The sequence below is a fragment of the Pyrgilauda ruficollis genome, unplaced genomic scaffold (assembly GCF_017590135.1).
Source record: "Pyrgilauda ruficollis isolate IOZ18807 unplaced genomic scaffold, ASM1759013v1 scaffold96, whole genome shotgun sequence".
NCBI classification, from domain to species: Eukaryota; Metazoa; Chordata; class Aves; order Passeriformes; family Passeridae; genus Pyrgilauda; species Pyrgilauda ruficollis.
In genome coordinates this window covers 379,130-494,816 of record NW_024531710.1, presented here as the reverse complement: position 1 = coordinate 494,816, position 115,687 = coordinate 379,130, and the positions used below count along the sequence as shown (strand labels likewise).

Sequence of the window (115,687 nt, the reverse complement as noted above, 5' to 3'; positions counted from 1 at the left end):
TGCCCTGATCCATTGCCTGTGTCCACCCACCTGCATCCGCCCGGAATCACTCCTCTAGGCGGGCACACACTCACCCACCTCCCAACACGGTGGGGGTGGCACTGAAACTCCACTTGGCTCCATCCCCCGAGCTGCTGCTGACCCTAATGGGCAGGCAGGACTTCTCCCCGCTCCCCCAGGGGTGCTCCCTGCTCCCCGTTGGCAGCTGTGCCTCTCCACGCCCGTGCCAGCGTGTGCCGGCAGCGTGGCGTGCACAGCAAGCCCCGTCCTGCCCGCCCGCCCCGCAGCAGCTGCACCCTGCGCTCCCCCGGCCTGGGAGGAGCTGGGTTGGGTCGCTGCGCTCCTTTGGTGGCTGATCCCGAATCATTGAGCACCGGTGGGTGTATCCGTGTAGCTGACAGGGCTCTGATCAGCAGCTCTGCTTGTCCCAGCGTTCCCATCCTTCGCCCTCTGGCTGTTTGGCCGGTCCCTGCGAGACCCCAGCTGATTCTGCCCACCCTGGCGCATCTTGCTGGGCTCGGGATACGTGCACAGGTGGTCCCTACAGCCCCATAGCCTGGCCACCCACAAACCCTGGTCTCCCAGAGTTCAGAATGCCAGGTTTTCTTCCCATGGTGGAGGGAGGCCCAAAGAGAAGCAGCAAGACAAGAGCTCCAGGAAGTCACAGGCAGGAGTGGAGGCAGCCACGGGCTCTCTGGTGCTGGCTGCAGGGCTCTCCAGGGAGGATGCTCCAGCCACCACCGCTGCTGCCACCTCCCAGCCCTGCTGTCAGTACTGATGGGACTCACACAGGGCCTCGGCCTTGGCTTTCCCACGGAGGAGCAGCCTTGGGAAGTGGGAGGAGGAAACGGATCTGCTCCATGTTCCCGGTGCTTCCTCTCAGCCCTCTATGCCCTGTTTTTTTCTCTTGTGGGAGCAGGGAACAGCCTGTGTCACAGATAAAAATGGCAGTGACAGACACTGCTGGGGCATGTGAAGCACTGTGCACACCCCCAGACTGGACTGCCCCCCACCATCATCCTGCACCCTGGGACAGCCACTGAAATGCTCGGGGCTGGTTCCATCCTCCAGCCCTTGGACGTTTGCAGGATGCTGTCGGAGGTGTGGGGGGCAGCAGCAGGATGCTCAACCCCCTCCCCCATCTAGCCAAGGAAGACTCTGAAATGCCCACCCATGGGCAGTGAAGGCCCAGCTGCCTACTGCCAGGAGGCAGAGGGAAAAGGCAGGAATGCTAATGGAGTACAGGTTCTAGCCAATGGATTTGCTGTGTCCTGAGAGTGTGGTCCAGACATGAGGGTACAGAGGGGGTGGATGGTGGAGCAGGGAGACCTTTGTGGATGCTGAAGGACCACAGAGAGCACAGCTCCACCTTTGGGGAAACTGAGGCACAGCCTTCTGAAGGGGTGCATACAGCCCACAGGGACCTTAGCCCATCCCTGTCCCCATGCCAGGACAGCAGAGCAGAGGATGAACTCCTGGGGCACTGGGACACCTCCCTGCTCCAGCTGCACACCTGGGGACATCTTCAGGACATCCCAGGGACTGAGCTTCCACGGGGCACCCCAGGCAGGGGATGCCCTTGCCCAGGCAGGTGCAGGGGAGCTGGGATGTTGGCTCAGCTCTGGAGGCTGCCTGCAGTGCCAGAGGCTGGCTGCCAGCCCGGGGACGGCGGTGGCAGGCTCAATTCCAGTGCCCATTGTGCTCCTGAGGGAGCAGGGCTGGGGGAAGGGACACATTCTGGCCTCAATGTGGGGCCAAGGCCACCATGGTCATCCAGAGCATGGCCAGCAGGGCTGGGGACCTGTGACTCCTGCAGGATTAGCACAGGGTCAGACACCATTCCCACGGCCACTGAGCTGGGATGGGGCTGGGATGAGGAGGGAATGGGGTGAGATGGTGCCAAGGAAGGATATGGTCAGGTGAGGATGAGGCTGGGGTGGGATGGGGCTGGGGCAGGATGGGACCAGGGTGGGACAGGGCCAAGGCAGAACATGGCCAGGGTAGGATGGAATTGCAGTAGCATGGGGCTGGGATAGGATGGAGCCAGAGTGGGATGGGACTGGTATGGAAATGGAGTGGGATGGTGCCATGTAAGGATGCAGCCTGGCTAGGATGGGACTAGAGTGGAACAGGGCCAGGCTAGGATGTGGCCAGGCTAGAACAGGGCTGGGATGGGGCTGGGGTGGGATGGGGCTGGGGTGGGATGGTACCAGAGCATGCTAGGAACAGGGTAGGATGGAGCCAAGGCAGGATGTGGTGAGGGTGGGATGAGGCTGGGCTAGGATGGGACTGGTGTGGGAGGGACCCAGGGTGGGATGGGGCCACGGTGAAGGGGCCTGCCCTGGCTGTGGGATGCAGGAGAAAGCACGTCCTGCCTGGATGGAGGCTGTGTGCAGGGCTGTCCCTCAGAGTGCTGGTCCCTGCAGCCTGGGGCCAGGGAGGGCTGGGGAGGATGGAGCGCAGCCCGCAGCATTCCCAGCGTCGCTGTTAGTTTAACAATACCCCGCTGGCCTGCATGCCGGGGCTAATTTTATCCTTGGAGCCAGGCCAAGGCGGCCCTAACTTTCCTCGCTGTGATTTATCCCAGCCATTTCCCTTCAAAAACAAGGTCCCCGTGCCAGCCCTGCTGTCTCCCAGGCAGCAGCACACTGTCCCAGCCAGGGCAGAGTGGGGCAGGATCTGCCCCTTGGGGGGCTGTTTAGGGAGCAGGAGGGTGGTTGCTGTGGGAACCCCTCCTGGGATCATTCCCCCCACAGCACGGGGATGTTCAAAGCTGGCTGGAAGCCAGGGGATGCTCAGGCAGAGCCTTCCCCAGGATCCTGGAGCAGCTCTGTTTTCCACAGACATCTCTGGGAAGGAGGTGGGTGTTTTTTCTACCAATGATTTTATTGAAAAGGCTGTGGGGCTATTTTTTTTTCCCTTTTTTTCCTTTTTTCTCCCTTTTCCCAGTCAGCAGCCATACTTGAGAAAGAGATTTCCCTTTGCCTCTGTGCATCTAGTTAAAAACTGATCGGTAAAAATGCTGCAGAAAAATGGAAAATATTGAAAATATCTTGTGACAAACAAACAAAAAAATCTCTTCCAAATAAAGATATCTTTTCTTCTCTCTTTTTTTTTCCATCAGAAAAGCTTTTAGTGTGCAAAATGTCGACCGCTTGGATTTCTTCTCCCAGCAGGCTGGGATGCACCCACCCCTGCTCCAGGAGAGTGGGTTTTCAGAAAGCTAAAAATCACTGGGCAGAGACCCCAGCACTGTTACCTCCCCAGCTGTCCCTCTTGTGACCCACCACGCTCCCGCCAGACCTGTGGCAGGGGGGAGGTCCCCAGGGAAAGAAAGGAAGAGGCGGCACGGCCAGCCCGCGGGCGAGCCCCTCCCTGTCAGCCCGGGAAGGGGGAAGAAAGCCCAAAGTCATTTGGTCACTAGCGTGATGAGTTCCCGTCCGGCCCCAAGGAGCCCTGGGGGCTGCGGGCACAGCGGGACGAGGCTTAGAGGTTGTCGTACATGCGCAGCGTCTTCTCCAGCTGCTGGCTGACGCGCTGGTAGAAGACGATCTGCTGCCTCAGGTAGGACTGCATCATCCTCTTGAAGTCGGCCACGCGCCGCTCGTGGAAGTGGTTCATCTCGGCCTGCAGGGCGAAGCCCACCACGCGGCAGCGCTTGCGGATCCCGTCCGCCTCCTCCTGGTCCATCCTGCCCTCGTCGCTCATCCGCTGGCTCTCCTTCACCTTGGCGAAGGCGCCTGGCGGGGCAGGGAGCAGCGTCAGGGGATGTGTGCGACCCTCGGGCCCCTTCCTTGCGCAGCCCCGCTTGATCCCGTCACCCCCCGTGCCGGAGCACCGGCCTGGCCCAAAGCAGAGGCACAGACCTGCCCCATGTAAGAGAGGGATCTGCCTGCATCTCCTCCTGCCCATCAAACCCATCCCTCTCTTCCAGGAAGGCAAAGACTGGGAGCATTTTCTCTCTGGACTCTGGCATCCCCAGCTCCTTTTCCATCCTGGGCAGCCAGCCTCATGTATAGCTGGTTTTGGGGGTCTGGGATCCTGGAGCGCTGTGATTCAAGGCTTGGGGTGCAAAGCTGATGTGAGGCAGTGTTACCACAATGAAGCACCCTGGCCAAGCCTGCCCACCAAATATTCCATGCCATTCCATGAATGGGGGTCAGGAGCGGCCCTGGGAGACCCCAGCCCAGAAAGCAGTGATCCAGGATGTGGCAAGGGCACGTGGTGCTGTCTGGAGCTCAGCTGGGAAAGCATCTCTCACTCCCGGAGGCAGCTGATGCTCTGACACCAGTTTTTCCCTCTCCTTCCATGTTTTTTTAAAGCTTGGTTTCGAAAGAATCCTGCCTGGCTCCAGCCCTGCATTCCTCCCCCTCATTAGCACAGAGGCTAAAAAACTAAAAACAGGATCTGGCCCGCACTGGGCTTTCTTCCCTTCTCCCTGCCCCTTGCCGGGAGCACCAGACCCGGGGTTACAGTGCTCCCGCTGCGCCAGCCCTGCTCCCAGAGGGGAGGAGGAGGACAAGGAAGAAGCAAAGTTTGGAGGCCAAATCCTGCCTTCCGCTCTGCCCACGCGGCCTCGCTTCCGGACGGGATCCAGCCCCTCTCCGTGGGTAAACAACACTCAGAGGAAAGGCAGGGAAGTTGCCCGGGCAGGATTGAATCCTCCCTGCGCCCTTTGCCTTCCCAGCCTCCCCCAGGGATGCAGAGTGATGCACAGACATCCCTGCATGCTGGGACACAAACGGCCCTGGTTTCACCCTGGGGAAAACCTGTCCTCCAGACTCTGGGGACTCTGGTGTGGGTGTCCCCTCCCTGCTGCGGGCAGCTGGGCGGGGAGCAGTGTGTGTGGACTTTGGCCCCACACCCACACCGCTGGCTGCCTGGGTGCAAAGGGACACCGAGCCCTGCCTGCCTGCTGCCTGCCCCAGGGAGAGAACAGCAGACACTTCTCCCCCTCTCTGATCCCACCAAATCCAGGGAACCAGGACAAATGGGACATGAAGAGCTCTGATGCCCTGGTGCTAAACCCCTCCTGCTGAGTTGGAGGTGCAGGGACACACTCCGGAAAAGTGTGGGGACCCTGGTTGTCCCCAGAGGTTCAGTGTGTCCCCTATGCCACTGCCCTGCCCCCTCGGCCCCTCTGATGGACCCAAGGTCATGTCCAGCCATGTTCCAGCCCTGGGGGAGCAAGCTCTGGTATTCCTGCTGGCCACCCACCCACTGCCTTGGCAGGAGGGGAGGATGAGAATGGGACAAGTGGCAGTGGGTGGGGATGCACAAGAGGTGCAGGCCAGGTCACCCCAGACCTAACAGCAGCAGTGCTGGCTCCTGCTCATGGTCTAGGGGAAGTGACACCCGTGCTGACCACCCCTGGCAGTGCTTTGGGTAGCACCAGCAGCAGTTAGAGTCCATGGCATCACTGGGGCAGACTCTGGACCCAACGGCCCCAGCAGACTCTGCCAGGCTGGGCTGACTGGAGGGCTGTGCCAGCGGGGTCCACACCATGCCCCTAAGAGGCACAGCAGTGGTTCCCATCTCCATTCCCATCCTCATTCCCCATTCCAATGAAGGATTTCCTCATTGCATCCCCAACCCACTTGCAGCACCATTCCCACTCACATGGGCCCATTCCTGGGGAGAAGAATGGCTCCTTACCTTTCTGCAGGTGGATGATGTCTGGGAAGTTGGAGAGGAGCCCTTGGTACAAGGAGAGAGTGTCCAGCATGAGGAACAGGTCATTCTTGGGCTGCTCAGCAAACATCTCCCCCACAGTCTCGTACGTCTTGCCCGTGTGGGAGATGGCGTTGTTGAGGGCATCCAAGCTGTAGGGAGGGTCCATGTGGAAGGAGTGGCTGATGGCTTGGAAGGCATTGCCCAGCTTCTGGAACTCCTTCCGGAAGCCCCCCACGTGCTTGCGCACCAGCTCCGACGCCACGTTGGTCAGCTGCAGGACGCTGTCATCCATCTTCTTGCTGAAGGCCTTGAAGGCATCCACGCGGTCCTCCACATCCTGCAGGTCCTGGTGCTCGGTGGGAATCTGGATGGTGAGGAGGAAGCTGGCGCCCACCATCTCGTCCTTCTCCGCCCGGCGTTTGCCCAGCTTCCACTGCTTCTCGTCGCGGCAGCAGAGGAAGTGCTGGAAGCCCTCGTACTGGGAGAGGACGGGGTGGCTGGTCATGTGCTCCATCCAGAGGATCAGCCGCCGCTTGCGCTTCTCGATGAAGTCCTCCTCGAAGCGGCCGGTGGCCTGCTTCTCGGGCAGGTGCGGCACCGAGATCACCGTGAACTTGTGCAGCAGGCGGTTGTAGAGCCAGTCGAAGTGCTTGTAGCGCCGGTACACGGGAGAGTTGAAGTTGCTGGGCGTCAGCTTGTAGGAGATGTAGCTCTTGATGCCCTTGAACTTGGTTTGCTTGGTGGGGTCCTCCACGGAGCAGATGAACGGGTGGGGGTTGGCCCTCCACTGCGGGCCCCTGGAGCCCATCTCGATGCAGTAGGTCTCGGCGATCTTGGACATCAGGGGCACGTCGCCCAGGATGAAGGCTTCCACCCCGGAGCGGACGAAGCAGGAGAAGCGGTTGAGGTTTCTGCCCACCACGCTGCCCCTCTTGGAGGAGCTCATGCTGTCCTGCCTCTCCAGTGCCGGCTTGGGCCGGTGGCCGGCGTGCTGGTGGTGGCCATAGGCCGCTGGGCACGGCAGGCTGGGCGAGGGGTGCCCATTGGTGCCCGGCGCGCTCCGGGGCTCCTCCACCACCGTGCACGTGTCGTCCCAGTCATCCCAATCGTCGTCATCATCATCCTCAAAACTGCCCTGGTAGGAGATGCCGGGGTTGGGGGATGCCGAGTACAAGGAGGAATCGTGCCCGGGGGAGCCGACCGGGCTGCTGGAATAGTCCGTGTAGTTGGAGCCCGAGCGGGAGCGGAGGATCTCGACGTAGGAAGCGGGGAAGAGGCCGGTCTCCCCACGGCTGTTTTGGCCCTGTAACCAGCCGTCCAGGGAGTTCTCGCTGAAGATGACGAGCTCCTCGTTCTCCTGGATGCTGATCTCCTCTTTGTTTTCGCTCTGGAAGTTGTAAAGAGCTCTGGCTTTCAACGCCATGGCCGGTCCCGGGTCGGGAAGGGGGGGGGGAGCCAGCGGAACGCAACCCCCCCCGGCCAAAACACCCCCCCAAATCCCGGCAATACCGCGGGCTCGCGCGGCTCCGGGATCACCACCACGCGCTGAGGGAAATGGCTTGGCCGCTTTCCCAGGAAAATAATAACAAAAAAAAAAAAAAAAAAAAGTGGAGAAGAAATCCCTTACGAGGTGACGCCAATGTCCCTATGTCCAAGTGACCCCCCCCGATCCCGGCGCCCCGGTTAAAAAGAACATTCCGCGTTTATAAACTGCATTCCCTGGATAAAAACAAGATTCCCAGTCACGCGAGCTGCGTTCCCCTGGCTCCTCCGGGATGTGAATCCCGGCCGGCCCGAGAGCCGGGCTCTGCCATGTCCGCGCAGGGTTTATCTCTCCGGGAAGCTGATCCCGAGGTTTCACTCTCCGGGAGGAAAACCCCTGGCTGCCAACGAGGAAATAAATCCAAAGCGATTTTTCTCGGGGCTCCCGTGGATAAAGCACCCTAAATTTCCCGTCGGTGGGCGCTGGGAGAGCGGCGGGAACGACCCCAAACCCAGTCCAACCTCCCGGTGATCCCGGGATTTTGCAATTCCTTTCCGGGCCGACTTTCCCGATGGTTGGCGGGGTCTGTTTTTTCCCTGAATTCCGTAAATCTCACGCAGGACGGAGGCGGCGCCGGCGGTGGTGCCCGTGTCGGTGTCGGGGCCGCTCCTGTAGCCACCGGCTCTGGCGGGGCAGCGCCGGGGCCGGTCCGCCGCCGGTGCCGCTGCCGGAGCCGCTCCCGTTGCCGAAGGGGTGGCGGAGCCGGCCGCCAGCCTCCCGTGACGCAGGGCAGCGCTCCCCGCTCCGCCGCCCGGTTGGCGGCGGGGAGCGGCCCGGCCCGGCCCGGCCAGCCGCACGCTGCCCTCTGCAGGCAGCCGGCCCCGGGGGCACGAGTCCCCGCCCGCGGGGGCTGCGGCCGCTCCCGCGTCCCTGCCGGGACGTGCCCCTCGCCCGTGCCCGGTCCCGGCCCGCAGCGCCCCGTCCCGGTGCCCGGGCGCGGGGGAAACTGAGGCACGGGAGGAGCGGGCGGCGCGGGGCCTCCGCGCCACGCGGGGGCGCTGCGGGCGGCGCGGGCGGAAGCGCGGCGGCCGCGGGGTTGCCATGGAGGAGCTGAGCGCGGCGCTGGCGGCGGGCGTGGGGCTGGCGGGGCCCTGCAGCCTGGCCGCGCCGCACCCCCGGCTGGCCGCCTACAAGCCCCGCGGCGGCCCCGGGCAGGCCGAGCGCCGGCAGCGCCTCCTCCGCATCCAGAGAGAGTGAGCGCGGCAGCGGGCGGGGTGGGAGCCGCCGGGATGGGAGCGCGGGGCGCGTTGGGCCGGCCCGGGGCCGCCTGAGGGGAGCGGCCGCGCCGCGTGTGCCCTGGGTGAGCTGACACCCCGCCGGCTTGTTCCCTCGACCCCAGGAGGCGGCTGGACTACGTGAACCATGCCAGGAGGTTGGCGGAGGACGACTGGGCAGGGGTGGAGAGCGAGGACGAGGACAAGGAAGGGGAAGATGCGGAGGAAGAGGCGATGGACGTGGATGCTGGCAAAAAGCTGCCCAAGCGCTACGCCAATCAGGTGAGGAGCCACCTGTGTCCCCGTGGCGAGGTGTGGCCGTGGGGCAGGGCTGTGGGGTGGTTTGAGGCCACGGTGGTGGCCATGTGGGGGCTGGGAGGAGTGTGTCCTGCCCGGCTTGGTGCTCGCAGAGAAACTCTGCTTAGCTCACTTCCAAAACGTGCTGAGTTCAAATGGAAAACACGTGGAGATGGGATGTGCTTTAGAATCTCTTAGGTTGGAAAAGACCTTCGAAGGTCACTGATTCCAGCCATTAATTCTGCATCACCATGTTCACCACTTTAGGAGATTTCAGCTCAGACAGCAGCATGAGTACCTTGTTAGGCAGTATTTAGCTAAAAATTTCTGTTTCCCTGTGTTTGGAAAGAAAAAAAGGGCAAACTCATCTGGGTTTTATCAGCCTGGGTGCTGGATCGGTCCTAGATAACACACAGCCACTTAGGCAACCTCTGAAGAGGTCAGCTTGTCCAGGCTCTTTACTCCTGACATTTTGGAATCTCTAAGCCTCGCTGTGTTTTTAAAAATAAAAAAATATCACTGGGCACCCCACACCTTGTTCCTGGAGTGGGGCCAAGGTGTGGGGTGCCCAGTGTGAGCCCTGTGCTGTGGTCTGAAGCTCAGTCAGCAGCTGGGAAGCAAGAGAAAGGCTTGGGGAAGAACGTGTTAGGCAGGTTGGACTTCATTAGAGGGGAGGGAAGGAGCCCTTTGGGGGGTGACAAGCAGTGCCAGCTGCCCTTCAAACACCCAGTGTCAAAGTAAAGTCAAAATCTCCTTGCTTTACCCTTGAGTTGTTTGTTGTTCATGACTTCAGGAGAGCTGTTACTGACTGGTTCTTCTCCCTGGGCTCTCTGTAGCTGATGCTGTCGGAGTGGCTGGTGGATGTCCCCTCAGATCTGGAGCAGGAGTGGGTTGTGGTGGTGTGTCCCGTCGGGAAAAGGGCTCTTGTCGTGGCCTCCAGGGTAAGTGGGCTTCCACCAGCTGCTAAAGGACCTGTACCCATTCACAGCCAACATAAAGCTGGCTTGACTGGGTTTTTTCTCTCCTTTTTTCCTCACAGGGCACAACAGCAGCTTACACCAAGAGTGGCTTCTGTGTCAACAGGTTCCCATCCCTGCTGCCAGGGGGAAACCGGCACAACTCAACCAGTGACAAAGGTGTGAGGGGGATCTGGGGTAGAGAGAGGGGAACTGCCTGGGAGCTTGTGTGTGCTGACAGGCCCAGTGCTGCTCCTCCAGCTCCCCAAAGTCCCGTGGCTCTGCCCCTTTTTTGTGGTGGGGGTGGCCAGTTTCAGCTTTAGGCCAGTTTCTGTATCTCTGGAGGTAACTAGATGGGAACAGTATCAGATATCTTTATAAGCACATAGAATCCCCGAGTGGTTTGAGTTGGAAGAGACCTTAAAGCTCAGCTTGTTCCACTGCCCTGCCAAGGACAGGGAATGTTCCACTATCCCAGGTTGCTCCAAGCCCTGTCCAGCCTGGCCTTGGACCTTTCCAGGCATGGGGCAGCCACAGCTGCTCTGGGTAACCTGTCCCAGGGACTCAGCACCTTCACAGGAAAGAATTTCTTCCTAACAGCTAATCTAAAATTGCCCTTTTCCAGTTTAAAACCATTTCCCTGTTTCCTGCCACATATTTTAAGAAGCTTCCTGTTTGACTGACACTCTTAAACCACAACATCCTCTCTGTCCTTTAGCAGACACCTTTGAATGGTGTCATCTTCCTTAATATGTCTTGGAATTCTTTTTTTTTTGCCCTAAAAAGAGAGGCTTATTGTCTGGCAAATGCCATTTCCTGAAACATGCCCTTGCTTGTTGTGCCTCTGACTGGTCCCTTTGCAGCCTCGTGGGACTCCTCAAGCTCAAGGCTTTTTGTGGCTGCAGTTTGTGTCAGCAGGAGGGGATCCCTCTGCACGCCACAGTCTCACATCAGGGCAGGATTATTGTCAGAGAGCTGGGACTTGGCATTTGCCAACTGGCTTGGGCAGTGCTAGGAGCAGGTCTGGACCTCCCTGCGTTTGTGTGTGCAGTGTACAGCATCCTGGACTGCATCTACAGCGAGGCCAAGCAGACCTACTACATCCTGGACGTGATGTGCTGGAGAGGACACCCTGTTTATGACTGCCAGGTACTGAGCCCTGCCCTCCCTGGTGTTCCCTGAGCTGCTTTGCTCCAGCACTGCGGGAAGATCACTCTGCAAAAGGCAGATATTTCTCCTAAGCACCAGCGTCTCTACGGCTTTAGGGCTGCTGTTTAAGTGTGTACATGTTTTTGGGGGGGAGCAGCAGGGTTTGGGGTGCTGTTTCTGCAGATGAAGTCAAGTTTTTAAATCTCCCAGGTGAGTGCAGGGGAGCAAAGGTGCTCGGCAGACGCTGACAGGTGATGTGGGGTGAATGGTTACTAACTCTGCCTCCTTTCACAGACTGACTTCAGATTCTTCTGGCTCTCCTCAAAAATCCAAGAGGAGGAAGGGCTGGGAGAGAAAAGCAGGATTAATCCGGTAAGTCCTTTTGTACTGAGGAGGAGGCTGGGGGGGTAAGCTCTCCTGTTCAGCAGGCTTCAGCAGTTTCTTTCACAAGTGGAAGCTTTTTTTTCCTTTCCCCTCACAGATCAGGCTTCAAAGTGTAGATCTGATGAAATGGGATGCTGTGGTCAGGATGTAAATAGAACCACTGCATATTGTAAATGAGTTTAGTGGGGTTTTTTCTCCCCATCCAAAGTGCTGAAGGAGATCACACTGCAGGGTATCAGCTAACTTCCATGCTGTTTTTAGCTTTCCCTTGTAATGGAATGGAAAGCCAGTGTGGTTTCTTCAGGAGCAGTGTTGGTTGGCAGCCTGACTACAATGGGGTTTATTCTGGCAGTCTTGTGGGTTTGTAAAGCTTTAAGCCTTCCCTCTTTTTAAACTGATCATTGAAGTTGTCGGGATGAATGCTGGCTTGCCATCCAGAGTCCCTGCTGAGCCAGAATAAAAAGTCTTCCTTTGAAGGCTTACACATGAGGGTCAGACCTAGAGTCCACAGCAGCTTGGAACATGAATTTTGGGTACAGACATGAGAGATTTGTCTGCTCAGACATGGCCAAGCAGAGCAGCTCCTGTGAGCTGAGCATCTCGGTGATAAATGTGGCTGACTGCAGTGAGGGTGTCTGTGTTCAGAGAACATCCTGTCCTGACTCCCAACAGGAATATCCAGAAGATAACTACCTAATGGAGGGGGGGTCGTTTCAGCTTTCATTTCCTGGGTGGAAAGATTGGCTTGGCTGAGGCAGCAGCCTGGAGCAGACATCTGTCTGCTTTGCATCCTGCCCGGAGGTCATCATTTTCTATTTTGGTTAGAAGAGCATCTCTGGGTCAAGTCTCCTGAAAAGTCCTTTCTGCAGTCTTAGGTGCTTGGGAAAAAAGGTATCAGGAGTATGTAGGAGCTGTTCCTCACCCTTTCCCTCTTATGCCACATCCTGCAGTGGAGGAATCATTCCTTTTTAGCTGCTTGCACACCAGTGCTGGATTCAGCAACTTGTTCTCCTGTAGACCAGAGAGTTGCCTCTTCTAACCCTCTCTTACTCTTCCAGTATAAATTCGTGGGCCTGCAGAACTTCTCCTGCTCCTCGGACAGCCTGTGTGAGCTGCTGGCTACAGACTTTCCCTTTGAGGTGAGCACACACAGGTTCTGTGTGGGTCTGGACCCCAGCCTTAGCAACAGTTCTGCCAGTGCTGGGAGAGAGGTGCATCCCCTCTCCTTGGAACTTTGCTCTCCTGAGGCTGCAGAAAGTTTGCCAAGTTGCTGTTTCCTGTGTGTGGGATGGATGCCTTTATGCCCATGTTTGATCTGTTGCCTTGTCACACACCTCATTCAACTACACCAACAAGCAAGAGTTAAACCACAGCACTCCCTGGGTTTGTACTGCCCTTGCTGCCCTTGGCTGTGTCTGAAAGAGTCTTTTGGGATGGGAGGACACAACTCAGGTTCACACAGCAGTGTGATAGACAGCTGACCTTTTTAGGGCCAAAACTGGTACTGACCACTGCCCTGGGTCAGTGGTTTCCCTGGGAAACGCTTGTGTGCGTTTCCTTGGTGTTGGTGCTTCCAACAAGGCAGCTGTCTGTTTGGAGGAAGGAGAAGGGTGGTGGTAAGATCCCAATGGTTTCAGGGGGGTTTGGGTGTTCATGGTGGGTGCCTAAGGTGTACTGGAGCTGGGGGCAGTTGGCTGTGACAGAAATCACTGAGCAGGACACCTGTGTTTGCTTCATCAGCTTTAAAAGTAGAATCATACAGTATTGAGTGGAAAGGGACCTGCTAGTAGCATCAAATTCCAGCTCTGGCCCTGCACAGGACAGCTCCAAGAATCCCACCCTGGGCCTGAGAGCGTTGTCCAAAGGCTCCCTGAGCTCTTGCAAGCTTGGGGCCAATGGCTGCTGCTCTGGGGAGCCTATTCCAGTGCGTGACCATCTCCTGGGGGAAGATATTTCCTATATCCACTCTAAACTTCCCCTGACACAGCTGTTGTGCTGTTCTGACCTTTGGGGAAGGGCAGGACAGGCAAAGCCATGTGCCACCCAGCTCAGTTCTGTGTGGTTGTGAGTTGCAGGCCCTTGTGGAATCAGCTCTGGCTGCTTTTGCCTGCCCTGGCTGACCTGTCACTGCAAGGGAAGGGGATGGAGGAGGGAGTGGCATTCCGACCCGGTGACAGTGACAACATCTGTGAGCCAGAAGCTCCTCCAGTGGCTGCAGCTGTTCCTGAGAGTGCCCAGTCTCAGCCCTACATCAGGAATGTGCTCCACAGAGATTTCTTGTCCCACGAAGCCAAAAGCCACGTTGATGTGACAGTGTCTCTCATGGTCTCCCATCGTGAGTTTGCCATTAAAATAGGTGTAGGTTTAAGTTAAGGGCACTAACTTGGCTCTGAGGGCTGACTTTGCTTTCTGCTTGTGAAAGCCAGGACAGTCATCAGAGCAAGTTGGAAAGTCCCAACCCCTCACTGGTCTTGCCAGACCCTGCTCTGAACATGGATTGAAGAGCCTTCCCAGCTTTCTTTCAGCTGGCTTGCTCAATAATCAATGCTCCAAGTGCCTCTGTAGAAACAGTCATTTCTGGCTTTCCTGAGTCAAGTCTTCATTCCCTCCTGAGGCATCTGCTCCCGAGAGGAAAGGCTGAGGAGCGTTTGCCCGCTGCAGTCAGAGCAGCAAACTTCTGGGCTACAAAGGAGGCCATTGCGAAACTCTGGAGCAGGAGATGGAGCTGAACAGGCTCCAGCTGTGTAATTCAGCTGTGATTTGCCCCCTCAGGCCCTCTGCTGTGTCAGGGTGTGACCCCAAGAAACAAAACGTGGTGTACATTGGCTCAAAGCAGCCCCAACATCACAGGAACCATGGTGCTTTTTCCAGGAAGTAGGGAGCCGTGGGTCTCTGTGGTGTGCCACAAGAGGGAGCCCAAAAATCCCCAAAAAAACCTTCTACCACCGGCACAGAACAGAATAAACTTTGCAGGAGGCAAAATGCGTCCTGGTATGGGTGAAAGGTAACAGAGGTGGTCTTAGGTGTGGACCCAGCATCTTTTGATGCTGACAGGGATCTTGTGTGCCTGGTGGCCCCAGAGGAGGTCAGTGCTTTCAGTCTGGGTCTTCTTCAAAGTTAATCTGTAACTTCAGATCTAGGGCCTGATCCACTCTATTCAGTGGACTCTTGTTCCCCAGAATTCAGTAGACTTTGGATCAGTTGACTGGCTCTGAATTTCAAGTGGTTTTTGGAGGGGATCTTAAGAACCACTGTCCCTCTCACAGATCTGAGTAAAACCATGTTTTCCACCAAGGCAGGGGAGTCAAAGCCTCTGAGAAACCCTGATGTTTAGGAATGGGAGGACTGTTAAGCACCTAAAATCTGTAAAGCATGGCTGTGGAATGTTAAATCCTGCCAGGCCAGTCTCTCCTCAGGTTTGGGCCTTCAGGGACAGTGTCAGTCCCTGAAGTGGGGATGTGGCCACTGTCACTGTGGTGACCCGGGGTAGGGACCCAGCCAACAAATGAAATAAATGGGAAGGAACATAGAAGCCACTTAACTTGGGGAATGGGGAACCTGACCTAACTCCACCAGGCTGAACTCCTTTGAATTCTCCAGCTTGGGGAAGGTATTTGGAGTGATCTGGAAGGCCTTCCAGGCTCTGAGCTTTACCAAAACATTCCTGTGGGTGCCGGAGAATCCCCGTTGCTCATCAGGTGCCACGCACCCACAGGCATGGGCTGGATGTACTGGAGTGCTGCAGAAAGTGATTCTTGCCAGGAGGCAGGGTGGGGGAAAAGCCTTTCACTTTATATGTCCAGAGGGGTCGCACAAGCTCATCATGATGTTTACTGTTCTGGTTTTATGTTTTCCTAGCACAGAAATCCCCCTTTTTCTGGGATTATTTTGCAAGATGCTAACAGTGACTGAAAATTAGGGACAGAATAGTGCCAGAAGCTTTACCCTCTCTGCCAGAGGTCAGCATCTGTGGAGAAGAAGTGGACATTTGTGCTCAGCCAGTGTTTCTGTTCTGGAGGCTGTAGGATCAGGGAGGGGCCTGGGAGCAGTTCATCCTGAGGTGGGCTCTTGTTCTCCTCTTTTCTGCCCACTCAGCCACTCTTCCTCATAGCCAAATGGCCTTTTAAGAGCTTGTGAAGCTGAGCTAAGAGGAGCACCACCTCCAGCATTAGTCAGCCTGACAGCAGGATCCAACCTTGCAGAGCACACCCCTGGGAAGCGTGGGAAGAGGGGGGATGAGAATCCCTGAGCACGGTGGGGAAGTGGGGAAAACGTCAGCCAGCTGCAGCACTGCAGAGTGTGGAAATAGTAGCACAAGAGTTAGGGCCTAAACCTTTAAAGTTCTGAGTGCCCTTAACTGTCACTGATTGCTAGGAGAAGTTCTCTCCTGGGAAACATGAAGAATTTTTTTGGCATAAGCCAGCTGAAAGAGCTGTTAGGAATCGGGGCTCCTTGGCGTCACACGCTCGGGCTAATTACTTTCCAAATGTATTATTTAAAATAACCCTCATCCAGTAAAGTGGGCTGCCTTATTCAGAGACTCTGGCTTTTCTGCAAAATGGGATGAAAGCATCCAGAGAACGAACGTTGCTCTGTGCCGACACCAAGCTGGACTCATTTGCCTTTGACAATTTAAAGCCATCTGGGAGTCGCTGATCTTTCAGGGCAGCAGCTCTGCAGGTTTCTCCTTTCCCTTCCGCTATTTATTGCACTGCTTGAGGAAAAATGATCCAGCTGGTGGTTTTGGCCTGCAAACAGAGAGCAGAGCCGTTGTCTGGTGCCTGGTCATTCACCTGCAGGAGCCTCAGCTCTGCCCTTTCATTCATTCTCTTTCCTGCCTGCAGGTTGACGGGCTGCTCTTCTACCACAAGCAAACCCACTACACCCCTGGCAGCACCCCGCTGGTGGGCTGGCTCCGGCCCTACATGGTCCCTGAGATCCTGGGGCTCACTGTGCCTGCCACCGTGCTCACGGCCAAGCCGGACTACGCCGGGCGGCAGCTCCAGCAGATCATCGAGAGCAAGAGGAGTAAAAAGCTGGCGGCGGAAAAGGGCCACCCCGGCGGCGAGGCGGCCGCGAGGAACGGACACTACGAGCTGGAACACTTGTCCACTCCTCAGCCAGAAAAGTCTCCGGAGGGCCGGGATGGAGCAGTGAGCCAGATGGAGAGTTGAGCTGCTGGGACAGGCCAGCTGGGCAGAGAGAGGGAAAAGGCTCCCTGCTTCTTCTCACTGTGCCTCGTGCTCCTGAGAGGGGACAGAGTAATGATGATAGGATGGCTTTGTTTAAAGGGCATGACAGTGGAATATCTTGCCCCAGGTGCTGCTGGATTTTTTGGATTTGTTGTTACTATGTACTCTTTGCCAGGACTTCTGTGAGGCCTTAACAGTCTGGTTCTTCACTAAAGCAGTCATGTGTTGGGAAATGATCTGTCCCCATAGCGCAGGGATACAGTTCAGCTCCTGACCCTGCTTCTGTTAGAGTCTTGGCAAAACTCCAGCATAGGAACGCTGCTTGGACCTCTGAGGTGCAGCTGCTGCATGTGACCCTTGCAGCAGTCCCACCTTCCCAGCCCTTCCCAGGACTGGGGCTTCTCAGCCTTTGATCCAGCTGTTTTCTGAGGCCTTTCCAATTAAAGTTGTTACTAACAAAAAGTTTGCAGTGACCTGCTGTTAAGTCCAAAGGCTGGACTTTCCACACCACGCGTTCTTGGGAAAATTTAAATTTCCCTGTGTTGCAGCAGGACCTGCCTCGGAGCAGGGCTTTGTGCCGCGCGAGCACGGCAGAAGCCTCTCTCTCCTCGAGGCTTTTCTCAGTGGGGAGAGGAAGGAATGGCTTCTCTCTGAAAAACGCTACCATTGATCGTGCCAAATAAAAGGTTTCTCAGAAAGACAAATTCTTCTTAGCGTCTTCCTGCTACCTAAGGGTGGATGCGTGCTGTGCCTCCCAAACAGGGATTGAAAAATTGGTTCCAGTGCTGACTGGAGCAGAGGAAACGCTTGTGTGGGTTCAATTCTCTGCACATCGAGGTACTTCAGTCTCTTGTCCTGTCTTTCTCATCCCAGCCCAATCCCACCTTTTAAGCACCGGCTGCTCCCCCTTCCTGGTTTTAGGGGGATGAAATTATTGTTCTCTCTGGTTTCTAGAGGGGGATGAAAAGGAGAGAGATGAAACATCAAGCTCAAGGCAGTGCCGGGGACTGTCCTCCCAGCTGTCTGTGGAAATTCCCCTGGAGGAGGTGCTGAGAGTGGGGATGGCCACCTGCAGATAGCGGGCGCACTTGTATCCTGCCCTAGCACCCCCCGTTTCTCCCAGAAGCAGCCTGGTTTCTGTGCCAAGCGTGTGGGCTGTGTGCGACCATCTGGCCGGGCAGCGCTATTGATGATAGCAGCAGGCAGCAGGAACTGGCCTGGCTGTGGGAGGGGGCTGCCCTCCGCTCCCCTTCCCGGCAGGGAAGTGGCACCTTGGCCCTGCAGTGTTCAGAGCTATCGCTTTCAAACAGCTGATTGAGTTACTGGTTTCAGTATTATTTTTTTAACATATGAAGCAGCTGATCCAGGGGAAGAGAATGAGCACCAGGACTGCCTTAACCTCCCCATCCCTCGAAGGTTCCCACCTTCAGCCTTCCTGGCTGGCAGACGTCTGCAGGGAGAGCGCTGAGTGGGGTACTGCATCCAGCCTCCTGTCAGCACAGTTTTCCTTCCATCAGGCAATTAAACCCGGAGGTGGGCATCTGGATGGAAGATTTGTGCATCCCTTAGGGCAGAGAAAACTGCAGCTCAGGTTACTGCCCTCTATCAGCCTTCCAAGGTCCTCCAGGAGGGAAGGAGAGGAAATACAGCCGAAGAGGGGCTGTACGCGCTGATGGAGGAGAGCAAGAGGGAAGCGACTGCAGCTTCCCGCTGGCTCCAGATGATGCCTCATAGTTTCCCTTTTAAAAGCATGAGCTGAGCTGGAGGAATAAATATTTGCGTTACAATTCCTGTTGGGAACGAAAGGCTGTTTTTGGAGGGAGGGTGTCAAACGGAAGTCGCAGGGGCCAGCACAGTTTGGTGCTGTGACTATTCTGTTTGCTGGGTGCGATCTCACTCCCAGCTGGAACAGGCAGCAGCTCCGCTGGAGGGGTCACCCCACCGGGGGCTGAAATTTGGCCTGGGGCAGGAGAGCTGAGCGGGCAGCTCGACGAGGAGACATGGCCTGGAGCACTCATCCAGCCGGGGATCTCAGCCCCTTCCCTCTGCCCTACTTCCATTTTCTCCCAGTTAGGTGCACAGGCTCCGGCTGTAGGCACGCTGCCAGCACAGTGCTCCTCGGCTGAACAAAATGTCCCCTTGTCCCAGGGCCTGGCTTTTTGGAGCCAGCGCTGCTGTGCTTCCCGGGATCCCCGCTCTTTCCCGGAGGAGCTTCGGGACTCTCCATCCAGGCGCTGACACCTGCGCTCGGCTGGGAAATGCAATTTAGGGACCGTAGAGGAGGGAGTGGAAAGAGACGCCTGGAAACCCCGGACTCCTGCTCGTAGGGGGAAGGCTGCGCGGCTGGAATCCCGGCAAGGGAGAAAGCTGTGCCGGGAATGTTATCCAGTAACAGCAACGGAGGATGCGGCTGCCGGGAATTTTATCCAGCATCAGCGAAGGGAGGAGGATGCTGCCACCATTTTAGCGGCGGCGCTCCCGCCTGCCGCGGCCGGAACCGGGGCTAGGGAAGCCGCCGCGGAGCCGGGGGGCACCGGGCCCCTCCGGCCCCATCCCGGCTGCTGTCCCCCACTCGCCCCCCCGCCGGGGAGGGCTTCCTGTCCCCCGCCCGCCCTGCGGGGTCGGCCGAGCCGCGGGGAGGGGACGGGGAGGAGGGACCGGGGGCTGCGGGCGCTTCCTGCCGCCGCCCCCGCCGGGGCAGAGCGGAGCGGGGCGGGGGCTCGGCTCGGCCCGGCCCAGCCGAGCGGCGCTCCCGGGCCGAGCCAAACTTCCCGGGGGGCTCACACCAACACACGCACACGCATACATAGATATTTAATTTTTTTTTTTTTTTTTTTGTTTCCGTTTTATTTTCATTTTCTCGGCACTTTCGGCGGGGCCCCCGGGGCGGAGCCGCCCTCGCCGCCGGGAGGGGCCGGTGCCCGCAGCGCCGGGGATGGGCTCCGCCGGGGCGTCCTCCGCCTAGACCAACCCGGCTTGGCTCGGCTCGGCCCGGCCCGGCCCGGCCCGGCGCGCAGCATGGCCGCGGAGCTCAGCGCCGAGGAGGAGCAGGTAGGTCCCGCCGGGCTCCTCTTCCCCGGGTCGGGCTGGGCAGGACCCCGGGGATTCCTTTCCCACACCGCTCCTTTCCCATCGTTATTTGGCTAGCGCGGGTTGCCAGGCTGGTTTTTCCCCAGCCAGCCGATTCTCCCGACGGGAAGCCCCCCCACCGCCACGCAGCCCCCCATCCATGCAGCCGCCAAACCCGCAGCCTCCCAACCCACGCAGCACCCACCCTACAACCCCCATCCACGCAACCCCCCAACCTTCCCGTTCCCCAAGAGCTCTCGCAAGGCCCCTGCCGTGGGTGCTGGGGCGTGGGTCCCACATCCCCAGAGCAGCGTGGCCCCGCTGGCAGGCCTCCCTGCCGTGGGGATGGTGCGGGGGGATGATGCGTGGGGATGGATGCGTGGGGATGGATGCGTGTGCACGCGCTTCCCACGCCCCAGGCCTCCCGTGACGTCCCGGCTTCCTCCGCCGGCCTTGCGTCACCGCGGGAGGATGTTGCTGGGCTCGGGGAACGGGGCCCTGGAGCCGGCCGGGGAGCCTCGGCTGGCCGGAGCAATCCCTGCCTGTCCCCTCCTTTGTCCTCGTCCCCACGCCTGCCCACCCGCGGCCGCTGGGCTTCCCTGTGGATAGAGATGTGGAGCCGGGATCCCTCTGCCCCCTCGGGCTGTCACATTGGCCACGTTGGTGGCTCTGGGGACTGCAGAGCTAAGGCGAAAAGGTCCTGTTTTCCTTCCAAAATGGTCGGTTTTCCAATTGGTTGGCTGGTTGGTTTTCTCCTTTAAAAATCCTTCGTTTCTACAGGGAGGTTTAGGAGGGCTGGGATGGAGATGTCGAATTCTCAAAACCTCCATGGAAGAGCCCCTCCTGCAGCCTGCGCTGGTGCTCAGCAAATGCAGAGCTACCAGGCTTTTTCCTCCTGGAAGCAGCACTGCTCTCTTCAGGGTGATAAAATCCCAAGGAATGGGGAGTGTTCTTGGAGTGTCCAAGGAGGGAGTGCCCTCTGTCCCCACAGGTGCCTGAGATTTGCGTTTCTCCTGTGTCATAGAGGGGGCAAAGCTTCCAGAAATAGGGGTTTTGGAGATCCTGCGCCAGCAGGGAAGGCTGGTTTGCAGAGGGAGCAGCATCCCAGGAGAGGGATCTGAGATGTTTGGTTTGTTTGGGAATATTGGATGGAGAGGGTGAAGAGACGTTTGCAATAATGGCTCCAGGTTTGGGTCATCAGCTTGGTGTGAGGAAGGCTGCCTTTCATGCTGCCCTCTGTGGCTTGGAAGCCAAAATAATGGAATTTTCCTTGTTTTCGTGGGTAAGTGGTGGTTTGGGCTGGAACATGCCCTTCCTGCCATCCCTTCATCCTTCTTGCGACCATCAAGATTTCCTCCACTCTCCCTTGTTACCGACAGCAAGCCGGGGGAAATTCACCCTTCTCCTCTTAGGCCAGCCTTGGGACATCTCTTCTGCTGGCCCTCTGCAGTTCCCTCCTTAGCCTATCCCCAAGGAGCCAAACCAATTTTCCTTGAAGGTTTTCAGCCCAGCTGCAATTTTCACAGATTTATCCCCCGCTTCCCCACACTGAAGAAGGAGGGCAGGTTTGCTGCCTGGGGGAGGAGGGCTGGAAGAACCCCTGGATTCCAGCAGCAGTGGCTTTGTCACCACCCTGCTCCAGCGCAGCGGGGCCGTGGATGACGCCAGCACTCCAAAGACCAGCATTGTTCCAAACACCCAGCCACGGACAATTTCACTCCCAGTGCTGTAGAAACAGGACTTCTTGCCACAGCTCTGGGTCACAGGCTTTGTTTTTGGCACGTGGAGCGATCCTTGCTCTGCTGGGATTGACGTGTGTATAAATCCTTTTGGGATTGGGGCTAGGAATGATGATGAGACCCAGTGGAGCGCACAAAGGGGGCAGAGCTGTGGCTGGCATTGATGCTCAGCTCTGTAACGCCTGGCTCCCTGCTGTTGAATGGCAGCACTGGTAAGTTTGGAATTTGGTTTTGTTCCCAGGGAAATCTGGAGTTCATGGCTGAGCTGCCCTGCACAGATAGTGCTTGCTCTTGTGCATCTTCCCCTTGCAAAAAGCCCATCATCCCTCATGACAGCTGCTGGAAATGGGGTTGTGTGAAGCGTGGTGGGTTAGATGTTGAGGAGGCAGACCTGATCTGCAGGTTGCATCCTCTCCTCATTGCCATCATGCCCTTTGGGCCCCTCTTCCCATCATCTGAGGACTCCCTTCCCATCACCTTGGGGTATCATTGCCAGCTCAGGCTGCGGTGTTGGCTCCAATCTTTGTCTGGGGGAAGTGGGAGTTGTACCTGGCGCTCCCTCCCATACCTTGATCATCCTGCATGTGCTGGGTGAGGATCATCTTCACTGTTATTTTGGATTTGCTTTTGGGTTTGCATCTGCAGCCCTGGATTTTGAGCAACTGGGTGCCTCGGGGAGTGCCCTGGCAAAGTGGAGGTGTGCCCAGGATATATGGGATAGGATATGTTTACAGACAGAATATATTCCTGTGTACGTGGATGTGTTCTGTGTTAAGGCTGAAGATGGTTCCTGTATTGCCCCATTTATTTTCCTATGGTTCTTGCCTGGCTGCTTTGTGCGACTCTGGGACCAAGTTAGGGAGCTCCTGGCTGCACAGTGCTGGGAGACAGACCCCTGGGATGAGCCGGGCTCCTTTGGCCCATCCCGTGAGAGGGGCGCGCTGTCCCTGCCGAGCCTCGCGCCGCCGATAAACCCCGGCCCTTCACTTCCTCCTGTCGGAAGTCATTAACACCGACAAGCTTTTCTGGCTCAATAGCTCCCAGTAACTCTGAATAGTTCCCAGTAACTCCGTGCCTGACATCCTACACCGCCCCTGCCTCCCTCCCGGAGCCAGCCTTCAGCACTCCCCTCCCTCCTCCACCTCCTTGCTCATCATCCTCTGCTCTGGGGAGCTTGGAAGCTGTTTTATTTGGTGTATGCCTGGGTGGGAGCAAGGCATTTTGGTGCCTCTCTCCATGCTGCCTGCATCCTTTGAGCAGGATGTGGTGGAAGACTGTGCTGTACTGCCCCATCTCCCTTGGGGCTCCTGTGTGGGACAGGGGATCAATCCACGGCAGAAGGCAAAGCAGCATCCTGGGACCCTCCTGGTGTTCCATGTGTGTGAAACTGGTGTTACTGGGCGAGCTGGTCCATGTTCTGTAGCAGGTCGAAGTGCCCTCCGTGTTCACTGCCTGTGTTCCCACAGCTGAGCTCACTGCCCCGTGGTGGAGCTGCAGCCCCAGGAGGCCACTGCCAGCTGATGGGGCTGTGCTGGGGATGCTGTGTCTGAGTGGGGTTTGTTACCTGTAAAATCCTCCTTTTGTTCCCCCTCTCCATTCCACAAGTGTCCCCCAGCCTCCAGGCCATTTTTCCCACCCCTTGCTCCCTTTCCCATGTGGCATTTCTGCCATCTCCATCTCCATTGCCCTTACCCCTTTTGTCCTGGAGCTCTCTGCTCCATCCCAAGAAGCTGCTGGGTCTGATGAGGATTGTAGCTCCAACAATGACCAGGGATGCTCCTGGGGCACTCCTCCTCCTCCTCCTCCTCTTCCTCCTCTTCCTGCTCCTCCTCATCCTCCTCCTCTCACCTTGTCTCATCGCATGCCCCTGATCTCTCCCACAGGCAACCAAGCAGTTCCTGGAGGAGATCAACAAGTGGACAGGCCAGTACAATGTGTCCCCGCTCTCCTGGAATGTGGCTGTCAAGTTCCTCATGGCCCGCAAGTTTGACGTCCTGCGGGCCATTGAGCTCTTCCACTCCTACAGGGTAAGCGAGAGGGGCCAGAACCCCCCATGTGAGAGCTTCGTGCTCTGCAGGAGATCCCTGCTCCCTAGGACCACCCTCCCCCTGCTCCTTTTTCTCTCTCACAAGTTTTTATCCAGCTGGAAAATCCTTTTTCAGCCAAGGCGGGTTGCCATGGAGATCCCAATCCCTTCCCCTCCTCTGGGAGCAGCTCATGGGGTGCCCTCCTGGCTGCTGTGTGCTGCCCACAGAGCATTTCCCTATATATTAAGGATATAGATCCATGCATGTCTTTTCCAACCTGCAAAGCTGCTCCTTCTGTTACTGGGGGTTTGCTGGAAGATGATCCCATGGAGCAGAGGTTCCCTGGGACAGCTGGGTGCCCCGTGGGGCAGAGGTGGGCCGTGCCCCCTGTGCCCCCTGTCACTGCCCTCTGTGCCCGCAGGAGACGCGGCTGAAGGAGGGGATTGTGAAGCTGAAGCCGCACGAGGAGCCGCTGCGCTCGGAGCTGCTCAGCGGGAAGTTCACCATTCTGGTAGGTGGGGGTCCCCCAGGGAGTTACCCCAGCTTGGGTGCCTTATCCCAGCTCTGCTCCGCGGGGGTGCTCGGGAGCCTGACCCCGTTTCCTCGGCAGAGCGTGCGGGACCCCTCGGGAGCCTCCATCGCCCTGTTCACAGCCAAGCTGCACCACCCCAGCAAGAGCGTGCAGCACGTGGTGCTCCAGGCACTCTTCTACCTGCTGGACCGAGCTGTGGAGAGGTGAGCCTTCCTCTGCAGGGGTCCTCTGTCTCACACTGGAGGGTCCCTGGGGAGCATGTTCCCTCCCAGGGAGATCACTGCTCCCCATGGCTTGAAATTCCCTGGTTTGAACTGCAGCCAGTCCTCCTTATGGAGTTGTTCAGCAGGGGAGCAAAATCCCACAAGCCCTGAACCAGACTCTGCAGCCTTGCCCTGTCCACACCCTGGGTTCAGTTTAGTAAAGTCCCAGATTCCTGCAGGCCCTGGCTGGGGAGGAGGCAGCCCCACCATCAGCCAGATGTAATGTGAGCCCTGCCAAAAATATAAACCCAGGACATTCCCCTGCCATTTATCCTGCTGGGCTCTTTCTGTTTTTGACCTTACCCATCAAGGGTGATGATGCTGGGGCAGGCTTAAGGCACGAGTCAGGCTTAAATGAGGGTTGTAGGAAGAGATGGTGAAGCAGCTGGGAAGTGCAGAAGCAAGGTTTGGGTCTGTGAGTCCTTCTGGAAGCGTGGGAAAGGATTTTTGGGGGTCAGTGTGGGGAGAACTGCTGATGAAGGAGCCAGATGGTTGCATGTTGTGGGGTTGACATTGTTCTTTTCCTCCTCTCAGCTTTGAGACACAAAGGAACGGGCTGGTATTCATCTACGACATGGCAGGGTCACAGTACACCAACTTCGAGCTGGACCTCAGCAAGAAGATCCTCAACCTGCTCAAGGTGGTGCCTGGGGGTTTACTGATGTCTGTGTGGGCCACTCGCTCACCAAGAGCCCAAAGTCCTGTGGTTTTGGCATCAATTTTCACCCCAGACCACGCTGACCACATCTCGGCCGAGGAGCACCAGCTGCAGCCCCGCAGGACCTCGGGAAGGCACTGGGAGCTTGCCAGGCTGGACCCGGCGGTGGCTGCGGTGTGGCGCGGGCGGGAGGGATCAGCTGTCCCTGGGCTGGATTCCTCTCACAGCTGCTGGCAGCACTTTTGGGAAAACAGATGCAAATTATTTTTTAATCTTGCTGGCATTTGGTGCCTCCTCCCTTCTCCGGAAAAAAAAGCAATAAGAGTAAATACTGGCCGGGGTGTGTTCTTTGCATAATCCCGGTTCCCAGTCTTCACCTCTCCCTGCGGAGCCAAACCCTCTGCTTACCTAATTCCAAGGAAGCAATTTGGTTCCTTATCAACACAGATAAGAGTTGACAAGGAACCAAAGAACAAGCACGCTTCAGATGTGGCATTGCCATCGTGGGGTCCCTTTGCTGGTTGTCACCTCTGCTGGGATATGTCCCCTGCCACAGCAGACTGGATCTGACCTCCTCCTCACGCCCACAGGGTGCCTTCCCAGCTCGGCTCAAGAAGGTTTTCATCGTGGGAGCACCCATGTGGTTCCGCGTGCCCTACTCCATCATCAGCCTGCTGCTGAAGGAGAAGCTGCGGGAGCGGGTGAGTGGGGACCCTCCTGGCACAGGACACGCAGCAGGCAGGGCTGAGGCTGCTTGCCCATCGTGACAGGGTGGTGGAAGCAGCTTGTGCCATTCAGCCCCATCTGCTGGAAGCTGCCAAGCACCAGATCTTTGGCATCCCTGTCGCCATCCCCGGCGAATCCTCTCCAACCTTCTTGGAGTCACCCCTGCCTTTCCCCTTCCTCTCACAGGTGCAGATGGTGAAGATGTCGGAGCTGAAGGATCACCTGCCCCGGGAATGCCTCCCTGAGTACCTCGGAGGGTCCCTCAAACTGGACCCTCTGAGCTGGAATTGCCGGTTCCTGCCCCAGCAGAACGGGCACCCCGACCCCCTGGACGAGCTCATCCTGGTGCCGCTGGCGGCCCCCAAAGATAACGGCTCCGTCCACGTCCCTGGGCCCAAGTCTGTCACCCTCCAGGAACTGCTGGATCATGTCAGCCACAAGCAGAAACGTGGCATCTACGAGGAGTACGAAGACATTCGGCGCAGGAGCCCGGCCGGCACTTTCGTCTGCTCTTTGTGAGTTGGTGGGAGGAACCAGCCAGGTGCCCCTCACCCCAAAAAGCTCTGTGCCCCCTCACCCCATGCTTCTGCTGCTGGATCGGGGTCCATTGGCCTCTTCATGGTGTGGTGCTTTGGGTTAGCAACTCAGAACCGTGGCCTAGAGATGGTGTGAGCCCCTTTTGTGGGTCCTGCAGCCTCTGGGAATAAGGGGGAGCTACAGAGGACAGCAGGGACCAGGACCTGGCCGGGACTCTGCTTCCCGAGGCTTTGGCCAGGTGATGGCAGCAGAGCCCAGGCAACGGGCCCCAGAGGCTTGCACAGAGGGAGGGATGCTGCCTTTGCCTTGCCTGGAATACATTCCCTGGAATACACCAGGAATACATCCCTGCCTCCCTCTTCCCCGCCTGCCAGGGCACCCTACAACCAGGATAAGAACCGGTACGGGGACGTGCCCTGCCTGGACCAAACCCGTGTCAAGCTGGCGAAGCCGTACAGCCGCCCGGAGGTGAGCCAGCCCAGGAGGGAAGCCCACAGTCCTGTGGGAAGCTGGCACAGCTGTCCCAGGGTTCTGGAGGCCTTATCTCACCCATGCTTTTCTCCCTGCAGCTGACTGACTACATCAACGCGAGCTTCATGGATGGCTACAAGCAGAGGAATGCTTACATTGGCACTCAGGGTATGGCTGAGCCAACAAGGGGTTGTTCTGCTCCTGATGCACCCATGGGTTTCACCTCTGCCCAGTGTCAGCCCCTGGCCATGGGGGACATCCCAGGAGCTGGGCGCTGCCCAGCAGGTCCCCGTTCTCCCAGGGTGTATTTACTCCTCCTTGCATGTATTTATTCCCCTCTCAGTTTCCACCTAGTGGACTGAAGTTTTTCCTGGAAGAAAGCAAGGGGATCCATCTTCATCCATGGTGGCAGCCCTCTCCCTCTCCCTTCCCCTGTCCCAGCTCTGGATTTGCTTCATCTGCCCGAGGCTGAGCAGAGCGGCGGGATCAGTGCTGAGCCATAGGGACACGGTGCTGGGGGTGGCAGTCAGTGACAGCTCCAGGCTGTGTTTGTGGATCCACACCTGGATCAGCCCCTGCAGGAAGGGATTGTGGTTCCCTGTGGGGGTCATGGGGGGCTGCTGGATGCAGCTGGGCAAGGGGTTGCCCAGATCCATGAGATTTTAGGCTGATGTGTGGGTTGTCCCTGCAGGGCCTCTGGAAAACACCTACGGTGACTTCTGGCGCATGGTGTGGGAGCAGAACGTCCTGGTGATCGTGATGACAACTAGGTGAGCGCTCATGGAGGGACACAGCCCTCTTTTTCTGTGCAAAATGAGCAGTTTTGGTGTGGGATAAGCAGCGCTGGGCTCGGTGCAGTGATCCTGCAGCAGTGGTGCCAGCCAGAGCCCCACGGAGGTGGGACATTGGGTCGAGGACAGACTGTTCGGTCCCTGTGGGGTCCCCAAAGGACCAAGGCTGGGTGGCATGGGAAATGTCTCAGACAGGGCAAGGAGGACATTACCAGCTTGTCATTGTCATGCTCCCAGGCTGGAGGAGGGAGGCAGGAGGAAGTGCGGCCAGTACTGGCCCCTGGAAAAGGACTTCCAGGTGTGCTTTGGGGCCCTGACCATCACCAACCTGGGCATAGAGAACCTCAACCATTACAAGAAAACCATCCTGGAGATCCACAGCTCAGAGGTGCGTGGGCACAACTGCCTGTTGAGGGAATGGTATGGGGGCACCAGTGCTCAGAGGAGGAAAGAGGGTCTAAACCCCCTGCTTTCCCCAGACCAGGGAGCGGCGGCTGGTGTCCCACTTCCAGTACCTGAGCTGGCCGGATTATGGCGTCCCCTCTTCTGCTGCCACTCTCATTGACTTTTTGGGGGCTGTGAAGCAGCAGCAGAGAGTGGCTGTCAGCGCCCTGGGACCTCGCTTCAAGGGTCACCCCGGGGGACCCCCAGTCGTGGTGCACTGCAGCGCTGGCATTGGCAGGACAGGTAATGGCTGTGGGGGAGGTTTGGAGACAGTGGGGTGACAAGTCCAACTTCCTTGGGACATTTCCATCCTGGGGACCCACAGTGTGTTTGCAAGCTGGTTGACCTGAGACACATGTCCTCAGGACTTCCCACAACCATCAGACCTGGGAGAAGTGCCCAGATGCCCTTAGGAGATCAGTGGGGGGCTGAGCACCAGCACTCCAGTTCTCACAAGGGGCACTGATGGTGCCATTTGGTGTCTGACGCCATGGCCATGCCCATCACTGTCCCTAGGTACCTTCTGCGCGCTGGACATCTGCCTGTCACAGCTGCAGGACGTGGGCACCCTGAACATCTACCAGACGGTGCTGCGCATGCGGACCCAGCGCGCCTTCAGCATCCAGACCCCCGAGCAGTATTACTTCTGCTACACCGCCATCCTCGAGCACGCCCAGCGCGAGGGCCTGCTGCTCGCCAACCACAGCCGGGCCGCCCAGGAGAAGAGCTCGCCGGGGCACTGAGACCCTCCGCCTCCCTGCAGACGCCGCTGCCCGTCCTCGGGGGCTGCCCGCGCCGCCTCGGCGCACGCCGGGACTCAGCAGGGCCGTGGGGGCAGTGGTGCTGGAGCACCTCAGCTGTCAGCACTGCTATGGAACTGTGCCTTATTCAACCCAAACGGTGGCTGCCACTTTGCCGGCACGGGAAGGGGCTCTCGCTCCTCCCTGTCGTGTTTCGGTTGAGGTTTGGACGGTTGGGGAGGTGGTTTGTCTTCTCTTTGAGTTGTTGGGTTTTTTAATTTTCGGGTTTTTTTGTTGTTGTTGGGACCACCTAAGATGTACCTAGAGAGGGGCTTTGCAAAGTCCTAGGAAATGTATTCCCAGTCCTGGGGCTGAGGAAGAGGCATGTGCTTCGGTCTCACCTGCCGCTCCATCTGTGTGTCTGTATGTATGTGTGTATATAATATACCCCCGCTGTGACCCCCCGGCTATTATATAGATACATATATACAACCGCCCCTTTAGCAGCTCCCAAGGGTCCCCGCTTCCTGCCCCCTCACTGCTGTGATCTCTGGAGCGGTGAGTTCGGTCCTGGCTCTGTCTTGTCTTCCCCCTTCCCCTTATTTCCCCTCATGGGCAGCGTTAGGACCCAGTACCCGCTCCTGTGCCCATCCCACTGGAGGCACAAGGATACTTGATGGTGTCCCCCCGTTTCTTTGTCTCATCCTCCCCATGGAGAGAGATAGCAGCTGTGCTCCTGGGAGGATCTGGAGGACTGGGTTGCCCAGGGGTGCTGAGCTCACCAGCATCCCCTGGCCCTTGGGTGCCGCTGAGGGAGTCACTAGGTACGAGGTGACGGGGCCATGGGGACCGACCGGCTCTCCAGGTTGCCCGGCTTTCCCAAGCTGCCACTGGGAACCCGCAGGCCCAGCCCTGCGTTGAGTCATGGGCTGGGAAAGCGCTGAGCAAGAGTAAACCCCAAACCCTGGAGAGGCAACGAGCCTCTGCCCCAGCCCCTGCCTGGGCCTCCCCAACTTTATACTGTAATAAGCTCTTTGAATGTGTATATTCTTATTTTTTTATAATCTTGGGGGAGGGGGGCACAGGGTTTGGGAGGTTTTGTTTTGTTTTCTTTTGGGTTTGTTTTTTTTTTTTTTTTGGTTTTTGGTTTTGGTTTGGTTTTTTTTTTTTTGTTTTTTTTTTTTTTGTATTTAACATTAACTTGATCCAAGCCAGAGCCAGAAGTATTTGTAAATGTTCCTATTTTGCTCTCAGAGAAACCTTTTTGTTGTTACTTTTTTGGGAGTTGTTTTGTTTTTATTTGTATTGATATATAAATATACCACCAGTGACCAGTCCTTTTTGCTGTCGTGGGGACGTTGGGCAGGACAGGAGGGAATTCAGGGCTTTGCATGGGCAAAAAACCAGCTGGCCCCATCCCTGGCTACACATCGACGTTGAGGAGCACAGGGCTGTGTTTAAAACCAGCTGGCCTCATCCCTGGCTACACGTGGACTTTGAGAGCACAGGGCAGTGTTTAGGGCTGCTTCTGGCCTGGGTGAGGCTGAGACAGAGATAACCAGGTTGCAGGAAGCTTTCCTGGGCAGGCAGGATAGCGTCAGGAGGGAAGACAGCACAATGAGCTGGTGTAGCCACGGGGAACACAAGCCACCCTGCTCCAAGCTCCTGCCTCTTTTCCCAGGGCCTTGACAAGCCTCAGGACATCAGTCTCCTGTCTGGCCATGGTATCTGCCTGCTGCTGCCTTTTGCTGCAGGATTTGGGGGTGCAGGCATCGCCTTTGTGCTTCTGGATGCCCTCTGAGCAGGCAAGTAGGGCACAAAAATTAGGGGGAACTCCTGGGCTGTCAGGCAGCCCCAGTGCCTTCAGGTGCAAGTGATGCCAGTCCCAGAGCAGCAGCTGCAGCCTGAGGCTCAGGGACAAGGGAGTAAAAAAGGCAGCTTGTGCAAATGAAGCCCTAGAGCCAGTGAGAAAGCTCGTGCCCCAGAGCAGGGCAGCTGGTGGGTGTGAAGAGCAGCACCTGTGTTTGTTCAGCTGGAGCCTAAAAAAATTAGGAATGCCAGTGTCTTTCTAGGACTAGCACAGGGAGAAGCTTTCCCCTGTGCTCTGGGGGCGGACTGGCGTGGCTGTGCCAAACCGAGGTCAGGCACTGGAAGGCTGGAAAAGAACCAGAGGCAGCAGGGAATCCGTCTGGAAGGGCTGCATGTCCCAGTGCACAAGAGGTGGGTGTGGGGAGCACCCCTGGAGCTGTGCACATCCTGTCTCTGAGTGGTTCTGGTTCAGCTGCAGTGTCCCATCCTTCCAGGTACCATTTTCCACCCAGCTGTCTCCTGGAGCAGCATCAGCCCAGGCAGTGTGATCTGCTCCTCTGGCTCAGGCTGCCCCAGAGTTTCCCTCCAGGCACCCACTGCAGGGTGGATCCTCCAAGAGAGCTCTCATCCTCTGCAGGAAGGCTCCTGGAGCCTCACTCACTGCCAAACTTTTTCACCCAGCTGGGCTTTCTTCTCGGCACACGTGCAGGAGGGGAGTGTTTGCAGTTTATTGTTAATCCTGTGCTGTCAGCAGCAGCTCTCTGTGGCTCAGCAGGGCTTTTGGCAAAGTGTTGGGTCCAGATCCGAAAGCTGCAGGTGATGCCAAGTGTCCCACGTTGCCCAGCCCATGTCTCCCACTGGCTGTGAAATCCCAACCAAGCCCGCTCTGTGCACACGGTAAAGGTGGTTGTGCCTTCTAGCTCAATCCTACAGGATGTGGGCACAGCGAACCAAAACGTTTCCAAGACTCATGTGCTGGGTATCTGATAGGAATAACCAGAGGAGAGGGAGGGAGATAACCAACTCTGGCTCTGAATGGGAACAGCTCGGATATGCTGCTCCCTTCGAGGAGAGATGAAGAGGCCATCTGTGCTGGAGGCGGAGGAAAAGGTTGTAAACCTTTTCCATGGGAAAACAACCCAAACACTCACCCTCCCTTACTATTTCCAGGGCTGTGTTTCTTCTCAAAGCCAGCATTTTCAGTCCTCTTGCACAACATGATGTTTTGTTCCATCCATTCCTTCTGTGCCAGCAGGTCCTGCTCAGCAGCAGAAACAAGGATTTCTCTGGAAATGGTCACTTCACGCAGACAGCCAAAAGTTACTGGAAAGAAAAACTTTGTATTGTTTGGAGAGTGGTGAGAAAAATGGGCTGTTCAGTACAAGCAGCCTGATGCCTGGAGGATCTCCCCTTCCCTGGAGTGGCCCAGAGATGGGGATCAGCCACCACAAAAAATAACAGCACAGGCAATTCCAAGAACAAAATCCAAAGTTCTGCTGGAGTTTGGAAACGGGGATTTAAAGGCATTGCAGGGCAATCCTAAAGCGGCGCTGCCATCGCTGTGCCCACCTGTCTCATTTGGTTTTCTTGGCAGCGTGCACGCCGCCTCGCTAATGACGATTACTTTAGTGCTTGTAATTTTGCGCCCTGGCAGTTTGGAAAGAGCCTAGCTCCAGAGCGCTTCATTTCCCAGCCCTTCTGCTTCCTTGTCTCCGGTTTCCAAGGCTCAGGCTCGATCTCCAGTGGCACCGCAGCCCGTGCAGGCTCAAACCCCGTGTCGAGAGCCCTTCCAGGGGTTAAACCGAGCTGCAGCTCCCAGAGCCTCCTCTGCTTGTCCCGCACCACCCCACTGCCTGCCCTGCAGCGCTCTGCCGGTCTGAGAAAGGGAAGAACAGCTGGAAAGAAAAAAAAAAATACAGCCAGGAGATTTGGACCTTCTTTGAGTGAAGGTGCTTGAAATACACATTTAACTAGAAGTGTGGAGCATGTGTGTTTGTGTTCCACCCTTTTCCGAGCACGCTCTAGATACCCAGACGAACACTAAGGGGCGGCCAGGCCTGGCTCCCGCAGCCTCCGTCTGGGGAGCCCAGCAACCCACTCCACAACTTTCCAAAGGGAGACAAACACGATGATTGAAGGCATCAACCCCCACCTCCATCCATCTCGCGTTCTAGCGGAGGGGAAGGCCGGCTGCCGCCGCGGGGGCTCCGGCTGGCCGGGCTCCCTCCGCCGGGAGGCCTTTCCCTCCCGCCCCCCCTCCCGCCGTGGGCGGTGCGGCCGTGACGATCGGCACCGCGGGGCCAATCCGCCCCGGGGGGAGTTCCCCCTCCATTCAGGGCTGCTCGCCTGCGCGTTGAGGGTATGTAACAGCTGCTTCCCCCACACGCACTTTCCTAGTTTCGCCCCCCTTCACGGGTGACTGAGTGTGTGTGCGGGGGGGAGGGAGGGGGCCATTGCCGCGGCAGCCACGCCCCCTTCCTGGCACGCCATTGGCCGCAGCAGCTGAGGGTGCCGCCCCCCGCGGCGCGCGCCGCCCACTGCCCCCCTCCTCCTCGGTGCGTGCGTGCGTGAGTGTGAGCGTGTGCGAGTGTGCGGGAGCGAGTGTGTGTGCGCGCCGTGTGCCCCCCGCCCGCACGTGTAACCGACCCGCCCCACGTGGGGCGCCGCCATCCCGGAAGTGAAGGGGTCGGGGACAAAAGGCAGCGCCGCGCCGCCCCCGGGCCCGGGCCCCGCCGCCAAGTCCCCCCCCACCCCCTTCCCGCCGCCCCCTTCCCGCCGCCGACCCGGTTGGCACCGGGGCCCGGGGCCGGGGGGAGGACGACGGGGGGAGCCGCTGGTGCGGGCCGCGGCCCCGATGTAAACATTCCACAAAAGGGCTCCCCAGAGAGGGGGGCGTGGCCTCGCCGGTGGTGGGCGGGGCTAATTCGCCGCGTGGGTGGGCTTCTCGTCGTGACGGCGGCGCGGCTCTGCTCGCCAATTGGCCGACGCTTTGGTGTCGCAGCCAATAGGGCGGCGGGAAAGGCGGGACGGGGGCGGGGCGCGCTGCTTATACGGACATTTTTCTTCGGCGGTCGCTCCCCCCCTCTTCTCCTCCCTCCCTTCCTCTCCACATCCCCTTCCTGGGGGCCGCGGCCAATAGGGGAGGGCCTGATGGGCGGGGCTAGCGCTCCTATTGGTCGAAAGAGTGACAGGCGCGCGTCTCAGCCAACGGGCGCTCGGGGCTCCCCCCCTGCGCGAGGAGGGGCGGGATTTCCCGGGGAACAGAGAAGCGGGCAGCGCTCCGCCGCGGCGGCCGACGGCAGCGCTCGCCCGCATTGCACGGCCCCGGTACCGGCCGCACCGCGCGCCGGAGCCGCCGCCGGGGCTCCCGCCCGCCCGGGTGGGCGTTCCGAGAGCCGGGGGGGCGGCGCGGTGCGGTGCTCCCGGTGCCCGCGTTCGCCCAACTTGGCGGCGGAGTTGCCATGAAAGCGCCGTGCCGGGCAGTGCCCCCGCCGCGGAGCCGGTGCGGGGCGGCCGAGGGCTCCCCCGCGGCGTTTCGCAGCTCTCCGGCTCCGCCGCCCGGCTCTCCGAAAGGACCTGTTGGAGCGGCGCGCAGGCATGGAAACCCGAGAGCTCCGCGTGCGCCCATTAATTGTCCTGCGATTTTAACAGCGAGCCGCATCCCTCTGCTCGTCCTCCCGTGCTGTGAACTTGGCGGACGCTTACATTGGTATTTCATCCCTTTTTTTTTTGTTTTTGTTTTTTTTTTTTATTTTTATTTTATTTAATTCTTCGGGCTGTTGTACATCCATAGAAAATACTTTAATTTTTGGGGTTTTTTTTGATAGTAGGAGGCTGGTAGAGTTCAGGTAGCTTTAAAAGTATGACTGTGCTTTGTGTCTGCTTTACTAAATCCTGGTTTTTTTGCCTTTTCCTGGCCTGGGTTCAGACCCAGTCTGAATTTTAACAGTCATTATTTGTGTGAATAGCATGTGTGCTCAGATAGAAGTTACATCCCTGAAGAAACTTATTTATTTGGATCATTGAAATGGGGCAATATCAGTTGTGTCAGCTCTATTTTAAACTAATTATCAAAGGCATCCCCAGCTGTGTGTGGATTTTCAGTCTCCCACTCTGTCCAGAGGAATTTAAACCTGGTCTGTGTGTTAAAGTGTAGCTTAAGGCTGACATAATACCTCATGTTTCTCTTTTAACTTGCCGCTTTTAGTTGTGCTAAAAGGTGCAGGCTCAGTAAACAAGTGGGAAATGCCCAACTTAATTCAGTACAGCTGTATCTGTACTGGCCATTTTCCACTCCTAACTTGTAATTATTTTTAAAAATACACTTTCAGAAAAGTAAACACTGTTATATAGGATTAACTATATAGTGCAGTATTTTAAATTAAAATGGCGTTTTATTTTAATACACTAATTTTAAAGCATCTGTAAAACTTCCTTCATCACATAAAGTGCCTTGGCAGCCTGGTGTCAGCCTGTGCTGGATCTCCAAGGACAGAAAACCACTTTTTAGGGTCTTTTTTTTTTTTTTTTCCCTGCTGAGGTGAAGTTAGCAGTTTTTCACATGGGTGCGCTCTTTGCAAAAGGAAATCGTGCTTTCTCCCCCCAAAGTATCTTATCCTCATCCCTCCCACCTTCTGCTGCTGGTGAAGACACATGGTCTCAGCATGAATTAGTTTGAGATGCTGCAACGTGGTCGTTCATCCAAAAAAATAGCACTAATTTGCTCAAGTTTGGGGGAAGTCTGGCAGATTCAGGCTGGTTTTGTGAGCAGTGTGGGGAAGGGGGATGCTCTCCCCCTGGCCCCAGCCTGGATTGCCAGGGGAGCCCTCTGCTCAGGCTCCTGGCACGTGTGGGTCGTGGGGCTGGGAGCATCGTGTTGGAATTGGCAGGCGGATCATTTACGTTTCCAGGATTTATGAATCGTTTTCTGTCCAGATTGCTGTTCTGGACTTCTCCAGCATTGGAAAGCTTTTATGGCTGTTGGAGCTGGAGCAGAAAGAGCCCCGTAATAGTTGTCACTTTAGCCTGGGCTGTGCTTTTGGGATCATGGTACTTTTTCCAACCTGGCTGGGGTCTTTTTTCATTTGGTTAAATCACAGGATTCTGATCATTCTCTCTGTGCATGGGGTAGGTGCACTCAGGGAACAGGGCAGACCAATGCTCTCAGCTCTGTAGAGCATGTTTTGGATCGTGTCTGCAGTGGGGTTTGGCACCTGGGTCACTTTTTGGCAAAGCAGAGATCAGTGCCTCACCAACTTGTTCCCCATCTGGATGAATGGGGTTTTTTTGTGTCCCATCTGCCGCTTGGTGAGTGCTGGCACGATGTCACCCTGCAGAAAACTCTTCCAACTGCTCCCAAAGCTTCAGGTTGTGCTTTTCCAGCACCTTTTTCTAAGGATGTTTCTCATTTCGTTTTGGAATGACGCTCTGGTCCTCATGTGCCTTTCTGTAGCGTGGCCAAGGGGTTATCCCTGTGCTGCAGGGCTGTGTGGCACCGTGAAAACAAAGTGTAGCAGTGACTGCTGAACAAGCTGGGTCATGTTCTGGAAGTCGTGTGGCTGGGTTAGCAGCACTGCTGGAACCTGAGCTGGCTCCTTTCAGCAGGCACTGCTGTGCACTCCTCTGTAATCCCGTGTGGGATGTGTCCTGCAGGACATCCGTGACTGTTCCGGGAGCAGAGCTGACACACTTGCTGCTCCCTACTTTTGACTCCTCTCTCCCTCGAAAAAAAGCCTTTTAAAAAGCCCTCACGTGTGTTAAACAAATCCTCTGCAGCTCTGCAATTTCCCTGCAGTTTTTCAGAGGGACCAAAATCCTCTCCAGTGGATCTTTTACAGCTTTTTGGTGGAGGTGGTGTTTATCCACAGGTGTGCTGGGCTTCCAGCAGGTGTGAGGCAGTGCACCTGCCCAATTTGCTTTCTTCCTAGTCTCTATTTGGCTTTTTCTTTTAACTTTACCAGCTTATCTCCTATGCCTGGAGACCCTGCTTATCTGGTGGGAAAACCTGCAATAGAAATAATGGAGATTTTTGGGATATTATGTGGTAAAATGCTGGGGAGCAGAGCTGCCACCAGAGAGGCGGTTTTGTGATGGTGGAGGAGAGCACCTGGGCTCTCGTGCCTCTGTTGCTCCCGTGGAGCAGTGAGCAGGCAGGAGGAGAGCCCTGCAATGCTCCTCCAGCTGAATCCAGCCTTGTCCCTTCTTTGTTCCTTTTCCTTCTGTGTCAGTGCTGCCGCTCCTCTGCTTTCCTCAGTTCCAGAGGGAAAGGGATGTGCTCCACTTGCCCTTACCTGTCCCACCAGCTCATGTGGGGCAGGTGGATGGGGAAACCCTCTGATGAAGCTGGTGAGGTAAAATTCCATAATTCTAGCGTTCTTACTGAGATGCAACATAGCTTTTCTTCATTTTTCCTTTTCTTTACCAGCTGAAGATCCTGTGTCTGTGTGTGTGTGTCTGCCTGATGCATCCTACATGTGGCACAGATGGGAAGATCTAGAGGTGTGTTCCCATGCAGCCCCCATTTCCTGCAAAAAACCTAAAAACTCATTAAAAAACCCCAATAGTCTTCATCCTCCCCTAGACACAATGAAGTGTGCTCCTGTTAAGGAGTTAAAAGGGAGTTTGGATAGAAATGCTGCTGGGGAAAGGGAATTCAATTCTTGACTTGGTCTGCTCAGGTGGAGCTAAGGTCTGCTTCATGCATCCTGTTAATGCTTTTAACAAAGGAAAGTACCTGAATTTTGTGACTTACTTTCAGTCCCTGCTGTATTTTGAGGGCTTTTCAACCATCAAATTAAGGTTACAGATGTTGCAGTTTGAATTGGGGCTCTCTAAATCTGCACTTCAAAGTCCATGACGGGATGCCAGAGATGTGTGCTGCATTTCTGAGATGATGCATAAGCATAGTATTGTTTGTAATGTGGAGGGAAAACTCTTGGTACAAGTCTTTGATGTTGTGTGCTTATTCTCAAATATACCTTTCCCTTAGCTGGGCTTTGCCATCATTAAGGAAAAATCAGTTGTTACTGAGGGTGGAAGTGGGTGGAATTGCCCCTTTGTGCAGCATGCTTTGGCTAAATCAGTTCAAAATGACATGTCTAGTCCTGGGTTTTATTTCATTATTCCTTCCTCATCTTTTTGGTGGGCTGTAGGAGGGGAACGACTTTCTGCAGGACAGATCTCTCCAGCTTTTGAGCAGAGGAGATTGGTGGGAGATGCCAGGTCAAGATGAGCAGGACTTCAGTGAGGAAATGAATGCACTTTGGGACCATTGAGCACCACATCTCCTCCTGCAGGATGCAGACCACTCACTGTTGTGGTGCTGGTCTGCTTTCCCCTCTCTCTGGTTTGGGTGGTGGATGCAGAGTTGCCATCACTAGTCTCTGTCTGGGTACAGCAGAGCTGAGACCATCTCTCTGCTAGGATTAATAAAGCCTGTCAATTAGCAATCTTCATTAAGGGCTGGTTTGCTGTGAGACACTCTTACTCAGTGGGTTGCAGACCCTTGGTGGGAGTTAGTGTGATGTTATCTGGGAAGATGGACTGCTGCTATTGACTATCACCTATATAGATATATTATAGGTGATATATATACATATCTAAAATATATATTATATAATATATATTTTATATGTACTATATATATAATATATATATAGTTCTGTATTATATATGGGTGTGTGTATATATATATGTGTGTATATATATACATACACACCCATATATAATACAGAATTTCACAGCTGAAGCAGCTCCAGTGCTTGGATAAAAGCAGCATCCAAGCTCAGTTGGTGAAGATGAGGGGAATTCAGAGGGAAGATGAATGTACATGAGCTTTAAGTTTTGTTTTACAAAAGTTTCAATATCAACCACACAGCAAACTTAAATTTTTGGAAGATTGTACAGTTTGCCTGCAGGAATTGGGAGCTTCAAAAACTGATGTTCATGCTGCTGGTGTGTGTGTGGTGATTGATCCTTGGTGGTGTCACGATTCCTGTGACCTCACAGGCCAAGAATTGTGGTGTCTTCATGGGGAAAAGTCTTCTCAGACAGCTTGAGGTGGCATTTTAATCCTCATAGGGGCACGTGAGTCTTCCAGCCATCTTCTGCCCTCAAACAGCCTCTGCTTCAGGGGCTGGTGAGCCCAGCTGAAGGGGTGAGTGTGGAATGTTGTTCTGGGAAATGAGACCCAAGGGACACTGAGCAGCCACCGCACCACGTGGATCTATAGCAATATTGAAAGGATGAAGGGAGAACCAGCCTGGGAGGTGAAAAGCGAGTGGCAGGGCTGGCTCAGGGAGCAGGGTTCAGAGCAGAAGGGTGTCCAAGTAGGTGAGTAGGTTGTAAAGAGCTGCCACCAAAGCTTTGCCCAGACTTTACTCATGCGCTCAGCCATTGTCATGCAAAATCCTGGCCAGCTCTGCCCGTGGGTGGATGGTGTGAGGCCAGATTTGCTCAGTTTAGTCCCAGCCTCATTAGCATAAAACTCTGTAAAGCAAAATGTGGTCTGTGCCTGAGAGAAGCAGCTCCATGTTAACCTTCCTGGTTCTTCATTTATCAGCAGAGACCAGTTGAAAAGACAACCAGTGCAGGCACCATGAGAAAAGTGAGCTCCTGGAGTGTGTTCCTCTGCTCGCTGAGTGTGTGCAGGGGTCAGGCTTAATTAGGGTTTGTAACTTGAAATTAAGATGCAGTTGATGAGCTTTTCCCCTTTGAGCAAGGAGTCCTCTGCTTCCTGTCTGTGACCTGCCAGGTGATTTGGGGAGCTCCTGAGAGGTTAAAACTTGAAGAGGAACTGAAAAAATGAATTAAGTCATCTTCCTTGTTGTCCTACCCTCTCCAAGTGAAAGGAGGGACTAATAGGGAGAGTTTATATTGGGTACTGGGAAGAAATTTTTTCCTGTTGAGGGTGGGCAGGCCCTGGCACAGGTTGCCCAGAGCAGCTGTGGCTGCCCCATCCCTGGAAGTGTCTGAGGCCAGGTTGGACAGGACTTGGAGCACCCTGGAATAGTGGAAGGTGTGCCTGCCCATGGCAGAGAGTGGAATGAGATGATCTCTAAGGTGCCTTCCAAAACAAATTTTTCCAAATCTTTTCCATGTTTTATGTCATGGAGAGGAAAATTTGCACCTTTGTCCTGCTGATTCCTGTTTCCATATTTGATGTGAGGTATCAGTTAATGGTCTTTGGGTTATTTGATTAATGACAGATTTAGGCTGTGTAGAGCTGTCCTGACTTGGTGGATGGGGATTGGCTCAGTTGGCTGTTGTACCATTATTTTGGGAGAACATCGTTCCCTCTCATTTATCCATGTGCTTGCCTTAGCAATGAGTGTGTCTTAGGTGCACTGAACTGAAAAGGTCTTGCTTTGGAGAGATCCTGAAGCAGAAGAGGGTGGTTTCACTGTTTTCTGTCCTTCCAACATCTTAACAGGCTGCCTGTGCTTTTGATAAACATCAGATAACATCTCAGGGATGGCAGTAACTATCAATGGACAGAAAACAGCACTGTAATGTGCTTGCAGTAAAGAGTACTGGGGTGACTGGTTCAATCCAACAGAGCCAGGAATTCATGGCTCCTTTTGGAGTGGGACAGTGGTACAATGACCTGTTGGATTTGAAGTGAAATCAAGTTGCAGAAAAGCAACTTGAGGTTGGGCAGGAGCATGAAAAAAATACAGGGGAGTAAGTGAGGGAGCTGCTGATCTGTGCTCCCTGGCAGGCAGGAATCCAGCTTCTGAGTGGGGCCAGGGTGCTGGCAGGACCACAGGTGTGCATGTGGTGCCCAAAATATTCCTAGTATAGTAGACCCATGTCTTTCCCCAGAGTTACACATGAAATGTGTTTAATACACATGCATTAAATGCTTTAGGGCTTTGTAAGTGACTTTAAACTCTGATTCTGCATCCTGCTTTTTTCCCTTGTTTTGAAGCATCTCTCACAGCTGTCATCCTACCTGGACTGTCCAAGAGGGGTTTTTTGTGTTGTCAGTATAAAGGGTGTGTAGGTAGCACATCCTTCCCCCCCAGTCTGTTGTGTTCAAACACCGCATTCGCGAGCTCTGCGTCGCTCAGGGTCTGTGTGTTAGCAACATCCTTTAGCACCTCTCACAGCTGTCATCCTACCTGGACTGTCCAAGAGTTTTTTTTGTGTGTTGTCAGTATAAAGGGTGTGTAGGTAGCACATCCTTCCCCCCCAGTCTGTTGTGTTCAAACACCGCATTCGCGAGCTCTGCGTCGCTCAGGGTCTGTGTGTTAGCAACATCCTTTAGGTGAGACTGAAGAAATCCTTAACTTCCAAGTTACTACAACAATAAGGCTGTACTTTTTGTGCTGAGATACGGTTGCATGTTTTATGCTGAAAGCTAAATCTTTAATTCCACTTTCCTTTTGCAAGATATCAGCACCGAAATGGACAGAAGCTCGCCGTGCCTGCTCGCGGTGATCTGTGCGTCACCCGTGGCACGGAACAGGAGCGCCGGATCAATTCCCCGTGCTAACCAGTGTGGCTTCCCCAGGTTTTGTGGTGCTTCCCGAGCATGAGTTCAGCATGAAGCGGCGATTGGATGAGCAGGAGTCACCCGTGTATGCGTCGCAGCAGAGACGTATCACCAGCAGCACCGAAGCTTTCCCGCACCAGCACCGCGTGCTCGCCCCGGCCCCGCCGGTCTATGAGGCGGTTTCCGAGACCATGCAGTCAGCCACGGGGATCCAGTACTCTGTAACTCCCAGCTACCAGGTGTGTGTGCTCAGCCCTTAGCTCCCTGGCCAGCCAGCACCCTGTCGTGGCACCGTAGAGTTCCGTATTTGACACGAGGTTTTGTTTTGGTGACTGGGGTTTCCTTTAAAAATTGGACAATGTGCATCTCGTTGTCAATGCTTGCTTTATTGACTTCATTCATGAACCAGCATGGTGTGACTTGGCTTTCTTGAACACGATTCTTGTAATGATTCTCTCAGACTGTGGTCTCTGAATCACAGAATCAGGTTTGTGGGGGGGTTTTCCTGCATTTTTCTGTTTTGCAGCAGGAAAAGGTTTGCTGTTGTAAAAGACATATGGTATCTTGGGTGATCTTAAGCTTAACAGACTAGATCAGCATTTAGATTGAAGACTTTCAGGAAAATTGAAATGTTTCGTAAAACATTACCCCAGAGTCATTAGGTGGCACTCTTCCCTCTCTTGCCTCCTTTACAAAGAGCTGGCAGTTGGGAACAGGGAAAACAAAAAATCTTTTTAAGAATACACAGGAGATAGCCTTTCCCTGCTCTTTCACTGACAGCTATTTGTGGGATATTTGTCTCTGCCACATTTTTGGCATGTTTAATCTTCCACAGTTGTGTTGCTGGTGAGCTGCTCTCCCTGTCTAGTGCCTGATTTTACAAACAACTTCATCCTTGCTTCTGCAGAAAGGATATTCACACTGATAGTGGCAGCCACAGAGCTGAAGAGCTGCAGGCAGACCCTTGCAGGGGCTGGAAGAGGGTGTGTTGATACTGGCAGTCCTTCCTGAAAAGAACTTAGATGGACCCAGCAGGCAAACCATATTTTGTTCACGAGGATTAAATTAAGTATGTCCCATCTAAAAGAGGCTTGAATGGAAAACTGGGTTTGTAAAAACGATTTTCCAAATTGAAATTTTCCTGGTTTACGGTATGAAGAAGTCCCAAAAGTGCATGCTTTCTGTTCTTTCCCTGGTTTTCTAGGGGAAATACCAAGCTGGACTTTCCCCTGAGCCTGCTGATGCCAGAGAGCCACAATTTGACTTTCAGTACCCAAACTGAATTATCAAGAATGTAGATTCATTCATTCAGATTATTACTTGTGATGTGTAGGGAAAGGAGAGAACCTTGACTCTTGCCAGATAAAAAAATTCCATTTTACCCTCCTTTTCCAGGTCTTTATGTCAGCGGACATACTGGACAGGCAGTGAGTGTGCAGGCTGGGGACAGCCTGTGTTTGCAGGGAGAGCTTTCCTGTATTTGGAGGTTGGGATGAGAGTTGTCTGGAGTTGGTCGAGCAAAGTTGTTAGCCGTCATGGTTGAAGCTCAAACCAGCTGCCTTCTGCTTCCCTGACTGTACCTCTGTGTCTGGGGAGCCTGTGAGGCTCTCTGCTGTCTGCTCTCTGCCACGAGGCCGTGCCTGACGTGCTGTTTGCCTTGGCAGGTGTCGGCAGTGCCGCAGAGCTCGGGCAGCCACGGCCCGGCCATCGCCGCCGTGCACAGCGGCCACCACCACCCCGCGCCCGTGCAGCCCCACGGCAGCCAGGTGGTGCAGAGCCACACGCACCCCACGCCCCCAGCCGTGCCCGTGCAGGGCCAGCAGCAGTTCCAGAGGCTCAAGGTAATGTCAGCAGCTGCCTCATGTCAACCATATTCTTCCAAAATTCCTTCTGCGGCCAGGTCTCTTTTTCTCCCTTCCCTTCCCTTCCCTTCCCTTCCCTTCCCTTCCCTTCCCTTCCCTTCCCTTCCCTTCCCTTCCCTTCCCTTCCTGCCCAAATCCGCCCTTGCCTCTCCGGACGAGGCAGAGCAGCCCGGAGGGGCGAGCGCATCCCCGGGTGATGCCAGCCCAGGGCTGGTCCCCGGGCCGGGATTGGGGACCCCGAGCTCCCGGGGTGTCACCGCAGCCTCCTGAGCTCCGGGGGGTTTCTCTTTCGTTTTGGGCTCCTGGGCCGGGCAGGGAGCGGGGCAGGGAGCGGGGCAGCCGCGCTCCCAGAGCGATTGTGCCGCGGCAGCCGCAGGTGACAACCCTAACGAGAGCAGGAGCAGATGAGGAGTTTATGGGCTGTTAATAAACTGTAACCAATCGCTGAATGCCGGCGCGTTGTGTTCAAGCTGTTTGGGGCCACAGGTCCTTGGGAGAGCTTGCACTTGCTCTGCCTTTATTCCAACGTAGCAGGACATGAAAGGCCGTGGCAGACTCTTGATGTTTGTTCCCGTGAATAGACATATGTCCCTCACACTAGCACGGGAATATCTAATTAAGGCACACAATGCTGGCTTATACCCAGGGGCAGTGGCAAACAAGACGCTGTCACACTCTTAAGAACACAAACAAAATGAAAATTGCCTCTTTATACATTATAATGAATATGTTCTCCATGCATTAAAAGTTCATTTACTCCCAGGCTCTGGAAGGCCGGCTGGATTTCAGTTAATATCATCTTTTTTTCAGGAGGTTTGGGTAGGATTAGGGACAGGTTTGTTAATGAAGCTGCAGAGGATTTTCCCCCATAGACATGAAAAAGGAACCAAATCTGAATTGTGCGTTTATTGTGTTGTCTCAGGCAAATCCCACTCTTCAGCTCCCCACCTCAGGAGCGGCTCCTCCCTTCTGCAGGACGCGTCAGCCGCGGATTTGTGGCTCCTTTCTCCCACCTCCCCTCTCCTTCAGCAGCTTTGGGCATTTCTGTGGGCAAGAGCCAGAGCCTGGGCTGGAGGCTGCGGGGGCTCTGTCCTGCTCCTGCACCGGGAATGTCAGTGCCGAGTGCCAGGGGGTGCCCAGGGCTGAGTCCCGACCTGTGCAGCTCCTGCTGGGGCTGATGCTTCCCTCCTCCCTTCCCCATCACTTCCAAACACCTCAAGCCCTGTGAAAGCTCCTGGGATATTGCAACCCCTTCCCTTCCCTTCCCTTCCCTTCCCTTCCCTTCCCTTCCTCCAAGAATTTAATGGTTTGGGTGTCTGTTGAATGCAGAAATGGACTTCTCTTTCTGCTGAAGCCCTGTTGTTTCACATAACCATAATAAAAAGAAATTGGACTGGCCAGGAAAAGATTTGTGGCAGGGAGGGAAAGGAGGAATGTATTGGTTAGAGTGTTTGGATGAATGGGTTAAATTACCAAAACATTTGGTGCTTTTCTGAACACATGGCACATGTGGGTGGTTGTGTGGGAGTAATTTGGGAGTAAGGAAGGCTCTATTCTCAGATTGTGTGCTGTAAAACCCTTAAACAAAGAGAAAAGTCCACCAAAAATAACCCCTTTAAGTTGCTACATTTGGAGAAGGCACATACATACAAATTTATGCCTGTTTCAGCTTCTTCCAAATATGGTGTGAGTCTTTTGCAGTTTTGGTGGAAACCACTGCCCTTTCCTGTTGCTGAATGTGGGGGACTTCATTTCTACAAACCTCTGAAAACCAGTTTCAAATAGAGTGTTTCTTCCTCACAGTGAAATCCATGGAAAATCCTTTGCTGATGCAAGCTTGGGGCTATACACGAGTCTTTCTTCTGTTGCTGTTGTTTAATTTCAGATGAAAGAGGGGTCCCGTGTGCAGGTCTTGAGCTGCTGAGAGCATGGCCAGGCTGCTGGAGGAGGCACAGGGACCCAGAGCTCACACTTTGGGCCATGGCTGTTCTTCCTGTACCTCTGAAAATTGGCTGTTGGTACACAAATCGTGAACCTCTTGCTGTTTGAGGTGTAAAACAATTTCCCGCCCACAGCTGCCATTTTCGAAGCCCTTCTATGTTGAACTGAAATGTCTGGCTTTTTGAGAGCAGTGCAAGCTTGTACCTGGCAGACATCTACTACACTGAATATGTCATTTCCACTTTCTGCTTATTCTTAGACTTCCATAATAATTTCCACATATGAATGCAGGAAAAATACTCAGTCTAGTTCTGTTTATCCTAGCAAGTCACTTCAGTGATGGTAGATTTGGAGTGTGTTAGGTTTTGGGTTTTGTTTTTGTTTTTTTTTTTCATTCTGAGTAATTCTGCTGATCTGTGTTGGTTTTTTGTGGTTTTTTTTTTTTTTTTCCTTTTTGTCTCTTTTTGGTACAGTTGTTTCTTGTGGACCAGGAGTGGGGAGTGAGTACCTCTTATTCAAACAGTGCTGGTAGTACACAAACCATGCTCATGAGCTTTTTGCTCCTTAATTCACTGCCCAGGCTCAGGGCTAACAGCTGTGTTTTCAAATGCTGAGTGTTTTACAGAACAATGGCGGTTGAAATCAAATCTTCTCTGCTAATATGACCTGTCTGGTCTGTCTCCAGGTGGAGGATGCATTGTCTTACCTTGACCAGGTGAAGCTACAGTTTGGTAGTCAGCCACAGGTCTACAATGACTTCTTGGATATTATGAAGGAATTTAAATCTCAAAGGTAACAAGCTGCATTTTGCTTCTTCCTTCCAGGTTAGAGTGTGTGTGGACGTGGGAGCACAGGGCAGGAGCTGAATTCTGTCCTTTCTATACAGAATAACACAGCTGGACAATGATGTAAAAGCAGTTGTGTGCTTTATTTTTTGAAAATGAAATGCATCCCTTCATTTATACTAAATCTCTGCTTAGAGTGGGAGTTCACAAGTTCAGCCTTGACAGCTGATTCATCTGGTTGTCTGCCCATTAATAATGGTCAGACTTGGGACTGGATCTCGTGGATATAAAATGCTGTCTGGGCTGATAAAATAATTCTAATGTCACTCTTGAGTTCAGCAGTCTGTTTATAGGGCTCAGTTTTGCATTGTTTCATAGGTTAGAGGTGATAAGGCAAAAAAATCTACTGGAAGATTGCTGTGTGGAGAGCCTTGTCCCACTGCAAGGTACAAGGATGGTGACATTGTGCTCTTGTTCCTTCCCCAGCATCGACACCCCGGGGGTGATCAGCCGTGTGTCGCAGCTCTTCAAGGGCCACCCTGACTTGATCATGGGCTTCAACACCTTCCTGCCACCTGGCTACAAGATTGAGGTGCAGACCAATGACATGGTGAACGTGACCACCCCGGGGCAGGTTCACCAGATCCCCACCCACGGGCTGCAGCCCCAGCCGCAGCCGCAGCCGCCGCATCCGTCGCAGCCTTCGGCGCAGTCCACCCCGACACCAGCACAGCCGGCACCACAGCCCACACCTGCCAAAATCAGCAAGGTGAGAGGCTCTGGGTGACCTGCACAGAGAGCACAGAGATTCTGCTGCCTCCAGCTAAAGCTGGTGTGCAGCTAGAGAGTGAAAAATTAACTTTCACGTTGCTTTCCCACAGTATTTGTGAACCTTCATGTGTTCCCCTTCTGCTGCTGGATTAGTTTCTCGTTTTCAAACTTGAAGATGCAGTCATAGTTAATTTGACAGCAATTCAAATAAGTTTCCAAAACATTAAGGGTTTGGAAAAGCCTTGTTGCTGGCAGTGGGGAACTGAAAGACAGTCAGAGCATCTGGTAAATGGCACACACATTGTTCAATAAGTGATCCAGCAGCCCTAGGGAAAAGGTTCCTAGTTAAAGCACTGGGCACGCACTATCTGCCTGCTTTTGTTTGTATTGTCTTAGACCTAAAGTCCCAAGAAATTGCCCATAAAACAGAGGTTGTGATAAAGATGTTCTCTTTGGTGTGAAAGTGTGTGTGTCATTCAAATGCTTGAGGCAATTAAGCCTTTAGGAAACCTTCATTTGTTATTTGGTGACTTCTGCATTGCTTGAAGTCTTGTTTTCAAATTGAATGGTTTTTTTAGAGGGTTCTGGTTCAGCTGTCAGATGGAAGGGTTCAGGAGTTATTGGCAACATCCAAGTGCAAGAGTTTAGCAAGATGACCATGACGTTGCCTGTTGGTATTGGTTGTGTGTGCCCAAAACAGAGACCTTGCAGTAACAAAGAAAAGCTCTGGTTTAGACATAACCCAGATGCTACTGTCCAAAAGATGTATTTTATGTGAAGCAGAACAGGATAATAGATGTTTAAGGAGATTACTCCAGATCAAATTTTGTGTATTTTAGCCTCAAAGTGTGAAAATATTTCAGAGCCTTATGGAGGGAATCGCCAAAGTTTCAAGGGTTAATCCTTAAACAGTTTGATAGCACTTGCCTGGAAAAGCTAAAGGAAAAGGTAACATGCAGTTAAAAAGCAGCAGGATTCAAAATGCGGCAGTTACCTGATCTCTGGACAAACATTGTTGGGACATGCAACTTCCTGCTCAGAAAAGGCAAACAAAAACATGCTGAAAGATTTGCCAAAGTATTTGCCAAAGTGGACACTGCAGATCATTCCAGAATGAACCTGCCTGTGCTAGAGTTCAGGTGTTTTTTCAGAAGTACATGCTCTCAGTTGCAATGTAGCAGTCTCCTTCTTAATACCATGGGATAAGTGGTTTTCTCCCTACCAAACCTGCAAAGTGTTGAAGTATCCTTGCTGAAACTTTAAAATGAGCCTCAGGGACAGCCTAGACAATGAGGTAAGATGTCCCTAGCAGGCAGGTAAAGCTGTAGCTGAGCAAGGCAGCACCTTGTAACAGGATATTTATGGCCATCCTAAGACAGTTATTTACATTCTCAGTCCTGAAAACTGCATAATACAACTTTTGAAATGTAAAACGTGAGGGGAATAAGTACTCCCATTTCTATTTAAAATTGCCACCTCAAAAATAAATTTTCACTTGGCTGTTCGACATCCATTGAGAGTGTTCAAAATAATTACTCACTGCCTGCTTTTTGTCTCAAGAAACTCATGTTTTCCCTTGCTATTGCCTTCATACATCCCAGAGTTCTTCACCAGTGCCAAAGTAACTTGCAGTATTGGAGCCAGCCATACCTATGCATTTTGGCTCTGAAGTTTTTGACTAGTTTGTCTCTTGTCAGGTTTCAGTCTAAAGCAATTAGCAAGGAAAATCATCTTAATAACAACTGCTTGAATGGCCCAGGCATTTTGTCTCCGTGATGCGGTTTAGTCTCTGCTGCTCACTAAATATTTAACTATTATTTATTTATTTATTTATCCCTAAGTGGGTTAAAAGTGCCTTTATCCTGACCATGAGGGGGTCTGCTGCTTCCTAACAGAGCCTGTGTTCTCCTCAGCCATCGCAGTTGCAGGCTCACACTCCTGCCAGCCAGCAGACGCCCCCGATCCCGCCGTACGCGTCGCCGCGCTCGCCGCCGGTGCAGCCGCACACGCCCGTGACAATCTCTCTGGGCACCACACCATCCCTGCAGAACAATCAGCCTGTGGAGTTCAACCACGCCATCAACTATGTCAACAAGATCAAAAATCGGTTCCAGGGACAGCCAGACATCTACAAAGCTTTCCTGGAGATTCTCCATACGTATCAGGCGAGTGTTGGAAATGTGAATTTGTGTCTATGTATGGTTATTTCTGCTGCTTTGCTTTCAGGGGGTGTCCAAAACTTGCATTTGAGTCTTCTGCTGTACTAGCAGTGGCCAGCAGATAATCATGGACTGGTTTGGATTGGAAGGGGCTTTAAAGATCATCTGGTCCAACCCTTTGCCATCGACAGGGGCACCTTCCACAAAGTCAGGCTGCTCCAAGCCCTGTCTAGACTGATCTTGAATTCTGCTTGAATTAAGCAGAAGTCTGGCAAGTTAAAAAGATTACATAGCCACATGAGGTAATAGATCTCAATCCATCATCATTGTTTGGAAGTGTCTGAAGTGCTTGTTTAAAAACTGGATTTGGCATTTTTCTATGCGCACATGTCAGGATGAGGCAATGTGGCTGTAGCTCTATGTTAAAAGCAAAAAAACCACTTCAATGGTCAGTGTCTTACTGTTCCAGGGCCAGTTGGGCATTTAGGATGTATTTATAGTATATATAAGTATAGATATTTAGAATATATGATAGTCTTACTATTAATATAGCATGATGCTTTACATAAGAAGCTGAGACCTTTGCTGTTCCATTATTCCTATCACTGAAAGTTTGGTTGTTTTTTCTTTGTCACTTGAATAGTTTGTGCATCCTTTCTTCTGACACCTCTCCTGTTTCCTCTGGCAGAAAGAGCAGCGTAATGCCAAGGAGGCAGGAGGGAACTACACGCCAGCCCTGACAGAGCAGGAGGTCTATGCCCAGGTGGCTCGTCTCTTCAAGAACCAGGAGGATCTGCTCTCGGAATTTGGGCAGTTCCTGCCTGATGCCAACAGCTCTGTGGTGAGTACCCTTGGAGATAGGATGAAATACCTAGTGCTGACTGTTCTGTATGAAGGCAGTGTTCAGAAAAATGTGACTTTGCTGTAACTTTCCTGGGGTGTAGGAAGGAGGTCAGGGGGTAGACTCTGTTTTCTTGCTACAACTTTTCTCTTAAGTAACTTTTATTTTAAATGCAATTCCTTTGCCTAAAAGGGTTGTTCTGAGTTAGTGATGGTTCATAGATAGTCATCTAGAGCTAGGAGGAGCAGCAGAGCCCTGTGGACTGCTGCATCCAGCTTTGAGTCCCCAGCACAGGAAGGACATGGATCTGTTAGAGCAAGTTCAGAGGAGGCACCAAGATGATCAGAGGGATGAAGCACATCTCCTGTGAGGAAAGGGTGAGAGAATTAGGATTGTTCTGCCTGGAAAAGAGAAGGCACGGGGGGTCACCTAATTGTGGCCTTTCAGTACCTGAAGAGAGCCTCAAAGAAAATGGAGAGAGACTCTTTACAAGGGCATGGAGTGACAGGACAAGAGGGAATGGCTTCAAACTGAAAGAGAGTAGGTTTAGATTAGATCTTAGGAAAAAATTCTTCCCTGTGAGGGTGGTGAGACACTGCCACAGGCTACCCTGATGGCTGCCCCATCCCAGGAGGTGTTTAAGGGGAGGTCAAATGGAACTCTGAGCAACTTGAAATAGTGAAAGGTGTCCCTGACTATGGCATAGGATTGGAGCTGAATGATCTTAAAGGTCCCTTCCAACCCAGCCCATTCGGTGACATTTTGTGTGGAAGGTAGCCCTGATGGTTTCATGTGTTTGTCTCTGAACAAGCTGTTGAGTAAGACAACTGCAGAGAAAGTGGAATCGGTCAGGAATGACCACGGGGGCACGGTGAAGAAGCCACAGCTCAACAACAAGCAGCAGAGACCCAACCAGAACGGCTGCCAGATCCGACGGCACTCGGGCACCGGAGCAACCCCTCCGGTGAAGGTAAGAGCCTGTGCTGCTCCTTCAGAGCCCGCTTTGTCCCAGGAGGCTGGGGCACAGCAGGATGTGTCTTCCAAGTCCTTGTGGTTTTTCTGGCACAGGCTGCAGCTTGAGAACATGGAAAATAGTGTTTGTCTTTAAACCTTTCAGAAGTCCTTGTTTCCAAGCACAAGTCTTTGCCTCTGATTTTTGCAAACTGATGGTGGTATCTGTTCCTGTGGGTGGGACATAGTTACTTCAATGGCTTGGGGAAACAGAGTTTTCATCACTTTCTAATAAAGATGTAGTTTTATTAGCAGTGTTTAATGAAGGGGAGTTATGGAGTGTGGAGACAAAAGCCTCAGTAATGCCACAGAGTAAATTTGCCCAATATTTGTAGCAAATGTTCCTAAAGCACATAGGAAAAGACAAGCTGAAAAGGTGTGCCTGAAAGCTTTGTTGTAGTAAAACTTGGAGCAGATGCAGTAGAATCATGTTTGCTCATCTTTCCTCTGATGAAGCTTTTAATACAATGATAAATGATTATTCTCTCGGCAGAGTTTGCCCTTTTCAAATGACACGTGATTTGTGAGAGCAGAGAGGCTTTGTAGTGCAACAAAAACTGTCCTGTGGCCAGGTGGCCTCGTGTTTGTGCATGAAGGATAAATTTGCCTGCTTTTTTTGAAGCCAGTATATCTTCCTTTGTCATGAAAAGCATTAGCAGGCATAATTGTACCATTTAAGTCCCCTTCTGCCCTTTCTCCTGCTCTTCAAATGGAGGGACCAAAATAAAGCACGTTTTGGAGGCGCCTTACAGCCCTCCTGAGGATGGGGAAAATAAAGCATCTTTCAGGAGAATGTAAGAGAAAAAAATTGTGGGGAGGTGTAGGACTTGCAGAACTGGATGACTGATAGGAAAATCTTCTGTTCTGGCAGTTTTGCAAACTAGTTATCGAAGTAAGATATGCTGTAGTGTGATTGAAACAATCAGCTAGTTACAGGAAGGGGTGAAACAATGTATTGCAAATATTTGGAGTGGCATGCTACTTATTAACATTCAGTAAATTAACTTGTAGCACGTGTTTTAATAGACTTTTCCTCTAAAAAAGGCACCTTTCCTTTAATGGGAAGCACGTGGTGGGGTTAGGGAGCTGGCACTCACGTGTGATAGACAATCGAATTTTCCTAACTTGCTGAACACACCTTTTATTTTTAATTGCCTTTCTTTTTTTGATAACAGAAGAAACCAAAGCTGCTTGGTTTGAAAGACCAGTCTTTGGCAGAAGCCAGCAAACATGGTGTGGGGACAGAATCTCTCTTCTTCGAGAAGGTGAGAGGCAGGATGCAGATGTTGCATGTCCTTGATGTATGTCCTTCCTGTATACACATCTGGATTTTTATCGCAGTGAAGGAAGTGTGTGAGATTTACACCACCCTGATAACATTTCTCAGCTTGACCTCCGAGGTATCCTGCGACCTCTAAGTCAGATAGATTGAATTTTTTAGAGAACTGGTGATATATTTTACATGTGTCTTTTCCCCAAAGCTCCTTCTCCAGCTTTCTACCTGCTGCTGCTGCAATTTGTTTGAGGGAATGGGAATTTTTTCCTGTAACCCACACTTCAAATGGTTTTCCCCTTTATGACTTCCCCGTGCAGCTGATGATGTGCGTGGCGTGTCTTGCTGTGTTGGCACAGCTTGTACCCATCTACAGCCAGCTGGCTGCAGTGGGGGAGCTCAGTTTACAAAGCACCTGATTCATATTTACATTGGGCTGGGTTTTTCTTTAATTTCCCCTCAGAGATTAATCTAATTAATTGCACAGTTGCTACCTGTTGCTGGTTTAGCACACAGATCAAGTGAGGGAGATATGGGATGATTCCAAGTGGTACCTTGGTGTCTTCTCTGAGATGTCCATACAATGTCTTATAGCTCAGAGGGGAGTGTGGGATGAACTTAAAACCATCCTTTTAAGCAATATTCACGCACTGATGACAGTCTTGGTTGCTCCCTGCTGATCTGGTGAATTCTGCAGCGTGATGGGAACCAGCTAATGGTAACTGGGAACCAATTTATTGCTCGGAGGATGTGTAGGTGTTAACATGAGTAGACCTAGAAATCCCTGCTGTGGAATTATAACCATAATGATGAATAACTTAACAGTGATAGATCTCAGTCTGATGTGTAGATCCTGTGTAGCTTTTCTTGTGGGAAAGGTAGTGGTGTTGGGATGAATAGTTTGGCTTCCTCATTCTGTGAAGATCGGGGGTTACAGAAGGAGGATTACAGAGGTTACAGAAGGAGGATTGTCTGTGACAATCCAAGCTGGAAGTAGGCAGAGGCTGGAGAGGTGTTACCCAGGGCATGGGTCTCGTACCCCCCACTCCCTACTTGAAATACTCTCTGGAGTTTAAAAGCAGCCTGGGTGGGTTTGTGGTGCTGCAGTTACAACTGATGTTGTCCATGATTCCAGTGCTTTGTAAACAGTCTGTTACAGGGTTCTCTGAAGGATTTAGTTATTCACTTGCAGCTCCTTTCTTGGAGTAATGCCCCAGTGCTGACATTGCAGGGGGTCCCAGCGTGGGGGTGGCTCCCATCAGTACCAGTTTGTGTACCCTGTGTACAGGGCAAGTTCTCTCTGTTCAACTCAAAGATGTGCGTGCCTTGGTGGGAAACACAGTGTCAAACCCAGGTCTCCTGGACCTCCCCCTGCTGAGTCTCACCCTGACAGCTCCTCTTCTCTTGTCTCCTCTGGGTCAGGTCCGCAAAGCTCTGCGTAGCACAGAGGCGTACGAGAACTTCCTGCGCTGCCTGGTGATCTTCAACCAGGAGGTGATCTCCCGGGCCGAGCTCGTGCAGCTGGTCTCTCCATTCCTGGGGTGAGTGCAGCCCCTTTCCTGGTCTGTTTCTCTTATGGAGCCAGGAAAGAAACACTCGCCTTCATGGTCTTCTGCACTGCCCTTTGCTATTCCTTATCCCAGAGAGGTTCCCAGCTGCGTCCTGACAGGCAGCATGCAGGGGCAGTACAGGTGTTGCTTGCTGTGTGTCTTCCCTTTCCAGTGGGGCAAACCAAATTATTAGCAGCCTGTTATTGCAGTTTCTTGCTCTGGAATCATTCTCAAATGATGTCATTTGAGAAAAGATCAACTGTCTAATTAGTAGTATCCCCCCAAAAAAGCAGTGTGCTGATATAAACTTACTAAAGTTTCCAAAAAGCAGCTGAATTCAGTCATAAAGCCAAAAATGTTAAGGAACTGTGTACTTTAAATAGGAATTTACAACTTCCATGATTGTCAGTAGTGTACAGAGCAGCTCTGTTAATTGTTTAAAACCAACAGATATCTTCTCATCAACTTTGGGCAGCAGGATTAGTGTGTCTTTTGCCTGGGCACTGAATTGCTGGTTCCAAGGGAGAAGGCAGTAGCAACATAAATTGGATTCAGGACCCCATTACAGTAGCTACTGTGCAGAGAAACTGCCCTAGGGAACTTGCACTTGCTCTGTAGGCTCACTAGAATTAGCCAGACATCAGCAGGATGCCTGACTTTAGGTAGAAAAGGTGCAATATTTTACAAGAAAATTCTGTACTTTTCCCATCTACTGCCTGTGTTCCTAAGTATAGGGAAAGATATAATACAGGGGTTTTTTATTCTGGAGTTGGACATTGTCTTTTGCCATATAATGAAAAAGCATTGAATAACTAGTGATTCAGTTAGTAACAGGTTCAGTTCATCTTGTTGCTGGAGCTTTGAGTGAAATAAGAGGACATGAATAAATGCTGTATTTTAGACTGATCAGTATTTCAGGAAATTCTGCAAACAGGCAAACTTGAGCCTTGCAGGCAAAGGTTTCTCTGATTCATGCTGCTCTGGGAAGTCTAGGTGAAGCAATTGCTTGGCACTGAAACCTTTTGTGTAGTTATAGAATTGCCTTTGGTTTCTTCTTGCTGCCTCTGGAAAGGAAAGGTTGGATTTAAGGTTCAAACCATTGGCAAACAATGAGAGATGTGGCCTGAGTTCAGTACCAGGGTAGTCTGGGGAGACCCAGATGTGACTGTGCCTCAAGTGCTGTCCCTGTAGCAAAGGCTTTGACAGCTGCTCCTTGTTGGTCACTAATCCTAAAGCACTCTAGTTGCACCAAGAGAGCAATCCTCCACCTGATCAACAACGGGTGCTTGCTTCCCATTTGCTCAGGCTCTGTGGGGTTGAGCAGAGAGGGTCTTCTCACCAGATGGGTAATTTAGAGGGTTTGTCTGTAGTAATCAGTTCTAGCCTCAGCATCAGAGCTTGGTGCTGCTTGTGTTCTGTTTAGCTCATTTTTCACTTCATTCCTTTTATTTTAGGAAATTCCCAGAACTGTTCACTTGGTTTAAAAACTTTCTGGGATACAAGGAGTCTGTTCACATGGAGACATATCCAAAGGAACGGGCTACTGAGGGGATTGCCATGGAGATTGACTATGCCTCCTGCAAGAGGCTGGGCTCCAGCTACAGAGCCTTGCCCAAGAGCTACCAGCAGCCCAAGTGCACGGGGAGGACTCCACTGTGTAAAGAGGTAAGGCAGGAGCTGTGCCACAGAGGAGGGCTCTTCCCACCTTTTTAAAGCATTGGAGCAAAATGGAGCAGGATGGGGGATTTAGTTTGTATCTCTGTGTTGGAAAGGTTCCTGGGGATGGCAGGGCACGTCTGGTGGTGGTGAGCATGGAGCTGGGGCCAGGCAGCTGCCTGCTCAGCAGTGCTCCACACTGATCCGTGCTGCTCCTGCAGCCAGGCATGTGTGGGCACAGCATCCTGGCTCGGGATCGCCACGGCGCGTGTGGCAGCCCGAGGGGAGCACACCTCAGGAATTCCTGGTGGCACTCCTGTAAACATCTGGATCATATCCAGAAGCTATTGCACAGGGTGAGGTGTCAGTCTAGGAACTGGGTTATGCTGGAAGCTGGCTGGGAATCGTGGTACCCACGTGGCTTTGATGGTTGGCATCAGCTCTTCTCCAGAAGTTTGTAAAAGGTTTGCATGGAGCCTTGGGAGGCAGCTGGAGAAAACCCTGCTGAATAGGTATGGTGGTTAATTACTGACATACCTAGTGCTCCTGCATCTTATTTATGATGTGTTGCATGGTGCAACCCATGAAAGGAACATTAAGATTGCAAACTTAAGTAGGAGATGACAGAACTGGTTTTCTGTGTGGTCTTGATGTGATCTCAGAGGTCCTTTACAAGGTAGTATGTAATTCAGGATTATTGCTACCTTTTTACCTAAATTCTCACTTAGTCTGCTTTCAGAGTTGTCTCTAGGCCAACTTTAAAAGAAAATCATGTTTTCTGTAGACAGATTCTCCCACGTATTCCCTCAGATGCATCTTTCTTTCTCCCTGAAGTGCTGAATTTTTAAATCCGTGTCTTGACGCGTCTCTCAAAAGCTTCTTGTGTGATGCAGTTACAAACTTTTCTCCGTGTGAGAATCTAATGACTCAGTTGTTCAGGCTTTGGGTTTATGAAAACTGGACCTGGCTTTCAAGACTGCCTGCCAAAATCATTGTTTCTTTGCCTTTGGCCTCTTTGAGGTGGTTGTTGGGTTGGTTGTTTGTTCGTTTGCTTTTTAATGTTCTGCTCCTATATTGAAAGCTGCTCGTGCTGAGCTGTTTTGTCAGTAAAGGTGATGCTGGGCTATGGTTTTGTACTTCCAATTAGCCTTGTTTGGAGGCAGCAGCTGTGTCCTGTCTCACAGACAGGTCTGCTGTGGTGACCACACTGTGTTGATGGTGAATCACACATGGGGAACCAGCTGGTTGCAGCTGACTAATCCAAAGTAGCAGAAAAAGCTCATTTCATCTTTATTTTCCTCTTCTCCCGCAAGGTTTTTCCTCACAGCTCCAGCTATGAATTTTTTCAGGCTGCCTGGCTGTTTGGGTTCTGGCTGTTTGGGGTTGCCCTGTGAAAGCTGGGCTTTGGAAGGGGCACACACTTTTTCCAGCTGGGAATTAGATTGTCCCATCAGAAGACTGCTATTGGAGCTGGCCAGGTGTGATCCCCTTGAACACTGACCACAACTCTTGTTGTCCCTCTGCCTCCCTCCAAGGTTTTGAATGACACCTGGGTCTCCTTCCCGTCCTGGTCTGAAGATTCCACATTTGTGAGCTCCAAGAAGACCCAATATGAAGAGCACATCTACAGGTGTGAGGACGAGCGTTTTGAGGTAAATTCCTTTTCCTTGGTTCATGTCTCACAAAGCTCTGTTCTGTGAACAGTTGATGAGTTCGATGTAATGATACCTTTAATTCTGCATCTTTTATTGCGTCTGCCACCTGGTTTTTGGCATAAAAGCTTGTTTTCTCTTCATGCAAGAAGCAGTGGCTGCATAACCACCAAGCTGCCACCCCTGCCCCTCACCTTTTGTGCAGAGTTCTTCGTTCACCCCGCTCCACATGAAATTGTTGAATGGCCAAGCACGGAATTGTTACATCTTTTCTGTTCTTCCTGCCCACGTAGTGCATGAGAACATGCATTCCCCTGTAATCATCTGCAAAGCAATAAGTTCAGGATTTTAAATGACTGACATTTTGACTGGAAATGGAAGTTAGCTGGGCAATTACCTGAATCTGCACATATTTGGCACGTCCTTTTGTAGAGTAACTGTCAATTGTGTTCTATTCCCAGCTGGAAGATGTAATTTCCGAACAGTATAATTCTGGTAGCCTTTAAATTCTTCCACGGTATTATTTAGGTAGCAGATGAAATGTAATTGGATTATTTTAGAGCAGCTGAACACCAAAGTGCTCGAGTACACCTTGTTAAACAGGCACAGCTTCTTGTTTGGTGTCACTTGAATGTTTGCCTCCGTGAAGTATCATGTTTTGTCTATTCAAATGCTACGGCTAATGCACTGTTCTCTCCAGCTGGATGTTGTCTTGGAGACCAACCTGGCAACCATCCGCGTTCTGGAGGCAATCCAGAAGAAGCTGTCACGCTTGTCTGCGGAGGAGCAGGCCAAATTCCGGCTGGACAATACTCTGGGGGGCACCTCGGAGGTGATCCACCGCAAGGCTCTGCAGAGGATATACGCTGACAAAGCGGCGGACATCATCGACGGGCTTCGCAAGAACCCCTCTGTGGCTGTTCCCATCGTGCTGAAAAGGTACTGAGTGCCCCAGCACCCTGCCCCAGGGTCCCTTCCCAAGGGTAATGCACTCTGTGCCCTCCAAATTTATGGAAAAGTGGCTGATTTCTGCCCTCAGGAGTGTGTCCTCCACAAGGCCCTCCACTCAAAATCTAAATTTGCCCCAAAAGGTTGTGGCTGCCCCACCTCTGGAAGTGTTCATGGCCAGACTGGGCAGGGCTTGGAGCAACATGGTCCAGTGGGAAGTGTCCCTGCCCATGGCAGGAGGTGGGACAAGATGATCTGTAAGGTCCCTTCTCAACCAGGCCATTCCATGATTCTATTATTCTGTGAAACTAAAAAGTTCATTTATATTCTGGACAGTTGGTGTATTCCATAATAATCACCTAGAGGGAATTGCCCTCCTGAAGCAAAATCCTTACAGCTCAGCTGGAAGGATATAGAGCTTTTGTTGTCTCCTCTTAAACTTTTTTCTTCCCTGGTGCCAGCACTGTGTGTAAGATAAGGGAGCTGTTGTCCCAGAGCTAACTGTGATCCCTTTCCAAATCCTTTGGGTCTGTGTGCCCAGATCATGGTGTCTCTGCTATCCTCAGATTCCCAGTCCTGTTTCTGTTGTCAGCCTCCCCTTCCTCAGTTAAAGGGGAATGGATGCTGCAACTCCTTGTGGAAGGTCAAGGCGGTGTGTAAGCAGTATATGTTGTTTTATCTCTGTGGGACTCTGGGTCTTGTGTTTTGGAGTTCTGGAGCTGGGCAGAGCAGCCTTCCCAAGACACCTGCAAGGTCCCAGTTTCCCTACCTTTCTTCAGCTGAATCAGGGGTGCTTTGCTTGGGATGCTGAGTCAAGGTTCAGGAGTGCATTCCCAGGATATTGAGTTGTCCGTGCTTTGTTCAGTTGTCCAAACTAAGCTGCCCCTGTTCCACAGGTGGAGCTTTCTGTGAGAGACCAGGGCCATCTTTTTTGCCTTCCCCGTCCCTTTATTTCCTCTCCTGGGGCTGCTTTGTTCCTATGTGGTTTTACCTTAATGTGAAAGAAAGCCAGAGTGGTTTCTCCAGAAGGCTGTGTCCAGGGGGCAGCTCCTGGAAAGCTCCTTTCTGTGGGATGTCTTTGATCCATGCCCATTTCATTGGGAGTTCAGCTTCTGTCAACACTCACCAAGAACCGTGGGCCAAGGTTTTTCTTATATGCTCACCTCTTAGCTCACCTTTGTTTTCTTGATCCAAGGTTAAAGATGAAAGAGGAAGAGTGGCGAGAAGCCCAGAGAGGATTTAATAAAGTCTGGCGAGAGCAGAATGAGAAGTATTACCTGAAATCCTTGGACCACCAGGGCATCAACTTCAAGCAGAATGATACCAAGGTCCTAAGGTCAAAGAGTCTCCTCAATGAGATTGAAAGCATCTATGATGAGGTGAGATGGCCACCAACAGTTTCCTTCCCTCGAGCTTATGTACTTTGCTAGTGCAGTTTCAGTTCCCCTACCTCACAGTTTGATGAGGGAGGAAATCTGTTTCTAGCAGGCTCTTGGGTGGTGGAAGGGGATTGTTTAGGCTGATTTTTTTGCTGTTTCTCCTTTGTAGAGGCAAGAGCAGGCTTCAGAAGACAATGCTGGAGTCCCCACAGGCCCACACCTCTCACTCGCCTATGAAGACAAGCAGATCCTGGAAGATGCTGCCTCTCTCATCATCCACCACGTGAAGCGGCAGACGGGAATCCAGAAAGAGGACAAGTACAAAATCAAGCAGATCATGTATCACTTCATTCCAGACCTGCTGTTTGCTCAGCGAGGTGAACTCTCAGATGTGGAAGAGGAAGAAGAAGAGGAAATGGATGTGGACGAAGCTACTGGGGCTGCAAAAAAGCACAACGGTGTTGGGGGTAGTCCTCCCAAAACCAAGCTGATGTTCAACAACACGACAGCCCAGAAGCTGCGGGGCATGGATGAGGTCTACAACCTCTTCTACGTGAACAGCAACTGGTACATCTTCATGAGGCTGCACCAGATCCTGTGCTTGCGGCTGCTGCGGATCTGCACCCAGGCCGAGCGGCAGATCGAGGAGGAGACGCGGGAACGGGAGTGGGAGAGGGAAGTGCTGGGCATCAAGCGAGACAAGAGTGACAGTCCTGCCATCCAGCTGCGACTGAAGGAGCCCAGTGAGTGACTTCTGGTGGGAGGCTGGGGGGAAAAAGGTGTTTCTGTAGTGTGGTGACAGGGTGTTTGGTGTCTTCAGGCACGTGAACAGCAGTGAGCCTTCGAGATGGGCTCTCTTTTATTATCCCTGGAGAGATGGGAAGATGTGGAGAACATAGGACTTGCACTAGCAAAAGGAAAATACGCAGCAGTTATTTCATGAGAGCTTTTCTTGTACACTTGCATATCCTCAAGTTTCCTAAGTAAAACTTTTCAGAAATAAAAGGCTCATGGAGGAGGCTAGAGCTAGAAAGCAAAAGATTATGAAAATATCTGTGGCCTTCAAAGTTATGGTTTTATGTACAAAGATTTATGTCCATAAAGGACATAAAGTTTAAGTAACTCTTCAGCTTACGTGGGTCACCTGAGGACCAAAACTCACAGCAGCCCTTCCTGGGGGTGGTGTGCCCATGTCTCCCCTTCTCTCCTGCTGCAGTGGACATCGATGTTGAGGATTACTACCCGGCCTTCCTGGACATGGTGCGCAACCTGCTGGACGGGAACATGGACTCGTCGCAGTACGAGGACTCGCTGCGCGAGATGTTCACCATCCACGCCTACATCGCCTTCACCATGGACAAGCTGATCCAGAGCATCGTCCGACAGGTGGCTGCCAGCACGGCCTGGGGGCGGGGTGGGGCGGGGCAGAGAAAGCAGGCAGGTTGTTTGCTGCAGTGAGAGCCCAGGCTCGCATTGGAGGCTGTGTTGTGTGCCCACATGGGGAATTTCAGAGGTAAGAAGGTAAATTCAGGGTGTTTCTGCACCCAGCTCTCTGAGCCTCATAGTAGAGAAATGATAGAGAGTGATTTTTGATCTGTTTGAATTACTGAAAATATCCTTTACAAAGTTCTCCTTGTTTTCCAGATGTTTTAGATGTAAGTGTTCAAAGCGTGTCCAGAGCTAATCTTGCTTTAGCTTTGAAAAACAACCCAAAGAAATTACATCTAAATAGTTCCTTTCCTTTCCATCAGTGCTGTAGGAGTGCACGCTTTTTCTAAAAACCTTTTGTCTCTTATCTGGCTGCTGGAGTAGCTCATTTTGGCTGTTAAACTCCAGTCCTTTTATTGGGTTGGTAGGAAGACTGTGTGAGCAAAGGAAAAATTCTTGTGCCTTTTTGTAGCATAAAGAACAAAAACAGACACAAGGGGCTGGAAGGGGAATAGCTTGAAAGGGCTTTCCTCTTTCAGAAGGGTAGAGCTGCTCTTCAGAAGCCCTTCAGTCCAGAGATTAACTGAATTCAGAAGACAGTTGGGAGACTTTTGATTTTTACACTAACACAAAATATGGATTTGATCTTAAACCTCCCACCCCTCTCCTCAGACACAGCAGCAGCCCCTTGGTGAGGAGAGGACATGCTGTGTCACGGAGCTCTGGCCCTTCCTCTCCTGCTGCTGATCAGAATGTTCTCTGAGTGTAGTTTTTCTCTGAGTAGTTGTGCTTTGCCACCTGCTAATTTTTCTAAAGATCTTGTAGTCTTTTCACATAGCAGCAGAGATCATCTAGTGGAAGAAGCTAAGGGATTTTTTTTTTGCTTGAGCTCAATCCCATCGTCACACCCTTCTTTTATTCTGTTCTGGTGGGGGTGTAGCAGCCTCCCTGACAAACCCCTTGCCCCCGTTGCTCCTGTTTGCAGCTGCAGCACATCGTGAGCGATGAGATCTGTGTGCAGGTGACAGACCTGTACCTCTCAGAGAACAGCAACGGAGCCACGGGAGGGCTCCTGGCGTCCCAGTCCTCGCGCACGCTCCTGGAGGCCGCCTACCAGCGCAAAGCCGAGCAGCTCATGTCCGAGGAGAACTGCTTCAAGGTAAAGCCAGGCTCTGAGCTGCACTGTAAAACCAGCAAGAGCTGAGGGGGGTGCCTTTGAAGAAAGGAGGGGCACCAGTCCTTTAAAAAAAAAGAGCCTTGTTTAGGTACCCAAAAGTGAAGAAAATTAACTCCATCCCAGTGAAAACCAGTGCACATGCTGCCAGTTTTTGGAACATAGGTTAATGCTTCTGTAAGGGCCCCTCAGAAATGAAGTTTCAAGGAGGAATCTATTTCCTGGAACAGCAATGAATATCCCCTGTGCTTTACAGCAGCTTTGGGCTGTATCATACTGACTGCTTGGCTGCCACTGCTTTTCATTTGTTAGCTCAAACTCTCCTGTTTCTCTGGTGTCTCAATTTTGTTGACTGTTGGGAGATCTGCCACTATTGACTGGGCATTAAATCACTGCTGCCTGCATACATTGCTAATAAACCTGTGCTAATCAAATCCATACTTCCTTTGCTGAAGAGGCAGGAAGTGGTCAGGCCCTTTCTGAGCCAGAGAAGTACTTTGGATAAAAGCCTGAGTGTATAATATCTCTTCCTGTGCCCTCAGACTCACTTTGAGGGCTCAAGAAGCCCCAAAACTGCCAACTTGCTTCATTGTCCCTTTGCCCCAGTGAGAAGTGAAGGTGTTTGTTTCTATTTCAGACTTCCTCTTGCTGAAGTTTCTTCTGCTTTTTCTTTACAGCTGATGTTCATTCAGAGCAGAGGTCAAGTTCAGTTAACCATTGAGCTGCTGGACACAGAAGAGGAAAACTCGGATGACCCTGTGGAAGCAGAGGTAAGGGCATCTTGTCCAGAGAGCTGACTGTGATGGTCAAGGTTGAGTGTCCAGCTGCGTGGTGGTGTGGTCCGTTAGCACAAGACAAAGAAACATCAAGGACATGCTGTAAAGCTTCCAGTGATGTGAGCAGGCAAATCCTTCTTGGTTTATTTCATATTAGAAAATACTCAAAACCACATAAAGAACCATTGTACCTGCCTTTTTGGGCATAAGATGCACAGAGCCTTCAGAAGGCATGTTGTGTTCTCCTGCATGACTTCCAGCTTAGCCTCCTGAAGCCTTGCAGTTGTTGGTGGGAGGGCAGTGGCTGATGCTTGCTCTGTGCTTGCTTCCAGCGCTGGTGTGACTACGTGGAGCGGTACGTCAACTCTGATTCTACCTCCCCCGAGCTCCGCGAGCACCTGGCCCAGAAACCCGTCTTCCTGCCCAGGTGAGTGGCCAGGCTGTGCTGGGAAAGGTCCCTAGAGCTCATCTCATTCCACCCCCTGCTGTGTGCAGAGACACCTCCCACTAGACCAGGCTGTTCCGAGCCCTGTCCAACCCAGCCTTGAGATCCACCGCCTAAGCTGAGCTTGCACCAGCTGCGCAGTGCCAGGGGGTGGGTGCTAATTCCAAGAGGGGTTCTCTGGTTTGCAGGAATCTGAGGCGGATCCGCAAGTGTCAGCGTGGTCGGGAGCAGCAGGAGAAAGAAGGGAAGGAGGGAAACAGTAAGAAGTCCATGGAGAACATAGAGAGCCTGGACAAGGTGGAGTGTAAATTCAAGCTGAACTCCTATAAGATGGTGTACGTGATCAAATCAGAGGATTACATGTACAGGAGGACCGCGCTGCTGCGAGCCCAGCAGGTAGGAGCCAGCCAGAGAACGGGGTGGGCTGCTGGTGTTTCCTGGGACCCAGGGGAAGGAAGGAGGCGTTGCTTTCCAGCTGTTTGGGAAGCTGTAGAAGTTTGGGTTTATCCAAGATGAAGAGAGCTTGTGACTCCTGACGGGTGACTGATGGCCAGACTCCATCCAAATTTAGGAGGATTGCACTGGAGGAAACTGATCTGGTCATCTGGAATGCTTTGACACTCTCCTTTTCTCATCTTACGGGAATATTTCTTCCATCCACTTCTATCATGTCTTTAGATTTATAAAGCAACTACTTACCACTTTTCTTGCTGATGAGATACAGGTAGTGGCTTTAGTTCATTAGTTGTAAAGGAATTCTCTTAAACTTTGCATCCACATCAGATGAGAGCATTTTATTGGAGCATAATGACTCTTGGAAATGCTGATACTGAGGATTTTGATTGAATTCCGTCTATCTCATTCAACTGGCACAAACCTCAAGGAAATGTAAGCTTATAAGCAGGATACTGTGTGCCAGTGCTCTTCACAGAGAATCTGAGCATAAATTCTTTAAGTGTTAAATATGTAGTGTGCAGCTTAGCCTTTGGTTACTGGAATACATTGAGGGAGCTGTAGAAGCTACACTGGATTTTGGAAACAAATCTGATTTAGCAGTTAACACCCCAAAGCAGTCAGTCTCTGGGAGAAGAACAAACAAATAATAAAATCTGTAAATTTTAATCTGGAGGTTTAATTATATTGGCTGTTTTCAATTATGACTGTAGCCATGGCTTTATACCATCTGTCCTGCATTTTACATTCCTTAGGCAGATGCTCTTACCCAAAAAAGTGCACACTTCTTCCTCTCCTGATGTTTCTGTTAAGTCAGAGCTTCTTGAGCCTGTTAGACCTGACCTGGGTCTTAATTTTCTGTAGCAATTGTGTCCCCAGTATGTGTAATGCATGTTGAACGTGCTCCTTCCTGGGGCTGTGGCCCTCTCTGGAGGGCTGGGAAGAGCAGGACTTGCCTGGTCCTGGGTGCTAGCAGAGGAGGCAGCAGCATCTTTTGGCAATGCAGAGGGGACTCACTCTGAGCTGGGCATGCAACTTCCAGGCTCCCACTGGATATGTTCCATGTCCCCAGCCCGGGAACTATTGTATCAAACAAAAAAGTATAAACTTTTTTTATATTTCTGAGCTCATTTTGCCACATTTTTGCTTGGAGAAGAGACTCTGGGGGGACCTTCTTGAGAGCTTTCCCTCTGTCATTAGTCCAGTGCCTGTACTACAAACTCCCTGTGTGTTTGATTCCCTTGCCTGTGTCACCTAGTAGCCAGGCTTTGTGTTATGCTGCAGTTTGGGGGCCAGAGCTGCCTTTTCCTAACACCTCTCCCTGTTTCTGCAGTCCCACGAAAGGGTGAGCAAGCGGCTGCACCAGCGGTTCCAGGCCTGGGTGGACAAATGGACCAAGGAGCATGTGCCCCGCGAAATGGCAGCCGAGACAAACAAGTGGCTCATGGGTGAAGGCTTGGAGGGCTTGGTGCCCTGCACCACCACGTGTGACACAGAGACCCTGCACTTTGTCAGCATCAACAAGTACCGCGTCAAATATGGCACGATATTCAAGACACCCTAGGAGTCCCCTGGGGCGAGGAAGAGCCCGGGAGATGTGTGTGTGTGCGCGCATCCAGGGAAGGAGGGAGATGCCTTTCTCCCCTCACTGTATCTCCGTCACATGGCCACTTGACTCCTGCGTGGCTGGTGCAGCCTGTCCCGGCGGGATTCCCCCCGGGGACGTGGATCTCCGCCCGGGGCCGTGGGCTGCCGGCCCTTTTTGGGCAGGAAGGACCCTTCTCTGAACTGAGCCATCGCAGAGAAACACCACGAGCTCGTACACACCAGCAGCGTTGAGGCTTTGACTCCCCGGAGGGAGGCCCTGAGCGGCGAGGGAGGGGAACGGGATGCTCTCCGCCGCCGGCCCGCTTGGATGTGTCCCCGAAGTCCCCGGGTGCCTGTCACCACCGGATTCTCCTCTCCTGGCGGGCTCCGGCGCGGGGCCGCGGGGCAGCGCGCCCCGGGCTCCTCTCGCTCCCTCCCCTCCTCCCAGGCTGGACTCACCCTGTGCAGATCGGTCTGTCCTTTCTAGTGCCAGTGGAACTGTTTTATTTTTATTTTGGGTTTTTGGTTTTGTTTCCTTTTTTTTTGGTTTTTTTTTTTGGTTTTTTTTTTTTGTACCTGCTTGTTTACTAGTCTCTCCTAGTGCCATGCACCAGCTTTTCACACACATGTACGTACACACACACAGCAGAGAACAACACGATTTTAACATGTTCCCCTCCTTTTTTGTAAATAAATGTACAAATTGTCAATTTTTTGGGGTTTTTTTCTTTTTTTTTCTTTTTTTTTTTTTTTTAATTAAAGGAATTATGCTTGATGTGCTAGCATAACTGTACTAGCTTCTTGTGTACCATAGTACCAGGTGGCTTGAGAATTAGTACCGACAGACAGACCGATGGAGACATTTATTACACTTTTTACCAAAGGGAGTTATCATTGTAGTGCTTTTGTGTGGAAACTTTTTTCTCCTTTTTTTGTAAATAAAAAAAATAATGTCTTTGTTCTTAACTGGAGGAAGACACTCGCTCACCCACAGCCGTGTTCCTGGTCTGAGAGGCACTGTTCCAGCATGCAGGTTTTGGGGTGGGAGAGGGGAGGGGGGAAGAGGGAGGTGTAATCCAACCCCTTTTCTGAGGCTGGCAAGAGGAAACAGCAGAGGCAGCGTGTGCATTTGGGGGTTAAACAACTGAGGTGTAAACAGCCTGAAAGAAATATAAATATAGAGTATATAATTTTAATTTTTTTAAATGTTTGGCTTTTTCCTGGTGGGTAATTTTTATCCACCTTATTTTCCAGCTCCAAGGATCTTCACTTTTGGGAAGTGTTGCTGAGCAACTCAGCTGGGGCTGATTGTGCTGATGTATTTTTCCGTTTCTGTGTTGGAGAAAACATCATGGGAAATACCAAGCCAGTATTTGACAGAGCTGCTCTGCGTGTGTGTGCACGTGTGTGTGTGGGCAGGAGAAGGAGGAGGGACCGGGGGGGGCCTCGGTGCATTTCACTCCAGAAATCCACATATGGGATATATATATTTTTTTAAGTAGAGAAATTTAACACTGGCAGATATTTAAAATGCGGGGGAAGATTCTGAATTTAAAAATAAAGCCAGCACAGACTTTGTAAGCCATGACAGCCACCACTGCACCGTGTCTCCTCAAAGGAGGTGGCTTTCCTAGCAAAAATCCATCCTGCACGCCTGGAGTGGCTTCCATCGTCCCTGGACAGGGAGCCACGAGCAGGGCTCTGCCACGGCTTCAGCCTCTCCGAGGGACTCACTGTGTTTGAGACAGAGGTTCACAGAATCATGGAACAGCCTGGGTTGGAAGGAACCTTAAATATCATCTAGTTCCAGGTTCTTCCTCCTGCTACCACAGCTCCTTCCCTGCCGGGGAGCAGGGCTGGAGGGGACACCTGGAGTGGGGTGGCAGTCACAGCCCCGAGGGTGCGAGTCATTGGCAGCCAGTGCACAGCAGGCAGGTCTGGAATGGGAGCCTGTGGAGAAGAGGGAGAGAAGCAAGAGCCCAGCAGGGGCTTTTCACACTTTGCTAGCAATAAATCACCCGTCTCCTTTCTCCTCCTCTGCTGTAACCAGGCAAAGGGGCTCTCATGTGTCCTCTTCCATTCCAAAGGTGTCATGCACGCTCCCCTATTATTTCCCCCCTTTTTTTATTCTGGTGTATGCTCAAGGTGACGTGGAAGGGAAAATCTTTGTTGATTTAGACTTTTGGCCAGCTTGGAAGTACCAGCTGCTGCTGCTTGGTGGGGGTCCTGTGCCAGGAGGGTCCTGTGCCTGCCTGCCATTGAGCCAGGGGGGCTGGTGCAGGTCCCTGGGACACAGCGGGGAGACCTCTGCCCGTGTGACACCTGACATCCCAGCTCTGCTCCCAGCCTGTACAATAACAGAGGGTTTTTTTCTAATTTTCTTTTTATTTGATCTTGGTTTTTTATATTCTGTAACGTGATCCTCGGCCCACAACCCATGTGATTTCTATACCGATGTTGTAAACTTGACTGTAGAGCAGTATTTCCATTAAAACATCAGGGCTGAGCATCGTGTACAGATTCTTCCTTCCCTGCTGATAGTGACATTTTGGGGCAATTTGGAGGCAAACCAGGACATGGAGAGGAGGGTGCAGGATTGCTTAGGCTCAGGGACAGCGATGAGGAGGGTTCTGTCTTCACCCAGGGAGCACTCAGGGTGGGATAAGGATCTCCTCCCAAACTTGACAAGCAAACACATCCCCCCGAGAAGCATCAGAGACACAACCATGGTCACAAGGAGCTCTCAGCAGAAACGAGCAACAAACTTCTCCCTTCCCTCACGAAACCTCCCTTAGGGCTTCTGAGCAGCCACCGCCAAGCACTCAGCAGGGAAGATCAACTCATGTCTTCACCAGGGACAGCTTGTGAGGCCTCACCCACACAAATACCTCTGAGACACGAGCTCCGACCCCACCAGGGGCACAGCACCACCGACACCTGCTACTCACGTGGGCCCGAAAGACTCTCCCACTCGAGCCGGCCCGAACTCCTGCGCGACAGCCTCCTCGTACGGGATGCGCCGCGGGGTCTGCGGGGCAGGAGGGCGATCCCCGGGGCCGCCCCGATTCGCGGGCTCCGGGCGGGCTCCGGGCTCTCCGGGCGGGCGCTCCGGGCGGGCTCCGGGCTCTCCGGGCTCTCCGGGCGGGCGCTCCGGGCGCTCCGGGCGGGCTCTACGGGCGGCCTCTCCGGGCTCTCCGAGCGGGCGCTCCGGGCGGGCGCTCCGGGCGGGCTCTCCGGGCTCTCCGGGCGGGCGCTCCGGGGCTCGGCCGCGCCTGCGCCGCGCGGGGCGGGGCGGGGGCTCGGGAGCTGCCATGGCCGCGATCAAGAACCGGCGGACGGCCCTGGAGCGAGTGGAGAAGTTCCTCTCCGACACCTACTTCACCGACTGCAACCTGCGGGGCAGGTGGGCGGCGGGGGGACTCTCCGGGACACCCCCGGGCGCTGGCCGGGACGGGCTCCGCTGTGTCCCCTCGGGGTGGGGACGCTGCCGGCCGTGGGTGCGGGGACTCGGGGAGCTCAGTGGATTCACTCTGGGGGGACAAATCTGTCACACACACACTCTCACTCCTTCCTTAGTCGGCATGGAGCGCTGCTCCACGGCACAGCCCCCCAGCCCTGCCCTGCCCACCCGGGGTCCACAGGGCCCTTTGCTACTCAGCGATCTGTTAACATTACTGAGGGTGCTGCGTGGTGGCAGGGCGATTCAGCCGTGCTCTGACAGCTCTCTGTACCACCCCGGGCTAGTCCGAGCGGGACTGATCTTGTTCATGTGTCCTGGCCGTCTCTGACCACAGGCTTTTTGGGGATCGCTGTCCGCCGGCATCGCTCTCCTACTTCCAGACCCCGCGGCGCATCCCGTACGAGGAGGCTGTCGCGCAGGAGTTCGGGCCGGCTCGAGTGGGAGAGTCTTTCGGGCCCACGTGAGTAGCAGGTGTCGGTGGTGCTGTGCCCCTGGTGGGGTCGGAGCTCGTGTCTCAGAGGTATTTGTGTGGGTGAGGCCTCACAAGCTGTCCCTGGTGAAGACATGAGTTGATCTTCCCTGCTGAGTGCTTGGCGGTGGCTGCTCAGAAGCCCTAAGGGAGGTTTCGTGAGGGAAGGGAGAAGTTTGTTGCTCGTTTCTGCTGAGAGCTCCTTGTGACCATGGTTGTGTCTCTGATGCTTCTCGGGGGGATGTGTTTGCTTGTCAAGTTTGGGAGGAGATCCTTATCCCAGCAGTGTCAGACAAGATGCCACTGTCTGTTTCTCTGTGGTTCCAGAAGGGCACAGGTTAAATCAGGTCTGTGAATCCCATCAGACTCGTGGGCTGTCCCCACTCCGGTTTTTCCATGGAGGGCTCTGAGGAAGCGTGCTTTCCCTCAGGAGAAGGTCACACAGTGGACTGAGGTTGCTGCCTGCTCTCTTCCAGGTGGGAGACGTGCTGGTTTAAGGTGGAGCTGAGCATCCCCCCGGCATGGGCAGGGCGGGAAGTGCACTTCGTCTGGGAGAGCGATGGGGAGGGCATGGTGTGGCGAGATGCCCAGCCTGTCCAGGTATGGAGACGTGGATCAGGGGCGTGCCAGGTGCCCTGCTGTGTACACAGTGGTGACCTTTGGCTCCCCTGACATGTTCTGTGGTGCGTGCAGGGCTCTGTTCCTGTTCTTGTGCCAACAGTTATCCCACAGCGTGTGGGACCAGCCCCTCTGTCCAGCTGGACTTTGGGGTATCTTATCCTGCCCATCCAGCCTGCTGTCATGGACCTCTGCTGACTTGTGCTGAATGTGCCATCTTCCTGTGCAGGGATTGACCAAGGAAGGTGAGAAGACCAGCTACATCCTGACAAGAAGCCTGAAAGAGTCAGAGCCCCACAGGTGGGTGGTCAGGCAAGCCAGAGCCCCCCACTGCTGGGGACCTTGGTGTTATTGGAAGCCAAGAGGCGGAGGACACACACATCCTTGTCTGTGTCCTGGTGCTTGTGACTGCTCCCTGATGGTTTCCTCTTGTCCCCACAGCCTGACACTGTACGTGGAACTGGCCTGCAATGGGCTCTTTGGAGCTGGCAAGGGCAGCATGATCGCCCCTCCAGACCCAGACAGGAGGGTTACCCTGAGCAAGGCTGAGCTGGTTGTCTTCAACAGAGATGTCTATGAACTGCTGGTGGATCTGGAAATACTGCTGGACATGGCTGAGGTCTGGGAGCTCTTCTTCCCTTCCTTCACCTTTTCCTCAGCTTCACTGCATCTCCTCCTCTGGCTGTTCTGTGACCTGAGACCTTGGAGGAGAAAATGTTTGCTGTTTCTGCTTTAGCACAAGTGACACTGTTTGGGTTTGATGATCCTTGTGGGTCCCTTCCAACTCAGGATATTCTAGAGTAGGAGAAAGCTGAATTGAGAGAACCACAGGTGTTTTTTCATCCACTTTCTGCTCCAAAGCAGGATATGTTAACCACAGTCCCCTGGAATGGGCACATGTGGAACCTGGATTTGGAAGGCATGTGAGAAAAGGCAAAAGGCTGTGTTTGTGAAGCAGAGACATGTTGTTTACCTGTTATGACTGCCTGAGATAGGTGTTGAAAGGAGGTAGCAGGTTCTCCTGTAGGCAGATGACATCTGAGCTGGTATGGTGGCCAGAGTCATACTTTTATCCCTCTCAACCCCAGCTCCTCGGGGAGGAAAACCAGAGGAGTTTCCAGGCACTGTACACTGCCAACCAGATGGTCAACGTGTGTGATGTTACGGACCCCTCCACCTTCCCTGCTGCACGTGGCCTGGCTGCAGCCATCTTCAGCCAGAGGAACGGCGAGAGCCAGCACACCATCCATGCCATGGGGCACTGCCACATTGACTCTGGTGAGAGCAGCACAGCGCTCCCTCTCCTCTCACCTGGAGGCCAGGAGGTGCTGCCCAAGGGGAGAACAGGCTGCCCTTGGGCTCCAGGCGCAGGATACCATGCCTAGAGAGGAGGGAATGGGCCCTCTGTGCTGCCACATTGCTGGTTTGTCACTGGGGCAGTGTGGGAGAGTGGGTCTGGCTAGCTGTGCCCTTTGGAACACTGATGGGACTGGGGATGAGGGATGAATTACAGTGTGCTGTCTTCTACCTGTTGGGCTTCAGCCCTCGATTTCCCATCCCAGGAGGGGTTTCAGAGAGGTTCCAGCTCTGTGAGGAGCTTGTGTTAGGTAATAACCATGGTGGGGCCATGCCTGTCCCTGCAGCCTGGCTGTGGCCGTATGAGGAGACCATCCGTAAGTGCGCCCGGAGCTGGGTCACCGTGGTCCATCTGATGGAGCACAATCCAGAGCTCACCTTTGCCTGCTCCCAGGTGAGTGATCTCCCTCTGGACACCTCTCCTCTGCTCGTGGCATGTTGCTTCTCCAGCAGAAGGAGATGGGGGGATGTAACTGTTGAGGCGCTTTTGGGTCTGGGGTCTTCAAGGAGACAAGAGCAGCTGTCAGTTGCTATAAAGTTGTTTATTGCATGAACACATCAGTCTCAAAGGCAAAGAGTTCAAGGTGTTAAAAGTCAGTGCTAAGTATTAAAATCCATGCTAAAAGCTTTCTGGCATGGAGTCCCAAGCGAGAGCTGCAGCTGCAACAGCTGCTCCCTGGTACAGAGTCCCAGGCTTCGTGCAGGAGGGACCACAGCCTTCTTTCTTCTTGTCTTCTTCTTCTTGTTCCTTTTAATACAGGGGGATTCTTATACATGAAACAACTAATCAGCTAAAAGCACGAGTCTAAAACATTCTTTCTAAACCAATCTAAACTTAATTCTAATATTCAAAAGTAGTACGAAAGTAGTGTCAGTTCTTACCTAAAAAAACTATGTATATAATATTATCTATTTACACAAATATACTATCTGTTTTCTTAAAATTTACATGTATATCTATTTACATGAATATTTCTATCTATTTACACATATAGTTCTGTCTGTTCTAGAGACACAGTCAAAGCTCTACTGTGTTTTAGATATATCTGGAGATAAGTTACTGAACTTTAAACTAGGCCTTAGGGCCTTTAAGAGCTAACACAGTTTCTTAAGGTACTTGAAATATATTTCTACTTAGTTAAAACTGTAACTTGCACTTACTTAAAACTTAAACCAACACTTCTGCTTCATATCTATGTGGCTTTATATATCTTAATTTCTCTAAAGGCTTTAATTCAACCTCTGCATTCATCTCTCTCTCTGAGGATCTCAAAGAGGCTTGCATTCCAAGGTGTAGCAGACCAGGAGTGCAGCAGGGAGAAGGGGCAGGGTGTGGGGGGCTGGGGCTGATGGCTGTGCTCTGGCAGGCGCAGCAGTTCGAGTGGGTGCGCGGCCGCTACCCCGGGCTCTATGCACGCATTCAGCACTTCGTGGCCAAGGGACAGTTCATTCCTGTTGGAGGCACCTGGGTGGAAATGGTGAGTAGCACAGTGAGCCTGGCTTGCCACAGCCTCCTTGTGCCATCCTCTGGGACCGGGCCTGACACTGCAGGGGAGAGCAGAGCCTTTGCTGAGCCTGTCTGGTTGGTGATGGTCTCCAGGCCTAGGAGCAGCAGCTGTCTGAAGTGTCCAGCCTGGCAAAAGTGCAATTCTCCCAAATCATTCCCTGAGAAAGGAGCTTTGGACTCCCCAGGGTGTTGCTCCTTTTCCCTCTGCTGAGCCCTGCTGAGTTTCTCCCCACGATCTGCCAGGTCAGGTGGGTGGGAATGGGGGTCTTACAAGATCTCTCCTTCCCTGTGCCTGGCTTTCCTCACGGGCTCCCTGTGCCTTCCCCCCAGGATGGGAACCTGCCCAGCGGGGAGTCCATGGTGCGGCAGTTTCTCCAGGGACAGAGGTTCTTCCAGGAGCAATTTGGCCGGATCTGCTCGGAGGTACTTGTTGTTTTCCATCACGCCTTCCTTGCCCACCATCTCCTTGCAGCCCTTGCTCTTTGTGACTTGTGTGTCCCTCTGCTCTGCTGCTGTGCCCCAGTTCTGGCTGCCAGACACGTTTGGGTACTCAGCCCAGCTGCCCCAGCTGATGCGTGCCTGTGGGATCCAGCGCTTCCTCACACAGAAGCTCAGCTGGAACCTGGTGAACTCCTTCCCGGTGAGCTGTGCTGCCTTCTCCCTTGGGGATGGACTGTGGGTGCTGGAGTCTTCTGCAGGGCTGGACCTGTTGGTTCCACAGTTCTTCAGTTCACCTAACACGGGCTCTGCTTCCAGAAGCCACGAGGTTTTGGTGGCAGTGATGTCCTGCCAGGCTTTAGGAGAGAGGAAGGATGTGATTAGAGATCCTAGTCAGGCCCCTGGCCTAGATATTCCCTCTGCTTCCAGACAGGAAGCTGTGACTTGTGTGCAGGTCCAAGAGACAGCAAATCCAGCCCCTGCCCTGGTGGCATTCCGTGTTCTTGTCCTCTCCTTGGACTGATCCATCAGGGCATCCTGCACCTCCCAGGAGAGAAAGCGAAGGCCCAGTCTGAATCCTGAAGAGGCTCTGACATGCCCCTGTGCACCACATTTTCCCTTCTCTCCCCTCCAGCATCACACCTTTTTCTGGGAAGGCATTGACGGTTCCCAGGTCCTGACCCATTTTCCCCCTGGTGATTCCTATGGGATGCATGGGCGAGTGGCAGAGGTGAGTGAGGTGCCCAGACCTGCACGAGAAGGGCAGTGCCACCCTGGCTGAGCCAGGTGTGGGGCTCCTGGGAGAGGGCACTGCCTGGGAAGGGAGCAGGATATCTGGGAGCATTGTTGGACAAAGGCTGTTGGGGTGCCTGACTCCAAGATTTGCCCGTGCCTGATTTAGGCACTTTGGGCCAGGGAAGAGGAGCAGGACTGGGCTTTGCACCCTAAAGACTGACCTGGCTTTCTTGTGTGGAGCTGTGGGAGCTGGGGCTGGCTGCCAGGGGATTACAGCTGCCCAAAAATCCCTCCAGATGCTGAAAACAGTGAAGAACAACAAGGACAAAGGCCGTGTGAACCACAGCGCATTCCTTTTCGGCTTTGGGGATGGAGGAGGGGGACCCACGCAGAAGATGCTGGACAGGATGAAAAGAATGAGTAACACAGATGGGCTGCCCAGGTGAGAGGAGAGCTCCCACCCTCTCTCCTGGCAGGGGCATCTGCTTTGAGCCAGGCCTGGCCTTCTGCAGTGCCAAAACAAAGGGAGAAGGGCAGGGAGATGGGCAAGCAGAAGGCTGGGAAGGATTTTCAGGGGGATGGAATCTCTCCATCAAGAGCTGTAAGAACATGTTCACAGGGCAGCCATGGACTGCTTGTGACCCCTCAGGAGAGCTGTGGGGTGAATGGCCAGCACAGCAGCTGTGCCTGCCTGGGGCATGTCCACAGGGAGGGACAGGCTCACAGGAGAGGGGTAGGAGAAGGGTGAGGGGAATACTTTGTGTGGTTGTGTTGCAGTTTTTGACGCCTGTCAGCTTTCCAGCCCGGATGCACCATTGGCCATGTCACAGGCTTCTCCCCAGCTCATCACTGTCTGTGTGTCTGTCCCACAGGGTGCAGATCTCCACCCCTGACCAACTCTTTTCTGTCTTGGAGAAGGAGTCATCCCAGCTGTGCACCTGGGTGGGAGAGCTCTTCCTCGAGCTGCACAACGGCACCTACACCACGCAGGCCCAGGTGAGGGTCCCACTCCCAGGCAAAGGGGCCATGCAGACTCACAACACCTGCAAGCAGCCAACCCTCCTGCCCTGGAGCTGGGATTCTGCTGCTGGTGTGAGAGTTCCGCTCCCAGCTACCCATTTCCTGAGCATCTTCCGTCTGTCCTTAACTGGCGCCAGATAAAGAAGGGGAATCGGGAATGTGAGCGGATTCTCCATGACGTGGAAGTGCTCAGCAGCCTGGCTGTGGCTCAGGACACAGCGTTCCAGTATCCTGCCAGCCAGCTCCAGCAGCTCTGGAGGTGAGGGAGTGTAGGAGCACTGGTGGTGCTGGGGCAGAGTTCAGTGCTGCAGCGCTGTGTGTGCACATCCCCTGCCATAAACTGATCAGGAATCTACCTGGAAACAATTGGCTGCTTTGCTTGACTTGTCTGCTGAAAGATAACTCCAAACCCTCTCTGCTCCGCTGTCTGCAAGCTTCATTTCTTACCGAAGCTTCTTCCTTCCCAGTTTTGGCTTGCTTGAGCTTGTGCAACAAGGTATCTCATAGCCCTGAGGGGTAAAAACAAATAGCTCTTACTGCCCCTGGTTGTGGTTTACTGAGATGACAGCCGACAAGTCCTAACATAAAGGGATTTAAAGGATGCTGTGGGAGAAATCCTTTTCTCTCAAGTGTTGGGTAACGGGGGAATAAGGAGCAGTAACTAAATTTGTCTGTCTTGCAAACAGGGCTCTTGTTTGAGAGAAGAGCTTGTTCTAAGCCAGCACAAATCCAGTGCTCTCTGCCACTTTCTTCCCTGGTTTCTGCTCTCTGTTTTAGGTTATTGCTGCTCAACCAGTTCCATGATGTCCTGCCAGGCAGCTGCATCCAGCTGGTGGTTGAGGATGCCCTGCAATACTACACAGGTGAGCAGGAGTTTGGCCAGGAGGGTGCTCACCTGTGGGAGCAGGTCCTGCCTGGTGGGGCTGTGGGGAGGTTCCAGCCCTGCACTGCCAGGGCCAGCTCAGCAGGCGTGTCTGAAATAGTGTTAGATTAGCAGGAGAGCCAAGGGATTGAGAACCATCCCGATTTATTGGCTTTTCTGCTTGCTGCTGGCATGCCAGGATAGACTCCCACCAAGGTTTGTTTCTGCCTGCCCAGGGGTGCTTGCAGGAGCTTTGGAAACCAGAATTTTCCAGCTGAGCTGGCACAGCTCATTGTAATCTTGTAATAACAAAGTTCAGAATAATTATACACTTGAATCACTAATAGATAATAATAATTAATGATAATTAGCAATTGTAGCTTGGAAGGAGATGAAGTGTGTGTACATTGCACGGGGAGTGCCAGCAGCTCTCTCAGAGCCAGCTCGGGCCCTTTTGTTGCGCAGAGATCCGCAGGGCTGGTGCTCAGCTGCAGGAGGAGGCTGTGCAATCCCTGTGCAGGGATCTGCTGCAGCCCGGGGCGTGCAGCACCCGGAGCACCCTGGTGTTGAACACGCTGTGCTGGGAACGCACCGAGGTGATCTCCAGGCCCGGGCCAGACGGAGCAGAGGCGTTGGGTATGTCTGACCTGGGGCTAGCTCTCGTAGCAGAGCTCCTTACGGGGCAGGGATAGCTAACAGGGAAATACTTTGCCTTTCCCTCCTCTGGGGAGGGTTTTATTGACTGTTTTATTTGTTCTTTGGGCAGCTTGAAAGGGGATGAAGTCCTCTGAAGCACGCATGAAGAAGAGGAGGGTTTGGGAGGAGGCGGTAGATCTGACGTGACAGCAGCAGGGCAGCAGTCGTGTCACGTAGGGTTCAGTCTGGGGCGAGTGTTGGAACAGAACCTCTTTGCTTTCCAGCTCTGGTGACAGTCCCCAGCATGGGCTATGCCCTAGTGCAGGAGCCATTTGTGCCTCCTCAGCCTGTGGCAGTGAGGAAACAGGTGAGCACAAGGCAGATTTCCTCAGGTCTGTGTCCCCCACGTCAGAGGTTGTTTGAGGAGAAATCAGGGTTAGGGTTGAAAGGAGGAGAAATCTAAGGAATCCACATATTAAATTTGCATTGGAGGCACTCGGCTCCCACAGGTGTGGGTCTGTGACAGCTGTTTCTGGCCTTTCCCAAGGAGGATGGCTCCATTACCATGGAGAATGGGGTAATTGCTGTCTGCCTGGACACGATGGGGCGCCTGACCTCACTTCAGCTGCTGGACTCGGGGAGGTTTGTGTTACCCAGCTCCTGGCCCTGAGCTCCTGAAACCTCTCCCAGGACTCCTCACTGTGCACCTTTCTCCACTGCCAGTCCTCCTGATGCTGCTGTTCTCCTGTTCCACTTTATTTCAGAGAGTCAGTCCCAGATGGCTGCTATGCCAACCAGTTTGCACTGTTTGATGATGTTCCCCTCTACTGGGATGCCTGGGATGTGATGGATTATCACTTGGAAACCAGGTAGAGGAGCAGTGCATGCAGTACTTGGGTTTTGGCTTTGTCCTGAGATTCTTGCCTCCCTGTCAGTCCTAGCTGTAAGAGAGCATTCACTCTGGAGAAGTGAGTGCCTGCTGTGTGGGTGGCTGCATTGGGATTTGGGAACCTGGATCTACCAGGCTCAGACTATCCTATCTCTGCCTTCATTCCTTTCTCTAGGAAGCCAGTGACAACACTGCTGAAGCCTCTGGAAATCACCCAGGCTGGGGGCCTGCGGGGAAGTGTGAGGTTCTCCCTGCAGGTCGGGAAAAGCAGCACCTTAACCCAGGAGATCATCCTGGATGCCATGTGCCCGTACCTCCGCTTCCTGACCCAGGTTTGGCCCCTGCTGTGTGACACTAAGGTCCTGTACAGCTGGGAGCTGAGGAGCTGAACCTTGTGCCTGAATTATATCCCCTCTCCCTGTTTTCTTCCCTGGAGTCCCCTGCTGCCAGTCCTCTTCTGCAGCAAGCAGCCCAAGGCTGGGGGTCCCGAGGGCCAAGGGTGGAAGTGGGACCCACCAGTTCATCCGTGTTGAGACTCTGGTGTGGTTTTGTTGTAGCTGACGTGCACTGGCTGCTGCACACGGGGACACGAGAAGTGCAGTGTCTGCCCGTCAGTCCCCCACTGTGACATCCTTCTGCTGCCACGTTTAGGTGGAGTGGAAGGAGGCTCACAAGTTCCTGAAGGTGGAGTTCCCTGTGCAGGTCCGGAGCACAAACGCTACCTACGAGATCCAGTTTGGGCACCTGCAGCGGCCAACGCACTGGAACACGTCCTGGGACTGGGCTCGGTTCGAGGTGAGCAGGGAGCTGCTCTGCTCCTGGGGCTCCTGTTCCGGGCAGCAGCTCCGTGTGCTGAGCACAGCCCTTGGTGCCTGCCTGCTGCAGGTGTGGTCTCACAAGTGGCTGGATCTCTCTGAGCACGGCTTTGGGGTGGCTCTGCTGAACGACTGCAAGTACGGAGCATCGGCCCACAGGAACATCCTCAGCCTCTCCCTGTGAGTTAGGGATGGGTGAGGGGGGCTGCTGGGCTACTCTGCCTTCTGAGGTGTCCCTCTGAAGTCAAGGCAACACCTGCTCCTAAATGACCTTAGTTATAACAAGGAAATAGTCTAGTGGGTGGCTGTTTTCTGAGAATTTGGCTGACTTACATTATCTTAGTCAGTTAGAGCTAATTCCTCTGAACTGTGCTCAAAGATAAATCAGGAGAGATCAGATTCATATCTGTAGCAGGTGGCTTTTCTGTTGCTAACCAAAACATACCCCAGGAAGGGAGGTTTAAGGAGAGGAAAGGAACAGGAGTGTTAACGTTAGGGGTGCATACAAAGCTAAAAGAATCTGCCTATTTCAGTTTGACTCCATCAACTACAATTTTCACAGGATGACACCCCAGTTTTTTTAGCTTCTGGGATTGTCCAGGATCTGTTTTCTGTTGCATGTTTGCTTCCACTTCAGGGCCAGCTTCGAGGTAGCAAGGGAAGCATTTGTCTTGTCACAGTGCTTTGGGTGACAGCGGGTGCTGCCAAGACACTGGTCTCACTAACCTCACGTTGCCTTAGGCTGAGAGCACCCAAGTCCCCTGATGCCACAGCAGACATTGGGCACCACCAGTTCACCTACGCTGTGATGCCTCACCAGGGTGAGTGACAGAGCTGGGCCCCATGGGGACATGCAGGGTGGGAGCTGCTCCAGTGAGCCTTGGGGTGAGCGTGCCTCCGGCTGTGTGCGTACAGAGCCTGACCAGAGAGAGGTTCTTGTGCTGCAGGTTCCTTCCAGGAGGCCGGTGTGATTCAGCAAGCCTACAACTTGAATTTCCCCCTGCACGTGGTGCCAGCCAGCTGTGCCCAGTGCCCAGCCTGGAGTGCCTTCTCTGTCAGCTCACCTGCCGTCGTGCTGGAGGCTGTCAAGCAGGCAGGTGCTGGGCTAGAGGACGGGAGGGCAGAGGGGCTAAGGTGCTGCAGTTGAGCAGCTCTTTCACCCTCACCGACTGGTGGTCAGGCTCAGCTGAGCACAGCAACTTGCGTTGGAGAGGCTGTGCCTGTCTCACGTGTCTGAACTCCCCCAAAGGCCGAGGACAGACCTGAGGCTGTGGTGGTTCGGCTCTACGAGGCCCATGGCAGCACAGTCACCGCCTGGCTCCAGACCTCCCTCCCCGTTAAGGAGGCGATGCTGTGAGTCCATGCAGAAGGGCTGGGGGTGTGTGGGGATGGAGATCAGTCCTTCAGCCTTGTGCTTTGTCCCCCAGCTGTGACCTCCTGGAGCGGCCGGTGGCGCAGGGCCACCTGCGGCTGGAGCAGCGGGGCCTGAGGCTTTCCTTCACGCCCTTCCGCGTGCTCTCCGTCCTCCTGCTCCTCAGCTGCTGACACCAGACATCAGCCCTTGCTGCTGCTGCAGCCGCCTGGACCAGCACTGTGAGCTCAAATTGCAGACTGAGCTGTTCCCCATCCCCATCCTTGTGCGAGGCAGCATTCCAGGGAAGGGCACTGTGCCCCTGTCCTGCACCCAAGTGTTGGAGAGCAGTGCTTGAACAACCCTGCTCCTCAGGGAAGGACTGCTGCCCACTGCCCAACCAGGGTAGGTGGTCTTGAGTGAGTTCTGAGTTCATTTAAGTGTGGACAAAGGTGCAGACAGGCTGGTGGCCCTGCACGGGCTCTGCTCTAGCCACAGAGGTTTGGGGACCAGCAGCTTACACAGTGACTCCTGTGTCACAGCCTTCATCTTGTCCAGGAGTGAGTGTAAAAAGACACTCCACTCCTTCCCTTCTCCCCCTGCCTGTCCCTTGCACTGCCCTTGCAGAAGAGGAAACACAAAAAAAAAAAAAAATCAAGAGAATTACATAAAAACAAGCTCCAGCCTGTTTTCTTAACTTGTTTCTAGGTAACTGCATTTACCTGCCTCCTCCCAGGTATTTGCTGTAGTTGCTCTTTTAGTGTCTGCCTGAGCAGGATCTCACTCCTGGCACTGGGGAGGCTGAACTTATCTTTATTTTGGGGGGATGAGGCAGAGGGGAAGTCTGCTCCAGCCCCTCTGGGGAAGAGGCTGGGCACAGAGGGATTTATCCTTCGCATGAAAAGGCATGCACAGTGATTTCTACACAAAATACTTTATTAGTCAGCTAAAAACAGTGATTGGATCAGCAGCAAGAAAGGGAAGAGGGAGAGGAAGAGTCAGAGTCCAGCACAACACGTGCTCCTGGCCCTTTTTCCCCTGAAATGCCTGTGGACAGCAAGAAAAAGCCCCATCACCAGGCTCAGCTTCTCCCTCCCACACTGGCAGGATGCCACAGTAGCAAATCAGTGTGAGCACAGGTAGGGAGCAGCTCCATTTTCACTAGCACTAACCCTGAGCTCCTCTTGGCCCCTTAAATGCCCCTCAGGAGGTGGCAGCAGGTGACAGTCACACGGCAGGGGCTGCACCTGGAGAAGGAAGAAGGAAATGAGTCAGGGCAAGGGGGTATCTGGCTCTGCCCCATGGGCTCCTCTCCTGCCCCTCTGTCCCCTTGCCACAAGGGAGCTGTCCCACGGCCCCCAGGTGTGCACCAAGGCCACAGGGCCTGCCAGGCTCACCTCTGCCCCTGCGAGCAGATGTGCGGCGGCTTCTTCTGACACTCTGAGGCACCTCAGGTGAGGCTGGAGCAGCAGCCACTGTCCTCCTCCCACGAGCACGTCCCTTCCTTGGCCCGTCAGCCTGCTCTTCCTGCCCTTCCTCCTCCTCCTCTGACTTCAGGGGTTTTGCTGCAGCCCTGCGGCGCTGCTTCGAGGCACGTGGGGTGACCTGGGTGGGTGTCAGAGCCGGAGATAACCGAGGTGGGAAATTAATCACAGAATGACCAGGTTGGAAGAGACCTTCAAGATCATCGAGTCCAACCTGCTCCCTGACACCTCAGCTGAACCCTGGCACCCAGTGCCACATCCAGGCTTTGTTAAACACACCCAGGGATGGTGACTGCACCACCTCCCTGGGCAGCCATTCCAGAACTTTATCACCCTTTCTGTGAAAAACTTTCTCCTGATATCCAGCCTAAATTTCCCTTGGTACAGCTTGAGAGTGTGTCCTGTGGTTGTGTCAGTGCTGCCTGGAGAAAGAGCCCAACCCCACCTGAGCACAGGCACCTTTCAGGGAGTTGAGTGATGAGGTCACCTGAGTCTCCTTTTCTCCAGGCTGAGCATCCCCAGCTCCCTCAGCTGTTCCTCTCAGGGTTTGTGTTCCCAGCCCCTCTCCAGCCTCGTTGCCCCCTCTGGACAAGCTCCAGCCCCTCAACGTCCTTCCCAAACTGAGGGGCCAGAGCTGGACACAGCACTCCAGGTGTGGCCTCACAGTGCCAGGTACAGGGGCAGAGTGACCTCCCTGCTCCTGCTGGCCCCACCATTCCTGATCCAGGCCAGGATGCCGTTGGCCTTTTTGGCCACCAGGGCACACAAATTCCGTGTGGGATCATCACCATGAACTCGTGAGCAGCCCGAGCAGGGCACGGGCAGCAGGACAGCCAGAGACAGCCAGAGCTGCTCACCTTGGGGCTCGCTGCCTCGGGCTCTGCCTTCAGCTGAGGGCTCTTCTTGCGGGGCGTCTTGCGGGGTCTCTGCCCTGCACGAGAGGATGTGGGGTGAGCAGAGGATGAGGCAGAGCCTGCACCCCAAGGGACAGCCCACAGCACAGTGACCTTGCAGGGATGCTGTTCTGAGTGATGGAAACCCCAGGCAGGTTTGGATGCCTTGGGGACAAAAGGCTTCTGTCCCCTGGTGCCAACGACTGTCACGGGCCTGTCAGCACCCCAGAGAGAATGGCTTTGCTCCTGTGCCCTGGTGCTGCACAGCAAGAACAGGGCTGCCCGGGCTCCAGCCCTCCTGGGGCAAGAGTGGGTCCCACAGGAAGGGGAGAGGAAACTCACCTTTGGGAGCCATGGGGCCAGGCTCTCCCTGTAAGGAAGGGACAGAGCATTGACTGGGGTGCAGTCATTCTGCAGGCAGCAGCAGCAGAATCCCTGCCCCTTCTCCATCCTCCAGCCACTGCAGTGATAGGGAAACAGCCACATTTCCCTGGGAAGGCAGGGGAGCTGGGCTTGCTCTGCCTGCCCTTTGCCTTGGGGACTCTGCCATCATTCCCTGTACCTGCAAGGCCCCAAACACAGGGCCCAGAAGGGAAGAACAGGGCTGCCAGATGACCCAAACACCTCCCTTCCCTCCACCTGCTGCAGATTGCTTGCATCCATTAGCTGGCTGCCCACCACAAAGGAGCTCCTTGTCACCTCCATGCCCAGGAGCTTGATGGAGAGGGAGACCCCCAGCCACACAGTGTAATGGGAGTCTCAGCAAGCAGAAAACAGGCCAGTGTCCCGTTGGAGGAGTGGTCTGAGGGCTCCCCAGCTCCAGGCAGCATCCCCAGGCTCCTACCTGGAACCATATGGTCCTGCCACTGCGGTCACGCAGGGAGCTCATGCCAGGCACCAAGTAACACTGCAGCCAGTTCTTAAAGGTGGCATAATTATCTGGGTGCTCGGGGTCCAGGAGCTGCTTCTCTGGGAAGGGAGACAGGGAAAGGACAGAATCAGAGCAGAAGCCATGATCACCGTGTCAGGGTGGTCCCCCAAACCTCCTGATGCTGAGAATGCAAAGCCCCATGGCCTGCCTTGTCCCCCCACCTGCCATGATGACCTCCATGGGCACGCTGTGGCACAGCTCCAGGAGATCTGGGTTCTCTTGCCTCAGCTTCACCTTCTTGCTCAGCGTCAGGGAAGGATCCTGCAGGCATGGAGAAGGGCAGAGAAGTCACCTGCCAGCTACCTCTGCTTCCTCGGCTTCTCTCCTCCCATCCTTTTCCCCATCTCTTGCCCTCCGGAGGATGCCACACTCTCCACACATGATAGCCCTGAGCTCACCACACAGTAGGCTTCCAACTTAGCTACAAAGCCATGAAAGAGGGCTAACACACAAAAACACCAGCAGCAGGTCATGTAGTTTGTTTTCAGGCTTAAAATAGCCACTTCCTCTCCCCTGAGGCCACAAGATCAGCCTTGGGCCTTACTGCAGCCTCCCCTTGGAGATTTTAAGCTTGCTTAAAAAGGTGTTTGTTTCCCTCACCTCTTCTTCCTCACCCACCCCAAAAACACTTGTAGACTTCCTTAGGGCAGGAGACTGGCAGAACCAAACCCCTGCTTTTGGCACATGTCTGGAAACCTGCTGCTTTCTGAGGCTGTGAAAGCACCTGGTACTCCCCACCTTCTTCCTCCTCTCCTGCTCCTGCTCCTTCAGGGCCTCCAGCACGGTCCGAGCTTTTTCAAAGGGAGGGATCTTCAACCTGAGAGAGTTACACACCAGCCTGACGCCTGGCTTCTGGCACTTCCAGCGTCTGCCAGGTGAGGAGGCACGGGCAGCTTAGCCAAGGAGCTGTCAAGCTCCAGCAAACTCTGAGAGCCTAAACCTCCGTGGCAGCTCAGCGGGTGCTCGACCCACCTTACCTGTACAGGATCTCAGCACGCAGGTAATTCCCAATTCCATTGAAATACTTCTGGTTTAAGAGCACCTCACAGATGGGCTTGTCAAAAGCCCTGTCATCCAGGTTCTTCAGCACGTTCTCCCTGCAAGCGAGCACGGGCCATCAAGAGGAGTCACCTGGACATGTCCGTGCAGGAAAAGCGGCCAAAACCAAGCAGGAGCATTCCTGAAGACGCTCACCTGAAGGCCTGGTACTCGGAGACGACGCAGGGCCCGCGTTCCGGCTGCCAGGCGTCCCCCAGGCGCCAGGACCCGAAGCGCCGGGGGTCGACGAAGCAGAGGGCGCGGGGGGGGCTCTCTCGGGTGAGGAAGCGCAGGTGGGCATGGCGGGGCAGCTCGGCGGCGGGGCACAGCCGGAACGAGCCCGACATGCCGAAGCGGAACACCAGGTCCTGCGCGGCGGGGCCGGCGGCGGGGTTCAGCGCGCTCAGCGTCAGCCGCAGCTCCTTGCCCCGGGCGATGGCCGAGATGCTGTAGGCCTCGCTGCGGAAGGGCACCTCGGGGCCGCGGCCCACGGCCGAGCGTTCCACGCCGCCCGCGAACACCAGCGCTCCGCAGGCCCCGTTGATGAAGCGCCCGGCCAGGTGCAGCTCCGGGCACTCGGGCATGGTCGCGACAGCACGGCACAGCCCGAGCCCGCCGCCGCCCGCGGCACGGCCCGCCCCCATTGGCTGCGGGGGGCGCGGTGAGCGCTCCCATTGGCTCTGGCGCGGGCGGTGCGCGCTCCCATTGGCTGCGGCGCGGGCGGTGAGCGCTCCCATTGGCCGCGCGCTGATAGCGGAGGTTGGTGCCCTGCCGGGGCGGCCCCGCCGCGGGGAGAGGTTGCACAACGCGCGGACACAGCGGGACACGGCTCAGCTTTGTCACCGAGACTTTATTGGAGCTGCCCCGAGGACCCCCGGAGGGAAGGGAAACGTCTTCCGTCCCAGCCAGGAGCACCAATCTGGACCCCCAACTCAGTGTCGCAGCCTCCCGCCGTGGCCGGGCTCCTTTCCTAGCTCCTCAGAGAAGGGTGTTCATCAGGGCCTGGGCCTGCTTCAGCTCTGCAGAGAGATGTGGAGATGAGGGGGAGCTGCTGGTATTGCAGCATCCCTTCCAGCATCCCCTTCTCAGCATGCCTCCCACAGCAATTCCCCCTGCAGAATCCCCCACAGAGGTCCCTGATGCCAGCCCTCCTGGTGCCTCACCTGCCAGAAGCACCCAGAACTTGTTGGCCGAGAGTGTCACAGGGACAGCCGTCATCTTCTCACACTCTCTGTCCTGTACGTTGAAGGTGAGGTGCACCACGGGCTCATTGACCTCCTGCAGCTCGCTGGAGCTGAGGGTGTAATCCACCCGCCAGCGCACCGAGCCCAGCTGGCTCACTAGGGAGGGCGGTGGGATGGTGTCAGCACCCTGGCTCACTCCAGCAGGGTGACCCCACAGCCCTGGTGAGTCCCAGCACCCCACTCACATCGCAGGCTGCAGGCCCTGAGCCTGTCCTGGAGGGGGCTCTGCTTCTCCTCATAGGAACGGCACAACCCGCTGGCATGCTCTGCTCGGGAGGGGACACAAGAGAGGAACCCCTCTGCTCACACCAGACCTGCAGCTGCCAAACCCCACCAAAGCACCCCAGGGACCGACGGCACAGAAGGGAGGCGATGGAGGACAGCACAGCAGCCAGCCTTTCAGCCGGGGCCGGGGTGGGAACTGTCAGCAACATCCCACCAAGTCTGGCTCACGGTGCCACCCCGAGTTTCCCCTACCTTTGGGCAGTCCCAGCTGCTGCAGCTCGCTTGACAGAGACTCACTGTCTACATTGTGCTTGGCTGCACTGGAGAGGATGAAGCTGAGCACAGCAATGGTCGCCTTCACATCCCCTGACTCTGCAGATGGGAGAGTCACCTTGGGAAGGCATCCCCACACATTGCTGCCCATCTCTGGAGCATGGCTCCATCGGGGGATCCTGGTAAGGACAGCAGTGCTCACCTAACTTTGCATCTGAGGTCAGCTTCAGGATCTTGTCATACTGTGGGAGAGCAGAGCATCACAGTAAGCACCAGCTAACACACTCACTACCAGTGTTAACACTAACAATTCTTACCTAAACATTAATACTAATAACACTTACTATGCATATTAGTACTACTAGTAGAGGCCGGTAGCGTTCTTAACGCTGAGGCTCGCACGAAGAACGCGAGATTAATTAATGCTGCTGGTTATGCCATTGTAGTGTTGAAACACCGCCTCCACTGCGGTAGCCCCACACTTACCTCGATGGCCTCCCCCAGCAGGTCCCGCAGCACCTGGGCGCAGATCAGCTTCAGCTTCACCGAGGACTGCGGGGGAGAAGGAGGGTGAGCAGCGGGCCCGCAGCAGCGGGGAGCGGCAGGGGCGGCGGGGCGCGGGCACTTAACTATTTTGGCCAGGGTGCTGATCTCGGCCAGCACCCAGTCGGGGCAGTCCAAGTCCCCGCAGAAGCGGAACCGCTGCGGGGGAAGAGGCGGTCAGAGCCCGCAGCGGGCTCCGCACGCCCTCCCCGCTCCCCGCCGCCGACCCCCTGCCCACCATGTCACCGCCGCTCCCCGCTCCGCGCTGCTACGGCAGAGGCCGCCTTTGCGACCCGGAACCACTCCCGGGCCACGGCCCGCTACGCCCCTCCCCGACGGGGCGCTCCGGCAGGGCTCCGCGGGGCCTTTCAGCCGGGGCCGGGCAGGAGCGAGGGCCGGAGAGGGGACCGGGCTCTCGGAGCGGCACCCCGGGCGCCCCGGGCCCCTCGAGCAGCGCGGGCTCCCACGGGCCGCAGCCCCACAGCGCCCCGCCCGCCAATCCCCGCCCTGGCCAATCACAGCCGCCCTTCCGGCCCGGGCGCGGTCCCGCCCAGCGCTCCGCGCAGGCGCAGTCCCGCCCAGCCCTGCCCCTCAGGCCGGCCGTGAGGGGAGCGGGGCCGCCGCCTGAGCCCCGCACTCGCGTTCCGAGCCCGCTGACACGGGGCTGGAGCGGGAATGTGGCGTTCGGAACTGGGGCTGAAGCCTCACAGAGCTCGACCTGAAATAAAGATCCTGTTCTGCTGCAAGAGCAGCTGCACCTAGCCTCAGGAAAAAGAGGCAGAGCAATACAGTTTTGTCAGAGTGGAGCTGGAAGCATTGCAGAGCTCGGATCTCATTGAGGTGTTTATAAAGATTGTGGGGACATGATACTGCTCTGGGGCTGAAATTCTGCTTGTGGAGCTGAAATAAAAGCCCTCACCCTGCCTGAAATAGAGACACCAGACCTGGAGGTGAAGTAAAAATTGTGGCTAGGAAGAGGCAAAATAGAGCTCCTGGCACTGAGGCTGGAATAGGGAGCACACAGACAGAGTCAAAGCAGCACAGAAATAAATATCTGAAATAAAGGCTCTGGGGCTCTCAGCATGCACAGCAGCGGCTGCAGTCAGTGCTGTAGGGCTGGAGCTGAGATGGAGCCTGTGGGGCAGGGGCAGGGCTGGAACAAACACTGCAGAGCAGGATCTGAAATAAAATCCAGCCTGCTGGAAGGGGAAGCACGCTGGAGCTGGGAAAGTGACTGTGGGGCTGGCATGCACATCCTTGCTTTTTTAACTCCCCACACTAGGGTTGCTGGCCCAGAGCTGGAGAGGACCAAGCCCAGCTGGCAGGCAGCAGCCAGAGCAGCAGCACAAGGCTGGGGTGGTACCGGGAGCCCAGCAGGGAGGTTGGTTCAGCACCACGCCCACAGCAGACACACATCCTTCACAGCTGGGTGTCACGGTCTACAAACAGTTTATTTAAGATACAAAATGATTCCTTTACACACCCGAGTCTGCATTCTGCACAGGGAGCACCTGGCAGGTGCTGCCACAGGATCAGGGAAAGCTTCTCAGCATCTCCTTCCCACCTACAGCCCCTCTCCAAGCTCCCCCCAGCTGCTGCTGCTTCTCTCCTCAGGCAGAAGTGTTGTGCCATTCAAAGTGACCATCCTCAGGGTCCTGCAGGGGAGAGGGAAGAAGTCACTTGAAACAGCTCCAGTGAAGGCAGGAATGAGGGTCCCTTCCCTCCAGCCCCCCACAGGTTTCTCCAGCCCCAGAGATCAGCACCAGCTAACAGAAGAAGCTGGGAGCTGCTGGGAGAGCAGCTCCAGGCCCAGGAGATAATCCAAGGGATGCAAAGGCCATCCACCTCTGTCCAGAAGCCCTGGTTATCCATTTCCAACGTCTGGATCCCCACTTCAGGGTCTCTTCTGTCCCAAAGGGCTCTTCCACCCTGCCAGCCCAGCCTCTTGGTGCCCAGGCACTGGGGAGGAGAGCACAGGGACTGCAGCCCAGCCGGCCCCGCAGAGTCCCTCAGCCCAGCCCTCAGCAGGGCCCAGGGCTGCTGGCCCAGCCCAGCAGGCAGAGCTGGCCCTCACCACGAGCACGACGGGCGCAGCGATGATGCAGAGGCCACCGACGACCACCAAGGCCACTCCGTAGGCTGGGAAGCCCGGCTGGGGCGTGGGAGGGTCCAGGGTGTCCTCTGGAGCAGAGCCCAGCATTTAGAGCCTGGAGCAGCCAGCGCTGCCCCACGGGCTGCCAGCCACCCTCTGCTCCAGGGCAAACACGGGGCATTTAATAACTCCTGCTCCACTCCCCCATGCCTTGGCCTCCCATCCTACACCAGCCTGCAGCAGCAGGTCTCCAACCCCAAGGCCCCAGGCTATGCAGAGGGAAAGGGCACAACTGTTACTGAGATTTTACTGCCTGCTCACCTCACCAGCCAAGGCACCTGAGCCTCTCTTCACACAGGGGATCAGGATGGGGTCAGCTGTGGATCCACTCTGCTCACAGCACGGCCATGGGGCCCGTGGAGCTCCCAAACCCACGTCCCAGAGGGGAGCTTACCTCCCACCGAGAGAGAGTGTGGATCCACATGGATGTCAGAGCCAGCCAAAGCCTGGTCTGGCCCCACCGAGCGCACGAGTGCCTTCAGAACCTCCACGCTGGCTGGGGCAGGGTGATGGAAGATCATGTTCCCACGGCAGATCAAGGAGCCAGGCCTGCAGACAGGGTTGGGAAGAGCTCCAGCAGCTGCCAGTCCCACCAGGACCCCACAGTGGGATGGGTGGGCACCCCCAGCCTCTTCCCAGAGGGTTTTGCTCAGCAGGAAGAGCTCTCTGCACTCAGGGAGCCGTGGGATGGAAGGGACATCCCTGGAGGTGCAGCAAGTCAGCACTGCTGCAATGGCTTAATGCTTGAGCTCAGCTTCCTCTGCTGATCCTTCTGTAGCCAAAAACATGCACCTGTGAGCCACGACCTGCTGGCTGCTGCCTGAAGGGAGAGCTCCCTGCCCCTGCACACCCCTGCCCAGAAGAACCCCTGCTCCCACTCACAGGAATTCTTTTATGATGGCTGTCAGGAAGGATGGGTAATCCCTCAGGGCTCTTGCCACCTGGAAGAAAGGGTGTGCTCAGCTCCCTGCCAGCTTTTGGGGCTGTTTGGTCACCCCAAAGCAGCCCCTCTTCCTCCCATGGCTCTTCTCCTCACCCTGCTGGGAGGACCTCAATCCCCTCTTCCCACCAGCCCCATTCCTACTGCATCGCCGAGGTCCCTGGAGAGATCGTGGTGCTCTGCAGAGAGCGGGTCCTGGAGCTTCTGGCTGAAGCGTCTGTTGGTGACAACAAAGGAGAGAGGGAACACGTGCAGAGCCAGCCTGGACCCTGAAGGAACAGCAAACAAGCGCTGGCTGTGCAGATTTGGCAGCGGCCCTGCCCACGGCACACACGGGGACCGTCCTTACCCTCCACCGAGAGGGAGGTCGGGTCCATGGAGAGGGCAGAGAGCGCAGCCAGGGCTTCCAGAACCTCCGTAACGTCAGCGTGGACAACTGTGTCCAGGTAGAGGTCTCCAGTGATCTCCGTGTTCCCACCCAGGTTCCTGAGGGGGGAGAAGAGCTCTGGGCAAGGCAGGAGGGTTGGCACCCAGCTCCAGCACCTTTACTGGTGGTTTTCTTCTGAGAGCCCGCAGAAGGGGCTCAGTTACAGCTGGCTCCAGCTGCACATCCCCTCCCAGCTTTTCCCATCCTCTCCATCCTTGCAGCACAGCTGAGTAGCTGCAGAGAGCACAGGAGAGAGTGAAGGCAATGAAATTAAGAGGCTGGCAGAGGAGTGTCCAGGTACCAGCTGTCAGTTTCTCAGGGTCTGGATTGAAGGCCCTTGAGACAGTAGTTAATGTTCAGACTCAAGTGTTCATCATTTCTTATCAGTAAATCACTATATCTTATCTCACTACTGTGAGTTCAGCAGCTTTTCATTAGAAGGCACAAAATGGCTCACAACCTCTTGTTTCAAGGCCTTTTAAGAGCAAACTATCCAATTAAGAAACTGACACCTAGATTCTCTTCCCTTTTAACCCAATAACTGATCCCACAGAGCCTGCAATGTGGACTTTTCTGCCCAATTACAAAATGCCACCTAAACCCATGGAGAAGGAAGAAGCAGCATGAAGAAGAAACCCAGGACAGCACCCTGTGCCCTCCATCTTGCTTCCATCCACAACATACTAAAAATCCCAAAACCTACATTCCGCACCAAGAGATACACCTACACTACCCTCTATAACCTGTTTCACACTAATGTGGATTCTAGTCTAGCTTGAAGTCCAGGAAACTTTCTCCAGGAATGAGGGTCAGGGGACCCCAGAGGAGACTGAGAAATATTCCCGGTGTCCTGGGTTTCACAGAGGAGCAGCTGCACGCCATACCTGAGCTGGGAGATGGTGAAGTTCCTCACGTCGTAGAGGGCACTGACAGATGCAGTCACCTGGGTAGGGAGAAGACAGCAGTTCACACCTTCCCCTGTTAGCCCAGGCTGTTCCAGCCCCCAGGCAGCCTGTGCCCATTCTCCCAGCATCACCCTCCAGCAGAGCCCCCAAGGCCTGGCATACCTCTCTGACCAGCCTCTCCAGAGGATCCATCCCGCCCATCCCAAGCTGGGGGCCAGTGAGGGAGATGGACAGCTTCTCCGGGTCCAGGTTCTCCAGGCTGAAGCCTAAGGGAGTTTGGGACAGTTCTGCTCATGCCTGCTCCTCCTGCTTCCTTGGGAGACAGTGTTCAGCCCAGAGCTCATCCACAGCCACACCCCAAAAGCAGAAAGCAGCAGGGCAGCCCAGTGAGGAGCAATCCCTTAGAATGTGGGAAGGGGTCGGGATGCACCATTTCCCAGCACAGGAGAGCTGGGGCAAAGAGGGGAGGCCGGGGAGCCGAGCAGAAGCACAGCCCACACAGGTCCAGCTGCTACAGATGTGCCCTCCAGCACCCTCCACATCCTTACAGTGGCTTTACACAGGCCAGGAGAAGGGATGTTAAGTGCAGGAAAAGCCTGGCACCCAAGCAGCACGGGCTTTGGCTTTGAGAGAGGCACCAGGAGGGCACCTGGCAGCAGCACCCTGCTGTGGGAAGATCTTGAGGACTCACCGCCAGACTGGACAGACTGGGGCTCCAGCTGCCAGCTGAAGATGCTCCTTCCCTTGCTTGCCTCTGTGACCACTGTCCGGATGAGGTGGGAGTTGGTGGGAGCAGGAGCATCCCCCCGGAACAGAACCTCCCCTCGCACCACCACTGAGCCATTCCTGGGAGGGACAGGACACACTGAGCAGCACACCTACTGCTTTTGGATTTTTTCCAGGTGCATTTAGCCAGGAATTCAGACAGGGATCCCTCGGGATGACGACACCAGGGAGAGAGCCTAGCCCCTCACAAGGACCTGTCTGGAGCATTTTCCTGGGCAAAGCCTTCCCTCCAAGCAAACCTGCTGCAGCTTGATAAAAACCAGACCACTGCTCCTTCCAGCAGGATCCATCTTTATTACACACACTCCAGTATTTATGTTTCTAGTATGGGAAAGGTTGAAGAAACTCTCAGCAACATGTAAGAGGAAACCCAGAACAGCCTACACCACCAAACATTCATTAAAGCAGACAACATTTCTGCCCTTATCAGCCATTCACCCAAACATCCACCTCCCGGCCTTCAGGGAGGCAAAGGAAAAACATTCCCACGTGGTGTTTATGGCTGCAGCCATCCTCTGGTATGCACCCTTCCCAAGAGAACAGAGAGTCTCTACCAAAGTCCAGTGTCACAAGTCACTGCTGTTCCACACAGGACTCTCGTTAAGGCCAGGCTGGCTCCCACAGGCCTCTGCTCCCACCAAACCCAGCCCTGCTCAGCAGCTGCACACTCACATGAACTCAAGGACATTTGCCTGCAGGAAGCTCTCGTAGCTGGACAGCATCTGGTTGAGCTGGAAGGAAGAAGCACCCGGTGATTAACTGAGGAGGTAATCGAGGTTTTCCAAGCTCCCCCATGTGAAGGGGAAATGCACGAGCAGGTGGGCAATAAATAGAGGGAAGTCAGCTCAGCCTGCCCAGGGGAGGGCACGCTGGCACCCAGGGAGTGCCAGCCTCTGGGAATGCCTGGGGATGAGCTGGGAGAGCCAGAGCAGCCACCCCCATTCCTGGGAGGGAATACCCCAGCAATAACACCGTGTGCCAGGGCCCTGCTGGAGCCAGAGGCAAGGGGAGCCCAGTGCCACCTCATTCCAAGCTCCAGTGGAGCAGTGCCAGGGCTTTGCCCACCTCCACCACGCCCAGGTGGGCAACCAGCCAGCCAAGGGCTGATGCAGCACTCAGGCTCCTCCCCAGCAGGGCTGGCACCACCCCACACCCCAAAGGGCCAGAAGTGTCCCAGCCACCTCCAGCACCCACCATCAGTCTCACATCTCCCTCCAGCTGCCGGTAGCTCTCCGAATCCCTGCTGCCCAGAGCCGGGGAGAAAGCCATGCCCAGCAGCCGGAATTGCAGGGGCAGCACGTGCACAGGCTGAGCGGGCAAGGGCAGGCTGGAGGGGTGGCACGCAGGGGATTCCATCCCTGTGGAGCCAGCTCTGCCCTTTGGCATCTGCTCAGTGGGGCTGGAGGCCGCTCTGGTGGCTGCAGGGAGCTGCTCCATGGCTGTGGAGGAGTGCTGGGAAGTGCTGGAGCCACGGGACACAGCCAGGGCACGGAGGGTCACTGCAGTGGGCACAGCCAGGCTCTGGGAGCTGAGCAGGGAGCTGGCTGCATGCCCAGCTCCAGGAGAAGTCAGCAGGCAGGATGGAGATGTCACACTGCTGCTGGTGGCAGCGTGGCGCCTAGGCTCAGAGCCATGCTGCAGAGCTGGCTTTGGGGAGCAGGGGGGAGGCACAGAGCCTGGGCTGGCAGGGCTGGGCCCTGGAGGTCCTGCTGGAGTGGGAACGGGTCCCACTGATGCTGTCCTGGGCTGGCTGTGCCTGGATCCTTCCATCACAAACGCCTGCCCAAGCTCTGGGATGATACCAGGGGCTGTGGAGCTCAGCCCAGTCACGGTGGGACCGGCAGGGCTGGGAGCCCTGGGCTGCACTGGGGAGGCTCCAGTGGACATGGGCTGTGTAGGGGGAGAAGGGCACTCACTCTGTTTCCCCAGGGTGACAGCAGGAGCCCCAGATGCCACCGTGGGAAGGGAAGAAGGCAGCAGGTGCTGATTGTGGGCACCAGGAGCTGTTGCAGTGGCAGGAAGTGATGCCAGGATGGCATCCAGGAGTCCAGACCCATTTCCTGGAGCCTGGGCCAACACAGCATCCACCAAGGGAGCAGCTGCCCCAGGCAGGGCAGTGCCAGCAGTGCCCCAGAGCCCCTCTGGTGTCAGGGCAGGGGGCACCCCCGCCGTGCCAGGGCTCAGCTCGGCCCAGCTGGCTGTCCCTTGTGCTGGCACAGCAGAGGCCACCACCTGCTCTGCTGTGCTGGGGCTCCAGGAGCCAGCAGCCACCAGTGCCCATGCAGGGACATCAGCTGGGACCTGAGACCCCACAGCTGCCCCTCGCAGTGGCACCGGCTGGTCGGGTGCCACCTGTGTCACTGCAGACCCTGCAGAGGGGCCAGAAGCAGCTGTGGGGAGGGCAGGAGGGCGCAGCCGTACCTGGGAGGTGGCAGGGACCCCAGCAGCCAGCTCACTCCCTGCTCTGGAGGTGGCCTCAGACCCCCTCTGTGGGCTCTGGGGCTCTGCTGTGCCCGCTGGCTGCCCCAGGCCACCGGCTGCACTCACTGCTGCCATCCGTGTGGCACCACGGGAGCCTGCTGCTGCTCTGTGGGGACCTCCCCGAGCAAGGTGACGCCAGGAGCCGGGGCTGGGGACACCCTGGGGCTGGAAGGGCCGAGCTGAGGCAGCAGGCACCCTTTTGCCAGGCCACTGTGCGGGGGACAGCGTGACAGCCATTGCCGTGCCCGGCCCGAGCCCTTCCCTGTCCCCAGCTCCAGGCTGCCGCTGCAGGGAGGGCCGAGATGTCCCTGTGGCCGCGCTCCGTGTCCCCAGGCTCCGTCCCCCAGCACCCGCCCCGGGGCTCACAGCTGGGACAGCAGGCAGAGCGCCCAGGCCGCAGGGGACAGCGGTGGCACACACACACGCGGCCAGCAGCAGGGAGGCGCTGCGGCACAGCCGGCCGGCACGGACAGCCCGGCGGGCAGCAGCAGCCGGGGCTGAGCCCGCAGCCCCTTCCCTCTCAGCGCCGAGCATCGCTCCTGCCTCCAGGGCAGCGGCGGCGCCCGGGGCTCGGTGGTCCGACCGCTCGGCTCCTCTTGGGAGAGACCACGGGGAGAGCTCAGCTGTGGAGAGGGACAGCAGCAGAGTTAGGGGGGGGGGGGTCCCTGCAGCTCCCACACCCCAGTGCCTGGCCCATTCCCAAGCTTCCCATCCCCTGAGCTCCTTACTAAATCCCTCCTTTCTCCCCAGCAGCCTCCCGGCTCAGGAAAGCCTGTGCCAAACCTCAGCACCTCCAGGGAAGCTCCCGGGACAGCGCAGGCTTGTAACCAGCCCTGGGCTCAGACATTCCCTCACTCCCTGCCCCAAACACCCACCTTGTCCCCAGACACCTCCCCAGGGAGGAGCAGGCCCACCAGCACCCCTCACCCGGCAGCACCCCAGCAGAAGAGAGCACCAAGGGCCAGCCAAGCCCTGCCTTTTATCTGGTTTCCCAGGGGCGGATGTGGCTCTGTTCCAGCTGCTCCCAATTAACACACCAACTCATCTGCCCTCCCCCAGGTGAAACTGGAGGGGTCTCAGCTTTCCTCTGCTCCTCATGGAGCCCTTGGCAGCAGGAGGGGATGGGCCTATCCCTCCAGGCAGGATGATCCCCAAACTCTGCTGATGCTCCCCAAAGCTCCCTGTTTGTGAGGCTGTGGCAGTGTTCACCTGCTGGGCTCCACCAATTGGGGCTGACAAACGTGGATTACAGCACTTGGCCTTTGGGGTCAGGCAGATTCTGTGTCTGATGGAGGCTCACAAGGGGGAGGGTCTCAGGGGTCCCCCCTGGGTCAGCCCAGGCTGCATCCCTGAGCACCCAGACCCTCCTGCCCAGTTTCTGGTGCTCAGACATGCACCAGCATCCTCCTCCCAGGCTGTCACCCATGGGGTTTGTGAAGGCTGAGATGTGCCCCTGTGAGGGCATCCTGGACGCTGGATCCAGCCTGCAGTGATGGGACAGAGAGCCTGGGCACAGCACTTGTGGCTTGCTGCAGGGAGAAGAGGGCAGTGCATCGGGTGGGGGATCTGGGGACCCTCCAACCCCAGGAAGGTCCCGTTGTGCCCATGCTGGGAAGCAGGGACAGCAGCAGGGCATGTCTGGAAACAAGTCAAACTCACTTAAACCAGGTGAGGCAACTCTTCATATTCTTATCAAAAAATTAAATAAAGGGAAGGAGCTTTGTTCCCTGGAACCTTATGTATGTACAAAGACAACATTATTAACAAACACTGCTTTTCAAATCACTGTGCACAGGCATGGAGTGGTGGGGGGGAATGAGGAGAACAGCAGCATCCCCCTTACCTGTCCCATCCACAGCCACCCCATCCCCACAGAAAACCAGGAAGGCACCCAAAGAAATCCCCCAGTAGCAAACACACCTTTTGGCTAAAATAATACAGTGTGGGTAGGGTCATTTCCACCCAACACCCCCCAACCCCATCTTTTTAGTTTAAAATAAATATTCCCTGTAGTGAAATAAAAAATTTGAATAATCCTCATTTTGTTCCTCCATGCCCTGCAGCAGCTTGAAGAACACCTGAGCGATGAGTTTTTAAGGCCTCTGCTTTATACCCTGCTGCACCTCCCGGGTGACGGGCTGTCCATTAGTCCTGGGATGCCCACATCCCTCCTGGCATGCCCATAACCCTTTGGGATGAAAGGATCCCTCCTTCCAAGGTCTGGCAGCATCATTGCCCTCTCTGCTCCTTTAGTCTCCACCAAGGTGGCCCCTAAACGTGCATCTCCCACGTTCTCCTTTGGGTCAGGATCTGGGATGTGAAGTGATTTGGTTTTCTTTTCTTTAAGAGTCTTTAAATCTTTCTTGCAGCCTTTTAGTTTAAATAAAAAGACACATATAAATTACTGTATTTAAAGAAAAAAACCAACCCAAAACACATGACCTGAAGGCAGCAACTCCTTATAAAGGTTAATCCAGAACATTTGTAAAATGTCTTCATTTAAGACAAAACCAACTTAGTCCTGAGACTATGGAAGTCACGACTCCCTTGCCCTTGCTGTTGTGCCAGGTCTTTATGGCACTTTAAAGGTAAAAATCCCAGAGGAAGGGGATGTTTATTGGGATAAAGCAGGATAAAGCAGGAGGGGGAATTCAGAGGAGGAGGTGGGATGTCATCCCTGCAGTCCCTTTTTCCAAGGCTGGGAAGGGTGCTGTGGCCATTTCCATGCTCCTCTTGCTCCAGCTCCACTGGAACTCCAGCCATTCTCTCTCAGCTCACCAGGGCAATCACGGATGGAGGCGGGAGATACACTGAAAGATGATCCATTCAAAGAAAAGCAGTTCCAGCTGCTGTGAAGGGCTCGAGCCCATGCCCGTGGGCCCAGATAACCCAGCAGCAGCATCCCAGTGAGTGTCCCTGGAGCACCCCTGAGCTGTTCTCCACCCTGAACAGCATCCCAAGAGGGTCCCTGCCAAGGTATCAGCATCCTGGAGGATCCTGATGGTGGTGGGAACTGAGCACCTGCCTGCAGGGCTGCTGGTGGTGTCGGCATCCACGGCTCTGAGGACTCGGGACCTTCCCTTTCCCGTCATCATTTGGCTGTTGCCCTTGGCACATTCCTCAGCGCCTCCTTTCCCCTGATCTGTCCGTGGCTGTCGCTTTGCCATCAGCTTTCAGTGCCTCCATGTCAGGGCTACCTGGGAGAGGAAGGAGTGGTTAGGGAGAGCAAGCTCCACATCCCAAATATTCCCACCTCCAGCCTGGCCCAGGGAGTGGAGCCTCCCCAGTCATCCCCAGCTGTTCATCATCACATGAAATCCACACACATACAACTCCACAAAATGACAAACGAATGTCATAAATTCCTATAAACCCACGAGGAAGAGGAGTTACTTACTTGGAGGGCTGCTGGCCAGTCTCTGAGCTTGAACCTGGAAGAAATAAAGTTGCTGTTAATGGCCTTGAGCACCAACAAAATGTTATCTGGACACAACAGTGAAGTCACGAGCTGGATGGGAGAGGCATGGGTGACAGGTCTGACACTGTGCCCTTGGATGGGCAGATGTGGCCCAGAACTGACTGAAACCTCCTTGACACCCCCAGGATGAGTTTTCTCCCTTCCAGCTCAAACTTTCCCCCCTCCACAACACACAGAGGAAAAGCTGGACAGAACCCTCGGTAGGACAGGGATGCTGAGGCATCTCTGGATGCTCCCCAAGAGCAGCAGCGCCTGGAGGGCAGGTGCAGCTGGAACAGCCCTGGGAGAGCTCCAGGCACCCATCCCCAGGAGACTCCAGGCCACCTACCGAGCTGCTGCTGGATGGAGTTGTGCCAGTGGAGGTTGAGCAGGTCAGGGTAGATTTCTGGAAGCCACTTGATCGCCAGGAGCTTCAGCATGCGGGAGGTGCAGCTCTTCAGCTCCAGGTCCCTCAGGTGCTTCTCCTCTGAGAGCGTGGTGGGACGCAGCTCCACCTTGTGCTTCTGCAGCACTTGGTCCACAAAGCTGCCGGGCAGCTTTGGGAAGAGCTTCTCCTTCACCACATGGATGGGGATGAAGATGGCTCCCGCCCGGACCACGTGCGGGAAAGGGCAAGCGGACATGAAGGTGTTCAGCTGGGAGAGCAGTTTGGAGAGGAGCGCGGCCACGTCCTGGAAAGCCAGCCAGATCTCCTTGCCGTTGCTGGGCTTCCGAGGACCGGCAGCCTTGGAGCCATGTTTGGGGCTGGGCAGGGATTTGGGCATCTCTCCCAGCTCTTCTGCCAGCTCAGCCTTCTTCAGCCACTGCCGCAGGAGCTCCGGGGAGGAGCGGGACACCGAGCCCGAGATGGTGTCACAGAGCAAGGTGTGCAGGGCGCTGAAGTACCGCCCCGAGGGGAGAACACCGACCTTCTTGACCAGCAACACCTCTTCCTCCGGGCTGGAGGGGGCTTTGGGAAGCACAGTCTGGGGAGGGTCTGGGGCCAGGGTGATGCTGAGCTGGGGGCCAGGCGGTGGGAGTGGGGGGTTGCTGGATGGAGAGGAGGCTGGGTGAGCTGGTGTGGGGGTGCTGCTGGGGGGGCTGGGCTGGGGGGCTCGAGAGCTGCCATCCTGCTGGGGGGGCTCAGTGCTGGCTGGGAGGGAGGGCAGCAGCTTGTATTTTTGGAACATGAAGTTGGCTGAGCTCTGGAAGTTGCTCCTGTCCCCTGAGTCCGCCTCAGGCACCCGAGGCTGCGCTCCTTCTCCCAAGCCCACGTTCCCTCCTGCAGCCTCTTTCTCCTCCTTATCCTCTTGGTCCAGTGTCCCCTCCCCACAGCCACTGGGTCTCTGAGTGTTCCCAGCTTCTAGCAGTCTCTTCTTGAAGCTAAGGTCCAGCACTATTTCCTTCAGGGGCGGCTCCTCAGTGCCCACCCTGTCTGTGCTGCCCTCCTGAGACTCCAGCTCTTGGGGCACAGGCTTTGGCTTTTTAGGGATGCTCCTGGAACAGCTTTCCTCTTGGCTCTGCACTGCATCACTGCCCAACCTCAGGCTGGACACCCCTGAGACGTCTCTGGGGGCAGCAGGCTCCTGGCTGCCACCCGTGTTTTGGGCTGAGGAGTCCTCCCACAGATGGCTCTTGCAGAACAGGATGGGGTCTGTGCCCTTGGCCTTCTCCAGGTACTCCTGGTAAGGTGCCAGGCTGAAGACGTTGTGGATCACAGGCATGGGTGGGGAGGATGACAAAGCCTTGGTGTCCCTCAGGTCTTCCAGCCCTTTGATGGGGGACACGGATGGAGAAAGGCGGATGAGCTCCTTGGCTGGATCCATGACCTTGGGGGCATTTCCTTCCCCTGGTCTCCCACAGGGGGTGTCCTGAGGGGTCAAGCTGCTGTTCCTCCTCCCTCGATACAGGGCCTCCTCCTCCCCTTGCCTGGGTTTCTCCCAGCTCCCTCCTCTCTCAGAAAACGTCTCACCGAGCCCACTGGAGCCCCCAGAAAGCTTCTCTGGGGTGCAGACAGGCTGGAAGGCGCTGCTGTGCCTCGGTGCTGCTGGCCACTGCGGACTGTCTGCGCTGTGCTGCTCACAGCCCGGCTCCGTGCCGGGAAAGGAGGCGTGGAACACGGATGCATGGCCCGGGCTGACGGCAGAGCCTGGGTACCCGCTGTTCCTGGGCAGCTCGGCATCCCTGGGGGGCTCAGCATCCCTCAGCACCGCCCCCAGCCTGGCACCCGCTGTCCTCGGCACGTAGGGCTCCAAGGGGCTGGGAAAGTAACTCCTGGGCTCCTGGGACTTGAGGTAGGTGCTGGGAAAGGGCTCCCTGCTTCCCACGTAGCCAAAGCTGGGCAGGGCACTGGGCTCCCCCACAGTGGGAGCGGGGGGGTGGTAGAGGGGGCCAGATCTGTGGGGTGACAGCGGGTATGGGGGGGGTGGGAAGCACATTGCTGACCTCTCCTGGATCACTGGGCTGGTATCAGGTGGCTGGAGCTTGGGCCAGGGGTCCAGGCTGAGGCTGGGCACCTCTGGCACCTTCTTCTGGCTCTGGGCAGAGGGACAACTTGCTTCCAGGAATGGGGTGCTGGGGGGTGGCCCATACTCCTCAGGCTGTCCTTGCTCTTCTGGGTGTGCGGGGGCTGCAGCCTGGTGCCCAGGCTCTCTGCTGGGTACAGCAGGAAGCCCAGCAGTGGCCCCTCAGCTGGCACAGGCTGGCCCAGGGCACCGGGGCCGTAGTTCAGGTAGGTGGGCGTGGGGCTCCAGCCAGCCAGGGGCTCCTCGGGGCCCTTGGGGCTCTGCAGCGGGCAGGCAAAGTAGGAGCCCTTGTAGCTGAAATGGTTTTCAGAGCCAGGGTGGGGCACGGGGCTGGGTGTGCCTGGGATTTTGCTGGGCAGGAAGGTGGGGGCGGGCTCCAGACGAGGCAGCTTCTTGAAAATCACGGGCCCTGCAGACTGCGAGCACCGTTTGGAGGCCATTTACACCTTGGTGCCGGTGTCCCCACAGGAGAGGTGAGCTGGCCTTCCTGGAAAAGAGAGAGAGAATGAGCCATGAGCAAATCAAGTCCCCACAGCAGCAGCCTGTGATGGCACAGGGTGACACAGGGTTACAAGCCACCGCATGTGGTGGCTCGCAGCTGGCCTGGAGGCCTCACAGTTATAGATAACCCCGATTATAACTTGACCAGTCCAGGCCGTTGGGGAACCAGTCTTGGCCGTTAGGGATGCAGGCAGCCATTGGCCGGTAAGCGGGTGGTAACTAAATTCAGCCAATCAGGACCAACCACGCGGGATTTCTGAAGCTATATAGAGGTGTCACGACCCGCTAGTACAAGCAGGGGTCCTGATGTTTGTTTTAGTGCAAAACACTCAGAGTGCAAAAACACACAGCAGGGGACTTTCAATGGCAGCAGTGCACTTTTATTGAGTGCCAACAACAATTATGTGACAGAGAAGAGAGACAGATGTAAGAAAGCAAAGTAAAGGAGAGAGAGAGAAAAGGGGGTATAGCTACCAATGGAGAGACAAAGTCCTCGTGGTCCAGCCAACAGATTAGTCTTCATTCCGTGGGAGATCACCAAAATTAACTCAGAAAGTTACTTATTTATAGTCTTTGTATAAAGCGAGTGACATACGGTCAAGAGGTGTGGAAATTCATGGGCTATTGTGATGAGACCTGCTGCTCCATGAAGCAGGTGTAAGAGTACAGAGCAAGCCACTATGGACCAGTCCCTGCCCGAAGCAGTGTACCATGGTGGCACAGCAAGCACACCTGTGAACAATCACTTGGCGAGCATCCACCTCAACCAGGCCAGAACTCCAGTCAGGATCTTCAGATCTTAGTCTCTGTCCTTGCAACGGGCCTGACGCAAATGAGGGAAACTTTGGACTGTCTCTTACAAAAGGGATCTGCATGCAACAAAAATATGCTGTTGCCACGTGAACCTTGAGTGTTGTGTTGTGTGTCCATCTTGACTGTAAGAGGTGGTGAACCCAATGTGATTGGCAGCAGCTTGCCCTGCAGAGAACGGGGAGATGGAGCCTAGTGGAGAGGCAGCCGGGTGAGCTGCCAGGAGTGCACAGAGCTGCAGAGAGTCCAGACCATTGCAAATAGAAGAAGTGTCCACTGGGAACATGAGGACTCAAGTCTCATTGGAGGAAAAGGCTGTTTTACAGGTATGGACCCTCTTTTCATGCAAACTGGGATAAAATATTGTGAACAGGCTCTACAAGCCTTGCTGTCATGGTGTAAGAGGCATGGACTGGGCACAACCATGGATGCTGCTTTTCATGTACAAACAAGGGAGCAGGCTGGTGATCCGATATTTGACTCAGCCTCATGAGGCGACAAAACAACTCAAGACTTTTAAATGACCTGGCATTTGGTACTGGACACTTTAAAACAGATAAAAGTCGAGTGGAGGGCAAAAGCCGCAGCTGAGGCGCTGTGAGCACACCCACTGGATTGTCCCGTAAGTATGGACGGCAGGGGGAATCCGGGGCAGGAGTGAATGCCACCTCAGGCGTGCGGGCAGAGAGGACGGGCAAGAAACCGACAGGGGAGCAGCCATTACCAGAGCCCCGTGTCCACTGTACCCCCGCCAGCAACAGAGGCGTTTGCACAGCACTGAGCCCGCCCACATCGTGGCCACCAGAGCCATCGCGGTGCTGCTTCGCACCGCTGCTAACGGGCCCGGCACACCCCTGTGTGCAGCTGGGCGGGCAGCTCAGCCGCGGCTTGGCACACCCACCAACGGCGCGAGCAGAGCCCAGAAGTCAAGCAGTGCCCAGTGCTGGAAGGGAGCTTGCCAGTGCCCGGGACTGCAGGACATGGTACCCTGCTGCATGCACAGCCAGGGCTTGGGAAGCCCAAGGAATGCTTTTCATTATTAAACTCACAACATCCTAACAGGGGGAACCCGAGCTATCACACTCTTGCTGACCTGCAAGAGAACGCTTCCACCGCACTACCAGTTCTCCAACTACAATCTGGTCAGCTTCTGGAGGCAGGTAAAACTGATTGCCATTGCAGATGGGGATCTCAAAGGCACGGAAAAGATCTCAGTGTCCATGCCTCCACTGTCATCAGGTGGCTCAAAGCCTATGGGCGGGACGATCGGAGCTTTCCCAGTGCTGAGATGTTTCCCTCAAATGGCAGGTCCCCTCCGAACTGCACCAGCCAGCCGCCAAAACTGCACTGTGGTCTCCGGCAGTAGCAAGGATGTTACTGTTTCTTACTGCCAATGAAATGGCACCTTCTGATATTAAACAGATAGCAAAGCTGCTCTGTACCCCAGTTCAATATATGATGTTCGAGTTCACCTGGCAGCGATCTGCAAAGGATCAAAAGCAAGCACAATTTAGAGGTACCGCAGCAAGATCCACGCTTTGGAGCTAGGGTTTCTCAGCTTATGGGGCTCATACCGACTCAAGAGGTATTCCATGATCAAACAGGGCCCCACGGAACCATACATGCAATTCATAGAAAGGACACAAGATGCCATGGAAAAGCAAATAATAAATAATGATGCAAGAAATCAATAATTGAAAAGTGACATGGGATAATGCAAATGAGGACTGCAAAAGGGCTATACATTTGTTACCGAAAGAACATCCATCCTGAAATAAACTAATTTACGATGTGCTGAAGTTGGGACTAAATCAGATAGTATTGCTTTAACTGATTCTCTCTTGGTTTGAAAGACAGGTGTCTGCTAATGAAGGCAGGAGCCTCCCTTGGAATGGAAAATGTAAACTCCATCCCTCCGAATTAGAGTGTGGAATTTAAGGGGCTCTCAGGCAAAGATACGAGAATAGGAATAACAGTTCTTTACTTGTATGTATAAATTTTTTAAAAAACCTACAATTTAATAGGAATATTAAAATAAAATGCAGTAGTACAAAAAAAAGCCCAAAAAACCAAAACACTGATAGAGTCAGAATATGACCTGACACCCTGTGGGTCAGGGTGTTGGTAGCAGTCCAATTCAATTAAGTGGTGGCTGCACTCCTCCTGCAGTGACAGGTGTGGTTCTGTTGGAGCAGGGATCCTGTAGAAGGGTGAATTTTCCTGTGAAGGTCCAGCGGTAACATAGAAGGGTCTGGTCTTCCTCTGGGAATGCAGTGGGCAAAGGCTGCTGTGGTGTTTCATGTGTCAGATTCTACCCAGGCAGGAATGCTTAGCTCCTCCCCCTGGGCGGAGCATCTCACAATGGGATGATGGAATTTTATCAGCCATGCAGGGACACTCAATGGCCATTAACAGGAGATATCTCCCAGAGGAAGGATGGGTCTTGCAAGAGATAAAGAACCCTGCCCCACCTGGTTTTAACAGATGGCAACAGAATACATACTTTTGGTGACATCTTGCATTGCAACCCAAGACAGATTCTTTAGCAGCTGCTGTTAACACACCGGTGTTATGGCTGTAGGCAACAAGGTCACCTGAAAGTGAACTGTCCCTGTAAGTCTAACCCACTGGGGACATATCAAAAGCAGAGGCATGATGGTTTTAAAGTTAACAGTTTCTAAGCAAGTTAAATGCTATTTTCTTTGTCTGTATAACTGGGTTATGAATGTGAATAGTGTGCAGCATACCACTCTGAGAAGCTGTGCTTGATGGCTCTTGGACATGCTTAAAAAATCCTTTTTGATGGTATGTGGAATACACAACAACTGGTAAGGCTAGACTTGAGTTGGAGTTGGATGCAGAGACTCATCCGACCTAGGCTTATTATTTGTGTCAATTATTTTGGACATTGTGCAGTGTTTGTCATCCTGTCTGCAAAGGGCCCTGCAGAAGATGACAAACATTGCCTTTGCAATTAAAAACAGAAAGGGGGAACTGTGGTGGCTAACAGCAGGCCTGCAGGCCTCACAGTTATAGATAACCCCAATTACAACTCAAGCAGTCTGGGCCCTTGGGGAACCAGTCTAGGCAGTCAGGGATGCAGACAGCCACTGGACAGTAGGCTGGGTGGTAACTAAATTCAGCCAATCACGACCAACCGTGTGGGCTTTCTGAAAATACATAAAGGGAACTGCAATTAAAAAAAAATTCCTGCTGCCACATGAACCTCAAGTGTCGTGTCATGTGTCAGTCTCGGCTGCGACGTGAGGGCAACCCAGGTTCTTGTTAATTGATCCCTTGGGGGGATTAGAGTGAAACGATGCTGAATAAATGGTGTTTATAAATGTATATATATATACACAAATATGGGGTTTATTTTAGAATAATTTGGTTGCAGTGTTTTGGCTATTATATACTGTAATAAAGCAATATAAAAGAAAAAAAAATTCAAAAATGCCTACGGAAAAGAAAGGGAAGGAAAGGCTAAGAGTAGAAAGATCCCAGCACCCATGGACCTTCCAACAAGACTGGGAGGTTTCAATTCCACGGTGATGATCTCCCGGGGGTGAAGGAAGTGCAGGAAACACAAAGTTCCAGGGGTTAACATAATGCTCAGACTCGGTGGGAACGCCCAGGTAACTCCCCTGCGGTAGGGAGTTTTACTCTGGATGATGTAACTCCGTGGATCACAGGACACCTGAGTGTATCTGTTTGCTTGTGACTCAACTGTTTGTAGGTGCAGTTGAGAGACCAATTATGGCCCATCAGAGGGGATGAATATCTGCAGGCTATCTTTGAATGTCCCAATAAGGGGAGTTTTAACAGCTGAGCCACTAGTGCGGGGACGCTGGCAGGACCAAAAAGCACCACTCCACTTGGCAGGATTTGCCTCTTATCAGCCTGTTCCCTTATCTTGTCCAGCAGGTAACTGCAGCCTGGGCTGGGCTGTGCCCCTCTGCACTTGGGCACTTACTGCAAATGCTCCATTCTTTGAGGCATTAACCATTAACATTCCAGCCTCTCACACCACCCGACTCAAACATTCCATCCCTTCTCTTCTGCTGCTGCTCACTGGAAAATCTCCCACCCTGCTGATTTTCAGTATAATGGGACAGGAGGTCATGTGACATTTTCTTCTATTCCTTTGTCCAGATTGATCAGTTCTCCTGCTAATATCTCTGAAAAATTTAGCTTCATCACCAGAAATTCCAAGCCTTCTGAGGCAGAACAGGGAAGGTTAGTACACACCTTTTTTGTTCCAAATATGCATAAATCCTTGCACAAACTCCCAGGCTAAGTTTGGCTGGGACAAAATTTTACTTCCATAAAAAGCTTTTCCTACATAATATTTTTTAAGTAAAAAGAGTAAATAAACTTAGCAAAAATGAAACTCACAATGTACAAAAGTTGTTTGACCAATACTTGGTCTCCAAACGAGTTACTTTTAATGAAAATACAAATAAAACAACTATAAATCTAATAATGTCTGATAATCTTAGCACAAACTTGGAGTGCATCAGGCAGGCCTCGGATAGGGACAGGGAATCTCTGCACATCCGAGTCCATTTCCACAGGGGAATGCCACTGCAGGTCCAACACCTGTGTGTGCATTAACTGGAGATGCACGGTCTGCTGTACAATCCTACAGCGTGGCCAGTCGTGAGAGCTTTAATTGTGCAGGGATCTCCCCTCTCCACAGGATCCGACCCTCCCTGCCAGCGGGGGGAGCCCTGGGAGGCTGGCAGGGCATTCCTCCATCCCTCTCCTTGGAAAAGCCCTGGAAAGCTCTGGCTGCTTTGGTTCCACAGCCCAAAGAGCTTCTGTAGCAGGCAGCGGGGAGCAAAGCTGGGTCAGCTCAGCTGAGGAGCCAGCAGACACAGAGGCAGAGTGCCCAAAATTCCCATCCCCGGCATCTCCTTGTAAAGCCAAGTGAGGTGTTTACCCCCGGGCAGCAGCTCAGCCTCTCCCTGAGGGGACTGGGGGCTGCTGTGGGCTGGGGCTGGCCCGCGGTGACAGGAGGTGGGTGCCAGCAGGTGGAGCTGGCAGCCTGTCCCAGCACAGCCCTGCATCCCGAGAACCCCAAATGTTCTCTGAGCATCGGCTGGCGTCACCCAGCCTCTCCTGAGCATCCCACTGAGACACCTGCCCATCACCTGAGCCCCAGGAGCACCACTGGACCATCAGACAGCATCCCCCAGCATCACCTGAGCATCCTGTACCCAAGCAGCCCCGGGACAAACCTGAGCACCACTCAGCACTCTCCCAGCGTGGCCAAATGTCACCCCCTGTCACCCAGCACGGCCCAGCAACCCCAAGCCCAGGGATGGACTCCCTGCAGTAGGATCTCCTCCATTTTTGGGTGGTTTTTCTCGTTTTGCGGCAGTGTTAGCAGAGAAGCCAAGGAGGAAATGGAGGAAGAGCACGTGCAGATAAGATAACAGCCACATCAACAGCAGGGGAAACAGAGCAGATATGGAGAGAGACTTGTGGGGGAGATAAGGGAGCGAGCCACTGGTGCTGCTGCAGCTTTGTTGGGAGGGGACCAGAGCTTCCCTGCTCACCCCAAAACAGCACAGCTGAGGCTGCACCCCTCCCTGAGCCTTCCTGGTGGGTTTCTCATGCAAGCTTCAACAATTGATCTCTTCCCAGGAAGGACACTCTTTCCCTGGAATTCCCTGGAAACCCCCACGGGAGCTTCCCTCCCTGCTTGTTCCCTTGGAAGCAGCTCCCCCACACCATTTCCAACAGTTTTATCCTCAGGATAAGTGCTTGGGGCCATTCCCAAGATGTGCAGTACCAATTCAATTTGCCAGCACTTAGATCCAGGGAAAACGGCTCCCTTCAAATGGAAGCAAGCTTGAAGAAAACCCGGGCGTGGGTTTTTTTCCCTCTAAAAGGGATCTCTTGGGAGGGTGGTGTTTAAGTCCATCTCCCTGGGAGATGCTGCTTGGGAGGGCCATGTAGGCATGGGACCCCTTCCCGGCTGGGACAATGTTAGGGGTGACAAGCTGGGACAGAAATCCAGGATCTTGTGAGGCCCGAAGTTTCCCCACTGCTGCTTCCCTTTCCCTGAAGCCCCGGGGATCTGCAACTCCCCACCGTGGGGATAGTGTGACACGGGCCCCGCTGTCACCACGGGATCGGGTGACGCCACCCGGGCACGATGCAGTCGCCCTGTTTCACCCAGCTCCGAGTTAAATTCTGGCTGGAGGGCTGCAGAGCAGGACGAGTGATCCCACTGCAGGGCCGGAGACGGGCACAGGGATTGTCTGATAGGGCTGAGCTCATTAACCAAATTCAGAAGAGGGGCTCCCTCTCTCCATGAAATCCACAGGGACTCTTGTCCAACCAGTGCCATCCCCACACCTGCGCCTGGCCAGGAAAACTGCTCTGCTTTTGCTGTCACGCTGGGTGTGCGTGTGGGCCGGCCGGAGGAGGGGAGGGGACGGGACGGGACAGCAGAGGACAGCCCAGACACGTGTGCGCTGAACTGGTCGGGGTCTGCCCCTGAGCGGGCAGCGGGGACTCTCGGGACGGGGACCTGCCCCGCGCTGCATGGGGGGACACCCGTAGCCGGGGAGCCGCTGTACGGAGGGGTCCCCGTTGCAGCGAGCCCCCCATTACAGAGGAGGCGCCGCATGGGGAGCCCACTGTGGTGGGGGCAGCGTTATTAAGGGCAGTCCTCATTTTACGGTGCCTCATTTAGGGGACTTCCATTTTTCGGAGGCCCCAGTGAAGGGGCGACCATTTCAGGCAGTCACCATTAGGAACTACCCTCCTATTTAGGGGCGACCGCATTAGGGAGGAGCGACTTTAATGGCACTCTCCTTACAAGCAGTCCCCAATAGGGAGGGAACCCCTGAAGGACCCCCCCACTTACAGGCAGTGCCCATTAGGGAGGTGCCCCCAATTACAGGCACCCCCATAAGAGAGGACCCCCATCGAGGGGACCCCCGGTGCAGGTGTTGCCGGCGAAGTCACGGCTCACGGCAGGTGGTGTGGCTGTGGAACATCGAGGGCTCGGTAAAAACTCCGTGCCGCCCAATCCAGTTTAGGGGCTCTACGGCCGCCTGAGTAACAAATTGTTCAAACACACGTGCACAGCTCACCCCCACAGCAAAGACCTTAATATGTAACATTTTGTGATGAATTGGCGCTGCTTAATAAAGGCGTGTATCATCTTGAGCCATGAGTGCACCTCAGGCGGAGCCAACTGCCCTGTATCCGGGTGGAAAATAACATGTGCTTCTTAGAACTCCAGCGGTGTTAAGGAGTTTTATTTCCGAATTTCCGTGACACAGGCAGTCCCCATGAAGAGGATCCCCCACTGCAGCCCATACACTGTGGGGATTCCTGTGGAACAGGAGCAGCTCCCACGCTGCAGAGCACAGAGGAGCCTTCCCCAGGCTGAGCTCACCGGGATGTGGCCGGAGCTCCGGCTCTGGCCGGATACAACTCCCTGTGTCCACAAAAAATCGCTTCCCCATCTGGTCTGCAGAGTCAGGGATCCGCTGGCAGCCTGGGGTGGCCTGGGGATGGCTTCTGAGCCCCCTCACGGTCACTCCCCGCCCCAAAGCAGAGCCCCTCCTCCTGCATTTAACCCCTGCCAGCCCCAAGCATTAACACGGAGCATTTATCTAAGGAGTCGCGTCTGGAAAAGTCCATGCAAACATTCCCAGACTAATCATTAACCCTCATAAAAGGCACGTAAATATGATTAACCCAGTGACACAGATCCTGGGAGATTAAGTGCGTTGCCCAAGGCCGTGGAGTGAAGCAGTGGCAGAGGCTCAGCTCCCTCAGGCAGGGAGAAATAAGGATTTCTAAATGAAAAAGAAATAATTTCCCTTTTTCATTACTTCGTAGAACAAAGACCGAGAAAGCAGGGTTTAAACTCTCCTCTCCTTGGCCTCACAAGCATTATTTTCCACTTACAGGTTTAATTTATAGCAGTTTTGTGGCAGCAGCAAAGAAAACAAGGATCTGGGAGGAGCAGGCATGGAATTCCCAGTCCCTTGGCTCCAAAGTTTACACACCACTGCTTTCTCTGGAGCTCATCGATCAGGTGAGTGCAGGTGCTGCTAATAATATTCTCTTTGTCAAATGGTAATGCAATTAGAGAATAGTTATGACATTCAATTATGAGATGTTACATATTAGTGTGCAACACAGAATAGTTAATATATATTAAAACAAGCAAATGGGCGGATAATACAAGTTGTTATTTAGAATTATGGGCATTAAAACTATCAGTGTTAATTTTGACCTGACTGAACAGAATCACAATTCCCACAAAATGGCAGATAATCCCTTTTAACTTGACTTGGCTCATACATTTACATAACTTTACTCAAGAAACACCTTTCCTCATCCTGGTTTGGCCACATCCCTGCTGCCAGGCATCCAGCTGGACTCTGAAAGCTAAATTTCAACAACATTTTCTCAATCTTACGTTTCTCTGGTGCAGAGAGGGGAGTTTCTACCTACTGTCTCAGCAAATACCTGCTGTTTTGTTCTTTCTCCTGTGAATTTCCTTCTCTCAGTTTCCCGTGTGGTTCATCGCTGCCTTAGCGACTCAGATGATCTGAGCTGCTCCTTGCTGAGGCATCAAACCTGCTGAAACAGGAGACACCAACTTAAAAAAACACCCCTCGTTATTTAACTTTAATTGCTTTATTTTTATATTAATTTTTAAAGACTTGGGAGTGTGTCTTTGGGGGTAAGGTAGGTGGTGATTCCCACTCAGGGCATGGCCATTCCCACCCTTTTTGCCCCTCCAGCCATCAGCATCCTTTATTTGGTACCCAGTGATGGGAGCAGCCCCAGCATCCCCACAGGGTTGCTGTGAGTCCAGGGAGGTGAGGATTTGACTGATTCAGTCAAGTTTTGTCTGTGTGGTTTTCAATTCTCTTTCTGAGGCTTCTCAGCATCTCTGTTCAATCTGTTGTTTGCTGGGCTGTTGTTCCCCCAGGAAACCTGCTGGCTTCATATTGTCACTGCCTGCAGGGTCCCCAAATTCCATGTCCCTGTGGGACACCCCTCCTGGGGTTCACCCTGGCAGACACAGGGATGTGGGGGCTCCAGGTAGGATTATAGGCATCCAGGCAGCACCTGGAGTTCCCTGCTGCTGCCCAGCCACACCACTTCTCCCATACCCCAAAAAGGGTTGGTTCTTGTCCCAGCTTTCACTCCCCAGTTTGTCCAGGTGCTAATTAAGCCCCCCAGTAGGGTTTAATCCCCTCTAGGAGGGCAGAACCCAGAGTGATACTGGCCAGGGGCTGGAGTGATGGAGAAAGGTGAGTGGTTCCCAGCTCACAGGCCTGTCCATCGCCTCTTCCTGGAACATCTGTCCAGGAACATCTACCTTCATTCCTTTTCCCTTTTTTTCCCCTCTTCCCTTTGATTTCCTTCCCCATTAAGTCATGCTTTAGGCTCAGGAGAGATGAGCTACACAACTGATCCCCTGGTGACAGGGAGAGGTGGCACTTAAAGGTCACCTGCTGCCACAAACCCTGCAGCTTCCCTGGTTCTAAACACAGCAGCCCTTGGGTTTGCTCCTAGGGAACAGAGAACCCCCTCTCCATGCCTCACATCATCTGGCAATCCCCCAAATCATCCAACAGAGCCAAAACAGAGATGGTTTCTTTGGCTTAGGAGCCATTTGGAGGGGAGTGGGAGATGGATTGTCCTCCTCTACAGCTGAAACATGTTCCATGAAAGGAATGAAGGCAAATCCCCTTGGTCCCCAAAAAAATCCCCAAATTCCATCCCACTGCATGAAATTTGGGACACCAGCACCTGTTCTCTGTCCAAGAGGACAAGAGGGAGCTTTATCCCACCCCACCATCCCTAGGGCTCCTGCCAGGGACTTCCCAGCCTCGTTAGCACCTCTTGCCTTGGAGACATCCTTGGTGGTAGCAGCACCCCTGATGAGGCTCTAATTAGTGAGCTAATTGGAATAAGAGAGCTGTACAGACAGTCCCAATGCACAGCCTGCTGCAGGAGAGGGACAGAGGAAAACAGGGAAGAGATGGAGTGATGGGGGGAAGATTAAGGAGGGTTATAGGGAAGGCTCCCAACAGCTGCCATTGTGGTTAAATTTAAAGCACACTTATTGTGAAGAGAAGGATCCAGGTTTCCTCATCCCACTCATTTCTTCTGGAGCCAAGAAGGAGTTGAAGCCTTGGAAGCTGCCAGCTCCTTCCAAGCCTCCAAGTGACTGCTGGCAGAGAGAGAAGGAGACCCAAACATCCTCTGAAATACCCACTCCCTCATCTCTCTCTGTCCTGGAAATCAGATCACATGCTCTGAGAATTTTTTGGGGTGGGTCTTTACAGCTTCTCCCACCCCTCTTTGCTCTGGATCTCCTTCTATGAGAGATATTCTCCTTCTATTCTTTCTTCCTCTTTTCTAAGATCCCATTTTAGGTTGAACTAGGAGAAAATTATGTCTGGAACTGGATGTTTTTTTGAGTCCCTTACAACCCAAACCATTCTATGACTCAGAAAATGTGGTGTGGGCAAGTCTGGTTGCTCATCCAACATTTTTCCAGCTTTATCTTCTCCTTCAAAACTTTGATTTGGATCCTGCCAGGGCTTACAGTTCTTGGTAAATAAATAAAAATCCCAACCTACTCTGCTTGCTGCCCCAGGAAAGCAATAAAGACAAGGCCCAGCAACCCAGAGATGCAGGTACCTCATTACCTCTAGATAATTATCCATAGGTAATGAGATATCCAAGCCCCAGCGAGAGCAGAGTGGGGATAAATCCCCAAGGGACATGAAAGATCATCACATTCCCACCCAGAATCAAGGAATTGAGCAGACCCCACCAGCCAAGAGGGTTTTTCTCTGCTAAGTCATTCCCTCAGCAAGCTGCTCTCCAAGGAACACTGAAAACAAAACTAATCCTGTTCTCCCAGGAGGAGGAATCCAAAAATAACCCTGTGGATGAATGAGCAGCACAAAGCCAAGTGCTGAGGCTCGGGTTGAGTTTGGGAGCTGAAAGCTTTCCAGCTCCATGTTCCCACTTGAATTACTGCCCGGGCATTCACACGCCGTTCCCGCACTTCATTATAAAAAAGCCGTGGTGTTTCTTTTTGCTTTTGTTTCCCAGTACTGGACGTGAAATCCTGCAAAACCCTCGGGGAGGATGCAGGGAGGGAGAAGCTCCTTGGAGCAGCCTGCAGGCTGGTGGAACCCATCCAAAGCTGAGGAGAGTCTCTTGTGCATGGGGACACGGGCCTGGAGTCCACAGCTCCAGCACCGAATTCCTGGCTGGACTAGCTAAGCTTGGCATGTCTGGATGCTCCTCTGTGGGAAGTCCTGGCACAGTGGCAGCACTGGGGATGCTCCTGACATGCTCCCTGCTCTCTCAGCAGGCAGGATGCAGGTGCTGGGGTGGCTCACCTGCTCCCTGCCTGCAAGAAGGAAACACCCCCAAACCAAAGGATGGATACCCATGGAACATCCAGACTAGTCCCATGGCACAGTTTCTCACAAGCATCCTGGGGCATGAGAGAAGACCTTCAGCAGGAATCTCACACCCAGGGGTAGAGATTCCTGGGCTGGGATTCCCCTGTGAACCCCACCTCCGCATCCTGCCCTTTCAGGGGAAGCAGCCCCCTACCTGGGTTTGTTCCCTGGGCACCTCCAGGGACACCCCAGCATTCCTGGTTCAGAGGAAGAGAGCAGCCAGGGCAGGGAAACCACCTTGCTCAGTGCTGTGTGGTGAGGAATAGCCCTGTGGTCTTGGAAAAGCCTTGGTGCGGTGACAGCTGACTCAGGGAAGCTGGCGAGCTGCCCCCAGCTCTGGCCAGCAGCAGCTGTGCAGTCCCAGCCACAGAACACCGGGAGGAGCAGAGAGGAGGCAGCCCCGTGCCCAAACACCCCTCACCTCCCTGGGCTCCAAAACAAAGCCCCTGTGTCTCTCTGTGGGGACAGCAGCAGCGCCCGTGTTTGGGAAGCTGGCCTCAGTGGCACAGCTGGGATTGGGGTGCCATCCCTACTGCCCTGGCTGCTGGCCAGGGGGCCCCACATCCCTGGGGATCCTTCCAGAGGCTCTGGAGCCATGGCTCTCAGGGATCTGCATCCTAATAAGCACCATGATGTAACTCTGAGTAAGCCTTGCAAGGGATCAGCCTGAGGAAGCTGCTGTTTCTTGCCTCTTTTTTTTCCCCTCCCTTTGTTGAGGTCACCCTGTTTGAACTTCTGCAAAACATGGACTTTCTTCTCCTTCTCCTTCTCCTCCCATCTGTGGCCTCACTCCCAAAGAGAATTCCTGTGTCTGTGCCAGCACAGATGCTGCTGCCTGTACCTAAAGCTCTGGAATGGTTAATTAATTTATTTCTACATGATTCCTAGTGTGGGAATGGCTACAGGTCTCTGTAACATCTCTGGAGTCTGTTTCCACCAGTTATCTCTGATGTCCATGTGTTTGGTGTTCCTGCAGGCTATCAACCCATTAGCTGCTTCCCACACATCCAGTGCCCACAAGCCTCCCACAGATGCATCAAGATGCTCCAAAAATCTTTAAAACAGTTTTTGTTCTCTCCTAGCTGGGGTCAGGAAGAGGTTCACCTCTCCAGGGTGTTTGCATGGCATTGCTGCAGTATCTCCCGCATTCCTTTACTCTGTGTGGGAGGACAGGCATGGAATTGTGAGGAATTTGACCATTTTATTCCCTCTCCTGCCTGCAGAAACCACTGTCAATCCTGGTAATGCTTCAGTTTTCTGCAATGTTCCTGGGCCTGAGCTGGCTCCAGTGCTGCTCTGCAGGCTGCTCTCTTCCCTCTAGGAGATGGTCCAGGGTGGTCTCTCCTCTTCCTCTAGGCACTGGTGGGGAGGAGGACACCAAGATGGATGAAGGTTTTCCACAGAGAAGAGCCAAGCCTCTCTGGGAACCCCAAGGACCAAAGTGGAAGGTATCAGGATCTAATGGGACTCCTGGCTACAGTGGTGGCCACGAAATCCCTGGAGCTCAGAGGTTTTTTGCTGTGCCAGCAGGGAGTTCCCTTTCCTGTGGGATCACCTCTTCTTCTTCCCCGCTGGTGCTGAGTCTCTCAACTGAATTCTTCCTAGCTGGCTCCACTTCCTCCATGTCACAGTGAGCCATGAGTGTCGCTGCTGCTCAGCAACAAAAAATGGTGATACAGGTTATAAAAATGTTGCAGTAAGGTAGAAAAATCACAAAGAAGGACTTCATAAAATCAGGCCTGCTCTGGCTAGCCTGTCATTTCTTCCAAGCACTTTGCAAGTTCCCATGTGAAAGCAATCGTGTTGTGAGCAGTTTGTTAGCATAACAATCTATTTCTAGGCAAAAAACAACTGGCACCTGTATAAATTGTTTTTATACCATTAGATAGAAAAATGAAAACTATCTCTCACAAACAACTTTTCTTGCACGTACACCCCGGGGGTTTGAGTGACTAATCAATACAGAACAACAACTTGTTACTAACCAATAATTGGCAAGAAAGCTACTAATCCATTGGAGTCACACACGAGGTCTGTAAAACTGCATAAAAAGGAGTTATGTGAATAAAGAATGGGTTTTTCCCACTATGAAGAAAATGGAGTCCCTTGTGATTTATTCCCATACAAAAACACCAGAAGTGATGGGAAAGGGGTGTTTTCCTCCTGGTAAGACATCTCCAAGAAGCTCCATATAAGAGGGGATGGTCCAGGAGGCCAACTGGAGCTTCACCATCCTCCTCTCCTGGGTGGCTTGGCCTGAGGATTCAGCAGAGGAGAGAGCAGAGCATCCACATGATCTGCCAGGGTGGATTCAGGCTCCTCTGCTCCAGTCTGCAGCCTAATTGCTGAGGTGGGACCAGGAAGAGGAGCCTTCTCTGTTTACTCACATAGTTTCAAGGTGAGTAACTCACGCTGGGCCCAGCTCTGGCTCTGTGGTGCTGTCAGAGTGAGACCTTCCCCTGGGCTGCCAGGATGGGCTGAAGAAGCTCTCAAATGGAAGGACACAGGGCTTTGAATCCCCTCCTGCACCATCCCAGAGGGCTGGGGGCCACAGAACTCTCCTTGCCTGGTACTGAGGATCTTTGTCCTCTTTTCCTCCCCTTCCTCCTTCCTTTTGGCACACAAGTGTTAGAAAATAATTAAATGTAGAAGATTTGTAAAATATAATGTGTAGGTAAGATAGGAATTTATAACCGTTTGAAGTGTGTTGTAACTTTTGGAGTGTGTAACCATAGAATGTAACCATAGAATTCAAGCAACCGTAAGGAATGTTTAATCAGGGGAGGGAAGCAAGAATGCTGATTTGTATACAATGTTCTGGAAATAATGATAAGTACCTGATTTATAGTCTTGTTTGTAGCTTAAGGAATGTATCATGAGTATCATGAGGAGCAAGTTGCTAAGAAAGGGGAATTGTTGGGGGTCGTTGCTTAGAGAATTTGTAACAGACTGCATGGACACATATCATATATAAGGAGATCGATGCACATATCATATACAAGGAGATCGATGTATCAGTGGCGTTGGAGCTCTGATTTGGGACTGCGGTCCCCAGACTCCCGGGCCCTCAATAAAGCACCGCACAAAGCTTACGAGTTTTGTGTCTCTGTTCGGGCAACACAAGGAGCTGCTTTGATGCCCTCATGAGACAAATTTTCCACCGATAACAGATCCTTGTGATAACAGATGCTTGTGGTCACCCCTGTGACTGACTCATTCTTCCCAGGGGCTAAATCCTGGTTTCTTCAGCTCCCTTCAGCCACCTTGGGAAAGGGGATATCTTGTTTCCTTCATGACCACCTCTATCAAATAACCCCCTCCTGCTCAGGCCTGCCAGTCCTGACCCTGTAGCTTGGCCAACCCTTGGCCAGCCTGTCCCCAAGAACTGACTGCTACCCTGTCCCTTGGATGTGGGAGCAACACCTCGCTGATGGGTTTCCTTCCTCCACAACCCTCGGCTGAAGCAGAGGATCCCAGGAAAACATCAGACCTCAGTGAGCTATTACACCCAGCAGAATGAGCTGGCAATGGTCTTGGTGTCCTGGGTGGCTTCCTCTTCCAGGAATTGCTTTTTTGAAGCCGCCCTCATCCTCCCCTGTCAGGAGAAATCCTATGGAGAAACATCTTTGGACATGCTGGATGCATTGGATGGTGCTGGGTTTTGCACAAGAGGCAGTGAGTCACCCACTTATCTCCTCTGGACTCATGAGGATATCACAAACCTTGGTCACTGTGCCCTTGGTGCCCCCTTCCCAGCCTGTTTCACCACCGTTTTCACAGCAACCTGAGTTTTCAAGGAAGTGGGCTGGGGACAGTGACTCTTCGAGGGTGTTTTCCAAGGAAAGCTGCAGGGGGAAGGATGCTCCTGGGATTTGGGAAGCCGCCCTTGTTTGCCGGGGCTGTGCAGGGTGTGAGGAGCCTTGTTTGGGAACATGGTGTGCTCTGCAGCCGCCGGCAGCGGGAGGTGGTGGTGGCTCCGGGGGTTATTGCTGCACCGCTGAGGTAAGAGGGATTAGCACCGCGAGGTTGGGAAACGGCCGGA

General features: G+C 54.0%; 10 protein-coding genes across 15 annotated transcripts; 4 read left to right on the top strand and 6 right to left on the bottom strand.

Annotated features, from left to right (window-relative positions):
- Window positions 1-2,865: 2,865 nt before the first annotated feature.
- Window positions 2,866-7,114, bottom strand: SNX33 (sorting nexin 33). Its single transcript, XM_041489748.1, has 2 exons — window positions 5,656-7,114; window positions 2,866-3,740 (listed from the first exon to the last, which is right to left on the bottom strand). The coding sequence occupies exons 1-2, from the start codon at window positions 7,094-7,096 to the stop codon at window positions 3,487-3,489; spliced, it is 1,695 nt and encodes a 564-aa protein (XP_041345682.1). The 5' UTR covers window positions 7,097-7,114; the 3' UTR covers window positions 2,866-3,486.
- Window positions 7,115-8,226: 1,112 nt separating this feature from the next.
- Window positions 8,227-17,112, top strand: SNUPN (snurportin 1). The gene is made up of 8 exons (XM_041489749.1): window positions 8,227-8,409; window positions 8,556-8,712; window positions 9,564-9,668; window positions 9,767-9,863; window positions 10,735-10,832; window positions 11,127-11,204; window positions 12,275-12,355; window positions 16,061-17,112. The coding sequence occupies exons 1-8, from the start codon at window positions 8,258-8,260 to the stop codon at window positions 16,388-16,390; spliced, it is 1,098 nt and encodes a 365-aa protein (XP_041345683.1). The 5' UTR covers window positions 8,227-8,257; the 3' UTR covers window positions 16,391-17,112.
- A 1,272-nt stretch (window positions 17,113-18,384) lies between these two features.
- On the top strand, window positions 18,385-29,741 carry PTPN9 (protein tyrosine phosphatase non-receptor type 9). Its single transcript, XM_041489798.1, has 13 exons — window positions 18,385-19,459; window positions 23,100-23,243; window positions 23,665-23,754; window positions 23,854-23,978; window positions 24,573-24,678; window positions 25,287-25,397; window positions 25,609-25,937; window positions 26,334-26,427; window positions 26,529-26,598; window positions 27,122-27,200; window positions 27,459-27,609; window positions 27,701-27,908; window positions 28,182-29,741. Exons 1-13 carry the CDS (start codon window positions 19,427-19,429, stop codon window positions 28,406-28,408), a joined length of 1,767 nt encoding a protein of 588 aa, XP_041345732.1. The 5' UTR covers window positions 18,385-19,426; the 3' UTR covers window positions 28,409-29,741.
- A 2,793-nt stretch (window positions 29,742-32,534) lies between these two features.
- SIN3A (SIN3 transcription regulator family member A) lies at window positions 32,535-65,590 on the top strand. 3 transcript variants are annotated; one of them, XM_041489751.1, is made up of 21 exons: window positions 32,535-32,573; window positions 40,728-40,948; window positions 42,374-42,550; window positions 45,198-45,304; window positions 45,784-46,066; window positions 47,964-48,233; window positions 48,916-49,068; window positions 49,880-50,038; window positions 51,255-51,344; window positions 52,775-52,893; window positions 54,357-54,567; window positions 56,094-56,210; window positions 56,911-57,149; window positions 58,354-58,537; window positions 58,707-59,280; window positions 59,754-59,923; window positions 60,951-61,124; window positions 61,817-61,909; window positions 62,248-62,342; window positions 62,549-62,756; window positions 64,147-65,590. In XM_041489751.1, exons 2-21 carry the CDS (start codon window positions 40,760-40,762, stop codon window positions 64,375-64,377), a joined length of 3,843 nt encoding a protein of 1,280 aa, XP_041345685.1. In that variant the 5' UTR covers window positions 32,535-32,573; window positions 40,728-40,759; the 3' UTR covers window positions 64,378-65,590. The 3 variants fall into 3 exon arrangements, with proteins under 3 accessions (XP_041345685.1, XP_041345684.1, XP_041345686.1); XM_041489750.1 differs by lacking the exon at window positions 32,535-32,573 and adding an exon at window positions 33,538-33,923; XM_041489752.1 differs by lacking the exon at window positions 32,535-32,573 and adding an exon at window positions 33,539-33,923 and having other exon boundaries at window positions 47,982-48,233.
- Window positions 65,591-67,344: 1,754 nt separating this feature from the next.
- On the bottom strand, window positions 67,345-67,713 carry LOC121365498 (cuticle collagen dpy-13-like). The gene has a single exon (XM_041489738.1). It carries the CDS (start codon window positions 67,711-67,713, stop codon window positions 67,345-67,347), a length of 369 nt encoding a protein of 122 aa, XP_041345672.1.
- Window positions 67,695-79,212, top strand: MAN2C1 (mannosidase alpha class 2C member 1). The gene is made up of 26 exons (XM_041489807.1): window positions 67,695-67,803; window positions 68,195-68,320; window positions 68,806-68,929; window positions 69,177-69,247; window positions 69,389-69,566; window positions 70,036-70,225; window positions 70,591-70,697; window positions 71,671-71,781; window positions 72,141-72,233; window positions 72,334-72,450; window positions 72,883-72,978; window positions 73,280-73,425; window positions 73,856-73,979; window positions 74,141-74,262; window positions 74,781-74,866; window positions 75,331-75,501; window positions 75,786-75,868; window positions 76,049-76,143; window positions 76,266-76,370; window positions 76,566-76,722; window positions 77,042-77,185; window positions 77,276-77,385; window positions 77,947-78,026; window positions 78,153-78,298; window positions 78,455-78,558; window positions 78,633-79,212. Exons 1-26 carry the CDS (start codon window positions 67,712-67,714, stop codon window positions 78,748-78,750), a joined length of 3,096 nt encoding a protein of 1,031 aa, XP_041345741.1. The 5' UTR covers window positions 67,695-67,711; the 3' UTR covers window positions 78,751-79,212.
- A 276-nt stretch (window positions 79,213-79,488) lies between these two features.
- Window positions 79,489-83,639, bottom strand: NEIL1 (nei like DNA glycosylase 1). Of its 3 annotated transcripts, none has more exons than XM_041489808.1 (9): window positions 83,059-83,639; window positions 82,842-82,961; window positions 82,603-82,732; window positions 82,026-82,125; window positions 81,778-81,902; window positions 81,276-81,303; window positions 80,898-80,971; window positions 79,954-80,161; window positions 79,489-79,803 (listed from the first exon to the last, which is right to left on the bottom strand). In XM_041489808.1, the coding sequence occupies exons 1-9, from the start codon at window positions 83,637-83,639 to the stop codon at window positions 79,784-79,786; spliced, it is 1,386 nt and encodes a 461-aa protein (XP_041345742.1). In that variant the 3' UTR covers window positions 79,489-79,783. The 3 variants fall into 3 exon arrangements, with proteins under 3 accessions (XP_041345742.1, XP_041345743.1, XP_041345744.1); XM_041489809.1 differs by having other exon boundaries at window positions 82,603-82,681; XM_041489810.1 differs by lacking the exons at window positions 80,898-80,971; window positions 81,276-81,303.
- Window positions 83,640-83,732: 93 nt separating this feature from the next.
- Window positions 83,733-85,696, bottom strand: COMMD4 (COMM domain containing 4). Of its 2 annotated transcripts, XM_041489811.1 has the most exons (8): window positions 85,426-85,693; window positions 85,275-85,346; window positions 85,131-85,196; window positions 84,847-84,886; window positions 84,624-84,743; window positions 84,332-84,412; window positions 84,066-84,242; window positions 83,733-83,921 (listed from the first exon to the last, which is right to left on the bottom strand). In XM_041489811.1, the coding sequence occupies exons 1-8, from the start codon at window positions 85,426-85,428 to the stop codon at window positions 83,881-83,883; spliced, it is 600 nt and encodes a 199-aa protein (XP_041345745.1). In that variant the 5' UTR covers window positions 85,429-85,693; the 3' UTR covers window positions 83,733-83,880. The 2 variants fall into 2 exon arrangements, with proteins under 2 accessions (XP_041345745.1, XP_041345746.1); XM_041489812.1 differs by lacking the exons at window positions 84,066-84,242; window positions 84,332-84,412 and having other exon boundaries at window positions 85,426-85,696.
- A 2,694-nt stretch (window positions 85,697-88,390) lies between these two features.
- On the bottom strand, window positions 88,391-91,834 carry LOC121365497. Its single transcript, XM_041489737.1, has 7 exons — window positions 91,592-91,834; window positions 91,070-91,128; window positions 90,303-90,457; window positions 89,774-89,877; window positions 89,591-89,649; window positions 88,629-88,765; window positions 88,391-88,548 (listed from the first exon to the last, which is right to left on the bottom strand). Exons 1-7 carry the CDS (start codon window positions 91,832-91,834, stop codon window positions 88,391-88,393), a joined length of 915 nt encoding a protein of 304 aa, XP_041345671.1.
- Window positions 91,835-94,219: 2,385 nt separating this feature from the next.
- On the bottom strand, window positions 94,220-99,446 carry CUNH15orf39 (chromosome unknown C15orf39 homolog). Its single transcript, XM_041489827.1, is given in 4 exon segments — window positions 94,220-96,075; window positions 96,276-96,309; window positions 96,685-98,794; window positions 98,797-99,446. Coding segments are annotated over 4 exon segments (2,652 nt in total). The 5' UTR covers window positions 99,301-99,446; the 3' UTR covers window positions 94,220-96,071.
- Between the last annotated feature and the right edge of the window lie 16,241 nt (window positions 99,447-115,687).

Bases quoted from the DNA above. Each gene is read 5' to 3' on its own strand.
- SNX33 (XM_041489748.1), bottom strand. From the start codon at position 7,096: ATGGCGTTGAAAGCCAGAGCTCTTTACAACTTCCAGAGCGAAAACAAA. The intron at 3,741-5,655 runs GTAAGGAGCCAT...CTGCCCCGCCAG, and splicing joins CATCATCCACCTGCAGAAAG to GCGCCTTCGCCAAGGTGAAG.
- SNUPN (XM_041489749.1), top strand. From the start codon at position 8,258: ATGGAGGAGCTGAGCGCGGCGCTGGCGGCGGGCGTGGGGCTGGCGGGG. The intron at 8,713-9,563 runs GTGAGGAGCCAC...GGCTCTCTGTAG, and splicing joins CCAAGCGCTACGCCAATCAG to CTGATGCTGTCGGAGTGGCT. The intron at 11,205-12,274 runs GTAAGTCCTTTT...TTACTCTTCCAG, and splicing joins AGAAAAGCAGGATTAATCCG to TATAAATTCGTGGGCCTGCA.
- PTPN9 (XM_041489798.1), top strand. From the start codon at position 19,427: ATGGCCGCGGAGCTCAGCGCCGAGGAGGAGCAG. The intron at 26,428-26,528 runs GTGAGCCAGCCC...TTCTCCCTGCAG, and splicing joins AGCCGTACAGCCGCCCGGAG to CTGACTGACTACATCAACGC. The intron at 27,610-27,700 runs GTGCGTGGGCAC...TGCTTTCCCCAG, and splicing joins TGGAGATCCACAGCTCAGAG to ACCAGGGAGCGGCGGCTGGT.
- SIN3A (XM_041489751.1), top strand. From the start codon at position 40,760: ATGAAGCGGCGATTGGATGAGCAGGAGTCACCCGTGTATGCGTCGCAG. The intron at 42,551-45,197 runs GTAATGTCAGCA...GTCTGTCTCCAG, and splicing joins AGCAGTTCCAGAGGCTCAAG to GTGGAGGATGCATTGTCTTA. The intron at 54,568-56,093 runs GTAAGGCAGGAG...CCTCCCTCCAAG, and splicing joins GGACTCCACTGTGTAAAGAG to GTTTTGAATGACACCTGGGT.
- MAN2C1 (XM_041489807.1), top strand. From the start codon at position 67,712: ATGGCCGCGATCAAGAACCGGCGGACGGCCCTGGAGCGAGTGGAGAAG. The intron at 70,226-70,590 runs GTGAGAGCAGCA...CTGTCCCTGCAG, and splicing joins GCACTGCCACATTGACTCTG to CCTGGCTGTGGCCGTATGAG. The intron at 78,559-78,632 runs GTGAGTCCATGC...TTTGTCCCCCAG, and splicing joins CCCGTTAAGGAGGCGATGCT to CTGTGACCTCCTGGAGCGGC.
- LOC121365498 (XM_041489738.1), bottom strand. From the start codon at position 67,713: ATGGCAGCTCCCGAGCCCCCGCCCCGCCCCGCGCGGCGCAGGCGCGGC.
- NEIL1 (XM_041489808.1), bottom strand. From the start codon at position 83,639: ATGGGAGCGCTCACCGCCCGCGCCGCAGCCAATGGGAGCGCGCACCGC. The intron at 82,962-83,058 runs GTGAGCGTCTTC...GCTCGCTTGCAG, and splicing joins TCCGAGTACCAGGCCTTCAG to GGAGAACGTGCTGAAGAACC. The intron at 79,804-79,953 runs GTGAGCCTGGCA...TTCCTTCTCCAG, and splicing joins ATCTGCTCGCAGGGGCAGAG to GTGCAGCCCCTGCCGTGTGA.
- COMMD4 (XM_041489811.1), bottom strand. The intron at 84,744-84,846 runs GTGAGCACTGCT...TCCCATCTGCAG, and splicing joins GACCTCAGATGCAAAGTTAG to AGTCAGGGGATGTGAAGGCG. The intron at 84,413-84,623 runs GTAGGGGAAACT...CCTCCCGAGCAG, and splicing joins GCAGCTGGGACTGCCCAAAG to AGCATGCCAGCGGGTTGTGC.
- LOC121365497 (XM_041489737.1), bottom strand. From the start codon at position 91,834: ATGGAGCAGCTCCCTGCAGCCACCAGAGCGGCCTCCAGCCCCACTGAG. The intron at 90,458-91,069 runs GTGAGTGTGCAG...TGTCCCTCCCAG, and splicing joins GCAAATGTCCTTGAGTTCAT to GAATGGCTCAGTGGTGGTGC. The intron at 88,549-88,628 runs GTAAGGACGGTC...CTGTTCCTTCAG, and splicing joins GACCTCCCTCTCGGTGGAGG to GGTCCAGGCTGGCTCTGCAC.